Source organism: Rhinolophus hipposideros, assembly GCF_964194185.1.
Source record: "Rhinolophus hipposideros genome assembly, chromosome: 8".
NCBI classification, from domain to species: domain Eukaryota; kingdom Metazoa; phylum Chordata; class Mammalia; order Chiroptera; family Rhinolophidae; genus Rhinolophus; species Rhinolophus hipposideros.
In genome coordinates this window covers 82,185,918-82,326,541 of record NC_138054.1, presented here as the reverse complement: position 1 = coordinate 82,326,541, position 140,624 = coordinate 82,185,918, and the positions used below count along the sequence as shown (strand labels likewise).

General features: G+C 48.6%; 6 protein-coding genes across 14 annotated transcripts; 3 read left to right on the top strand and 3 right to left on the bottom strand.

Annotated features, from left to right (window-relative positions):
• Positions 1-3,728: 3,728 nt before the first annotated feature.
• On the bottom strand, positions 3,729-6,670 carry PLA2G2A (phospholipase A2 group IIA; the record flags this gene model as incomplete). The annotated part of the gene is made up of 4 exons (XM_081056715.1): positions 3,729-3,871; positions 5,939-6,045; positions 6,295-6,439; positions 6,631-6,670. The coding sequence occupies 4 exons, from the start codon at positions 6,668-6,670 to the stop codon at positions 3,729-3,731; spliced, it is 435 nt and encodes a 144-aa protein (XP_080912841.1).
• Positions 6,671-24,424: 17,754 nt separating this feature from the next.
• On the top strand, positions 24,425-48,075 carry PLA2G5 (phospholipase A2 group V). Of its 4 annotated transcripts, none has more exons than XM_081055097.1 (6): positions 24,433-24,695; positions 27,102-27,184; positions 42,768-42,817; positions 43,986-44,130; positions 45,984-46,090; positions 46,763-48,057. In XM_081055097.1, exons 3-6 carry the CDS (start codon positions 42,778-42,780, stop codon positions 46,885-46,887), a joined length of 417 nt encoding a protein of 138 aa, XP_080911223.1. In that variant the 5' UTR covers positions 24,433-24,695; positions 27,102-27,184; positions 42,768-42,777; the 3' UTR covers positions 46,888-48,057. The 4 variants fall into 4 exon arrangements, with proteins under 4 accessions (XP_080911222.1, XP_080911223.1, XP_080911224.1 ...); XM_081055098.1 differs by having other exon boundaries at positions 24,574-24,695; positions 27,102-27,180; positions 46,763-48,075; XM_081055096.1 differs by lacking the exon at positions 27,102-27,184 and having other exon boundaries at positions 24,425-24,695; positions 46,763-48,058.
• A 20,149-nt stretch (positions 48,076-68,224) lies between these two features.
• On the bottom strand, positions 68,225-77,792 carry PLA2G2D (phospholipase A2 group IID). Its single transcript, XM_081055095.1, has 4 exons — positions 77,580-77,792; positions 72,481-72,625; positions 71,662-71,768; positions 68,225-70,039 (listed from the first exon to the last, which is right to left on the bottom strand). The coding sequence occupies exons 1-4, from the start codon at positions 77,617-77,619 to the stop codon at positions 69,885-69,887; spliced, it is 447 nt and encodes a 148-aa protein (XP_080911221.1). The 5' UTR covers positions 77,620-77,792; the 3' UTR covers positions 68,225-69,884.
• Positions 77,793-86,955: 9,163 nt separating this feature from the next.
• Positions 86,956-95,205, top strand: PLA2G2F (phospholipase A2 group IIF; the record flags this gene model as incomplete). Its single annotated transcript, XM_081058069.1, has 5 exons — positions 86,956-87,071; positions 87,762-87,814; positions 91,353-91,497; positions 92,454-92,563; positions 94,778-95,205. The coding sequence occupies 5 exons, from the start codon at positions 86,956-86,958 to the stop codon at positions 95,203-95,205; spliced, it is 852 nt and encodes a 283-aa protein (XP_080914195.1).
• Positions 95,206-107,619: 12,414 nt separating this feature from the next.
• On the bottom strand, positions 107,620-129,516 carry PLA2G2C (phospholipase A2 group IIC). Of its 3 annotated transcripts, none has more exons than XM_081055093.1 (5): positions 129,458-129,516; positions 122,173-122,288; positions 120,133-120,277; positions 118,259-118,362; positions 107,620-110,407 (listed from the first exon to the last, which is right to left on the bottom strand). In XM_081055093.1, the coding sequence occupies exons 2-5, from the start codon at positions 122,210-122,212 to the stop codon at positions 110,238-110,240; spliced, it is 459 nt and encodes a 152-aa protein (XP_080911219.1). In that variant the 5' UTR covers positions 122,213-122,288; positions 129,458-129,516; the 3' UTR covers positions 107,620-110,237. The 3 variants fall into 3 exon arrangements, with proteins under 3 accessions (XP_080911219.1, XP_080911218.1, XP_080911220.1); XM_081055092.1 differs by lacking the exon at positions 129,458-129,516 and adding an exon at positions 129,099-129,329; XM_081055094.1 differs by lacking the exon at positions 129,458-129,516 and adding an exon at positions 128,846-129,327.
• On the top strand, positions 128,830-139,190 carry UBXN10 (UBX domain protein 10). Of its 4 annotated transcripts, none has more exons than XM_081055089.1 (2): positions 128,830-128,899; positions 133,832-139,190. In XM_081055089.1, the coding sequence occupies exon 2, from the start codon at positions 133,845-133,847 to the stop codon at positions 134,724-134,726; it is 882 nt and encodes a 293-aa protein (XP_080911215.1). In that variant the 5' UTR covers positions 128,830-128,899; positions 133,832-133,844; the 3' UTR covers positions 134,727-139,190. The 4 variants fall into 4 exon arrangements, with proteins under 4 accessions (XP_080911215.1, XP_080911214.1, XP_080911216.1 ...); XM_081055088.1 differs by having other exon boundaries at positions 128,850-128,916; positions 133,832-136,755; XM_081055090.1 differs by having other exon boundaries at positions 128,856-128,978; positions 133,832-138,380.
• The last annotated feature ends 1,434 nt before the right edge of the window (positions 139,191-140,624 follow it).

Genomic DNA, 140,624 nt, shown 5'->3' with positions numbered 1-140,624 from the left:
AATTGTGAAACCATTAAGGACATTTGTCTTTCCTCAGTAGCTGTTCAACCGGCTTCCCAAAGTGGGGTCCATGGGCCAGAGCAGTGTTTCCGGTCTGCACATGAGTTATATATGGAGACTGAGAGTCAGTGTTTAGAAATTCCCAAGCCGTTTGATGGAGTGATTTTATAATATGTTCACTGAATCAAATAAAACATTTGGGTTCATATTTGGTATGTCTTTTATTTTGCAAAAGTATTGATCTTAGACAGGTCAAGGGCAAAAAGTACTGGTCCTTTCACCAGGCATCGTTTGAAAAGTGCTGGGTTAGACCAGGGATCAGAAAACTTTTCCTGTAAAAGGTCGTACATTCCCTGTTGTAACTATTCAGTTCTGCTTTCCTGGCATGGAAGCAGTCATAGACCATATGCAAACAAACGATCATGGTTGGGTTACAGTAAAACTTTATTGCCACTAAAATGTAAATTTCATTTCTTTTTTTTTTTTAAGATTTTATTGGGGAAGGGAACAGGACTTTTATTGGGAACAGTGTGTACTTCCAGGCCTTTTTTCCAAGTCAAGTTGTTGTCCTTTCAGTCTTAGTTGTGGAAGGTGCCGTTCAGCTTCAAGTTGTTGTCCTTTCAGTCTTAGTTGTGGAGGGCGCAGCTCAGCTCCAGGTCCAGTTGCCATTGCTAGTTGCAGGGGGCACAGCCTACCATCCCTTGCGGGAGTCGAACCAGCAACCTTGTGGTTGAGAGGAAGCACTCCAACCAACTGAGCCATCCGGGAGCTCAGCAGCAGCTCAGCTCAAGGTGCCATGTTCAATCTTAGTTGCAGGGGGCGCAGCCCACCATCCCTTGCGGGACTCGAGAAATTGAACTGGCAACCTTGTGGTTGAGAGCCCACTGGCCCATGTGGGAATCGAACCGGCAGCCTTCGGAGTTAGGAGCATGGAGCTCTAACCGCCTGAGCCACCGGGCCGGCCCCTCATTTCATTTTAATGCGTCACAAATTCTTCTTCTTTTGATTGTTTTCTACCATTAAAAAAATGTAAAAACCATTCTTACCATGTAAGGTATACAAAACCAGGCAGTGGATAGATTTGACTGACAGGCCCAGTTTGTCAATCCCTGGGTTAGACTATATTGTCTCTGAGAATTAGTGCCTGTCTCAGGGAGAAGAATCTGTGTGTGTGTTTGATGATGCTAATTTTCTTTTGAATAAGAAATATATTTATAGGGCTAAAAATAGTATATATTGAGAAATCTCCTTCTCAGCCCTTCTGTGCGCACCCCATTTCCCTGCCAGCTCTGCTCCCTCTAGGTAACCATTTTCATTAATGCCTTGTGTGTTCTTTAAGGTTTATGGCAAATTAGCAAATACATATCCACATTTCCGTACTTTTCTCCATAAACATAGCATGCCACTTGTGCTGCCCTCCACCATCTTCTTTTCCCTTGCTGCCATCCTGGAGATTTTCTATACTCCAACAGAGTAAGCTTCCCTCATTAAACAGATGTATTCCAGTTTGAGGTTATATTGTTGTTTATTTAACTCCTCCTCTCTACATGGACTCTTGGGTTATTTCCAACCCAACTCAGAATAATGTGGCAATAAAAGAAATTTCTCATGAATCACTGAGCATGTGTTGTGTGTGTGTGTGTGCCTTCATAGAGTAAATTTCTAGAAGAGGAGCTGCTGAGCCACAAGATAAATGCATTTATAATTTTAGTAGCTATTTCCAATTGGCCCTCGGTGGGCATTTTGCCCTCCCACCAGCTACATACGAGAGTGCTGGTTCCCCCACGCAGCCTTGTTGATAGAGCAGGTTGTCCCACTTTTGGATTTTTATCCATTCTCATAAATAAGATGATACCGCAGTGGAATTTTAACTTGCATTTCTCTTAGTATGCACGGGGCTTAGTATGATCGGGGCTAAGGAAGCATCTTTATGCAGAATTAGAAAAAGGCACCTGTTCCGGGACAAGGCATTACAGAGAGGTACTGCTTCTGGGTCAGTTCAGATCTTGCTGAGCTGTGCATGGATTGAAGCTCAGCTCGCACCCGGGCCCCCTACATAGAGCACCTTTGTGCAGGGGTCCCCACCCAGCAGCTCTGATGGTTATTATCAAAGTACCTGGTGGAGCGGTAGCCAGTCCAGGTGGGGCTAGCGCAGCAGAACCGTGGATGACAGGAAGGGCAATAGCATCCAGGTACATAATTTATGGGTCCCACTGCAAAGTGAAATGCAGGACCCTATGTTATTAAGAATTTTGAGATGCTGGGGCACAGCATTCAATTAGGTTCAGGCTCTTCTGAGCATGGGGCCCTGTGGGACTCTGCGTGGGTCACAGCCTATGAAGCTGGCCCTGGGAAAGGGAATAATGACCCAGGATCCGGCTGGTGGCCAGTGTTACAGGGACCCACCTTCCCCAGGCTGGCAACACAGGAGAGCATCATACCATAGAGAGGATGTGAGCTACAGCTCTCCAACATCTCCAGACCAATGGTCCTATTTCCCCCCAACAAGCCAGCAGGAGCTGCTCTCACCCAGGGAAGGAGAGGTGGATGTCCGGGCTTCACTTGTGATATTAATGACACATACAGACATGCCAGACCCAACGGTTTACTTTCTGTGTGTCTTTTAAGTCTTCAACAGGCTCATGCAGTTGGTACCAACGTTAAGTCCATTTAGATGAGGGGGCAAAGGCTTAGGGAGGTGGTATTGGGGGACCTGACTCAGCCAGTCTGGCTCCAGCAGCTGGATTTTTAACCCCTTACATGATATTGCCTTGTACCAGTTTATTCTCACCCTAGCAGTGCCTGGGGCAGTTTATACACACACATACGACAATGAAGTTTGTGAACTTGTTGCAACAATGTTGTTAACCTTTTTTTTTTTATATCAGAGGGATTATTCATTATGAATTTGTACCAACTGGACAAACAATTAACCAAGTTTACTATTTGGAAGTGCTGAAAAGGCTGCATGAAGAAGTTAGACGACCTGAACATTTCGCCAACAATTCATGGCTCTTGCATCACGACAATGCACCAGCTCACACAGCACTGTCTGTGAGGGAGCTTTTAGCCAGTAAACAAATAACTGTATTGGAACACCCTCCCTACTCACCTGATCTGGCCCCCAGTGACTTCTTTCTACACTCGAAGATAAAGGAAATATTGATATTTTCATGACATTCAGGACATCAAGAGTAATACGATGACAGCTCTGATGGCCATTCCAGAAAGAGTTCCAAAATTTCTTTAAAGGGTGGACTAGGCGCTGGCATCAGTGCATAGCTTCCCAAGGGGAGTACTTCGAAGATGACCATAGTGATATTCAGCAATGAGATATATAGCACGGTTTCTAGGATGAGTTCTTGAACTTAATCATCACACACTCACACACAGTCTGCCAAGGAATTGCTTTATTCAGAAGAGATCCCGGAGAGTAGGTGCCACAGCTAAGCAGGAAGCAGGGCTTGGAGGAGAATAGTGGAAATGGGGAATTCTGCTGCTGCCCAAGGAAGAGTGGGGAGAGGGGCGAGGCATACATGCCTCCGGCCTCTCATTCCGGACAGAAGCCTTCCACCTGGGGATCAAAGGGCTCCTGGCTTGTCTGTAGGATGGGAGAGAGGTGTTTCCTTCATTGCCAGGGAACTTGCCAGAGTAGGGAGGTGGACCGGAGGGGGCGCCTAGAGAAGGACACAGCGCGGGGTGGTGAGGCGTCCAGGGTGAGGGGGCTTTCAGCACTGGACAGTCCTTCCAGTGCAAAACAGATTGTTGTAGAATTGGTATTTTTTGTTATAGGTGCTCTTGTTTCTCGCAAAACAGCTGGCAGCCGTTTTATCACATTCACACAGTTGAGTCTTACAGTAGTTTCCTCTTTCTGAAATCACAAGAAAATAAATACCAAATGGGGGTTTGTTAAATTTCTATGGCCCCTTGGGGGAACCCTGGGGGAGAAGACACAGCCCCTGACCTTAGAAGCTTCTAGTCTGAGACAAGCACCTGTGCTGCAAGGATTTCTGACAGTGGGGAGACAGAGTTCCCGCCCTAGTCTGACGGAGACCAGCAGGCAAGCACCAGGTGACCCTGTTAAATGCCTTCCCGACCACCTCTGTTCCTTTCTTGCCAACAGATGTGTCCAGTTGCAAAGCTCCAGCCCCTAGCGCCTAGGATGGGTCGTGATTGGTGCAAGCCTGTCATGGTCATCCCTTGTACCTTGGCCATGATTGGGTAGCACGTGACCTTGTTCTGGCCGATGTGCCACAAGGGGGCGTCCTGCAGGGGCTTTGGGAAGAATTAATTTCCACCTTCAAAAAGAGAGCTGTATATGGGGAAAGCTTCCTTTGCAGGAATCATGGCCCATGATGCTCGGAACTGCAATGTGTGTTGCCATCACGTTGCAACGTGGCAGAGCAGCTTGCGGAAAGGCTGGGTGCTTGGCACCGCTGAGATGCTGCCTCAGCCCCAGCACTGCACTGCCCTCTTCCAGACTTCCGTGACGTGGGAGTCAGACGTCCCCCTGATCACGCCTCTTTCAGTTGGGCATTTTGTTGCTTACAACCCAAAGCCTGCTAAAGCTACATGACTGATGGAGAGGTCATGATAGGGAGATGTAATCTCTGATCTTCAGTGGGTCGGGCTGTTGGGCGAGAGCCCATGCTTTCTCAAAATGTCACTTGTGGATCTGCCGTCTGGGGACAAACGCTTTCAGTGACCACCCAGCTCTCCCCTCCCCTTCAGAGCCAAGCTTTCTCCAGAATGTTGTCTACACTCAACTGTCTCTGTTTTACTTCCTGCTCTGTCCCCAACCTACTCTAATCCGACTTTGCCCTCACACTCCGTGGAAACTGCCCCCACTGAGGTCCTCGGTGGTCTTCCTGGCCCTAAACCCAAGGAGACTTGTCAGCCCTTATCCTGGGGGCTCCTCTGTTAAACTGGCTGCTGTTAATCATCTCCTTGCCAACAACTCCTTGACCTTCTCTGAGCTCAACCCCTCCCTCTCTGATCATCTTTTGTCTTCTTTCTGGGACTTTAAACATCCAATGGGTGAGCACACCCACCTCGGAGCTCTCTGCTGCCGACTCCAGAACCCAGGCTCCCAGCCCAGACCGCTCCCTGGAGCTGTGAGTACCTACAGCCAGCTTCCAGCCGCACAGCTCCTTGGGCATTCTGGAAGCCTTTTAAACTCCACACGCTCTAAATAAAACTCCTCCCCCCCGCACCCACCAGGACCTCCTCCCATTGTGCCGTCCACACAGCCGTCCACCTTCTCAACAGCTCCCTCTGCCCCGACTGTCACTCAGCTGATTCTACCTCAAGTGCATCTTCACGTCACTCCCCACCCCTTCCATCCTGACCACCATCATCAGATGTCAAGTTCTTGCTACTTCTTGTCTGCATGATGGCAAGCTCGTGGCTCCCTCCTTCCAGCTGTCTCCACCCCCCCGGCAGCCAGGGTGAGTCCTCTGAAGTCCACATCTGATCATGTCACTCCTTGAGTAAGAGCCTTTGGGCCAACATCTAACTACAGTATGGCCTAGCGCCTTCCCACCCCTCCCACCTCATCTCCCACCACTCCTCCTCCTCACACTTCTCTTCAGGCCCACAGAATAACAGTTCCCTGGGTCCCTTTGCCTCTTGCGAGAAGGCCTGGAACCCTCCTCTCCCCGATGCCTGCACAGCCTTGAGGCTTCAGCTTGGATGTCCCATGTTCGGGAGCCTTCCTGAGCCTCAGGCTATGTCAGGGCTCCACCCATTTGCTTGCTTCCTATTGGAATCTCCTGTACTGTCTTTTCATTTTCTTCACTTCCCACTCACCTATGAGCTCCTTGAGACAGGGACATGGTCCCTTTGTATCTCTAGCTCTGATGCCCAGCATAGGGCCTGGCACAGGGGACTCAGTAAAACAAACAAAGAAGCCTGGGTGGAGATGTAGGACTTGTCTTACCGCAGATGATTTGGCCCTTGTTGTAAGCAAACTTGTAGCTCAGAAACTTGGTGCCACACCCGCGTCTCTCCAACCGTTTGTAGCAACAGTCATGTGTCACGCAGCACCTGTGATGAGAACTTGCGATTGGGGCTGCCTCTCCACGGATCTAGGGAGCCTGGTGGCCCGTAGTCTCGCCCCCTTGACCCTGGCCAGAGACCCAGTGACTTTGGAATAGTCTAAAGCAGAGTTTCCTACGCGCTTTTCCAGCTAGGACCAGGTTCTGTGCCAATGGGGCACCAGCACTGCCCTTGCAGCTCCCAGACCTGCCCGAGCCACAAGTGGGCAGAGGGAGTGGAGGGTTGGGGTGGCCTCACCGATCGGTCGCATCCTTGGGGGTTCCTCTGCCACGGTAGCCACAGTAGCAACCGTAGAAGCCATAACTAGATAAGGCTTTTTTCCCTGTAGTCTTAAAGATCATATCCGCGAAATTCGCCAAATCCCCATGGGTTTCCAGCAGACCTAGAAGGAAATCTGGTGATGGAGCCTGGAGCCATGTCCTCCTTCTCTGGCCCTGTCTGCTATTCCCCATCACCCCATGACCTCTCTCCTGCCCCATGAGAGGGCCTGACACAATGGGAAGGGCAACTAGAAATGAGGGTGCTTCCCTCCTGGGCTTCCCCTTGTGTCCAGTGGCCAGGGTTTGCTCTTACCAAAGGACACGATCACGACCAACAGCAGGAGGGTCTTCATGTCGACAGTTCTGGTGGGAGACACAGATGGATTGGCCCAGACTCCTCTGTCAGGTGGTCCCAGCTTCTGCCCTGGCCCCCTGCCCCCTGCTCACACTCAGTAACCCTGGAGAAAGGAGTCTTCAAGGGACCGACCACATGCTCCTCCATCCAAGGTGACGACCTTGGTCACACATATCACACAGTGTGTCGCGCACAGGACGTCCTGCCCCTTCCCAACTCTGTGGAATGTTTTCATACACATGCAGGCCTCAGACCCATTGAGACCACCTCCCTACCCCCCAACACACACACAATACAGTAAGGAAACCTCCTTGCTCCTCATCAGACTGAGAGTTCCTGGAGGATGTAACCAGGTCATCCCAACCAACGGGGAGATGCCCAAGGTCATAGGTTGATAGGTTGTGTGTCCCCCATTAGACATTCCTTACTTGTTCCCAACCAGATTCAAGGTTTGGGAATTCCATCCATGGAGTCCAATTCCCAATATTTTCCTCCTAAACTAAAGAAGCCCATCTCTTTGCAAGGTTTTCCAACCCCTTACACATATATGCATGCGCACACGTACGTATGCATGTGTGTACAAACTCTTGAGTTCCCCCACAAGGGCAGACATCCTTTTACACAATACACTCACTTACCCACACAACACACTCGTGCACACAGACCCTCTTGTCCATACCAAATCATGCATGCGTGTTTATGTTCCTGTGTGCCAACATGCACACGCATAAACACACATGCACACATAGGCACAACACAGCCACTCTCAAACGCAGCCAATGAGCAGGGCCTCTTATCCTCCTGACAGGGCATGGATTTCTGGGGGTGTACCTCTCCGAGGAGCCTGAACTTGATATCTCCAAGTATCTTCCTTGTTTATTCTGAACTCTAGCTCCCCTTAAATAGCTGCTCCCTCTGGAAGGTTGGGAGTTGGTGGGGTATACAATTGGGGTAGGAGTTTGGCCAGTTCAACTCAAAGCTTGGCATGACCAGACCCATTGGTAAATCCCCTTGCCTTCCCCTTATTCGCTGGCAGGACAGAGCCGAGGATGGAAAAAACTTTATGTGCCTCTAGCCGATGCCAGAATTTTAGATGACTTTCCACTCTTTCCCGTAGGTCTCACTCCTGACTGAGAACCTTCCCATAAGCGGCTCTGGGTGTGAGTAATGTCCTTGGAACCACGTTCATGGGAGGGCAGGGGTGTCTGCTATTACAGGCTGTGGACTCCGCGGTCCTTCCCTGCCGACGGGACCAATGACTGAGTGGGGGTCGCTCCTTTCTTCGGCTCACTGTGGCATTTGGATATAGGAAAGGGAGGCATTTAATGTTATTTGTTCATTCCATGAATCATTCATTCACAGGAAGTCCATACTCAGCCTCTACAAAGTGCTACGTGAGCCTCTTGTGGGGAGGTTGATGAGGATTCGTCCTGCCCCCCCCACACCCGGGGACCCCAGCAGGGAACGGGGTACAATGAGCAGGCGGTCCCTTCTCCCTGACTTGGGCCAGAGTCTCTACCTTCTCTTCTTGCTCCTCTTTCTTCTTCTCCTCCCGTTCTGGTAAAAGCCAGAAACTGCCCTCGAGTTTCCCCCTAAATACTGTCTCCACCTTAGCCCCCGTCCTCACCTGTTCAGAGATGTAACTGATTAACGCTTCCTGGATTTATTGTTCTTTGTTCTCCAACAGTCAGGAACAAAGTAATTCCATTTTTCATTTCTAAAGCAAATATCTGTTATCTTGCCCTCCAGTACATACTAGAAATTTAGCTCCCATGGTCTTACGTAAGCACTTCCTGACACCAGTCCCCAAGAAGTCAGGTGGCAGAGGCTGTGGTGCTCATAAACATTCCATCTGTCCTCTGTGTCCCCCAGGCCCCGCTCTGGGTCTGCAGGCCCAGCAGACTGGTTGTGGCTAGAAAACATGAGCACTGGTGCTAAAAGTCACTTCTAGGATGAAACAAGGGAAAGAAAGACTGGGGGGACTCGCCAGCCTTTCTCCACCCGCCCCTCCTGGTAGAACCAGAAGAGGGAAGCAGCTTGGATCCTTGAGTCCCGCATGGAGAAAACCTGTCCTGGAGAATGCCCCAGACCCTCAATGGACTTTGAGAGAAGGAAATGTTGTCATTTTAAGCCGCCAATCATTGAGATCGGTTGTGACTAATCTATGTGAACAGTCCTCTAGGCTGCTTTCATCTTGAAGATAGAATTTACCTGTGTTAATACGTTGAACTGTGTCCCCCACCTAATTCTTACCTTGTTTTCCCGAAAATAAGACCTAATTGGGAAAGAAGCCCTGACGCATCTTTTGGAGCAAACATTAATGTAAGACCCGGTGTTATTTTGGGGGAAATACGGTATGTTGAAGTCTTAACTTCCAGTATCTCACAATGTAACTGTATTTGGAAATAGGGCCTTTTTGCAGATGTGATTAGTTAAGTAAGGTTATTAGCATGGGCTGAATCCAATATGACTGGCGTCCTTATAAAAAGGGGAAATTTACACAGGGAGGACGCTGCGTGAGGGTGTGGACAAAGATTGGGGGAAAGCTTCTAGAAGCCACGAAATACTACAGATTGCCAGGAAGCCACCAGAAGCTTCGGGAGAAGAATGGAGCAGATTCCCCTTCACAGCCTCGGAAGGAATCAACCCCGCCTTCTCCTTGCTCTCAGACTTCCGGCCTCCAGAACTGTGAGACAATCCATTCTGCCCCTTAGTTTGTGGTCCTTTGTACCTGGAACACAGCTCTAGCAAACTAATACAACCTGCAGGAATCTCTGTCAGTCTCCTTCACTCTTTGCAATCTGGGATTTTTCGCTCTCATAGCCATTAGCGTTAAGCTTAAATCAAGGTTCAGAGCCAATGGGCAAGAACTTCACCTTTTGTTAAGCATCTCAGCTTTTGGAACACGTCCTGTCTGCAATCGGCAAACTGTCCCACCCTCCCCGCACCGTATCCTGGTGGCCCTGCTCTTGCATTCAGGCTCCAACACTCAAGGACTCTGGTGGCATCACACATTACCTCTCCTTTCCCCAGCCTTTCAGGATTTTCTTCCAAGAATTCAAAATTTGTGATCTGACCTTTTGCCCAGACTCCCTCAGCCAAGGACTAGTTTAAGCATTTGGAGTACATCAGTGAACAAAACAAAAATCTTTACTCATTTTACTGGAGAGAGACAAACAATAAAGAAAAGACACGCTATGTAAATTACATAGTATGTTACGTGGTGATAATGCAATGGGGAAAGATGCAATAAAGATGGAAAAGGGGTCGCAGGTGTGCCAGTGGGTGACACGTGGGTTGCAACTTTACAAAGAACGGACGTGCTGAAACGGAAGGAGCATAGTCAGTGTTCAGAAACGTTTTTGTAAGTTGTTAATAATTAAAGGTGTCGCCTATTGGCAGTGGTTATTTTCAATATCAGAATTATGGTTGAAATTTTTTCTGCTACTTTCTGTTTCCTAAAGTTTTTTGTGTAGGAGGAAAATTTACTCATTACTCTTCTGTTTTGGAGAAAAAAGTCTTATTTTGAAGTAGGTTTGCACCTACAAAAAAAAGTTGCAATAGTAGAGTTCCTGTATGCCCTGGAAAGTTCCAGTTTCTCTGAATATTAACATCCTACACGTAGTCATTGTACAATTATGGAAACCAATAAATGAACATTATTAACTCATCTACAAGTGTCACCAGTTTTCCTCCTAATGTCTCTTTTTCTGGTCCAGGATCCAATCCAGGGTTCCCGATCGCAGGTAGTTTCCAGATCTCCTTAGAATCCTCTAATCTGTGTTAGCTCCTTAGTCTTTCTTTGCTTTTTGTGACCTTGAAAATTTTGAAGAGCATTGTTCAGGGTTTTGTAGGATGTCCCTCTGTTGGGTTTGTCTGATGTTTTCTCACGAGCAGATTGAGGTTACACATTTTTGACAAGAATATCACAGAAATGATATTGTGCCCTTCTCAGGGAAACTTATCAATGGTCCACGACGTTAATGGGTCTCTGTATTTCTGTTGATGTCCACCTTGACCTCTTAATGGAGGTGGTGTCCTCCAGCAGGTTTCTCCACCGGAAAGTTACAATTTTTCCTTTTGTGATCAGCGAGGATCTTGGGGGAGGTCCTTTGAGACCCTTCAAGTATCGCATTTCTCCTCATACGGCTACTCACTAATTTTTAGCATAAATCCATGGTTCTTGTCTGCAACGATTATTACTGGTGTTTTTTTATTTCCCTCATTTCCTCCACATTAAGAATTTAAATTCTCCTATAGGTAAGAACTTTTCCTTGTATGTATTTATTTACTCATTTTATTATTTATTTATATCAGTCTGTACTCATTTATTTTCATCTATGGGCTATAAGTCAACACCACCATTTTTTTTCCCTTCAAACTGTCACATCTGGCCATAGAGAGCACCTTCAAGTTCACACCTATGTACTTTTGGCATGCCCTTATTCTGATTCTTCTTCTTATTATTATTTTCCTTAGCACTTCCTTATTTTCTGGCGTCACAAGATGTTCCAAGCTTATATTGTATTTTACAGTTCTAAGCCCTGAAATCAGCCATTTCTCCTAGAAGGCCTCTTTTTTTTTTTCTTCTTCCTTTCTCTCTCTCTTCTCCTTCTTCTCCTCCTCATCCTCCTCTTTTTTCTTCTCCTTCTCCTCCATCTTCTTCATTTTTAGAAACAAAGATCTAGGGGCGGCCGGATGGCTCAGTTGGTTAGAGCACAAGCTCTCAACAACAAAGTTGCTGGTTCAATTCCTGCAAATGATGGTGGGCTGCGCCCCCTGCAAATAAAGATTGAAAACGGTGACTGGACTTGGAGCTGAGCTGTGCCCTCCACAACTACATAGATTGAAAGACAATGACATGGAGCTGATGGGCCCTGGAAAAAACACACACCGTTTCCTAATAATCCCCAATTAAAAAAAAATGTTTTAAAACAAATAAAACCCCACAAAGATCTGGGTGCTCACTACTGCAGGGATGTCACTGCTTGTGGGCCTTCTGAGCAGTCAGTTAGGAAACACACGCACACACTCCCACACCCTCGTGCTCTCATGCACTTACACGGTGAGTTCACACTGATGCCTCCAATTCCAATCCAACACCACAGGATTCATTCTAATTTCCCCCCTTTCCTTGTTTCAAACTCCTTTCTCTAACAGGAGTTTCCTTATTCACGATAAATATTTACGTATGTGTTTCACTGTAAGTCAAAAAATTCCAATTGCATGCCTCTGTGAAAAACTGTTTCTTAATTTTTCTCCCAGTCTGTGTCCTGTCTTCCTATTCTCTAGATTGTACCTTTTGCAGCGCAGAAGTTTTCCATTTTATTATTATTTTTATTTTTGGTTATTGTCTTTTTTAAAGATTTTATTGGGGAAGGGGAACAGAACTTTATTGGGGAACAGTGTGTACTTCCAGGATTTTTCCAAGTCAAGTTGTTCTTTCAGTCTTAGCTGTGGAGGGCGCAGCTCAGCTCCAGGTCCAGTTGCTGTTGTTAGTTGCAGGGGGTGCAGCCCACCATCCCTTGCAGGACTTAAGGAATTGAACTGGCAACCTTGTGGTTGAGAGCCCACTGGCCCACGTGGGAATCGAACCAGCAGCCCTCGGAGTTAGGAGCACAGAGCTCCAACCGCCTGAGCCACCAGGCGGCCCCAGAAGTTTTTGATTTCAATGAAGTCCAATGTACCTAAAAAGTCATCATCAAACCCAAGGTCATCCAGACTTTTTTCTATGTTATCTTTTAGGAGTTTTATAGTTTTTATGTTTTGCATGTAGGTCTGTGATCAATCTTGAGTTAATTTTTGTGAAACACGCAAGGTCTCTGTCTAGATTCTTTTTTTTTTTTTTTTGCATGTGGATAGCCAGTTGTTCCAGCACCATTTGTTGAAACAACTATCATCTCACCACTGAGTTGCCTTTCTCCTTTGTCAAAGATGAGCTGATTACATTTGTGTGGGTCTATTTTTGAGCTCTTGATTCTGTTCCATTGATCTATTTGTTTATTCTTTTGGCACTTCTAAACCATCTTAATTGCTATTGCTTTTTAGTAAGCTTTGAAGTCAGGTGGTGTCAGTCCTCCAACTGTGTTCTTTTTCAATATTGTGTTGGCTATTCTGGACCTTTTGCCTCTCCACATAAACCTTAGAATCACCTTGTCAATATCCACAAAATAACTTGCTGGGATTTTGGTTCAGTTGCATTGAATCTATAGATCATGTTCAGAAGAACTGACATCTTGATAATATTGAGTCTTTTAATCCATGAACATGGAATATCGCTCCTTTATTTAATTCTTTGATTTCTTTCATCAGTGTTGTCATTTTCCTTACATACATCTTGTGCATATTTTGTTGGAGTTATATTTAAGTATTTCATTTTGGGGTGCTAATGTAAATGATATTGTTTTAAATTTCAAGTTCCAATTGTTCATTGCTAATATATAGGAAAGCAATTGATTTTTGTATATTAACCTTGTATTCTGCAATATTGTTATAATTGCTTATTAGTTCCAGGTTTTTGTTGTTGTGTTGATTTTCTACATAGACAATCATGTCATCTGTGATAAAAAAAGACAGTTTTATTTCTTTCTTCACAATCAGTACACTTGTATTTCATTTTCTTGTCTTATTGCATTAGCTGGGACTTCTGGTATGATGTTAAATAAAAGTGTTGATAGGGGACATCTTTGTGTTGTTCCTGATAATAACAGGAAAGCATCTAGTTTCTCACCATTAAGTATGATTTTAGCTGTAGGTTTATTTGTAGATGCTCTTTATCAAGTTGAGGAAATTCCCTTCTAATCCTAATTTGCTAAGAGTTTTTTATCATGAATGAGTGTTGAATTTCATCAAATGCTTTTTCTGTATCTATTGATATGATCATATGGTTTTCCTTCTTTAGCCTGTTGATGGGATGGAATACATTAATTTTCAAATGTTGAATCAAATAACCACGTGGTTGTGAGTATAATTCTTTTTATACATTATTGGATTTGATTTGATAATATTCTTGAGGATTTTTGCACCTATGTTCATGAAAGATGTTGGTCTGTAGTTTTCCTTTCTTGTAATGTCTTTGTCTTGTTTTAATATCAGAATAATGCTGGCCTTATAGAAAGGGTTAGAGAGTATTCCCTCTGTTTTTATCTTCTGGAAGTGATTGTAAAGATTGGTATAATTTTTTCGTTAAGTATTTGGTAGAATTCACCAGTGAAACCATCTGGGCCTAGTGGTTTCCATTTTGGAAAGTTATTAATTATTGATTCAATTTCTTTAATAAATATTGGCCTATTCATATTATCTATTTGTTCTTGTGTGAGTTCACTGAATGAATAGGAAAAGGGACGAGAAAAAAGGCATCCATTTGCTGGCATAGTGTCATAGAGGAGGCATGAGTCTGGTGATGGAAGCTGTGATAAGATCTCCGTGGTTTGATGAGAACTTCTTGCTGAGGCAGAAATGGCAGCTCCCTTGGCAGACCAATTTGGTGACGTGACTCTGGGAGTTGTGTTTGGAAACGCAGCCTGCTTTTCCAGAACTCCCAATGATTCTGTAGGATACATTGCCCTTCTGTAAATATGTTTCTTCTAAATAAGCTAGACTTCCAACCTTGAGGTGCCCTAGGGGAAGTTTGTTGGGGGCATTCTAGGCAGAGGAAGCTGTGAGTATTATGGTTGTGTACAGGAGGAAGTGTGCTATTTGAAGAAGTGAGAAAAGGCCAGCTGGACAGAGCACAGAGAATGAAACAGAGGTGAAGAGGTCAGAAGGGGCCAGATTGCTGCAGCCTTCTGGTCTTTTGGGCCCAACCTATGGCACTGTGAAGCCATGTTGTAAAAGATGAAATATTATCGATCAGCCCTCATTGTCAATTAATTCAGAATGAGAAGAGGGGAGCAGAGAGAGAGATTCTGGACCTCCCTTCCAGTTGGCCATATCTTTCCATTGCTCAGACCTCTCTCTGGGATTTGATCCAGGGACACAAATAAATCCACCTTTCAAAACAGAACGTACTTCATTCTGTTTTTCACTTTAAAAAATTGGCACCCAAAATGCCCTTCTCCCGTTTGCTCCACCCTGGCCTGGCTGTTGCCCTCATGTCATAAATTTCCCAGCACAGCTGTGAATGTGGGCTTCTCCTTCATGCTTGAAATAAGCAGGGCCCCAGAGAATCCCTCTTACTCCATGTCTTACGTCAAGGGACCTCTCCTACGGATAAGCTATCTCCCTTCCTTCCCTTGGGAATAAGCCAGCCCCCCTCTTTTTTTTTTTTTTAATGACGTGTTGCGTGTCTTTGGATACTAGTATTTGTGTACCCAATCTGTCCACCAAACAAGGATCTCTTCCAAGTCAGGGGGCTTTCCAAGCATGAAGCTTTGCGTCTCCCTGCAGACTGAGAACCCCTCAAGAATATGTGATGGTCTTTTCATCAGACAGGAAACTCTCTGCATCTCATATTCTTATATCTCATATGTCATGCTCCAAGAAGGTGTAAAAAAATTGTCCCTTCAGTTCAAACCACATGGAGAGTGCCAGGACCCAGGAGGTGACCAGGGTGGTCCTCTGCAGAGAAAAAGCTCTGTTAGCATTAGAGGGATCAAGTCGAGTCCCCTTTCCTCTCCTGAAATGAAAATTCAGAGGGGACTTGCTCTGGGCTGACCAGCTGAGATGGTTAGCTACTGTGCTTCTCTGTCCCTTAGCATATAGAACAGGGCCTGTGGAAGGGAAGGGCTTCATAGGTGTGTGCTGAATGAATGAATGAATGAATGAATGGTAAATATGTAGGTACAGAGGGCCCATCCCAGACACCAGGTAGCAGGGCAACAAGATTAATTCTAGGCCCCACCTTTGGGAGGCTCTGAGATGACTGATATGTAAGCTGCTTGTCTGGGTCATGATTGGCTCATAACTGGAGAGAACTGTGGTCCAAAGTTTCTAGAGCTTCAGAACCTGCAGCCGAGAAGGTCCAGCGAAGATTCTGGGAAAAGTCCACTCGTGTTTGTGTTTGGTTTAAATCAAGAGTTTGATTTCCTCACAGCAAAAACAGGCCCTGGTTAGGATGGCTGCCCATTCTGTTATTTCCTTAGTTGACTTTCTGAATCTATTCAACTGCAGCAAAATCATCTGTGGCTCCAGGACTGAGCCAGAAACTTCTCCAGCCAAATGTCCCCAAGTCCATCTGTGGTCAGAGGTGTGGGGAAGAAGATAGTCTACCTGTGCTGAGAGTCCTGGGTTTTCCAGCCTCCCCTGGAGAGGCCACGGGCCTGGCACTGCATTCCTCTTGGCTTTGAGATATGAAGTTAGGCTGCAGAAGTTAGGGAGCCTCATCTGAACCCTACTTAATGGACCAACGGAAGAATGAACATGGGGGGCGGCTGATGCAGTTGGAAACTTGAAAGCCCCGCCCTGGAAAAGGAAGAGCAGGGCCCTGATTTGGAATGCACATGCCTTTCAGAATAAAAATAAAGAATGTAGAGTGTGAAGGGTCCTTCATGAGGATGGAACTCCATCACTTAATGTACAGGTGGGGAAACTGAGGCTAACAGAGCTTACGGCAGAACTGGGACGCCCATCCCCTCCGAGTGCTTGCACCGTGCCATGGCTATCTGGGAACATGCAGTTTGTTCCGTCTACCACCTGCCTCTCACTGTGTTTGCCACCTGGCTTCCACTCTCTCTGAAGTCAGCAGCACATCCTACTAACTCCAAAGAAGCCATTGTCTGGACAGCCCCAGTAGTGGACTCAGCCTCTAGAACACAATATGCACTTGACTTGTACAAATACAAATATTTGGTTATGCTTTGGCTTCCATAAAGTGTTACCGACCTTTTGTTGAGTTTCACTGATACACATGAACTTCCTATCTCAGCGGACTTATTTAGTTGAAGCAAGGAGTTCCAAGGCCTTTGGGAGCAGAAAACGAAAGTGATTCAGAAAGAAAGGGCAGTGAAAACATGGGCTAAGAAACACGGATTGAAAAATAAAAAAACAACCCCCCAAAAACATCGGTTAGCATTGTCATGAAATTAGATATTTCTTCCCCTCTTTCTTAGAAAACAGATTACGGAGGGTGGCAACTAAGACTTGTTCGTTTGCACGTTCTGCTCCTCTGAGTATAGACCACATACCAACGCATTAGGATCACCAGGGAACTTGTTAGACACGCAAAAATCTCAGGAGTCCCCCCAGATGCATGGGTTAAAATCCTCATCTTAAGATCCCAGGGTGATTTGTAGCCACAGTTAAGATTTGAGAAGCACTGCTCTAGAGCATGAAAGCCAGTTGGACAGAAAATACCCTCTAAACAGAGTTACCATTGAAATCAAGCATGTATGGAATCAATAAAAGCATTTATTGCCACAGTGTTTCTTTTCACATTAGTAGACTTTGCTTTTTTGGAACAGTATTAGATTTACAGAAGAATAGTACAGAATTCCTGTATACGTTCCCCCCATCGGGACACACCCACAATTTCCCCACCATTAATATCTTTCATTAGTGTTACAATAAATACTTGTTACACACTTGTTACAATAAATGAATTAATATTGATACATTATAATTAGCTAAAGTTTATATTAAAATGGACACTTTGTGTATGGGTTTTGACAAATGCATAATGCATAATGTCGCTGTATCTTACAGAATGTCACTGTATCTTACAGAATAGTTTCACTGCCCTTAAATTCTCCTGTCCTTCATCTACTCATCTGCTCTTCCCATCCCAAACTTCTGGCAACCACTTATCGTTTTACTGTCTCCATAGTTTTCCCTCTTCCAGAATGTCATACCATCGGAATCAAGTCGTCTGCTGACTTTTCAAATTGGTTTCTTTCACTTAGCTACATGCCTTTAAGTTTCCTCCATGTCTTTTTGTCACGGCATAATATCTCACTGTGAGGATATACCACAGTTTGTTTATCCATTTACCTATTGAAGGACATCTTGGTTGCTTCTAGTGTTTGGTGATTATGACTAAAGCTGTTATAACCATTCACATGCAGGTTTTTGTGTCCACGTAACTTTTCACTCAGTTGAGTAAACACGTAGGAGTGCAATTGCCGGATGGGATGGTAAGATTGTAAGAACCCGTCAGACCATCTTCCAAAGTGGCGGCATCGTTTTACATTCCCACCAGCAATGGATCAGAGCTCCTGTTGCTCCACGTCTTTGTCAGCATTTGGTGTCGTCAGTTTTTTGGATTTTAGCTGTCCTGATAGGTGTGTCATGGGTGTTTTAAATTCCCTGATGACATGTGATGTGGACCATCTTTCCAACTGTGTGTCTACCATCTTTGTATCTTCTTTGGTGAGATGTCTGCTCAGATCTTCTGCCTTTTTTTAAAAATAGGGTTGTTTGTTTTTTTATTGTTGGGTTTTAGAAGTTCTTTGTATATTTTGAATACAAGCCTCTTGCCAGATATGTTTTGTAAACCTTTGCTCCTCGTCTATGGCATGTGTCTTTCACTGAGCAGAAGTTTTAAATTTTAATGAAGTCCAACTTAACGATGCTTTCCCCATTTCCACCTTCAGCAGTGTCATGATAGTAGCCATAATGGAAGTATTTGCACTTTGGAAATTGAAAAAACTCTACAGATCAAAGATTTTTTTCCCCCTCATAAAAGTTAGTTGTGAAACGTTTACCAGCACACCACACCCCTGCCTTCTGCTAACTTGTTATTGAATCATCCCAGTTGGTCTATTACTTCACTAACGATTTTATTTTTCATGTATCAGAGCAGTTTTTCATTTTGGGTACATATGTAAAATGTTGGTACTTATTTTTCTTTTGATTTTGTTGCTCTTATTTTTCACATTTCCCCACTAATATAGAAAATATGGCTATGGTCATTTGTTATCTGGGTAGGAATTCCTAAATAATATAAATGGAATTTTTTTTTTCTCAATTACTACTATGTTATTTATTTATAAATGACTTCGATATTAATGATTAGACAAACTTCTGATTAGTGATGCAATTTTATCACAAACTATTATTTGTTTGAGAAATAAAAAGCAAGTTTATATGTAAAATTAATAATTACAAATAATTTAATTAAGCTAATTTAATAAAGGAGAAGAGGAGCTTTTATAACTTCAGAAAAATGATGTTTTGAAAATATCTAAAATCTTTCAAAGTGTAAGTAATAATTATATTTTGCGAATTTTTCAGAATTTGAGGAATTAAATATAATTTGATATGACAATAATCCTATTTTGCTTCACTGCATGCTTAGTAAAGTACCTGTCATATAATAGGCACTCAATAAATATATGTGGAAATAATGAATCCGTTAAAGTCGAGAGTAAGACACAAGTATCTGCTATCCCTCCTGGAATTCAATATTTTACTGTAAGTCTTAGCCAATGGAATAAGACAACAAAAATGAATAGGTATAAAATTTAGGGAAAAAAGACAAAATTGCCATTTGCAGACACCATGATTTTCTTCGTAGACAGTCCAAGAGATAATAACATTATAAACTAAGAGAATTGCAAATACGAGAACATTATATAAAAACCAGAGTCATTCCTACATCCACCAATAATCAATCAATTAGAAAATGTAATGGGGATAAAAGATGCTATTCACAATCAGACCAAAAAAATAGACTTTCTAGAAAATTATCTAATATATGTGAAAACCTTGATGAAGAAAAATCATAAAAACATCATTGAAGAATCTATTAGAAAACCTAAGTACATAGGTAGCAAGACCATGTTTGTTGTCACACAGCAGCCTAGCCGACTGTCCCCCCGTGTGTTTCTTTGAGGAAAGAAGGGTCTGTGAGACTGTGTCTTTCTGGGACTTTGTTTTATCTTGATGTTTTATGCCTCATGTCTCTCTGTCTGGTCCTCAAAAGATGAGTTGCAGCCAATGACGAGTAAGATTCCCTACGGGGGGAACAACTCAAGCCAGGTGGAACCGAGTGGGGTCCCCCAATGAGCTGCCTTGGAAGATCCGGGAAAGGGCCTTGCCTTCCCTTTGCCCCTGCCTGGGAAAAGCCACTGCTGACTCTGGCTTTCCCCTCTCACCTGATTGTGAGAGAAATCATGAGAGTGATAATACGAGCTCTCCCCTCTAACCCTACAATTAAGTTTCAGCATAAGAGACCTGTCCCTAAGGAGGCACATATCACCATTGTTAAGACATCATGGGACTTTCTGTTTCGGCTGTTTGCAGGCAAGGGTGATTGGTTTGAATGATTTTTCTGGTATCATGTATGAGATTCACAGACCGTGGAAAAGACAATGCTACTTCCTTGTATGATAATCAATAAAAGCCACCAGTCGGCTCGATTCTGGGCTCCAGTCTCTTGTCAGGCTGTGAGACCCCCTGGCCTTCTGAGATTTAACTGCATTAAGTCTGTTTCTTTCTTTCTTAAAAACTTAACCCAGCGCCGCCCCTTCTCATCCCCTCACTGCCCGTGTTGCGCTGGACGCGACACATGTTATGTCCAGAGTTGGCAGTATCATCAAGTAATCTACAAAGTTCAATCGAATTCCAATAAAAATCCCAATGGGAGTTGACAGAGAATGTGAAAAACGGATTCTATAATGCATATGGAGGGACAAAGGTTTAAGAATGACCAAACTTTTCTAAAGAAGGAAGAAGAGAGACTTTCTCTAGTATATGTGAAGACTTAAGAAGTCAAGGTAATTAGGCAGAGTAATAGTAGCGCAGGTGTAGACAAATAGATCAAAGTCAAGTACAGAAAGCCCAGAAATAGACATAAGCATAGGTAGAAACTTACGTGAAACTTACAAGATAGAAGCAGCATTAACATTAAGGGGGAAGGTTGGACCGTTCAACAACAGGTGTTGAAATAATTGGCCATCCCGATGGATACACGAAATTACATTCCTGCTTCATATAACACACAATAACAAACTCCAAATGGATTCAAGAATTAAATTCTGAATGCAAAATCTAAAATTCTAGAACCAATAGAAGAAAATACAGAAAACAAATTTTTTTTTAATTAATTTTATTGGGGTGACAATTGTTAGTAAATTTACATAGATTTCAGGTGTACAATTCTGTATTACATCGTCTATAAATCCCATTGTGTGTTCAGCACCCAGAGTCAGTTCTCCTTCCATCACCATATATTTGATCCCCTTTACCCTCATCACCCACCCCCCACCCCCTTACCCTCTGGTAACCACTAAATTATTGTCTGTGTCTATGAGTTTTTGTTTCTCATTTGTTTGTCTTGTTCTTTTTGGTTTATATACCACATATCAGTGAAATCATAGGGTTCTCTGCTTTTTCTGTCTGACTTATTTCACTTAGCATTATTCTCTCGAGATCCATCCATGTTGTCACAAATGTTCCTATATCATCTTTCCTTAACGCCGAATAGTATTCCATTGTGTATATGTACCACAACTTCTTTATCCAGTCATCTATCGAAGGACATTTTGGTTGTTTCCATGTCTTGGCCACCGTAAACAAAGCTGCAATGAACATTGGCGTACACGTGTCTCTATAGAGAAATGCTTTTATATTTTTGGGGTAGATACCCAGGAGAGCGATTGCTGGGTCATATGGTAATTCTAGAAAACGAATTTTTTGACCTCAATTGTGGGGACTTTTCAAACAGACACTAAAGCAGATTACGTAAAAGTTAAAAGTGTTTGTAAGCAACAGAGGCCATAAAGGTAAAAGACAATTAGCATGCTTGGAGAATGTATTTGCAACATCTATAGTAAAAGATTGTCTTGTCAGTCTCCTGCTTCCCAGAAGCAGGTCACATGGGGAGGACTGCACAGGCCTCACCTCACCCCTGCTCCCAAATAGAGCCAAGCAGGGAAATGATAGGAATGGAGCTGAGGACAAATAGAGTCAGAGTGAAGACAGATCTGAAGGTACGACAATTAAGTTCGAGAACTCATCATAGAAAAAGTGCTGCATACCTCATTGCTGAATATCACTATCGTCACCTTCGAAGTACCCCCCTTGGGAAGCTATGCACTGACGCCTGCTCCTAGTCTACCCTTCAATGCTATTTTGGAACTCTTTTTTCTGGAATGGCCATCAGAGCTGTCGTCGTATTACTCTTGATGTCCTGAATGTCATCAAAATGCCTTCCTTTCAATATTTCCTTTATCTTCAGGTAAAGAAAGAAGTCATTGGGGGACAGATCAGGTGAGTAGGGTGGGTGATCCAATACAGTTGTTTACTGGCTAAAAACTCCCTCACAGACAGTGCTGTGTGAGCTGGTGCATTGTTGTGATGCAGGAGCCATGAATTGTTGGTGGAAAGTTCAGGTCGTCTAACTTTTTCACGCAGCCTTTTCAGCACTTCCAAATAGTCAACTTGGTTAACTGTTTGTCCAGTTCAAACAAATTTATAATGAATAATCCCTCTGATATCAAAAAAGTTAGCAACATGGTTGCAACGAGTTTACAAACTAAATTGTCAGACCTCAGGTGTACAGACTATTCATTAAAGGGGAAATTCAAATGGTCCACAGATTGCAAGTAAATGCAATGTCTGATTCATGTTTGAATTCTGGATTGGAAAAAAGCAACCAAATTGGATATAAAGGACATTATTGGGACAATAAGGGGAAATTGGATATTAGACATTTTGTAAAAAACAAATTTAGTCTTTTTTTTTTTACATTTTTTATTGGGGAATATTGGAGAACAGTGTGTTTCTCCAGGGCCCATCAGCTCCAAGTCCTTGTCCTTCAGTCTAGTTGTGGAGGGCGCAGCTCAGCTCCAAGTCCAGTCGCCGTTTTCAATCTTTTGTTGTAGGAGGCGCAGCCCACCATCCCATGTGGGAATTGAACTGGCAACCTGGTTGTTGAGAGCTCACGTGCCATCTGGCCACCCCTCTGGCAGCTCAGGGGCAGCTCAGGGGCAGCTCAGGGGCAGCTCGTTGTCTTCAATCTGGTTGTGGAGGGCGCAGCTCACTGGCCCATGTGGGAATCGAACTGGCAACCCCGGTGTTCAGAGCTCGCGCTTTAACCAACTGAGCCATCCGGCCACCCCAGATATTAGGCATTTTTAATAGATACTAAACAATAGCATTATTGCATCAAAGTTGAATTTCTTGAGAGCCATGATTGTGTTGGGTTTTATGTAAGATAATGTCCTGTCCTTAGATGACAGATGCGACTTATGTAGGATGGTCTGTCTGCAACTTATTCTCTAATGTGCGTGTGAGAGAGGGAAGTGAAGTAATTGTAGCAAAATACTAACACTTGGTGAACTGAAGAGTTTATGAGTGTTAATTGTAGGACTCTTGCAACTTTTCCGTAGATTTTAAATTTTTCAAAATAGAATTTGGTGGGGGGGGAAATGTGAAATGCTCTACTATTCAACATTGCCCTTTTCACTATATAGCTGAGAATAAATCAGATCTACACGTATCAATATGCATAGACGAAACAAAGCCAGTTGGGGGATAACACTATCATTCCATTAGTGTAGAAATAAAAAACAAGTAATAGTGTTACATATTGTTTATGGTTACAAATATGTAGCAGAAGTATAAATCCTGGATTGGATACACACCAATTTCTTGATATGGTTACCTGTGGGCAGAGGAAGTAGGAACACGGAAGAGAGGATGGAAATAGGGTGGGAGAGGGTACAAGGAGGAATTTCATCTTACTCCATAAGGCTTTAATTCTTTAAAAAACAAAAAACTGAAACCAAAGCAAAAGCCAGTATAAACAAATGCGAAAAGAAAACTAAAACAAACTATTCTTAACAGTGGTTATCTTGGCTGGATATGGGGAAGTTTCACCTTTATACATTTCTGGATTATTTTTTAATGATCTTTTCCTTCTCTCTGGTCATGAGGGGGAAAAAAAAGATCTGTTATCTGTATTGTGTTAAGGACTAGACCAGTCAAACTAGAGGTTGTCCATCTGACGAAAAAGAGTCCTTCGAAGTTCATGGGAGTCTCTGGTGAGCTCTGTGACCTTGGCCAACTCCCTGGACCCCTGTCTGAAGGGCATTTTTCCCTGTAGAGTTAATGTGTGTGTTAAATGGAATGAATCATGTACTGTGCTTAACAGAGGGCCTGGTACACAGGAAGCACCCATACATGTCACCACCACCACTATTATCGCTGCCACTGCTGATACCATTTATTTCCCAGCCTGCCTGGCTGGCAGGGGGTCCCTCTCCACTCTCCTGCCCTGGGCTCATCCACCCCTGCACTTCTGCGATGGTTTTGGTGGTAGGCTCATTCATGTGCTGTCTCCACCATCAAATTCCAAGCAAGGAGCACTGTACCCCCTCTCCTTTTTCATCTCTGTCCCTGGCTGCTGGCACACAGTAGATACTCAGGAAATTATTTTTGCATGAATGATACCACCGAATTTCTGGCCATTGGTCCCCACTCTCAGAGCTCACTTCCAGGAGTACATTTGTTTCCTCAACGGCTCCAATAACTCCCACTCTGCCTGCCTTCCCCCCCCCCACTCCTCTTTCCTTGGGCATCCCACCCCCAGGGTCTGTGTTTATGCTTTTGCTTCGGCCAAGACTGAGGACCCCAGGGACTCAGAAAGTCAAGTTGTTTAGCAGGCTGTCAGATCCTTAAGAAAGTTCTGAGCTCAGGGCCATGGTGGGGGTGATCGCTCCAGGCTGTGGGGATTAGCAAAAGCCTCGTGAGGCCAGATAAGGCTATGACCTGGATACTTCAGGACTCAAATCCACCCCCCACTGGAATTTTCTGGGTGACCGCCTAGGTCCCTTTGGCAGGAGAGCCAGTCCCAGTCTCTGGGATTTTGCTTGACTTCCTGCGTTTTTGAAGGCAGCTGGAGACTAAGCAAAGGAATGCCCGGCTGGGTCCAGGCAGACGTTTCTTCTCACCACCACCAGGACTGTCTTCGCATCTCGCTCCCATTCACAGCTTTAAGATTCTGGAACCCAAGAGTCTGTTGGGATCTGCAGTCGTGGACCCCCATGTTGGGGCTAGAGGCGGGGAGCCAGCAGAGCCAGGAACGCCACGCTCTGCCCCAGGAGGCTGCTCACGGGAGCAGGAGCTGAGGCCAGGCCAAAGAGGTCAGTTATAGGCATGGGGGCTGCATAAACCTAGGAGGACAAACCAGCTGGAGCAAGAGAGACTGGAGAAGGTGTGGTCTGGGAGGGGTGGGCAAGGTGCAGACCCTGTTAGAGGAAGCCCCTCGGGCTGCTGGGGTCCTTTATCCATCAGGTGCCAAACCTTGTGAGCTGCGTTGTTCTTAAGGAGGCAAGGCCATCCATACCTGAAGGAAAGGTGGAGGCCACCCAGAAGATCACCTATAAAATTGGGGGCAAAGCTGGGCAGGTTTACGAATAGGGTTAGAGTTTGGACTCGTGGTTATGTTCACCTGAGGCCTTGCCGGGATTGCTTTTTATCTCAAACCACGTGAAAATATGTGTCTTTGGGACTAGGACTAGTCAATATCTATTTAACAGCCCATACACTTTCCTGAGCACCCACCAGGTGCACACACTATGTTACACATAGAAGGACACACACAGATGTGGAAAATGCCATTCCCAGCCCTTACAGGGAGCCCTTTCTCCTCCCTTCCTCTGTTTCTCTAGCCCTCCTCTCCACTCACTCCCAGATTCCCCTGTCTGGAAGGCAGAAAGGCTTTGGGCTAAGTATACGTGGCCTCAGGAGTCAAACTGAGCTTTGTCACTTGACAGCTGTGTGACACGGGTGAGCCATTTCTTCTCCTTTGAGCCTTGGTGTCCTAATCTGCAAACCGTGTATGAAAGCAGTGCCTACCTCAGGATAAAATGGGATAAGCGCGTAAAGGACTTAGCTTGGTATCTGTGCTCAATAAGCATGAGCTATTTCCATTAGTCATTCAACAAACGTTGTTTTCGCTAAGACCCCGTCTGTGCTATACAGTGTACCAGGGGCTGCCAGGGGGAGAGATGAAGGAGTCACCCTCAAGGATTCGTAGCCTAGTTTGCTCGCTCACTGACTCTGTTAGGCAGGCAGTAAATATATGTTAAGCTCCATACTGGGCACTGGAGACGTCAAAATAAAAGACACTGTCTCTGCCCCCAAGTCGCTCACAGTCTGGTGTGGGGGGACATTGCAATATAATAGGATTGATGTCACGATGGGGAGATCACAGAGAAGGGGAACCCCTCCCGTTTGGGGTGGGTGATGGGTTCAGAGGGCGTTTTGGCAAAGGTAGAGCTAGTTTCCTTGATGTTTCTCCAATGCACAAACTGGCACAAAGCCAGTTGGGGGATAACACTATCATTCCATTAGTGTAGAAATAAAAAACAAGTAATAGTGTTACATATTGTTTATGGTTCCTACTTCAGGAACCATATGCATGTTCCTACTTCAGGCCTCTGTACTTGAGCTTCCGTCTTCCATCAGCCTGGAACATTCTTCCTCAGGATATTCCCATAGCCTGCGCCCTCGCCTCCTTCAAAGCTTTGCTCAAATGTCACCTCCACAGTGAGAGCTATCCTGGTCACTTGTTTGAAACTGACAACTCCCACTATCACCACACACACACACACACACACACACACACACACACACTCTCTCTCTCTCTCTCCCATCACTCTTCCCTGCTTTATTTTTCTCCATAGCATTTATTACCACCTGCCAAGCTGTGTATTTTATTTATTTACTTGCCTATTTCTGTCTCTTCCCACCAGAACACAAGGTCCGTGGGGACCATGGGGATGGAGTTCTCATCTGTTTTGTTCATTGCTGTTTCCCTAGAACAGAGCCCAGCACATTGTAGGTGCTCGCTAAGTAGTTATCAAATGATAAGCACATTAAGTCTAGAGAGATGAGTAGGAATTGAGTAAGAGACAAAACGTCAAGAGAATAACAGGTGAAAAGGGACTGAGGGGAGACAGAGAGTGAAATTGAAAGAGGGTGAGAAAAGGAAGAAGGGAGGGAAGGAGAGAGAGAGAGACAGAGACAGAGACAGAGAGAGAGGTGTTTGGGAAACTGAAAGGGCTTGCCTCAGGAGTTTTCCAGGAATGCACTGGGGAGCCGGACGGAACAGAAGGCGACGCTGGAGAGGGTGGCAGTGGGGACAGATCATGAGGGGCCATGTGCCTGTCGGGGAGACAGGTACCCCCGACTTTGGCAGCATGTGGTATGTGCCGTCATAGAGCTTAGGAAGGTGGACCCAGAAACAGAGGAGGAAGCCATGAGCTCTGCCTGGCGGGTCTCAGGGGAGGCATCTAGAAAGAGGTGGCACCTCCTCGTAGGTCCAGGGAAGGAGTTCAAATATTATGTTCAGTGTCACAGGCATTCTAAATGCCGATTCTGGTTTCCCCTGTTGACCTTAAAAATAAAACACCCAGTTATTTTACCAGCAAAATGTGTTTACGTGGAAATAGCTGAGAATTGCAATTCAGAACAAGCAAGCTGTAGCAAAACCATAGGCAAGTCCAGAGAACAAAGGAGAGGGGTTTGTCTTTATTTGATTTTAGGAGGAAATTAAGGAGGGTTGTTCTGAACAAAAGTTCACTGGAGAAGAACGAGAGTTGGAAGTTGTGGCGGTTTCTCATGGTGGGTAAGCTGCGGGCAGCATGTTGTTGCTGGGGCAGGGAGGGGGTCTTCCCTTTTCTTAAAGCAGAAGGTGAGATTCCCATGGGATAGATTCCTACGTCCTCCCTTGTCAAAGTAATTATTGTCTTTCTTCTTCCTGTTGGTTATGCGGGCTGCAATGAGTGGTGCCTGAATGAGGTTTTTCCCCCTTCAGTGCTTCCCAACTCCATTTTCCATGAGGTTTCCTTTATTTATTTTCATACCCCCATCCTCACAGACAGACGCTGGATTATAAACTCTTGAGTGTAGTGGCTGATGGATTTAGCTTTGCGTTAGTTTCCTTAGTGCTGCACTGGAGCTCTGCCCACAGAAATTCCTTGGGAAATGTTTGCTGGGTTGGACTGGGATTGGAGACGAGTGGAATGGCCTGGAATTGTGAGTGTTGGCACCATGAGCCTAGTCCCTTGGGCACCATCTCGGATCTCGCCCATCAGAGCAATTGCCTGTTGTAGGGTTTCTCTCTCCTCCCAGAAAAAGAGGTGACATTGCAATGTGGAAAAACAAGTCGGCTTTAATCAGGTTCAAAAGAGAGCAAAGAACATTCCAGGTGGAGGGAACAACAGAAACGAAGGCAGAAAAAAAAGGCTCTGCGGGGTATGTTTCTTGGGAGTGAAGAGCTGAACTGGTTTTTCAAAGATAAAACAAAACAGGGACCTTTTTTGTTGTATCAAGGAGGTGTCTGGGTTTGCATTTTTAGCAAAAGTTTTGCTGAAAGTTGGACTTGAGTTTGTTATTAAACAATAGCGGTCACATAGGTACAAATAGATGGAGACCAAGCCAGGACCAGCTGTGTATCTTCAGAGCAAACTGTCAACTTATAAAATGGCTGACACTCAGCGGGGCTGCTGCTCCCTCTCGACTGATCGGTCCATCCATCCAATCATTCTTTTATTCCCCCAACAAGTATCGACTACCAAACATGTACAGGCTCTGTGCTGGCTGCTGCTCACATGATGGACAAGACTGACGAGTCTCCTGCCCTCTAGTGGAAGGGGTAGGCAACGTAAGTGATAAACGTAAAGAAATTGAGTTCGAGATGACAGGTAAGTGCTATGAAGGGAAAAAACAGAGTGATGTGAGATTAACTGCAGCAGGAGGAGGAGCTACCCCAGGTAGAGGGTCCGGGGAGGCTTCCTGGAGGAGGTGGCGTTTAAGGTGTGACCTGGAGCGGACGCTAATGCTAAGCGTCAGTGTTCTAGTCAGGGCTAGCAATAAGTGCCAAAGCCAGCAGCAGGAAAGCTTGGGCTGTTCAAGAATAGGTAAAGATGACAGCACACACTGTCACTGAATGTCAGGCCTGGAGCTCAGCCAGTCCTACATCCTGCTCAACTGAAGTCGCTCTTTACAACATTCCTGAACATGGCTCCCCACGAATCACTGTTGGGGGGCTGGGGACCCAGACGGCAGGGAGCACAGAATATCTGACAGTTCTCTCCATGCCATAGAGCAACTGAAGGGCTCCTGATGTTTCGATTTTTCTTTTGGTGATCTTTGTAAAGTGTAATTTTTTAAACACTCTTACCGACTAGAGCTTCTGCTTGTAACGGACAGAGCTGATTTCGTGTGCTTCCGACAGGTGGCCCTACACTTCTGGAAAGTTTCTTTTTCTGAGAAGTCAAGCAGCGTCACGCCCCACGTCCTCAGTCCCCACCTCCCACACTACATTTCTGTTCCTAAAACGCGGTCAATAAAAAGTGCCTTCAGGGACAGGAAACTCACCACCCCAAGATAGCTTACTCTTTCCCCAGGACACTTGGGTTGCTAGAAAACACCTCCTCTTCTCGAGCCAAAATCTGACTGCTTAGAGGGCCTGTGCCTGGTGCTGGCTCTGGAGTCACACAAACCACTATGATGGCTTTTACCCTGACAGCCCTTCAGAAATTTGGAGACAGAGGCTGGATGCCTCCAACCCCCTTCCAAACACCAGTCAGACCCCGTTCTCTCTATCTGATTTGCATGCTATACCCAGACACCCCTCTATGTTTCAGAAACCTTCTTAGAGTGAGGGCTCAGAACTGGGCACATCCTTCCAGATGAGGTCGTCTAGGAGCCCTCATTCTGGGCACTTCACTCCTGCCATCACTGGCAAGACGGCCACTACTCTACAATCTGACTGGTTCCAGGCTTGGGTACCACACATATGGTTGCCAAGCTGCGTCCTTGTGCATTTCAGTTTGGGTGATCTTAAGGTAGGAACTACTCAGTCTTTTCTTGTTGAGCTCATATTATCTGGCTATTGGTCGAGGTCATCCTGGGACACCAGAATGAATCAGGAGACATGTCCAAACTCCTTGGCCTGACACCCATGCCTCTGTGACCTCCCCAGCTGCATCTGTGCAGCTAGCCCTTCCCACCATTGCTAACTCCTACTACACACAGAAAGAAATTTCCCTTTTCTGAGAAGTCAAGCAAGGGCATTTCCTACCTTCCTAGTAAACAAAACAAAACAAATGTTTCTTGAGCTCTTACTATGTGCCAACACAATTCTAAACGCCTGCCATGTGTCAACTCAGAACATAGGGATGGGGCAGGTAAAATGGTTAACCCCATTATTCAGGTTGGTAAACGGAGGCACAGAGCAGTTAAGGAACTTGCCCAAGGTCACACAGCTAATAAGTAGTGGTCCCAGCACCTGGGCTCTTAACTACCATGCATTGTGCCTCAGTGTGGGGGGTGCTCTGCACATCCGTTCCCAACCGTTCTGCACTCAGTGACATAATGTTAGTGGTGTGAAATTGCCCATGGTGGGAGTATTTACACTACAGAAATTGGCGTGTGTTAAAAATCAGGGCTTTTCCCCCCTAGAGAGCCAGTTATTAAATATTTACTAGAGAACCGCTGCCTAACGCCTCCAGCTACCTCATCTCTATGTAGATCCCTGAACAGGCCGTTACCATGACTGCCCACGAGTCTCGCATGAACTTCTCCTTCCACCTGGAATACCCTTCTTCACATTCTTGTCCCGTGAACTCCAATCTCCTTTGTTCTTTTTCTTTTTATGTATATATATAATTTTAAAAATTGTGGTAAAAAACATAAAACCTAAAATGTATCATCTTAACCATTTTAAGTGCAGTGGTTTGAACTATACTTATAATATTGTACAACCATCACCAACATCCATTTTCAAAACTCTTTCATCTTGTAAAACTGAAACTCTGTGCCTATTAAATCATAACTTTCCACTTCCCCTTCGCTTCAACCCCCCTTCGCTTCAACCATTCTACTTTGTGTCTCTATGATTTTGACGACTCAAAGCATCTCATATAAGTGGAATCATATAGTATTTGTCCTGGTGACTGGCTTATTTCGTTTAGAGTAGTGTCCTCAAGTTCTAACCATGTTAGAGTATATTGCAGAATTTCCTTCCTTTTTAAGGCTAAATAATATTCCATTGTATATATGTACCATATTTTACTTATCCATTCACCTGTTGATGAGCACTTGGGTTATTTCCATGTTTTAGCTCTTGTGAATAACTCTGCTGTCAAATGGGTACAAATATTTCTTTAAGGCACTTCTTTCTTTTCTTTTGGGTAAAACGCAGATGTGGGATTGCTGAGTCATTGATCATTCTTTTAAGTTTTTGAGGAACCGCCATAGTGTTTTCCTCAAAGGGAGACCCTTTTGCATTCCCACCGACAGTGCACAAAGGCTCCAATTTCCCCAACCCTCTTAAAGATTCATTACAGGCGCCTCCTCTTCCAGAAAGCGCTCAGTGACCTGTGTCCTGGCATGGGTTCACCTGTGTGCTGACACGGTATTTACTGAACAACCACTCTGTACCAGACTCTGAGCCCGGCCCTTTACACACAGGTTTGCATACAGCGATGACGTCTGCACTCAGGCATTCTCTGTCCCATTCCTGATGAATGTGTTGAGAGGCTAGGACTCCAGACAGAGTACTATGGCAGGTCACTAGAGAGCCACAGTGAGGCAGGTTGGGGGTAAGACAATAAGGAATGTGAAGACCAAGGCAAAGCTAATCACACGTCCAGGCTATGGGTGCGACTACTCTCAGTTCTGGCCAGTTGTTGCCTGTAAGGCTTGCGGTGACATAACGAAGCTAAGAGAGTCCGGCCGGCTGAGAAAGGTGAGTGCTTTATTCTGCGCTCCCGGGCGAGGTTCACCGGTCCGCAGACGGGCCGGTGAAGTCACTCCCAGGGCAGAGCAAGGGAGACATATATGCGATTTTTGGGGTGGGGGTTGGCTGAGTGAGGTGGCAGTTGGACAGGCCCCCCACCGCAGATCGGGCGCAAGCGGCTGCGTCTGGAATTGTTTATCACACCAAAGGTCCGCTGCCTCTTCGGGGAAACGCCAGGGGCCCCAGTTTCCATCATGCAAGGCGGGATCTGACTTGGCAGAAGGGTATGGCTTGGCTCCCGGCCGCTTTGACCATGCCCGCAGCTGACCTAACACTCCAGCCTTTTTGGTTATAAAGGGGCGGCGAGGTCAATCTTATTGCTTCCTGTTGACAAGGGGCGGAGAGGGGTACTAGGCCTGGTCAGCGACGGGAGGGCTCGTGGGCAGCTGGGAGAATGAGTGGACTAGAAGCTGGTTCACTGTAACTCTGGACATCTCGTGGAGGTGGTTCTGTAGAAATTTTAAAAAACAGGGGGCCATTAGAAGCAGGAGACTGATTAGGATGAGTGGGCCTTTTGGTGTCATTACCCATGTAGTCAGTGGTGATGGCCACCAATCTGCCACCAATCTGAGAGAGGGTTCGTAGACCCTCTCTGGTGCCGGAGCTCCTCTTGTAACTTATTCAGGGTCTGCACGTTTTCCTCGACCAGTCTGGACTCGTTGATGTAGTAACAGCATTCTTCCCGGAGGAAGAGGCAGGTTCCTCCTTTCTCAGCGGTTAGCAGGTCCAGAGCCCGTCGGTTCTGCAAGGCAACTTGGGCTGCAGAGGTTAGTTGTCGCTGGAGCAATGAGATGGAGGTTGAGGAGGCCGCTATGGCAACCTGTAGGCGTGTCTCTAAGTCCTGGGCAGAGTGGACACTGTGCCCGGGAGCACCAGTGCCTAAACCGGCAGCTACAAAGGAGGAGACTAGGAAAACCCCTAGGATAAGGGGTAGGAAAGCAGCCCTCTTTTGAACAGGAGTGGAAATTTTCTCATAGTGAGGCTGCAGTTCTGTGAATTCAGCCTGGCTGTAGAGCATTAGTTGGGGGGCTAAGGTTGTCGGAATGCAAGGGGTAGGGGAAGAGGTATTTATACACTTGGTGAGCGTCTTGTTGCACCCGAAGAATGTGCCAGAGGGAGCCTGAAGAGTGGTCGAGAGTGGTCGGGTTGTATTGCATAAGGACTGGTTAGAACCACCGTAGCATATGGGTGAGGTGAGGTTAGGTGGGGGAAGGTATAATGGTATCTTGGCAATGGGGGAAGGGCACTGTCCTGAGTTGTCACTAGGAGCAAACTGTGTTAAAGGTGCAGCCACTAAAAGGGGGTGTTGCAGAAGGTCTTTTGCTAGGGCCTGCTAGTCTCCAAATAGGTGAGGGCTGTCTCTAAAGCCTTGAGGCAAAACTGTCCAGGCCAATTGTTGGGAAGTCTGTGTGTCAGGGTCTTCCCAGGTAAAGGCGAAAAGGTGGTAGGAGTCTGGATGGAGAGGGATGGTGAAGAAGGCGTCCTTGAGATCTAACACCGTGAAGTGGGTGGTCCCAGGCGGGACACGCGAAAGGAGGGTGTAGGGGTTTGGAACCAGTGGGTGGATAGGAATGACGGCCTCATGGATTAGTCGGAGGTCTTGAACTAACCTATAGGTCCCGTCTGGTTTCTTGACTGGGAGAATTGGGGTGTTGCAGGGGGAGTTAATGGGTATTAGGAGTCCTTGACTACGTACGTAGCCCGGTGATGAGGGGCTTGAGCCCTTGGCAGTGTGAAAGAGAGATGGGGAACTGAGGACGAGAGGGAAGGAAGTTGGGTCTTTAAGAGTAACTTTTACAGGACGTGATGTCTTGCCTCTATAGGAGTAGAGGGGTCCCAGACTGCCAGGGCGAGTAAGGATGGAGGGAGAGGGAGGTCAGGATTTCTGTGGGGAGAAGGGGAGGGGAGGAGAGTGAGGAGTAGGGAAGTTGAGGGGCCGTGGGGAAACTGCAGCGTGGCCCCAACCTTGGTACGGAGGTCTCGGCCTAAAAGGGGGCCTGGGCATGAAGGGAGAACTAGGAACGAGTGGGTTAAAGACGTGCCTCCTAGGAGACAAGGAAGGGGTGCAGTGGCCAGCGGGCAGGTGGGCTTGCCGTCAATACCCATGACCGAGATCGTGGAAAGAGAAAGGGGGCCCGAAAAGGAGGGCAGGACAGAGTAGGTAGCCCCTGTGTCAACCAGGAAGGAGACTGACTTACCCGCTACCTGGAGGGTTACCCTGGGCTCGGCGAGGGTGATGGGGGTCGTCGAGTCCGGGAACCGTCAGTCTTTGGCCAATCCCAGCAGGGCCAGCGGCCGGTCGTTCCCTGGAAGAATGGCGTCTCCGCGTTGAGGCGCCGAGAGTCCATCATTCTTCCAGGGGCAGTCACTTGTCCAGTGACCACTCTGACCGCATGCCGGGCAGGGCCTCGTGGGGGCCCGAGGCTGGGGGCATTGCCTCTCCCAGTGACCATCTTTTCCACATTTGAGCAGGCTCCTGGTGGTTTTTGTCCCCCTGGTGAACCCCCACCGTGCGCAAGTCCCCTGGGGTTGCCCACGGCTGCCATTGGCCGCAGGGCTGCTATCAAGGCTTGGGTTTGTAAATTTAACTTCTGTTGCAGGCACGCTTCTCGGCCCACTCTGCCAGCTCCTCCCGAGCGTTAAAAACTGTAAAGGCCATATTCACTAGATCTCGGACTGGGGTCTGAGGGCCATCTTCTGCCTTTTTAAATTTCTTTCGGGCGTCAGGGGCTGACTGCGTAATGAAATGGGTGGCTGCCTCAAAGACTCTTTCTCTCTCATCTGCGGTAAGGGTAGAGGAGCAGATGATGTGTATATCATGCCAGGTAAGATCATATGCCTGGGTTAGGTATCGGAGTTCTTTGGTGAAGGCAGTGGGGTTTGAGGAGAAGGACCCCAAGCGCTTTTCGATTAGTGACAGGTCGGTGAGGGAGAAGGGGACATGGACTCGGACCACCCCTTCAGCCCCTGCAACTTCACGGAGTAGGCAGACAAGGGGGGGGCTCAGAGGTAGTAGGAGGAGGATCGTGAAAACGGGTATGGCTACTGACAGTCTACATGAGCGGGGAGGGAGGTGGGGATGGAGTAGGAGAGGGAGGTAAGGGTAACGCAGGAGGAGTGGGGGGTGGAGGTGTTGGTGGGAGCCCTGGGTATGGCGGAGGACGGGAAGGGGGGACAAGACAGGTTTTCCGGAGGCTCAGAGAGAGGAGAGGGGAGAGGAGGAGTGAGAGAGATAGATAGTGGGTTTTGGTTTTTCGCGGGCTATGAGGATTTGGACCGTGGAACAGGTAGAATAGAGGGAGGGTCGGGAGCGCAGGTCCCAGAAAGCCTGAACACAGGGGACTTCAGACCACTGCCCGGTTCGTCGGCAGAAATTATCGAGGTCGGTGAGAATATTGAAATCAACAGTCCTGGTTTCCGGCCACTTTGACTTGCTGTCCAAATCATATTGGGGCCAAGCGGCCGTACAATAAAAGACCAGGCATCGAGGTCAAAGATCCTGATCAAGGCCCAATTTTTTAAAATTGAGGAGGAGACACCCGAGTGGTATCTGAGGGTCAGGTTTAGAATTTTGGTTTCCCAGGTCTGTTCTCAGGGATCAATAGTCAAGACCAAAGACCAGCGTCCTGGTAATTTGGTCTAGACTATGGACAGGCAGAAGTCCCGAGGAACAACTGGGACGTCTCTGCAGCTGTCCTGGGTCTAGGCCAGAACGGGGGACAATCTCCTAGGGCTGCAAATTTACGGATGGAGACGTCGGAGGATGATGGCGGGAGACAGACACGGGGTGGGACTTACCTCTCACACAGCCAGAACCGGGTGGAAGGTCCATAGGTCCTGAGCCGCAGGGAGGAGAGGAGGGCGGCCCAGCGCACCAGTAAGCGGGGGCCGGCTGCTCCTCCCGGGTTTCGGCACCAAATGGAAGGCTTGTGGCGAGATAAGGAAGCTAAGAGAGTCCGGCGGGTTGAGAAAGGTGAGGGCTTTATTCTGCGCTCCCGGGCGAGGTTCACTGGTCCGCAGACGGGGCCGGTGAAGTCGCGCCCAGGGCAGCAGAGCGAGGGAGGCCTATATGTGATTTTTGGGGTGGGAGTTGGCTGTGTGAGGTGGCAGCTGGGCAGGCCCCCCAGGGCAGATTGGGTGCGAGCACCGCATCTGGAGTTGTTTATTGCACCAAAGGTCCGCTGCCTCTTCGGGGAAACGCCAGGGGCCCCAGTTTCCGTCATGTAAGGCGGGGTCTGACTTGGCTCCTGGCCGCTTTGACCATGCCCGTAGCTGACCAAACATTGCCGTGTGGGAATCCAGAGCCAGGACTGCCAGGTCTACAGTTAGACTGTTGTGGGCTGTATTTGGAAACAATCGCTAAGAGAGTAGATCCCAAAGGTTCTCATCACAGGGAAAATGACATTTTTTCTTTTTTTGTATCTATATGAGATGATGGATGTTAAGTAAACTTATTGTGGTAATCATCTCACAACATATGTAAGTTAAGTCTTTACACCGTAAACATATACAGTGCGGTGTGTTAATTATACCTCCATAAAACTAGGAGAAGAGGGTCAATTAACAAAAAATAAATGATGCCAAAAATGTGGATTTCTACCTGACATCTCATAATATTTACATATTAGCAGCTGATTCCTTTATTTTTATTTATTTTTTTTATTTTTTGAGACGTGTGTGTAGGACAAGCAATGCATTTCCTAGGGCTGCATGTAGCCCTGGGCTGAAAGTTTGTAGCCAAAGATCCACTTCAACTCATCAAGCAATTCCCAATTAATGATTGGGAATTATGAGCAATAACAGACACTCAGCTTTCGCTTCTCCATTTTGTATAAAGAAATCATGTGACACTTTGGTCAGATGTCCTGTGAAAATCCCACTCACGTATTTTGTTTTATTGGGTGTCAACCTCGTTCTGTAGTGGAAAGGCCATGGACTTGGCTGTCAGATAGGTCAGGCTTAGGATTCTGGGTCCATCTTTTACTCGCTGTGTGGCTTTGGCTCAGCGACCTAACATCTGCCCCTCGGTTTCCTTTCTTACAGAATGTGATCACAATGCTCACAGGATTTTGTGGGGATTAAAGATCACAAATGTCGAACTTGCCTTGTGCTGTGGCATAGTGTATGCTCACTGAGTCCTGAGGTCCTCCCTCCTGCCTTCCTGCGCTATCAGCCTTGTAAGCCCCTTCAACCAGAAGTGCCAGAGTAGACAGTATGTGTGAGAAGTTCTGTAACATTCCAGGGACAGGCAAGCTTCCTGTGGAAGGAGGAATCAGAGAAAACTTCCTGGAGGAGAACTCAGTGTAGACTTTCTGTCAACGAGCCTCAGGCAATCCCATTCCATATGCCAGCCTCCTGGGAAATGGGGGTTGGGGGTGTGTATCAAACCATTTGATGAGTCCTGAGGTGTTTCAGCAGCTTGACTCTGGGCCAGAGAGGGCCCAGGTGTCTCTGGCTGCCTTCAGCGGGGCTTCAGCCCTGGAATGAGCCCGCACAAGATAGACACAGCAAGTGCCAGAGAGCAGGCATGTTTATGGGATGTTTCACTCATTCCACAGGTATTTCTTGAAGACCTACCATGGGTCCGAAGTGGTTCTAGATGTCGGGGTCAAAGATGAATCAGAGAAGAATCCTGCCCGCAAGCATCTTCCATTCTGTTGGGGGTGGGAGTGTTTGGGGCATTTTAATTGATGATGTCTGAATAACTGGATCCATTACCAGAGAGAGGGGAGCTGGGAGAGGCTGGATTGAAAGGGAGACAGGGATTTAGTTCTGGACTCTGAATTAGAATGTCAGGCAGGTATTCACATGTTAATATAAGAATACCTGCCTGATATTCAAATAACTGCCTGATATTTAAATCTGATAATAATTCAAATTATATTTGAAGTGTGGGCTGGTGCAGTGGGATCAGTATGAAGCTAGAGCTGGAGGGGTCATGCATTCACTTAGCAAACCTAACTGAGCACCTACTATGTGCCAAGTGCTGGGGGTACAGGAGTGAAGCAGACACAATGCCTACCCTCATGGAGCTCTCAGTGTAGTGGAAAGATATAATAGCAATAATATTTATAATCATTATGATTCACCGCGTACCTGGTAGGTGCCAGGCATGGTGCTGGGACCTCCTGCCTACCTCATCTCACTAAGTCATCACAAGTAAGAAATGAAGCAGCTTCTGTGATTGTCCTGATTTACAGATGATAAAACTGAGACCTAAAGAAGCCAGGTGACACAGGTAGTCAGAGGTGACATCCAGGTTTGAATCCAGTTCTGCCTGACTTGAAGTTCAGGCACTTTGACCTGACATCATGCTTTCTCCTCATTTGTATATTCAATCATTGTTATTCAATCAGTGTTATTGTGGAGTCAGAGCCAGTACTAGACAGAGCTCAGGAGGATAGCTCCTGGAATGTGCATGGAAAGAAGACCCAAATCTCTGACTTCGGATAAGCTCGTCCTAGGAGAGATGAAGAGGGGGAGAGGGGGAGAAGATTCCTGAAGGTAGGTCCGTTGAAAACATCTGTATCTGGGGGGGCTGAAAGAGATTGGGGGTGAGCAGCAGGAGGGCAGATAACAGTGAGACTTCTCGGAAGCCGGAGGGAGAGTTTCAAGAAGGAGGAAATGGTCAGTGGGATGCAGTGACCGAAAGATTAAGGGGGAAAGCCTAAGCGTGGGCAACACCAGGCTTTGGAGGACCTCTAAGATTCGGCTCAGGGACGCAGCAGAAGCCAGGCAGCAAAGGATTAGAAGGGAGTGGACGATGAGCAAGTGGAAGCTGTTAGAGGAAAAAGAAAGCTGGAGGGAGGTCAGAAGATGTTTTCCCTTTCATTGGTTTCTTTGGTTTGGTTTAGGAAGGTGAGTCTTGTGCGTGCCCTCAGGCAGAAGAAGGAACTGGTGGAGAAAGAGAAATGAAACTGCAGAACAAGGGGCAGCGTTCCCTATAGCAGTTATTGCCCCAGAAGTGTTGTATAGTTATTTCCTTGATGACTTTCCTATTGGCTTCCCCCAACCAGCAGGGAAGCTCGTGGGAACCTTTGCACAGTGGGTCCCAGCAGTGCCTGGCACGTAGCAGACACTTAGTCAGTACTTCTTGTATTAAATTGAATTCACAGGGTTCCATGGGGTGCCACGTGGTTAGGTCCTAGGAAGAGAAGGGTTCATGAGGGTCTGACGGAAGAGCGTTCTCCGATGCTGCCAAGGGGAGAGAGGGAGAGAAAAAGAAGTTAAGAGGAAGAGAAGAGGGTGGGTGCACCCGTGTCTTCTCAGATATGTGTGTATGTGGGGGTCTGAGGGAAGGTGGGGATTAACAGAAGTGGAGAATGGAGAATGAGTGTCCTTGTGAGAACACTCTAGGAGGTCACTTTTTTATTTGTTAGCATTATTTTGCCACTGTTCTGTCAGAAATGCATTAAATCATTTAATCCTAAACAATAACTCTCTGAGACAGGCGAACTGTAATCAGCCCTGAGGTGACATAGCTCATAGTGGGGAAGGCAGGATTTGAACCCAGGACTTGGAGCTGATCTAGAGACTAGGAGCCGCACACCTCCCCATCTGGCCTATTACAATTGTATAAAGTGTGTTCCTCGCCATGAGCCTCTGGGACAGCCGGGAGTCTTTATTCTCATATCACAAGAACAGAGAAGTGTGGTGACTTGCCCAGGGTCACAGAGCTAGCTACAGAGTGGGGAGACTCCAACTTGCAACTCTCTAAGTTCAAGCCCTGTGCTTTCTCCTTAGGAGGGAATTCCTGCAGAAATGCAGGAATTCGGTAGAAAGTCAGTACAGAAAGGAGGTGACATCGGGGCTTGGGCACATTTTACAGCAACTCCAGAATGGGGCTTTCACAGGCTCCTAAATTGTCCCAGACTGGGAACAGGACAGAGAGAGGGGATTGGCAGGTGGGGAACAACAGGAACAGAGCAGGGACAGAGTCTGGAGGGGGTGCCCTGGCTGTCCCTGGGCTGAGGCCTCGTGAGACAGAATGAAATTGGAGCAGGAGCGTGGGCTGGAGGGAGGCTGTGACAGAGCCCTGGTGTGTGTGGGGGGGCGGGGGGCAGGAGGGAGGCCCTGCCCAGGAGGGGGGTTCCAGATCTCCAGTCCCTGGTGGAGAACCCTGGGTGGTGGGCGGCACTCAGTTAATCCTCCTGAAAGCCACCCAGCCTTTGCGTGATGTGCTTCAGGAAATACCTAATTCTGAACACAGAGGGAAAAAAATCCCCAGGGGTCTCGAAGTAAGGTTTCCTGTACGGTTACTAGGAGTCCTGGAGCTGGCAGGGGTGTGGGAGGCAAGCAGGACGGCCCTTAAAAGCAGGCAGGCCCAGCCCCTGCCTCTTCCCCAGAGCTGACGACGACGGAGAGAAGGTCTCACCGGTGAGGAATCCCATTCTGGGGGCTGCCTTACCCGAGGGGGGGCAGGGCACAGACAGGATCAACAGCACCTGTCCCCCATTGCCTCCCCCACAGATTGCGGAGAGGTCCCCAACCTGCCTTCTGTACAGTGGGGCTTGGTGCTGTTGATCCTTTCCAGCTGGGAGACATGATGGGGGGGAAAGAGAGGGGGTTCTGAGGGGCGCAGGGGGCTGCTGCACGTGGACTTGGAGGACCTGTCCCTCCAGTGACCCGCCCCCCCCCCCCCGGCCCCCACATTTTCATGCTTCTGTCAGGCTGTCTCCATTTTCTCCACCTCTCATTACCACAGCCACTGCTCCACCCGAGTTCATTCCCTTTTGTGGTTGCTGGATAAAAATAGCCAATCCCACATCCTTCTCCTGGGGTCCTGCTTTGGGCTCCATTGATGGTCCATTTTCCCTGCCCACAGCGCAGCTGTTCCAATACCTCTGCTATCTCCTCTGTGAAACTTCTTTTGTTCCCTTTCAGACCCCTTTGCAGGGGGCCTCCTGCCGCTCCCACAAACCCCCAGTTTACGTCCCAAGGTGTTCTAAGATGCACCAGGATTGTGGTCTTATTCATGTATGATGAGGCCAACAGATCAGGAGATGGGCCATTTAAAAAATAGTTCGTTACAGTTTCCAAGAGAAGGGAATACACGGCACCAGTCAGGGCTACCAGGAAGCACCAGGGAACAGGAGGCAGAAAAAGAGCAAAAACACGGCTCAGAGCCTTTATTGGGTTTTCCAGCCGGGAAAGACAAAGCAGGTCAGGGTAAAGGGGTTAGGATTGGGTAGTTTGAATAATTTCAGCAGACTCTGGGCTGTGGGAGCCGCTGCTCGTGGTCTGGTCCTGGCCCTATGGTAATTTAGGCAGAGGAAATGTTGGCTGGGAGCAGGACAGTTAGATAGAGAAGGTGGTTGGGCGTGGGAGTGTGGGATTGGTTGGTTTGCATATGAAAGACACACTCTCAGGGGAGTCTTTTGTTGTCTCTAGGAATTAGCTAGTCCTGGGAGGGGCTCTCTTCCCAGCTCACAGGGGCCCCAGGATGTGAAAGCTTCATAAGATATCGACAAGGAACAGCATGGCTCAGACACTGGGGCTGCTCAGTTAAAGGAGTAGAGTCCCAGTCCTGGGCTAAATCCTCTGGCAATTCACTTTCCCTTCCTGAGCTTCAGTTTCCTCATCTGTAAAGTCAACAGCTGCTTTTCTCTCCTGCCACAAGTGACTGCTGAATGGACAGACCTGGTGCCAGCAGGTTGAACAATACCCACCTGTCAGGGTCATTGGTGGGTTTAAGGTGATAGTGGACAGAGCCTGGCACATTGTGTGTGCCCAGTATGTGGGAGCTGGCGTCTTCCTCTTGTCACAGCTCCAGGAAGCAGCTGAGAAAGATTCGTGTGGAAGGGGAAGGTCTAGAGCCGTTTTCCTTGGCTATTTAGAGCCCTCAGAGTGGAGAACATGGGTAGACAGAACCCTCAGAAATGTTCTTGGAACATTCATAGGAGCTGCTGGACAAAGGATGATATGGAGAGGCCATCCCAGTAGCCAGGAGTCCCGGGGAGTCAGAGGGTGTGTGTTTGGAGCCAGACCTTGGGAGAGGCCAAGGACTCTGGGCACAGCACTGAATGTCCCCGGAGCTCAGGGATTGGACATAGCAGGTTACAGAAGGTGACATCCTGGGACACCACAGGTCAGCTGAGCTGTGGATGAACAAGGACTTCGGGATCCAGAGAGGCAAGGGAAGCAGGCAGCTGCTAGTAAAGTACCCTCTGAGAGGCCAGGTTAGAATCTGGCACTGTCCCAAGACACCTGGAATTCCCTCTGCCTTCTGGGTGTGATTGTTTTGGACTCTAGGCCAGCAATTCATGTGACTGCTGGGGAGGGAAGCTGGGGTCTCTGGGCCCAGGGGGTAGAGCTCCATGGCTCCAAGGAGAGCTTATCCCTCTGGGGAGGGAGGCTGTGTGGTACACTGAGGGGCACACTAGGCCTGGGTTTGAACTTTGCCTCTACTACTTAGTGGCTGTGTGACTTCTGGCAAGTTCCTTGAGCTCTCTGAGCCTCCATTTGTTCACTGGCAAAATGGGAACAACGATACCTACCCTTCAGAGCTGTCAGGAGAGCCCAGGGTTGACTTATTGTAGGCATAGTTCCTGAGGCCCATGGACATGTTTCCATTTTAAATTCTTTAAAATTGGAGGGAAAAAATGAGTATAATAATTATGAATCTATAATAATGAATCCAGCTTGGATTATATTTGTTTTTACACCAATGCAGTTGTAAACTATAATTTGAAAATATTTTTTTTTTTGAAGAAGGGACCTTTGAAGGCAAATGCTCTTGGGACCCACAAGAGCCATCATGAGGCCCTGAAAGCCACATCACATAGACATGCTCATGCTTCCTTCCTGAGCACCTACTCAGTGCTGGGAGAGGGGTGTGAATGTACCCGCTTCTGCCCTCAAAACACCAGCAGAGAAGACATCCCTGAGCAGACCTTTCGCACCATAAGATCAAAGGAATTTGAGACCTAAAACCGTCAGCTTCCCTTCTGCCCTCCCAACTCTGCACCAGTCTCTCCTTTTGTCCAGGATTCTTTTCTCCCTGCCACATCCTTACATCCTTTATCAAGGGCCACATCCAAGCTGTGTCAGTTCCTGCCCCTCGGTTGTACCATTTAAGAATCCCACCTATTTCTCGGGTTACTCTAAGCCATTTTCTGCAGAAGGCGTAATTGCATCAGGGGCATTTGTGGTCTGGTACACTTGGGTGGGACAGTTCTTTCTTGCCTCTAAGTGGGCCAACACCCCATGGGAGACAATGCCCCTCTGCCCCCTGGGACCCCTGGAATCAGCTCTTTGTGTTGCCTCATCTTTCCCTGCTGGGTTGCCTGTTTATTGCCCAGCATGAGAGGATGGGGCCTGGTGAGAAGCCAGGGGTGGGGTCTAAATGGGCCCCGGGGGCATCTCCTGACAGGGATATCATGGAATGTGTTCTCCTCTTTTCCAGAAACCCAGAGATGAAGGGCTTCCTCACACTGGTTTGGTTCCTGACTTGTAGTAAGTGCTGGCCCCACGACCTTTGAACTTGTGACCTTCCACCCTCTAGGACCAGTAGGGTAGAGGAAAGGAGGCTTAAGTTGGAATCTGGGCTCTGCACTTACTGTGTAGACATGAGCAAAAGCCTTCACCTTTCTCAGCCTCTGTTTCCTTATCTGTGACCTAGGAGAATATTTAGCCAACTGGCAGGGCTGGGGCAGGATTCTAGGAGGTGATGTGTAGAGGTTGTGTTATACAAAGGACATGTGGCTTGTATACAGGTGACAGATTTTTTGTTTGATGTAAAACAAAATAAAATAAAGGCAAAACAAAAAATAGAAAACAAGCCCCTTATAAATTCCATCCTGTGATTCCCGGGTCATTCTCTGCTCAGGTCTGTCCAAATTTTCCTCACAGCCCAGCTGCTGCCACCTCCCAACTGGAGGTAACTGCACAGCACGGGGTTTGAGGGACCTCAGCTTTAGGCTCCTGACAGGTTTTCCTGCTCTTTGATGTCTTGTCGGATCCCTGGAGATTCCAGGAGGAGTGGGAAGCCTGGTTCAGGAAGAAAGCCCTGGCTGACTGTGAACCTCTGGACAGGGCACCTTCCCCTCCGATCGTTGGTTTCCCAGTCTGTAAGATGAGGGAGCTGGCTTCAGTGATTTCTAAAGGTCTAAAGATCCATGGTGTTAGTTGGGGGTGAAAGCGGGTGCATTGTGAGGAAAGACAGAATGAGCCTGTCTGCCTGCTTCATACAGACACTTTATTAATTATACCTAATGTTTCTTGGTCACTTACTATATGTCTGCCACTGTGCTCATAATTTTACATCCTTTATCTTATTTTGACCCTCATGACAACTCCAAGAGGTAGGCATTCCTTTTAGACCCCCATTTCCAGATGAGGAAACTGAGGCTCTGAGAGAGACGAGTGGTCTATTGAACACCATGCTGTGAATTAGTGGCAAAGTCGGGATTTAGACCCAGGCTTACTCATTCTCCAAGTCCAAACTTGAAGCACTTTGCTATCGTGCTTGCCCTTACCTTCCTTGTCACTTTCCCACTAATGCGGAGGATACGAAAGAGACACCTGGGTCCCTCCAAGCCCCAGGGTGGGAGAAAGGGCCTGGGAAATTGGGCTTGCAGAAGTTAAGCCTGGGTTTCATCTGGGCACGTGGGCTGCCTTTCAGGTGTGCCTGCTGTGCCAGGAAGCTTGCTAGACCTGAAGTCGATGATTGAGAAGGTGACAGGAAAGGACGCTTTGTTGGACTATGGCTTCTACGGCTGTTACTGTGGTTGGGGCGGTCGTGGGACCCCCAAGGACGGTACAGATTGGTGAGTTGATTATCGTGACTGCCCTTTAGGCTCCAGGCTCTGCACCCACATTATCTCACCTACATTATCTCGTTTAATTCCATGACGGTTCTGGAAAGTGAGAATTAAAGTGCCATTACACAGATAAGAAAACACCACAGAGGCTGACCGACTTGTTCAAGATACATCTAGTAACTCCCCAGGTCTCAGTGGCGGAATGTATCACCTGATCCATTATACATAAATATCATCCCAAAATGTAGTGGCTTAAAGCAACAAGGGCTACTTATTTTGCTAAGGATCTGCCATTTGAGCAGGGTTTGGTGAGATGGCTTGTCTCTGCTCCACTGGCTTCAGCACGGGCAGCTTGACTGAGGCTGGATGACCCAGCGTGCAGATGGTTCACTCCGATAGCTGGCAAGCTGTCGCTGTCTGCGGGCTGGGAGCTCAGGGGAGGCTATGGCTGGGCGCCTCCATTCCTCTCACTCCAAGGTTGTTTGCACTCCTCACAGCACTCTTGAGTTCCAAGCGTGAGTGTCCCAGGACTGCAAGACAAAAGAGGACGGCATTTTTGTGATCTAGCCTCAGAAATTTCATGGTGGTCATTCCAGTATTCTCTCAGTTGGGGCAGTCACAATGGCTTTAAGAGGGAGGGGACCGAGATTCCACACCTTGATTGGGAAGTGTCAGTGTTCCAGAACATGTGAGATGGGAGAGATTGTTCTTTGGAAAATGCAACCTGTCGGGCTAACAATTCTGATACTGCTAGACATGCATGAAGGAATGGGGCAATTGAGAGAATGGACGGCAGATGGTGGGAGCCACGTTTCTCACTGCTGGAGTGGGAATTCATAGACAAGCAGGACAGGAAGTGAGAATGGATCTATGTAGTGATGGATTAGAGTTGAAGGATTCAGTATGAACTTCTGTTTAACTTCAGATAGATGCAGATGGTTACATATACAAATATGTATACATATGTGTATATACACGGGTTAATATAGACACATAATATTTTGCTTTGTCAGCTGAGAGGACCTCAAAGAAACAACACCCCAGTAGCAACGAGCAACACCTAGTGCCCAGATCTGGTTTCCAATACCATTCTCCAGTTAAAGAAACTAAGGCTTCTTGGGGAAATGGCTGATGCTAGGACTAGGGCAGGAAATACACAAGATGAGCCTGGAGCTTCTTATAATGCCAAAAAATAAAGATGAGCTCAAACAAAACAAAACAAAACAAAACAGACCCCACGTTAATAGGGATATGTCAAAGAGTGCAGGCCCAATGGCCAAAGCTGGAACAATGTGACCAAAAAAACAAACACATAACTCCAGTCTTATCATGAAAAAAACATCAGGGAAATCCCAATAATAGGTCATCCTATAAAATACCTGACCAATACTCCTCAAAACTGTCAAGGTCATCAAAAACAAGGCAAGTGTAAAAAGCTGCCACAGCCGAGAAGAGCCTAAAAAGATATGGCAACTAAGTGTAATGGGGTGTCCTGGATGGAATCTGGGCTAGAAAGAGGGCACTAGATAAAAACTAAGGAAATCTGAAAAAGCTATGAACTTTTCACAATTAATGAATCAAGGATGACATATTATTATTTAGTTACTTAGCTAAAAATTATTTAGTTAATAATATATCAATCAATATTGGTTTGTTAATTGCAACACATATATCATATTAATAATATATTAACAATAGGGGAAAGTGGATGTGGGATAAATGGGAACGCTATGTACAACCTCAAATTTTCTGTAAATCAAAAAAAAAATTAAATGCAATCTGGCACACCTAATATACTGCAAGTTTATTTTTTTTTTGCTCATATAGCAGTTCAGGAGCTAAGTGTCTTGCATTGACAGGTGCTGTTTTGTGCATGACCAATGCTATGGGTGGCTGGAGGAGAAAGGCTGCCAAAGCTGGACACAGCCATACAGATACAGACTCTCGCGGGGCCTGGTCACCTGTGGTAAGACTGGGGCTTCCCATTCAGGCCACCGGAAGAGCCTGGGTTTCTGCTGGCTCTGAGTTCAGCTGTCCCTAAAGGTCAGCCAGCCTATATCTTGGGGAGAAGAGCTTGGGGCAAGAGGGGCAGCAATATTGTAGCTGTAACCAACCTCCAGAAGAAGGGCTGGAACATCTTAGAGTCAGTGTTCACTAGGTGACAAATGCTTTGCATACTTCCTTTTCCTTGCTCCCCAAAAATACCCTGTGAGTGTATGTAGTCTCCCCCTTTTACAGATGAGGAAAGCAAAACTCAAAGGCTTGCCAGTATACACAGCTAGAGTTGGGATTCAAGCTTACATGCATCTGGGTTGAAAGCTCAGTCTGGGTACGGTGTCTCTATGGGAACTGGAGTTCCTCCAGAGCAGGGGCTGTCTCCGCTGCCAGACTGGGAACTCCCTGAGGGCAGGGGCTGTGTCTCCCTGGGCTGAAACCTCACCCTGGGCAGCGGCTGTGCCTCTTCCATTTGATTATGCACTCCCCCTGGGTAGACGCTGTGCCTGCCTCAGCAGACTGAGAGCTTCCTCAGAGCAGGAGGCAACCTGCAAGTCTGCTCCGCCTAGAAGCAGGCCATGATTGAAGCAAGCCCAGGAGTCAATGTCCCTTCCTCATTTTGCATTTGGCGTCCTGTTTGCAGAGCCCGGGTCCCACTGCCAGGAGCAGCTCTGCACCTGTGACCGGAAGTTTGTCTACTGCTTGAAGAGAAACCTGAGGAGCTACAACCCTTTTTATCGATACTTTCCCAACATCTTCTGCACGTAGTTGCACTCCCACAGCGCCTCCCAGACCGTGCCGTTTGCTCCCTTCTCCTACAACCCGGAGCTCACCAACTCTGCTGTGTTCCTGAGAGGGGTCCTAGGTCTCAGCTCTTGCTCTTTCTCGATGGCCCCTGGACTTGGAGGAGCCCCACGGCCACATTTCACGCTCCAGAGAATCCCAAGAGAGTGAATCCCGAGAGAGAACCCCAGGACTTGGCAAGGTCAGGGTCTCTGGCCTCCACTTGTGAGGTGGGTCCTTCTGGAGCCCAGAGCTCACTCCTAACTCCAGGCCGGTGGTCCTCGCTGCTGAAGACAGTGCCCTTCTCCAGGAGGAAGACTTTCCTGGAGTGCATTTACTTTTCAGTTTCTGCAGAGAGATTATCACTACCACCCTCTAGAGCATTTTATTCAAGGAGAAGCAAAATTGATTCCATAAATCTGACCTGTAGATATGAAAGAAAATTCCTTCTCAGGACTAATAAAAAAACATGGCGTGGGGGATTGCCTGTGCCTCTTTCTCTGCCACTGGGGCACTAAACTCCAAGGTAACCACGTTCTCTCAGAGATAGACGTGCAAATTAGTAAATAGAAGGTTTTCTGGTGTGAGCGTCAAGCCTTCTTTGGGGCTCATCTCCTTAAACTTGGGGGTCCTCTCGAGCCAAGCATTGGGTCTCATTCTTCCTCGAGGAGGTGAGGAGAAGATGATTGACAATTATGCCAGCTTGGGCTTCCAGGCTAGAGAGGACCACATTCAAATCCTAGCTTGGCTTCTCCAGCTGGGTGGGCCCAGCCCATGTCTGAACCTCTCTGACTTTCAATCTCTTTAAAAAATAAAATGAAATATTTATTGCAATGCAAATTGAGAAACCCGAAGCTACGTTGATGCTGAGTGGCTGGGATTTCAAAGAGCAGGACATTTCTTTTAATAGTGTTTAAGTATGGGGTTTATTTTTACCAAGTAAGGATATTAAAAACCCCGACTCATCTAGCAATTCATAAAAGAAAGGGTGTTCTAACACCAAGATAGCACGAAGAAAGGACATATTGTCCAAGAACCTTTGGCTTCCTTTCCCTGACCAGCCTCCAAATAACCACATGAGCAATGGGATCTACACTGAAAAATCTCCAATGTTGAACACTTTCAAAATAAAATTTAATTTTTTGAGATTACCCTGAATGTACGGTGTTTCAGAAAAGCTTGCTATGGTCTCGTGTCTATATTTGACAATATAACACAGAATGGGGCTCAAATGTCCAATTTGCTCATGATATCATTTTAACCAAAGCCATTTCCCAAATCCATTTTTAAACAGGTACGTAGAGGAAGTGGAGAGCTTCACTCGTGCCATTTCTCTTCAATTTTGACATTCTGGATGATGGAGAAGAGGCCCGGCCCAGGCTTCTCCCTTCCCTTCAGGGTCAGGTGGCAGGCAGGGTAAGTTCTGCAGGAGGGGCTGTGGGCAGACCCTTCGTACCGGGTCAGCCCAGCTTGGAGACCCAATATTCAGACAGGTGCAGGCAGGCATTTGTGGAGAGGGATGCTGTGAGGCTGTGAAAATTAACACTATAGGCTGACATGGGTTTGAGCTGGAAGGGTCCATGGAGAAACTTCATTTACCTACCAGGATGTGGAGGCCTAGAGAAGTTTGGAGACTTTCTCAAAGTCATACAGCAGGTCGACAGCAGACTTAAGATTGGAGCTCAGAGGCTGGTTCTAAACCCTGGGCTCTGACCACTTTCCCACTGTCTTTTTTTTTTTTTTTTTTTTTTTTTTTTGAGCCCACTGGCCCATGTGGAAATCGAACCGGCAGCCTTCGGAGTTAGGAGCACGGAGATCTAACTGCCTGTGCCACCGGGCCAGCCCACTTTCCCACTGTCTTTGACTCCAGGTCATAGAAAGAGAAAATGGAACATGGAGAGGTTCAGGGACTCATCCACATTAGGGGTTCTCAGGAGGACCTATTGGACTCCACCTGGGGGCCAGTTCCATTTCTTCTCTGCTCTAACTGCCTCCTGGGATTCTAATATGTCCTTGGGTGCTTCGTCTGGCTGGGGCGCTGGGTTTCATCCTCAGTGGAGGGGACCCCACTGAGGTCCTCCGAGCCTGCTATTCTGCATCCACCCTCACTGCAGTGAACAGCTCTGGGGAACTGATGAAAGCCACGTGATTTCTGAAACTTGGGAAGAGATGGTCTCCCTGTTTCATTTGACCATTTCTTGGTTGGCAAGAGAATCATCGGGAAGTTCCTCTCTCTCAAAGTTGCATGCCCCCCCTTTTAAGAGAGATCCTGAAATATATAGACCAGACCATAAATGCCTCCTTGGGTGGAGCTTTATATAAACGTAGACAGATAACACAGATACAACGGCATTCAGCAGACAGGTTACCTTATAAATACAGGCCCTTCGCTGGCGTTTGAAACTGATCCGGCCAGATGGCCTCCTTAGCTTCTCTTGTTGGAGACCAGGAGGTGGTGAGATGCTGAAGGGTGTTCCAGGCTGTCCTCTCGGGTTCCATGCATCCTTGCAGCCCCAGTTTGCCCTGCCACTTGGGCTCTAAGACCTCAGGCAGCAGCACCGGCACAAAAATAAATGGCCTCTCACAGACTGTTTTACTGGCCCCATCACGGAAAGTCCAATCTTTGTAAAAAGTCCCTGATTTTACACACAGGTATTCCATAATAGTTCTGTTGCTCCTATCAAACTCTGGTTAATACTGCAGGCTGCCCAGTGCCCAACAGTGTGCTACCCACGTAGCAGGTGCTCAACAAGTGTTTGTTGAGTGAATGAGTAATTGAATGAACGAATGAACAGTCCCTGCCCTCAAGGAGTTCACAGACCAATGTGGGAATAGGAAGTGAGGAGCTGGGCAGACAGTACAGTGGTGGTGGCCTTTTCACCTCTCTGGTGGGCCAGTCTGGGCAAGCGCTGGGCTCACCCTTTGCACCCCCAGTCACTGATGTCTCTCTTCCTGGTCTGGGCTTGCGCTGGGTGGGGGGATGGGCACTCCATTATTTTCCCATGCTAGGCGGTGTCCTCAGTGTCCAGGGGGAGAAAACGCAGTGCCCGCTTGTCCAGAAGGGGATGTGGACCTCCTGCATAGCTTGTTCCTGATAGTGAGCTTCCTTCTAGCCACTGTGTCTGGTTGCTGCTGCAGACATAAGGACAACTCTGGTCACACATGGTGATCTGCTTCTGGCACTTGCTCCTGGAACCTTGTGGGGACAGAGTCCCAGAGAGCAGTTTCCAGGCTCTTGGCCTCACATGGAAAGGTATTGACTCGGGTAGTAGATGGCCATCAGCTGTGGCTAGTTGGCCATCAGTTGTTACCGGTTAGCCATTAGCCACAAATATAACTGTAGTGGCTATGGGGGGTGGGGCGGGGGCTGTTGGTTGGTTGGCAGAGAACCGGACCGCAGTGTGGCTCCTGCTTCCTGTGTCTCCAACCCAGCTGCCAGCGAGGATGTAGTGGTATGACTCCCCTATCTATGGCTCCGTGAGTGTTCCTTTTTGGCCTCACCATGTCCTGTGTTCTGGTGCGGGGAGTGGGAGCAGAGTCCCTGCATGACAAACCTGTACCAGCCCAGGGAGGAAATTGGAGTGCTCACCTCTTGGTTAGCCATCCCACCCACATGCCACCCAGGTGGTAAGAGCCTCTCTGGGAACCTCAAAAATCCTGCCACCTCCAAGAAGCCTCCCAGGACGGTGAGAGAATCCCCTTTCCTGGTGAATTCAGAAAGCTCACTATGCAACAAGTGAGCCCCTAGCAGGGGTTTGCTGCCATCAGTCAGGACCCTCTATTCATCTTTTCTTTCATGTTCTCCAATCGCATCACTCCCTTCCTCTACAGCCTTCAGGGGCTCCCCACTGCCAACTCCTTCAGCCTGACATTGAAGGTCTCCCCCGGCGGCTGCACTGCCTTTCCAGTTGGATCTCCCAATTTTTGCCTACCTCCATAGAGCTCCACTGCTCGGATCTTGCCCCGTGCTTTCCGCTCTGCCTCTGCTCAAGCTGTTTCTTCCCCTCTGGAATGTTCATACCCTATTTTTACCTCTGAACAGTAATAATAATAATAAAAGCTAGCACTTACCGATTGCCTACCATGTGCCAGGGACTTTTAAACAGGTTATCTCATTTACTCCCTCCAACAACCCAACACATAGGCATAATTGTCCTATTTAAAGGGTGAGCAAATGGAGGTCGAACATATATAACCGTAGTCATATAACCAGAGAATGGCAGAGTGGGGATTTAGACCCGGGACTGTGTAAATCCAGAGCTTGAGTTCACGGGGGCGGGGGCCCATGCCTCACTGCTCCCAGCACTCCTTACCTTGCTTGGCATGGGGCCTGGCACAGAGGGGCTCCATAAATGTCCACTGAATCAGACGCCTGCACGCTGCTGCCTCACCTGCCTCCCTCAGTGCTGCCTTAGAATTCAGACACCCAGAGAGCAGGGGGTCACGTCTGTGTCCTCTCGAGAACCACAGCCAGGAGTCAGAATTAGGAACTCAATACAGAAAACCTGGTTTGGAGGGAGCCTGGCCACCAAGACCCCCACAGGCTCAGTGGAGACTGATGGCCACGGTGGTGACCCAAGACCCTGTAATGCTTCAGGTACCTCCTGAACCTGGCTAGCTGTAGAGATTTTGTACCCAAACCATCCAACCAACTGCTGCACACTCAGCTGGGTTCATGTTCTCTTTGTCCAAATTTGGGGGTAACTAGAAGTATTGGGAACTAGACACCGGGTTCTAGTCCTGACTTCGTACATGTCCTAGGTGACCTTGGGTAGGTGACCCTTCCTGACCTCAACTTTCCCATTTCACAAGAGCAGGTTTCATAGATCATTTTAACTGCAGCCCTGGCCCATCAGTGGGTCATGACATCGGTGGAGAGGGTTGCCTCTGGTGTGTGCACATGCATGCGTGCGCACATGTGCGTGTGTTATGCGAGTATGTGCGTGCATGTGTTTGATGTGTGACAAATAGTAAAGTGCTGCTTCAGCAAATTGTTTCTGTTGTGGGTGTTATGTGTGGGTTGACTGGGTCCAGGTGTAAATCTTATCACATTCTGTGGGTTGCTGTCAAAAGAACCCGAGAAACCCCTATTCACATAACCTCTCCGGGCCCACTTGGCTCTGAAGTTGTGGGTGTCTCAGTGGCTTCGCTATCTCAGCCTTCATTATACAAACCACCAAAGGCTACCCTGGGGCTGGATGCCCCTGGACCCCTTCACCCTTCTTTTTAAACACTAGATCAAAACTCGGCTTCTGGCCATGACTCTCCAAACCTATGATGGCATCAGCCCCTAAATAGTCAATAACTTCCCAGTATAGGAACTGAGCATAAACATAGGTGTTGGACTCCTCAGTGGGAAACAGAAATCCAAGCCAGTGAGTTTAATTATGGGGAGTTAGTGTTTAAGGGCTTTGGAATCAGATGGGGCTCATATTGTGACTCTGTGTGTTTTCTTGCCTTGTAATCTCAGGCCTGTGATTTCAATTCTCTAAGCCTCAGTTTCCCCAGCTGTCAAATGGGCTAATAACACCTTCTTCGCTAGGTTGTAGGGAATATTTGATGATACAATGCACACAAATTACCCACTACAGTGCGTGGCATACGGTAGGTACTCGATAAATGGTACCTGTCATGGGAGAGAGCCACCAAAACCAAACCCAAGGGTTTTGACTCCCAACTAGTTGGCCCTAAACACAAGCCCTGAGGTCCAAGGACAGTATCCAAAGCAGAAGGTGGCCCCTCCTCTCCTTGTCTTCCTAGGTGGCACCGTGGAGCACTTACCACACAGGATGTGGCCATGAGTGATGCTGTGCTCATAGGGTCCCATGTGGGGAGCACTGGCGAGCTCTCAGGAGGGAAAAGCAGCAGTCGTGGGTGAGGCAGCACCTGTGGGGAGCCCTAGACTGGGCTGGAGGCAAGCGGGCCCTGCAGGCGCTCCAGATGCCCGTGTTTCCGCACCTCCAAGCCTTTGTGCTGTGCCCTGAACGCAGATCCGTCTATCCCACCACCTAAATCCCTCCCATCTGCCAAGTCCCCAGTCAAATGCCACCTCCAGGTGGAATGTGTCCCAGGTGACATCTTCCCTAGCAGAGGCCATCGTTACTATTCTGGGCTCTCGGAGCCCAGCCATATGTCCAGCCATACTTACCATTTGTCCTTCAACCCATATTTATGAAGCCCTTGCTTGTGCCAGGCCTGGCGAGGCACTGGGGACACTGAGCTCGAACAACAACAAGGACAAAATGTAAATTTCTCCCAGAAGCAGCTCCATCCAGGGAAGGAGACAGACACAGGACAGATAAGCACTCCACAGCGTGATGTGGGTGGGAGTTGAACCAGGAGGCTTATTGTGCAAACAGGAAGGTGTTGGCTGACACTGCGGGCCAGGCTCCCTCCTCGTAGACTCTCGTGGGGCCTGTTGTGGGCTGCTCTACTCCATCTCCACCAGAGCCCGCAAAGAACCTGTGCACTGAGCATCAAGGACCTGGTCACACATCTCAGGCCTTGAAGAGCTCACTCGGCCCTGTGGCCAGCACAGGAGGCCTCGTGACTCTAGCTCAGAGACCGCTCCTTCCCAGTGTCCTGGACATTCTCCATAAGGACAGGAAGGGTTAGGAATGCAGTCCCCGTGCAGAGGGGAGAGCTCTGCACAGGTGGAGCCTCATGCATTCGGAGGCTGCCCTAGGGACAGACAGGTAGATGGGCTGCTTCAAAACTTCCTGTTGTTAAACATACACATCCCCAAGCTGAATCAGAACTTCTGGGCTGGGACCAGAAATCTGTAAACAATACAGATAATGGTCAGGTGTGGGGACAATGGGAGGCTATGTCACCAAAGATGAGCAAAGCTTACTTGATATGCTTGTATATATCCACCAGTACAGCCCAGTGGCATCCACAGAGACCGGGAGAACCTGTGGTCTGGGTCCTTATTTACACATTTCTAAATTCAGGACGGTACCCCCAGGAGGAGGTGTGTAAGAAGCTTGTCCTCCTAATAAACACAAAATTAGACGTCACCACCCTCATCTACCTAACACATGTACATTTTGTAACTTTCTCCTTTAATTAAAAAATGTACTTAAAACATTTTTCATCTTTTATGATAGAACATTTTCTGAAAATGTGTTACCTATCTGCCTTTGAAACCAAGCACAGACCTTATAATTTTGTTACTGACAAAATCTCTTGAACCAAACTTCAGTCGGGCTCCTCTAAGCTCTTTTTTGACTGGGTCCTGTACTGGGTGGGTCTTGTTAAGCCAGTTTATTGGGAATCCCCGACCCTGTTTATCTAATTGAAGTTGTTATGGCTCATCCTCCCCAGGTGGTGTCTGTTCACCCTGGCCTGCCTTCAGCAGGAACTCTATTGAGTCAGTTTAGTCAGAATCCCCTCCTACCCCCTATGTTTCCTCTTAGTAATTTCCCATCCACTCATTTCTACCCTGCTCCGTGGCTATAAATTCCCACTATCCCTGCTGTATTGGGAATTGAGCCCCATTCTTTACTGAGGTCTCTTTTCCCCTATTGCAATCATTCCTGATTAAAATCTGCTTTTCCTGCCTAAGCCACTGTCCAGCTCTGGTTTTCTTTAACAGTGATGTGCTCCAGACCCAGATAGGATCCAGTTCATCACTGGGCCCCCAGGCCTCTCACCCAGGACCACAAGTGTGCGCCTTGGACGCCGTAGTCTTCACTCCTGACTGATGGATCAGAGTCCACGGGTGAGGCCACTCCTCAGCCAGCGCTCTGGATTACTGTCCACTCAAGCACGGTGAGGACAGGCTTTGATTCTTATGGTTCTCAGTATACTCTAGAAGCTGGGTTAGAGCCCTAGACATCTGTGTTGGTAAGAGGTTAGTCTCTGGAAGAAACAGATGGCAGGTTAGAGTCTTAAGTGTCTGTTCATAAGTGTATACACACATTAATTAAGAACATAGGTGCTTCTCAGTTGACTGGAAACTCCCTTCTCGAATCTGCTGTCTATATGCTCCGCCGACTCTGTCTGCTTCCTTTCCTGGGGCATGATTTTACTAGGGATACTACAGAACTCCAGTGGCCTCTTTGGGAAACTTGAGATCTCCCCGAACTGGCTCCTCTAAGACCTCTCTCTTCCTTTTTCCCCCTCTAACCACCTCAGTCCTTCCTTCAGTTCCCTTGAATCCTTTAATAGGACCCCCCTCAAGCCCCTACCTCCTCCATCTCCCTGTCTGCTCCTGCCAAGCCTTGTCCCTTCTACTCCAGCCCTTCAGTCACTCGAATATACGGCCCTGCCCCCCACTGGGGGCTCTCAAGGGCCTCAGGGACTCCCCCAAAAAGCAATGGAAGATGAAAAATAAAAAGGCTCATTGGAAACAGACTGGACACTTTGCCCACTCACACGGACTTTGGAGACATCCAGGCAGCTATTGCTGTCCTCTCATCTCTCACCCAAAATGTAGTCTACACTTTCCTTAAGGTTACATATTGGGATAAATGAAAGTCTTAAAAATCTCCTCCACAAATATTGTACAAAGCTTTAACCCTCATGTTGAATAAAGTAACCTCAACGTGTCCCACCTGCCAAAAACATTCAGATAAAAAATATAAACATGGAGCAAAGGGGGGGGGGGGTGTATTACTCTGTTTGCCTGACTCACAGCAGAAATTTTAGAATGAAAGCTGCAAACTGAGAAATCTATTTTTGTGTGTTTGTATGGTTATGTATGTATGTTTTATATATGAAAATTTTCTACTTCTGGATGGTATTATCACCAAATTCATTTATAAAATCCCTTAAAGGACTTCTATTCAAATTGGTTTAGATAAAAAAGAGCACTTATATAAATTATATATTCCTAAAGCTCCCAAAAAGATGGAAACAAACCCAAATATTTTCGAGTTCATGTGCGTTACATCAATCTTTGGTAAATATGATTAGTTAAATTTTTTTGGTTTAAGAAACACAGCTATGTCTTTCAAATCATCAGCATTAAATATAAAATGGGCACATATTTTAATTTTATTTGTATTTATAAGCCCAAAAAGCTAATATATCTACTAGATATTCAAGATTATAAAATCATAAATTCAACCTAAAAATAATCGTACAAAATGCAATAAAAAGAAGTTGCTTAATATCCATTACTTCATGTATGTTAAGCACAACAGTAAAACAAAAACTCCACGTATTTAGCTGTTCTTAGGTTTGGTGTGTGTGTGTGTGTGTGTGTGTGTGTGCTTTTGTAATACTTGCCTAACATGCATGGGCTGTAAAAATAGTTAACAGAGAAATAACTGGAAATTAAATTTTGTTTTGTATTGTAATATTTCTGCCTAAAAAAGTTTTCAAGGTCATTTTGGTAACTTCCAACCTTAGACCTATGCTAAGTTAAATGAAGTAATGGATATTTATTAAATGTCTAGATCATTTCTAAGTAAGATAAATGACTGAAACACAGATTACTAAACATAAGTTTAAATTTATATACTTTTAGTTTCTTATTTTGCTATGGTAGAAAGACTCTAAATAGACCTGGGTCTGTTCGTAAACAGGTTCTTTTTCCCACGTTGGAAAATGTACTATAAGAATCATATGTCTCTAAAAATTGTGAAGTGCAGTCATAAAGTTTGCTGGTCTGCTATAGAGTACTGGTATGTGGCAGAGAATTTTCTCCTTTCTAGTTTTCTCTGTACTAGAGAAATGATTACTCGTGGGTACAATTATGATCAAAATATGAAAATAAAACTCCTACAAATAATAAGGGAAACAACGTATGCAAGGATATGAGGACGTGTTTTTAATAAGGAAAAATATACAAGGTATAATGGGTATGTGTTTTTGTTCAGGGAAAAGGGAGTAATTTTGTCCTAAAGTAAGATGATGGGTTGTTCCAGAACGAGTAAGAGGAAAGAATAGGACCAAACCTGAACGGATACAGAAAGTTATAGTTTTGCAGAAAAGGGGTTTTATGTGTGGTCAAGCTGGCTAAGATTGAGTAATTTATTTATTAGATTTTTAAAATGAACTTTGATAACAAAAATACACTGATGCAAAACTAGAATTTGGTTTTCTCTCTGTTAAAACAACCAAATTTTCTTGGATTATTGGTTTGCTGTAAATGGTAACCTGACTAGGAAGCAAGATTTTGTTTTATCAGAATATTTCTTGTACTTTATGGGAGGCGTTACCATGTCCTTGATTATTTGAGAGAACTGACACTTCTTACATTTAAAAGATCTAAGAGGGGCGGCTGGATGGCTCAGTTGGTTAGAGCGTGAGCTCTGAACAACAGGGTTGCCGGTACTCAAGTTGGTTGGACCGTGAGCTCTCAACGTGGGGTTGCCGGTTCGATTCCCGCATGGGATGGTGGGCTGCGCCTCCTGCAACTAAAGATTGAAAATGGTGACTGGACTTGGAGCTGAGCTGTGCCCTCCACAACTAGATTGTAGGACAACAACTTGGAGCTGGTGGGCCCTGAAGAAACATGCTGTTCCCCAATATTCCCCAATAAAATTAATAATAATAATAATAATAATAATAATAATAATTTTTTTTAATCTAAGATTTTTTTTTTACATTTTTGACAATTTAGCCTTCCCCAAATCAAATCCTAAATGAAATCTTCTTGTTCTTGAACTGACTTTGAGATTTCCCAGAGGACCCTTGGAAAATCTCAAATGATTTGTTCCCTCACTTTGTAAAAAGGAGAGATGTTGCCAAATAATTTGGTTTATTTGATATGTGAAGTTGCATGGAAAGCACTGTCAAATAAGTAGAGACACCTATCCCTCTCTAGGTTATGTTTGTATGCATAAAATATTATTTCAAAAATTGTGCAAGTTTCTAGAAATTTGTCAATGCCCTTGCTGCCCATGATGTCCTGTTTGATGTTATCACTCATATTTCCAGTTATTATTTTTAAATGTTGGATGCCACAGAAATAGCCAAATTTTGTTGTCAAATGAACGTGCAGCAGATATTTAACCACAACCATTTTAAGACTTTTGTTGTTTTACTCTGATTCCTCTCTGAAGACATTTGCAATGAGCGACAGGCCAGAATCTTTCATGACGGTATTGCTTAAATAACTTACAGCTTGTACCACTGGACTGAGTAAGGATTTTCACAATTAATGGAGAAGCTGATGGGTTCATAAAACTGCTAACCCAAGATCAAGCAGAATAAGAATCAATTACATGACACTGAATGAATTGATGAAGGCTAATTATAGTTTTTGTTTACAGCATTGCTGTTTTTTTTAATGTTCTATTTTCCAGATATAAGGAACCCACTTCCCTTGTCTTTTAAGGTATCTGTGCTTATAATAATAATTTAGTGAAACATTTATGTTTTCTCCTTACCCGATTCCTCCAAAATTCAGAAACGCTTACTGAGTATTTTTATTTTCATCGTAATAAAATCTGTTCTTTGCAATAGGAAATAATTGGAAATGCTGGTTGTGTTATCAAGGCTTTGATTAGAATGTCATATTTGAGAATGATGTGCATAAAATCAGATACAACCAGGCAGTTTCAGGAACTGAGGTTAATTTTATGGAGACAATGCTTACAAAGCCCTTTTGGAAAAATGAGTCGGGTACCCTGCTTACTGGGCTTCCAGCTTTCTAGGTGAGTATGGAAGGCAGCTTCCTGGCAGGCCCAGGAAACTTAGAATATCCTGGGGACCTTGAGAACAGAGGAATTCACCCAAATCTATAGGTGCTGAAGGCAAAGTCTGGTAGTGAGTTCCTGGCTTGGCTTCTTTGCTTTGAGAGACTTTTAAACGTCTACTCTGAGATTCCTTATGAAAGGTCCCAGCAACGGAAACTCGAAAAGGGCTATTTGGTCAATTACCATTCTTGCTGCCCTCATGTAAATAATCCAATGAGATCAGACTTATTTTGTAAACAGGAATAACCTTCCTTTGGTTATCTTGGATCAAAAAAGGGGGTGACTGTAATGCTTTGTGTTTCAATGGAAAACTGTAGTACACCCCTGTGGGTTCTCCATTATTTGGCTATTATTCTCCAAATTAAAGTCTCCAATTATTCTCCCATTTTCCTGACGTGGCATCACTGCAGACTAAAACTGCCTTCTTCCTGAAGCCCAGCAAGCGAAGCTGGATGACTTGATGTCAACTTCGGAGAAATCGCCATGAGACAACAGGTATGGGCCACCTTCATGCCTGTTGTGTGGGCCACGCAGAAAGTTCACTGGAACACCTGAGGCTGTCACCAAAGACATTTGATCTGCAAACCAGGAGATGTGTTAGATTGCCACTGCTCTCCTTCTCATCCGTCTTCTAAAGATGCTGCAACCCATCATCTAGAAATCTTTTCAACTCAGAAACTGGGTTGAAACAGACTCATCTCTGTTTTCCTTTTATTGTGGTAGAAATTCCCCCATTCAATGATGGATGGCTCACACCTAGCAAATGTCCTCTACAACCAAGTCTCTACTGATGGTTTAGCTGGTCTTTAATGAACAAATGGTGACCAGATGAGAAATGGACTGATATTATTCAGAGAAAAGAATGTCTCTTCTTTCCTTGAACAAGAGAAGGGACTGACAAAGATTCTCCTTGACCAAACTTTAGTCAGGCTCTTCTGAGACCTGTTTTTGACTAGGCCTCGTCCTCAAGGCAAAAATCTTGTCAAGTAAGTCTAGCCAGAACCCCCACCCTGGATATCTGATCACACTCAATACCTGATCAAATTCTTCATCCCATACCATCCCCAGGTGATGTCTGGCCTGCCTTCAACAGGAATCCTGTTGAGTTGGTTTAGCCATCATCTTCTCTTACCCCTGATGTTTCCTCACAGTAATTTTCCATCCCCTCACCCCCAGCCTGCTCCTTGTTTCTCCTGTATTCGGAATTGAGCCCCATTCTACATGAGGTCTCTTTTCTTCTATTGCCATCATTCCTGGTTAGAATCTGCGTTTACTACTTTAGCTACTATCCATCCTTAGTTTTCCCTTTTCTGGAAGATTCCCGGTCATTGTGTTAATTCCTCTGCATTGACCTTTCCAGTATAATTTCAGCTGTCTCATTCCTGTTCCAGCAAAAAGCTGGGGAGAAAGTGAGATGAATAGTATAGAAAGAAAAGTCACATCTCAAACTCACCAATCCATCAATTCCAAAATGATAGATTCTGGCAAATAAGTCATGTATCAAGGCTGAGAACCCCTGATTCAGGGAATCTAAAATTGTTTGGTTGCAATGTCTAAAATTGTGAGTCGTCAATTCTAAACAGCTGACTTAATAAATCTGGAATGTTGCATAATTGCTCTTCTAAAAATCACAGTGAGCCAGCTGCCGGACGGACGCTGAGATTACTCAGGTTTCAGATAAACTTGGTGGTTGTAAACCTTGAACCTGTTATTATCTTCTCTAAGTATCTCTTTATCTAGAGACAGTTGTGCTATCATCGTGAACATCCGAAGTTCTAACGTGTTTCAGCTTATAGACTTCCTTCCTATGTAGAAACACCCAGACCTTGTCATATGTTATGCTTTTCAAATCCATAATCCAACATAGACTAAAAACATCCCATTTTACAGAGTGGGAAACTGAGAGACCAACAAATGTCTTGTTTAAGGTCACACCCAAGTGTGTTGCCAGCACCTGACCCAGATTCTCAGACCTGACCGGCTCGTACACAGTACAAAAGGCTATGGGACCCAGAGCCCACCTTCTTGACCCAGGAAAAGTGTACTGAATGAATGTGGCTGTCTCCTTGCTTAAGATCATGCCCAGCAACATTTCAGTTCAGACCGTGGCCAGCTTGCCTGCCGTCCCGGGAGGGGAAAGGAACCAGTTGGTGGTGTCCACAGGTTGCTCCTGGCCCTCCAAGCCACAGTGACAGCCACAGGTGAGGTAGCTGAGGAGAGACACTCCCCGCTGGCCTGCATGATCACGCCATAGAGCTCTAATCAGCCGATGAGGTGAGGACCAGTTCTGTGGGGAAGGAGAACAATATTAACATAATGAAGGTAAGCCGCTGCTGCCAAGATTCAGTCAACAACCACAACGATCTCACAACTGCTGGTCTCTCCATGACCGACACGGTGGTAAGCGCTTTCCAGAGGTCGGTTACACATCTCTCACGGTACCTTGTGAAGACACTATTATAATCCCCATGTTAGAGGTAAAGAAATTGAGGCTTAGCGAGGTTCAATAACTTGTCCCCAACATCCCACCCCTAGGAGTCAGGAGACCACAGAGCTGGCCACCCTTGTGTAGGGGACCCTGAGCCCACACTGTTGGCTACTATGGTAGAGCATTTCTCTTGGCAACCTTTCATGTGGCACATTTCCTCCGTAGAGTTAAGATGGATATACTGTTGTGCAGCTTGTTTTACTTATTTTTCCGTATCACATGAGCTTTGTCACCTTGGTCACTTTGGTATCCATGGGGAATTACAGGCCAGTGGTAGTGAGGAAAAACTTTCCCCCTACCCTTTTAGGTTTAGTGGATGGGGGCCTGTGAATTAAACTAACAAAAGACAGATGAACAGGAGAAAAGGCACATGATATTTATTAATATTTACGTGAACAGGAGTTTACAGGAAAGAAGTGAAACTCAAGGCAGTGGTCAGACTCAGGGGCTTATCTTCAAGGGACAATAAATTGTGGGAAAACTGCTAGGAAATACATCCAGGAACTAATGGGAGATCAGGGCTATTTTATAAGGTCTGTTTATGCAAATTCATCTTGGCGTTGACTCCCCATCTTTGATGATAAGAGCTGCTCTTCCCTCCCTGAAGGTTATGTCCTGCTTTAGGGCAGATAAGGGGAGGGCAGAGAACTCTTCCCATAGTTGTCGATTCTCAATCGCCTTCAGCTCAAAACAATTCTTATGCCAAAGTGGCACACTTTGGCACATTCTGTTCCCTTTTGAGGCCATGGAGCAAAGGAGCAGAAGCAGGCCTAGTGTTGGAGTCTCCTGGCTCCCTGCCCACGACTCCTTAACTGCTCTTTTCCCCAGCAGCGCTTGCGCTCCCCAAGAGCAGACCCCAAGGCTCTCATCCTTGTTTCCCCTGGCATCTGACATCCCAGAGAAGGGACCAAATGGCACTGACTCACACAGTGGCTGAGTCATTCCCTTTCCAGTTCCTTTTCCACCCTGCAGACACCAGCAAGGTGAAGGTGGTCTCAGAGTGGAGCCTGGCTATCCTCAGCACCTCTCGAGCGCTTGCTAGCTCACCTGACTATTAATCTTGTACCTCCTCAGTCTAAGGAGTTATATTTTCCTTGCATTTATTTCTATGGTCACCTTCTGTTTATGTCAAGTGATACAGGTTTCCCTATACCCAAGTGATATATTTTTTCTTATTTATTTATTTGGGAATATTGGGGAACAGTGCGCTTCTCCAGGGCCCATCAGCTCCAAGTAGTTGTCCCTAAATCTAGTTTGTGGAGGGTGCAGCTGACTGGCCCATGTGGGAATCAAACTGGCAACCTTATTGCCCAGAGCTCGCACTCTAACCAATTGAGCCATCCGGCCACCCCTATTGTTTTCTTAACTAAATTTATTTAGATTAAGAAACGTTTTTTACTAAAGTAAAGTGGAAATGAAATATTAAACCGAACGGCAGTGGATGTGTGAGAGGCTGGGGTTTGGGAAGCATCATGCCCACCCCGTCCCATGTGACAGGAAGCAGTGCAGGCCGATAGTACCAGCCCTCCATGGAGTCAGATCTAGACTGTGGGTCTCCGATCTTCCAGCCCAGTAAGCTGTGCAGGCACAGAATGGTCAAACTATCAGGTAGAAGTTAGAAAATGGAGTAGGAGGAGGAGGGGTGGGAGCGGGTCCATAAGCGCCCACAGAAAAAGCTCAGAACTAGCTTTGATTAACTGCCTCCAGCCTCGAATCTGTTTTTACAACAGCTGACAAGAGGTGGTCTGAAGCAACATAAGGATCTGAGTCAACAGACCTCCACCCATCTTAGGAGGTCATGCCCTCAGTGGAAGAGCAGGCACCACTTTTCCTGCCAAATCAATGGGTAACTCCCTCACCCCACCCAGCAAACCATGAGTCCTCGGGACAAGGGTTCTCTCTCTCTGGTCCTCAGCTCTCTGGCCCTTGATCTCCACCACCCTCTCTCTCTACCTCCCTCTTGCCTTTTCCCATCTCCCCCATCTTGGCTAGGCCTGTTCTCTTCCCTGAGAACGTGTCACTAATACCGGGGGCCTCGGTCCCTTTCCCTCACCTCGGCTAGACCCATTCTCTTCCCTGAGAACGTGTCACTAATAAACCCTGCTGGCATATTAATCAGCTTGCTGACCTTTGATTCTTCACTGTGTTCACAAGAACTGAGACTCCTGTAACAAACTCTTGGTATTAACAGGCTGATCAGCCCCGGGATGAGCCATAGGGACAAATTCTGCATGCTCTGGATGTCAGGCATGGGGGGTAGGGGAGGGTTGACAGAGGACAGGCAGCCTGCAAGGTTTTGGAGCGAGATCCTTGGCCAAACGCATTAGAATCTCTAGTAGTGCTTGTTAAAAAAGCTGGTTCCTGGGCCCCACCCCAGACCTACAGAATCAGACCCTCTGAGTGTGGGGCCCTAGCACTGCACTTTAAACAAATTCCCCCGGGTATTGTGATGCCTCAGAACCACTGATTTCGAGGGAGTGCCCCATGGGGACTGCAGAGGGTGGCACCAGAACGCAGGGTTCAGCATGGTTTTACTTCTCACTGAGAGAGTTTCCTCAGTCGAGATATTTCTTTCTTTTTTTGTTTTTTGAAGGGGAACAGGACTTTATTGGGGAACAGTGTGTACTCCAGGAGTTTTTCCAAGTCAAGCTGTTGTCCTTTCAATCGTAGTTGTGGAGGGCGCAGCTCAGCTCCAGGTCCATTTGCCGTTGTTAGTTGCAGGGGGCGCAGCCCACCATCCCTTGTGGGAGTCGAACCAGCAACCTTGTGGTTGAGAGGACGCGCTCCAATCAACTGAGCCATCTGGGAGCTCAGCGGCAGCTCAGCTCAAGGTGCCGTGTTCAGTCTTAGTTACAGAGTGAGGAGCCCACCATCCCTTGTGGGAGCGACAACTTTGTGGTTGACAGCCCACTGGCCCATGTGGGAATCGAACTGGCAACCTTCAGAGTTAGGAGCACAGAACTCCAACCGCCTGAGCCACCGGGCTGGCCCAGAGATATTTCTTATCAGCGCCTGTTTCCTTATCTGTAAAATAAGGTTGGTATACCCACCTGGCAGGGCGATGAGCAGTGAGGTGTAAATGAGAAAATGTTTGTAAGGTTCTTAGCACAGGAGAAACCCAGAAAATGGCATTTTCCCTTCTCCCTCTTAGGAAGCCATAAGCCACCCCGGATGAATTATTTTCTCTTCCTTTTGCTCTGTGGTTCCCAGACCCATGGTGTTTGGGCCCAGTAAAAGGGCTCTTACCACAATCAGCCAGCAGCAGAGCCAAGACCAGCAGCAGACTCATTTCAGGAGTAGATACTCCAGGGGAAGGGACAGCCGCCCAGCCCAGCAGGGCCCCTGGAGGGGCCTCCAGCAGAGGCAGGTAGCCTGCAGCATGACCTTCAGTCCTGAGGGAGGGGCCTGGGAGGTGATAAAACATGCCCCCTTTCCAATCTGCACATCCACCCCTTCCACTCTGTCCTAAACTTTTCACCAATGGAAGCGCTCATCAAGAAAGACAAAATAGTTTGGTGAAAAATTCCTGTTCATGGGACTCATAAATGATCCCAACAGGTAGGTGTTATCACCCCAACTAACCAATCACAAATCAGAGAAGTAAAACCACTAGCCCAAGGTCACACAGGCGGGAAGCAATCCAGTTGAGAGAAATAGGATGAGCTTTCCTATCAATCCTCATTCATTCATTCATTCATTCATTCAACAATATTTCATGTACTTCTGGTTTGTTCTGGGTTCTGGGGATGTTGTGGTCCCTGCATCTGGAGTGTTTACATTCTGGTTAAGTGCTGGAGTGAGATAAACAAATGGCTGAATGAGTAAAGATGAAGAAAAGCATCAGAACGCACAAAGCAGAGAATTAGAATAAGGCTAGGAGAAGGCGAGTAAGTAAAGGTGGGAGGGGGTTGCTTCAGGTTGGGAGGGCAGGGTTGTTTTCCTAAGGGAGTGACTGTCCGCTGAGCTCTAGATGACAGAGGCCAGTTTTGCAAAGAGCCCAGGGAAATACCTTCCAGGAGTGGCCCCAAGGTGGGCAAGGCGTGGCCAGGAATCTAAAGCAGAGAGAGAACAGGGAGGAATCCCTTGGCTGGCCTTCTCAGCTTCGAGTTTTCACAAATTGTTTTAAAATCTCTTCTTTACTTTAGGTAGAAAACAACAACAACAACAACAACAAATAAAACAGGATCCCAAGCTAGAGAGAGCCAGTCAGATCCTGACTCTGGGTTGTCTGGGCTGCTCTAGGGTCAGGTCGACTCTCAGCTGAACTCAGTAGTGAACAGAATGCAAAGACTCCAAGTGTGAATGCCCCCATTACCCCTCAAGAGGCACTGAGATGAGGCGGGTGGCCCGTGGGGGGGTTGGAGGGGACAGGAGTCCCAGCCCATGCGCACATCACAGTGAGGGGGAGGACGTGTGGAGGGAGCCTGGGGATTGGGCTGGCAACATAGGCCCGTGAGGCCCCTGAGCTGGGCCCCTGCACCCTAGAGACGGAACCCTGGATCCAGGTGACCTGACCTGAGGATTGGGCCAGCCAATGGTGGGAAGGGGCTCTGTGCGCGACAAAGTGCTCTAAATGGGAGGGCTCTATGTGAGCACCAGAATTAATGATCGGTCTCTTATTACTCCCTACCCCTTTCCCCAGGTTTCCTGCCTTAACACACCCAACCTTACCCTCCCATCTCTGGGTGTGGCTAGTCCCCCCCTAAGGGGCACCCAGGGCTGAGTCACCAACTATCCCAGTGAAGAGTGTGGGAGGTAGGGTGAGATCATGGGCCTGCAGCCAGACAGACCTGGGTTCGAATCCCAGCCCTGCTACTTATCAGTCAGTGACTCATCCTTGAGTTTCAGTTTCTGCAGCTGGAAAATGCAGGTGACAATACCAGTGCCCCAAGGGGGTGAGAGGAGTGGGTGAGTGGGCACTGTTAAGCCATATTTAGGTCGGGAGCAGAAACCTTATCTTAAAAGCCATCTAGTCTTGATCCTGTCTTGTTTTATCTCCTACGGGCCTGTGATCAGCGGGCCTGTGCGTCTGGGCCAGGGTGCGGAGCTGGAGGGCTTGGTCCTGCCCTGAAACCCTTTGCCATTGAAGGGGGGAACAGCCTCCTTTACCGCCTCCTATAAAACTCCACACCCCTCTTTGCTGGGGGAGATTATGATCTCTTCCCTCTGCTCTAGCCTGACTGCCCGCAGCCCAAATTCTAACAATCTTGGTCTCCTGAGACCCATTCCTCCGGCTGCGCCTAACGGGCACCACAAGTGTTCAATGTCCCTTCTGCCCCTCCTCCGCTGGGTGTCCCTTTGGTTAGATGTCCTTTTGCAGAACCCGACCTCAAGGGAACAGGAAGCTCAGTGACTGTGTCATTCTATCTGCCTCCTACATCCTGGGGTATGTGAGAGATGGGGGTGGAGAACACAAGGTACCTCTGAGTCTCTCCTTCCTTTGCACTTCTTATCCAATTCCAGTAATCGGAAATTGGCACAGAATGAGAACTCACAGGGAGGGCGGATCTCCCCTTCCTTCAGGGACTCAGTCGTGGCCTCCCACCTCTTGGTCCAAAGTCCCATGTCTTTACCAACCTGCGACTCATTCATTCATTCAACAGATACTATGGATACCTACGTGATCACTGGGGCCCACACTAGATGTTTGGCTCTTAGAGGGGAGCTCTACCTGCTGCTGACCAGCTTTAGGCTTGTCCACCCAACAATCCTATCAGCAACCCCAACAGCCCCCATTCCAGCAGCTACCGGTCCCTCTGAGATATTGACCCTGCCCCTCTTAGGGGTTAATAAATCCTGAGGAATCTAAACCAATCAGGGTAATCCCATTGGGCCACCATGGTTAAGAGTGGCCAGTCCTGAGGGGGAGGTCTGCTAGGTGGTGGGGGTAGGGCTTATTAAAAAGAGACACAGAAGAGGCAGCATTTTCTCTGCTGGATGTTATCATGTCCTGGCTTGAGGTCTGCATCGTGGCTGCCATCTTGGAGTTGGGAGGGGCCACCTGGAAAGCAAAACCAACACAGTGAGGGTGGCCAGCCAAGAGCAGGAGAGAAACCAGGGGCTGATGGCATCATGAAGCCACTAATGAGCCACCTTTCCCCTGGACTTCTTGTCATGTGAGGGCATAAATGTCCTCATTGTTCAAGCCCATTGAGTCAGAATTTTCGGCTGGCATTTTCTTGACCAGTACAAATGGGATGGGGTGTCAGGGAGCAGAGTGGGAAGAGTCTGGGGTGGGATCCTGGCTCTGCTTTTGATGGTCATGGGACTTCAGGCCCAATTCTGGGCCTCAGGTTGCTTATTTTTAAGATGAGAAGAAATGCCCATACCTGCCAACCCTGATATTGTCAAAGTCACAGAGCCTAGAACATGGGAGCGCTGATGGATAAGTAAAATTGCTCGCTCCTAACTATGTATCTTGAGTAAATGGACGTCATGAATCAAGATTTAATTGACAGTTTGCACAGTCGTTTAGAAGGGAGAGAGGAATTGGGTGGGAAGAGGGGAACATTGATGAACTATTTTCTCCCAATTTATCTTGGAGGTGACCAGATTTAGTCACTACGTAACGACAACAGCAATAATATTACAGTTATCATTTAAAGAGGGATGACCATGTCAGGCATCTTGCTAAGAGCTTAACATGTATTAACCTTGTTTAACACACTGATCTCATCTAATTTTCTTCTTCATTTCATTTGCACATCCCACGCAAGGAAGCTGAGTGAGATTCCTTATCTAAGGTCACATGACTAGTCAGTGGTATAATTGGAATTTGAACTCAGCACCCATAGTTCTTGATTCCTATGTTGCTGCCTTGCATAAGCCTCTGTACCTCATGTATAATAGAAGGGAAGCTGCACCATCAGCTGATTCACATATGTGTGTCACAGACTGGAGGGTGTGGGTGACTCCAGGTGCTCCAACCCTGTTGCTGGAGACACGGCTAATCTCATATAAATAACAGATTGTGGATCCTTATAAGGAAAAATAATCTATCCATTACCAATCCATCCATCCATCATCCATCCATCATCCATCCATCCATCCATCCATCATCCATCCATCCATCCATTATTCATCCATCCATCCATTATCCATCCATCCATCCATCCATCCATCCATCCATCCATCCATCCATCCAAAGTCAGTTTCCCTAGAAGCCAAGCCTCAGACAATGATTCTCATGTAAGTAAAAGATTTATTGAGGGAGTGCTCTCAGGAGAAACCTGTGAGGAAACAAGGAAAACAGGACAGGCCAGGGGACAAAGCAAGCAGAGGTGGTTCCAGATGTTGATGTCTACCCTCAGCCTGATCTCAGGAGGAGCTCTGGGGCATGCAAGGTGCCACCCAGATTGTCCTGCACAGAGGCAGGGGGTGGCAATTATTCCCTGCATGGACTGTACGCCCTAGTCATTGGTTAGAAGTAGGCAGGGTAGGGGTTTGGGGGTGGGCCATGTAGCTCCCAGCAGACAAGGGCAGTCCTAAAGAGAATGAGGGTGACTGGGCACTGCAAGTGTTCAATGTCCCTCCTGCCCCTTCCCCATTGGGTGTCCTTTTGCAGAACCTGATCTCTAGCCAACAGGAAGTTCTGTTGGGATGCATCAGATGGATGGATGGGTGATGGAAGGGTGATGGATGATGGAGGTGAGCACTTCACAGCCAACACATGGCTTAGTTGGGGGCTGAGGGACTGGGCCAGGAGGGGCTATGGGTGGGGCACCAACAACACCCGCCACAACTTCCATCTATCCATTACGGCCTCATTTGATCCGTAAGCATTAATCGAGTACCTATTATGTGGGGGAGCAGACGAAACAAAGATGAGACAGACGGCCTCCATCCTCCGGAAGCTCCAGTCTAGTTGGGGGCGATCAGAGAAGTCCAGACAAGGACGTATCACTCCAGATAAGCTTTGGTAAATTGCAGACCCATGAAGTGCTATAAAGGATTTGGAGTTTGGAGGAGGGAGTGAGGCCTTGGGGAGGCATCAGCCAGGGGAGAGTTCTGTAGGAAGTAACCCTTGGACCCTGGGGAGACTGGGGAGGGCTTAGCCACCTGGAGATGACAGGTAGAACCTTTGTGTAGGAAGCCCAGCCTGAGCAGACAGCTGGAATCAGGGAAAGAAAGAGTGCCTGGAGGACAGGTGGCGTGTGCTTGGGAGACTGGAGCAAGAGGCACAGAGGCTTCGTCTAGCATTTCACTCGAGAGGTATTTACAGAGCCCCTTCTTGGCACTGCTTTGTCACCAGCGATGCAAATGAGTCCAGGACAGGCATGTGCCTTGCCCACCAGGACCTCCGAGCCTAGTGGGAGAGGGACATTGCACCAGATAGTGTAGGTCCCAAACTCCTATCCTAGGGCAGTGGGGGCCTCGGGGTTTTAAGAAGCAGAGTCACAAGGACAGAAAGATCAATACTGCCCCACAGAGAGGCCACTCCACTGCAGCTTGGACAGGGTCTCGGAGCGGTGAGACTGGGGCGGGAGGCCTGGGGAGTGAGTGGCAGTGGCAGAGAGAGCCTGCCACACCTTGGTCCCTAGGCCCCCACCCCCAACGCCTGCTGGTTTGGCCCAAACACCATCTCTGGGGGCTCCCTGTCCTTGGATTTTCCTAAGAACTCAATCCACCCTCTGAGGGGACAGCTATTGCCTCAGTTGGGAAGACTTAAAAGATCCAAGAGGCAAGATGGGTGGCTGGGGAGAGACTGAGACCCTCCCTCTTTCTGCGAGTGTGTTAAAAGAGCCTGGCTGGTTCAGGGGGTTAGCTATTACTGGGGTGGGGGTGTCAGAAATCCTGTGGGACTTCCAAAGACAGGACAGCAGGACAGCCGGGGCAGGTTTCTCCTAGCACATAGGGGTCTGGCCACTGCAGCGGGACCTCGAGAAGAGACGGATATAACGCAGAGTCTTGTTGTGGGTGCCCAGGTTACGCTGCAGGCAGAAGGCCACCTCCTTGTCACAGGCGCACAGCTGCTGCTCACACCAGCTCCCCTTGTCAGCTGTGGGGTGTGAGAGGGCGGAGCTCAGTGTTTGTCCCTTCCTGAGACAGAGCCACTGGGGGGCCTAGGGTCCCTGGAGGGAGCCTCTGACGGCAGTGCCATCCTCGCTCAGCCTTCCCAGCTACTGTGGCTCTCGGTACGTGACCTTGGGCATGCCCCATGACCTCCCACCTCACTGTGTGGCATTGGGCATTTATTTATTTATTTGTTCGTTCATTCATTCATTCATCCATTCTATGAACAATTGAGCACCTATCGTATGGCAGGCCCTGGGGACACAGGACTGAACATAGCAGACCCGTGAGGGTCACACTCTGTGGCAGAGGCAGCAAATATTTAAGAAACACAGAAATGAATAGCACCAACTGTGCTACATGGAAGGAAGCAATGATGCAGGGGCTATAAGACGGTGAAACAGTGGGATGAGAGCCATTTGAGCTGAGATCAGAAGGGTCTGCTCTCTCTGTGGAAAGCCAGGGTGGAGGAGGGGGACTGTTCCAGGCAGATGGAACAGCATGTGCAAAGACTGAGGCAGGAGGGACCACGGTGCTTCTGTTTTAGTATCTGTAATACAATGGAGACGATGATAAGATGCTGCGTCAGGGGGCTGTTGTGAGAATTCAACTAGGGAGGAAAAGCACTCAGCACATAGTAAGTGCTCAGTAAATGTTGGCTATTATAGTTGTTATTGTTGCTATTAAGCCCTCAATTCACAGGGAGTGCCGTGAGGCTCCTATCCGACTGCCAGCCCTGGGACCTGCCACCTTTCTCCGTGCCTGAACCCAGGGCCAGGTAACTGGGAATCCAACCGAGCCTCTACCACTTGCAGCTGTGTGTGACCCCAGGCACACGCTTCTTCACTCTAGTCTCAGTTTCCTTGTCTGATCAGGGTACAGCTCCCCCCTCGGAGGATCAGTAGTGATGAGGGCAATAACAATAATATCGGTAGCCCATGTAATTTATCGAGCAAGCACTCTGCAGCAGGCATCCGTGAGGCTCATTCTGTCGGCTCTCGTTTTAGTTCTTGAATTAACTCTCTGGGGTGGGATACTGTGAACATCCTCAGGTTACAGATGAGGATATTGAGGTTCAGAGGTTGAGCAACGTGTTCTAGGTTACACAGCTGGTCAGAGGTGGGTCTGGGATCTAAGCGGAGGTGTGCCAGCCTTCCAGAGCCTGAAGAAGCCAAACCCTGGGGCAGCCGGTTAGCTCAGGTGGTTAGAGCACAATGCTCGTTAACACCAGGGTTGCTGGTTCGATCCCCGCACAGGCCAGGGTCAGCTGCCCCCTCTACAACTAGACTGAAACAACTACTTGACTTGGAGCTGATGTGTCCTGGAAAAACACACTTAAATAAATAAAAGTTTGAAAGAAAAAAGAAAAGAAGCCAAACCCTGGTTGGACCACACCCATTCCTGCCCCTCCCCCACAGCCCAGCTATTGCCACCGGATGCCAGAGAAACACACAGGGCACACAGAGAAACACAGAGGGCACAGCATGTGAAGGCCAGAGAAACACAGAGGGCGACCAGCGTCTGTGTCACCGCACAGCATGTGAAGACGGTGAGTGCCAGAATTCCCTCCCTCCGTCTCCACTCCAACCCCGAGGCCCAGGCACTCACAGCACAGGACATCCCCCTCCGCAAAGTTGTAGGTGTAATGGTCCGCGTGGAAACGGCAATGGTGGAGCTTCAGGTGACGATAGCAACAGTCATGGGCATGGCAGCACCTGGAGCGAAAGGACCGGAGGTGGGGCAGGGAGCACAGCTGCACAGGTCCTTAGCCAAGTCGGGTCTCTGGCAGCCCCTGCCCCTGAGGAGAACCAAAGCGCCACACTTAGAAGAGTCAAGGCCTGCAGGGCTCTAGTCTTCTTTATGGTCGAGCTAGCTAACGCTTATCGAGTGCTTCTTAGATTCCAGGCACCAGCTCCTTCTATGAATTCTCTCTTCATCTTCTCTACCACCCATGACGTGGTACTAGTATTATCCCCATTTCACAGATGAGAAAACTGAGACTCAGGGAGGTCAAATCACTTGCTCAAGGTCACACAGCCTGTAAGTAGTGGAGCAGGGAAGTGACCTGGGCCTGGCTGGCTCTCATCTCTTCTCTGTTCAGTTCCCAGGATTGTGGTGAAGATCAAATGAGATAATGGCAAAAAGAGGTGGGACTTTTAAAAAACACTGCAAAAATGGCAGTGGAAGTGTGTGTGGGTATTGTGACTAGATTAGGGGTTGGGAGTGCAAGGGGGGCCTTCAGAGACTCTGGGGAACCTTCTAGAAGGGAAGCTCCAGGAGGGCTGGGTCTGTATGGGAGCTCAGCAGAGTCCCCAGCACATAGTACAAAATGAATTCACAGAATGAATAAATGGATGGAGGGGAAAGAAGGAGTCCTGGGGTGGCGGCAGGACAGGACTGCCACCTGTGGGCCTAGGAAGGGGTTACCAGTCCGTGGCATCTATGGGTGGGCCTTTGCCACCAAGTCCACAGTGACAGCCGTAGGGCCAATAGGAGGTGAAGGGTGTCTTCCCGGTCACTTGTTTGACCATCTTGTTCAGGTTCATAATCCCGCCCTGGGTTGGAGTCACACCTGCCAAGCAGAGGACAACAGGAGAGGACATGAGTCTCCAGGGAGGTCAGCGGACCCCAGGCCTGGCCCCTCTACTCCACATGCACCAAACCAATGACCTTGGATAATGAAATGACAACCACTACTATGGCTATTAAAAATATCGTGATGGTGAGTGAGTGCTTACTATGGGTCTTTTCACATAGTAATTGTTTTGACTCCATGCATCCTAGGAGATAAATACTATTGTCTTTTGTAAATAAACTTTCTCTTTTGGTTTATCCTCGATGTACAAAAAAAGTTGCAAAGATCGTACAGAGAGTTCTCTTACACCCCTCACCCACTTTCCTCTCGTGTTGTTCTCATCTTACACAATTGTGGTATATTTATGAAAACTACAAAACCAACATTAGTTAACTACTTTTAACCCCCAGTTTAGAGGTGAGCCGCCTGAGGCTCAGTAACTTGCTCCAGGTAACAGGAGCTGGTCAATGGAGGAGCCAGGATTGAAACCCAAGGCAGTTTGGTTCTACACTCTGTCCCTGGGCATTGAGATCCCATTTGTCACTCAGGGGACCCTGCTCACTGCGCCATTTGTCATGCGGGGCGTCCGGCGGGGTCTCAGCTCCTGCTCCCCACATAAGAACGCAGGATGTGGCTAGGCCAAAAAGGAACACCCACCGAACCATAAGTAGGGGAGTCATATCACTATATTCTCGCCGGCGGCATCCGCCTCTTTGCAATCTGCTCTTGCGAGCCCCCATTTTTTCTGCTAGCATAGCCACAGCAATTATATTAGTGGCCAATGGCTCACGGGTTACAGCTGATGGCCAACTAGCCACAGCTGATGGCCATCTGATCACAGTTGATGGCCATTTACTACCCGAGCCAGCACCTTTCTATGTGAGGCCGAGAGCCTGGAAACTGCTTTCTGGGGCTCTGTCCCCACACCATTTCATAACAGGAAGACTCACACTGCTTCCTACACTCCCCCACCCCAACACCACCTGCAGGAGAGAAATCATCCACATATTAAAGAGGAGACCTGGCTCTTCTGGGAGGCAGTGTGATTCAGAAATCAATGATTTTCAGGGATATTTTTCATTTCAGTCAGAATAGCTTCTGGTTAGAATTGATCATAAGGGGATTTTATTTTATTGGGAGAGAGGAATGCGTGATGATGAGCTAGGAGAAATGAAATACATTAAGTCAGTGAATTCAGGGGAGCGTTTGGAAGAAACAGACAAAATAAGAAGGGGACTGAAAAGGACATGAGAGCAACCTCAACAGGTGATTCAAGAACACAGATGGACCTCAGAATCTCAGGGCGGCTGGGCTGGGGGGGCCCCTTTGGGTGACTGTGTGGACAAAACCCCAAAAAACAGTTTCCAGGCTCTCGGCCTCACATAGAAAGGTGCTGGCTCGGGTAGTAAATGGCCATCAACTGTGATCAGATGCCAGCAGCTGTGGCTAGTTGGCCGTCAGCTGTAACCCGTAGGCCATTGGCCACTAATATAACGGCTGTGGCTACGCTAGCAGAGGAGAATGGGGGCTAGCAAGAGGATGGTGGCTGGCAAGCGCAGACTGCTGTTAGGCAGATTATGTAGATCCTGCTTCCTGTGTCTCCAGCCTAGCCGCCAGCGAGAATATATTGGTTTGATTCCCCTATCTATGGCTCCGTGGGTGTTCCTTTTTGGCCTTACCGTGTCCTGCGTTCTTGGGCGGGGAGTGGGAGCTGAGACCCTGCACGACAAATGGCGCAGCGAGCAGGGTCCCCTGCGTGACACATGGCGTAGTCGGCAGGATACGGTGCTGGCCAAAGCTTTCCGAAGGGCAGTGGAGCAGTTTGTGCGTAAGAAAACTCAGTCTGAGGAAGACCAGGAGGAGCAGCTGCCGGAGAGCTCGATTCCCGTGGAGGGGTGGAAAGATGTGGATGGTTCCCCAACCAGCAGAGGCCGGAGAAAGCGGAGAAAGCGAAGGTTGTTGCCGCCCTGTGGGCTGGGAACTGCTTGCTGAGGCAGCCCGGATGCAGGACTTTTAGTCCCAGGAGGAAACGCTTGCTGAGTCCTCCATGGGAGATGAGGGTGAGGTCAAGGTCATCCCTCACCCCCAGGACAGCCCTGGCGAATGACTATGGACTATGGGGAATTGCCTTCCATCCCTAATTTAATGGACGCTTGACTGTTTGGGAACATACCACCATGTAGTGGGACTGGCGAGATTATGTAGCTTTTGTGTCTTGACTGGCCGCCATTGATAATATGTAAGCACCTTGATGTGAGCCGCTGTTGTTCCAGCACAGTACCCCGAGAGGCCCAGAGAGAGAGTGGCAGTGCCCTGAGAGCCCTGGCTGAGACCAGGAAGTCTGGCTGTGCCCAGAGAGAGTGGCAGTGCCCTGAGGCCCTGGCTGTGTCCAGGAAGTCTGGCTGTGTCCAGAGAGAGTGGCAATGTCCTGAGAGGCCCTGGCTGAGTCCAGGAAGTCTGGCTGTGTCCAGAGAGAGTGGCAGTGCCCTGAGAAACTCTGGCTGTGCCCGGGGAGACAGGTGGTACCCTAAGAAGCCCAGGAAGTCTGGCTGTGACCAGAAGTACTGTGGTGGTCCCCTGAGAAAACCTGGCTGTGCCCGGGGAAACAGGTGGTACCCTAAGAAGCCCAGGAAGTCTGGCTGTGCCCAGAAGTACTGTGGTGGTGCCCTGAGAAACCCTGGCTGTGCCCAGAGAGCCTGGCTGTGTTCAGGATAGTGCATTCACCTCCAGGCTCCTTGCACAGGGCCCCTCGCAGAAGACGCTTGTTGCGTAGATTGTGAGGCGAGACCCTGTAGGGGTGGAGTGTGTGGACAAAACCCCAAAAAACAGTTTCCAGGCTCTCGGCCTCACATAGAAAGGTGCTGGCTCGGGTAGTAAATGGCCATCAACTGTGATCAGATGCCAGCAGCTGTGGCTAGTTGGCCGTCAGCTGTAACCCGTAGGCCATTGGCCACTAATATAACGGCTGTGGCTACGCTAGCAGAGGAGAATGGGGGCTAGCAAGAGGATGGTGGCTGGCAAGCACAGACTGCTGTTAGGCAGATTATGTAGATCCTGCTTCCTGTGTCTCCAGCCCAGCCGCCAGCGAGAATATATTGGTTTGATTCCCCTATCTATGGCTCCGTGGGTGTTCCTTTTTGGCCTTACCGTGTCCTGCGTTCTTGGGCGGGGAGTGGGAGCTGAGACCCTGCACGACAAATGGCGCAGCGAGCAGGGTCCCCTGCGTGACAGTGACCCTAATAATAGAGCTCCCACACCCCCAGGTAAATGATGTTATAATGGAAATTCCTCAAGCAAATGAATTCAATAGTAAACCAGGGGTGAGCCCTACACTGGGGAAGGTTGGGGGTGGAGAGGGGAGTTGGGAGGGACTCATGCAGTGGACCGAGGGTAAGCTCACAGGCAGGTGGCCCTGGACTACAGCTAAAAGGAATGGGTAGTATCTGGTACTTGAAGACCTGTTGTGTCCCCTCAATGTGTGAGAATCCACGTTGCCACTCCTGTTTGACATGGAGGTTCTAGCTGTGCAGACGTTGTAAGCTCTGACCCAGCTAATGAGTGACCACAGCCCTTCTGGAATCCCGGGTTCAGTAATAAGGAACCCAAAGGCCACCCACTGTAGAGTGACCGTCCACCTTGGGGGCCAACCAGGGACCTGAACTCGGCATCTTGCCTTTTTGGTGTACCTCTTTCTGCCCTGAATCTAGCCTTTTCTATTTCAGCTTAGTAATACACACACAAACCAACACTTGAATGATGCATGTCTTCCTTGCCAGGCAAGCCATAAATTCAGCTTTGATTCAGAATGCCTCTGGGGGGTCCCATTTCTTAGTTTTACAGTGAGGTGAGCCCAGCCCTGGGAAATTGTTCAATCTGTGGCTATGAGGGCTTTGGAGAACTGGCTTAGCTTGTCGGTAATTCCTGTCTTGGTAGCTTTCTCCATCATTATCTGCCATGGAGGCCCTCGTTCCCCACAGCAGCGGGAGGCAACATTGAGACCAATGTGCTGTGTCTTATGTTATTGCTGGCTTACTGTTCCTTACACTTGCTAAACATGGTATATATTTTCTCATTCGAGTCCTAACAACCCTATGAAGAGGGTACTATTGTGCCCACTTTACAGATGAGGATAGAGAGAGATAGGGTGGCTTGGCCAAGGTCAAACTGCCAGGAGAGGGTGAGGCCAGTGTTTGAATCAGGTTCATCTGTGTATTTTCTCTGCACTGTACTGCCTCTTTACATATGAGAGATGAATTTCTGCAGCTTGATTGCAATTTTTCTAATGGTTTTTGCTGTAACCCTGGAGGTGTGTTCCCCTCAAGAATGTGAGTCCCAAGATAACATATGACATATAAAAAACGACATATAAAAATGCATCCTTTCTAAAGTCACATATTTTGAGATGGTCAAGAAACAAAACTACCAATTTGCTAGCAACCACATTTTTATATTTCATCTGCTAGAGATCGAATGGAAACTACGCATCTCCCACCAACGGTCAAAAGAACACTCTTCCCAAGTTCAAGGAGATGATGGTAAAAGGGTTCTAAAAGTATATAGTGTTGTGTCTACATAAATGATTATTATTCGGTCAAGGGGACGAGGGGAGCAGGGTGAGGTGGGGAGATCCATTTCTGTAATTTGTGCCCAAAGTTCCATAGCTGTCAGCTCAGCAGGCCCCTGTGTTCTGAACTTTCAACCTTTAGTTTCTGACTTTCATAGCAGTCTAGAAGCATGCCACACAACTTGGCCCCCCCCAGAGCTATGGCCAAAGCCACTGTTCTAGGGCACTGGGAGCCACTGATGGCTCCCTGCAAGAGGCAGAGGGTGGGGAACTGAGGGACCAGGGCAGTAGGGATCAGAGTAGCAGCTCAGTCTAGGAAAGAGATAGAGGGCCTACCCGCATCCCTCCGTCCCTTCCAGCAAACACCATGGTCCTGTCCCCACTCACCAGCAAACACCACCAGCACGCACAGCAGAAGAAGTTCCATGATCCCAGCCCAGAGCAGTGGAAGCAGCTGTGGGAAGTCCCCTTCATGCAGGCAGCCCCTTATATAAGACGCACCCCTGCCCAGCTGAGCTCGACTCTGCCCCGTCCAGCTGCAGCTCCAGCTCTAGGTCTCGTGGAGGCCACTCGTGCTCCTTCTGTTTCCTCTTTTCTGGCACTGGGAAAGTTCAGTTTTTTTATTTTTAATATTTTTTTATAAACGTTTTGATTGCAAAAGAAACACACTTTCAGTGTAGAAGATTTGGAAAACATAAACAGTAAGAAGAAATTTAAAATCCACACTTTTCCCTACCCCAATTAGGGAAGTGTTATCCATGGTCCTTGGTAGTACTTTGTAGCCTGTCTCTACACTTACCAATATAACTTCAACATTTCTATGTCATTAAATAGTCTTCTGCAATAATTTGTGAAAGGCAGCCTCGTATTCCATCATACGGCTGTGCCATTCATTTAACGAATCCCCTTTTGATGGGCATATGGATTGTTTCCAATGTTTTACTATTCCAGACCAGACAGTGGTGCAGTGAAAGAAATCCTGGAAGCTAAAATCTCAGTTCGTGTCCAGAATTGTTGCTGTAGGATCCAGTCCTAAAGCGGACTTGGTGAGTCAAAGCGACATGCACAATTTGAAGGCAATTGGTGTGTGCTAACAACTGGCAGGTCTGCCCCAGTTCACCTATGAGAATCCTAACGAGGCAAATGGTGTGTACTCAGCCTAACTAGGGTGGGGTGCTGATGGCAGGACGCATGAAGGCATCACAAAGAGATGGTCTGCCACAAAGGCTCCGCTGACCACCTTTCAAGGCTTAATGGAGACTCCATTGATGGCAGAAACTGTTTTCTTTGATGCCCATTTGATTGCTGGACACAGAACCCAGGCAGACCACTTTGCTGCCGCCAGCTAACCAGTTCACCCAAAAAATGTGCCAGCAAGAGTCACTGCTGGTAGTTGTTCTCTCTCTCTCTCTCTCAACTCTCTTCTAAATTTAATTTTTCCTTTGTTCCTTGACTCCATCACTAAGTGATCACTTCATACGTGAGCGAACAATCTGTACACAAAATAATTAAACAGCAGGCAATGGGTCTCTGGCATATTCTTTGACACGCTTCTCCCAGGTGTGCTGTGTAGTCATCCCCTTCTACCCTAGATCTGGGCTCCTGCTGGGGCCTGTGGCTACTACCTGCCAGAATCCCAGCTTCCTCCAATCTGGCATCATTTACTCAGGAGAAAACATAGCCAGGACCACAAGCCCTCTGATTCCAGAACACTTTTCCCTCGTGCGAGAGAAGACATGATATTGACGCTGGAAAGAAGCCTTAAAAACAGGTATTCCGGACCCCGCCATAGGCCCCGGGCACCTCTGAGAGGTGGGTTTGGGATCAGAGGGACCTGGTTCAAACTCCGGCTCCTTCTCTTACCAGCTGTGGGACGCTAGGCAAATCACTTCACCTCCATGAGCCTTGGTTTCTGCATTTGCAGAATAGGGACAAGACAGGGACAACAGTCTCTCCCTCCTCTCATTGCTGCGGGATTTACAGACCACATGGGAAGAGCACACGGCACCAAGCCTCACGCATGGAGAGAACGCCATCATGGCGACCACGAGGTGGGACACAGCATCACGTGAAGGTGAAGAGGAGGGGAGGTGGGAATGAAACCCAGACTGCCTGGATGACGGCTGGCCTTTCCAATGTTCCAGTTGCTTCACCGGGAGCAAGGTGGTAGACAACGTGTCTTCTGTTTTCTCCAGATATAATGGGGTGATGACATTTCATAGGCTTCTTGTGGGGATTAAACGAGAGAAGACATGAAGAGTTTGGTCCATAGTGAGAGATCAGTAAGTGTTAGTTATAGTTACTCCAGCCATCATCATCTTCTTCATCCATACCATCACTGCATGTTATAAACAGAATGAATAATCTATTCTTATGTGTTGTCTAATCTGTTGTTAATCCTATCTACTGTGTCTTTGATCTCAGACAGTGTATTTTGTTCTCTCGAGAAATTTGATTTGGGTCTTTTTTGTATCTTCTCTGTTTCTATTTAACATGCTCAAGCTTTCCTTTCTCTTCTCACACATATATAGTTATAATAGCTGCTTTAATGTCTGTATCTACTAATTCTATTTTTGGGGTCATTTCTGGGTCTGTTTCGATCAATTGTTCTTTTTTTTCTCATTATGACTTTAAAGTCACCACTGCTCATTGTTCAGATAACATTCTGATGATAAAGCTTCATCTATTTTTAAAGGGTGGCTTCTTTACAGTAGATTTCCAGAACTGAAACTGCTGGGTCAGAAGACAGAATGGTTTTTAAGACTGTTCCTTTCCCTGAAGTCCGTGAGAATTTAGAAAGACCCTCCTTCTGCCTCTAAAAGCAGCATATGAATTCTCATTGGGCCTGGTGGTTTCTTGAGACTTGCCAGCAAGTCTGGGTTTTTACTTCCCTAGGAACAGTAGGAGAAACACTTGATGGGAGGGTCAGGCCACAATGCATCATGATCTCTAGGTGGATAGAAAGGAGCAGGAGAGGGCTTAGCTGCTGGGGTGCACATTCAACAGAGAAGAGATACCATCCTCTGAGCCTCTACTGTGTGTTAGGCACAGGGTTGTTATTTCATTTTCACAACCACACCATAAGAGAGATACTGCTGTGCCCATGTTACAGGTGAGAAAACTGGAGCTCAGAGAGATTAGAAACTTGTCCAGGATCACACAGCAGCTACAGGGCACAGTATGGGTTAGAACACAGGTCTGCCAAATCTGCCCTTACCATATGCTGGGCAATGTTCTAAGTTGTCCCACATAGTAAATGTAAGTGGGTACTGCCCTAATTCCCATTTCACACACAAATCTTTGTACTCAGGAGCTCTGCTGTATGTTCTTGTCCTCCCAGCATATACGGAGGTGGAAATAAGAAGAGCTGGCAGAGCCTGGAAGCCTGTTGCCCCCAACCTCACTGCAGAAGAGAAGAAGGATGACCCCCGTCTCCTAAGAGATACCCCGTGAGTGAGAGTATGTCCTCTCAGCCAGTAGCCAGAGCCCTCCCCTCCACCCATCCTTCCCTGCAAAGCTTCATTTACCAGGATGGTTCCCCAGCCTAGATTTCATCCACAGTGAAACTGCCAGAAGCTCAGAATTACTGCACATTTGCGGGATAAGAGGAAAATAAAAGGAGCTGGGTTTCCCCAGGGGCTTCGAGCTTCAAGTCTGATAGGCCCTGGCAGGGGAAGAGAAGGGAGGGAGAAACCTGAGATTCCTTTGTGGGAGTGTGACCCACTTTTCTTCAGCTGCACCAAGGCAGGACCAAAGCAAGTGGATTAAACTGGAGACCACCCAAATGTCTGTCTATTGCAGAATGGACACGTAGTATATTCACTCCGTGATGACACCTCGACCAGCCACAACTACGCACAACAACATGGAAAAATCTCACTCGCAATGCTGAATGAACAAAAGCTGACACTAAGGGATAGAGATTGTGAGAGAGACTGTTCATATGACCTTCCAACACAGTCAAACTAATTTGTGCTTTTACAAATCAGGACAGTGGTTACCCGCTGACGGGGGTGGTGACTGGGTGGGGTTGCTAAGAGGGCTTCATGGCTGTTGCTGCTGTTCTGTTTCCAGCAATGTACGAAGCTTCCAATTTCTCCACATCATCACCAACACTAGTTATCATTTGTCTTTTTTTGTTATAGCCATTCTAATGGATGTGAAACGGTATCTCGTGGCTTTGATTTGCATTTTCCTAACGATTAATGATGTTGAGCATCTTTTCATGTGTTTATCGGCCATTTGTCTTCTTTGAAGAAATGTCTATGCAAATCCTTTGCCTATTTAAAAAAAGATTTTGTGGGTGGGGGGGGAGTATTGGGGAACAGTGTGTTTTTCCAGAGCCCATCAGTTCCATGTCAAGTCATTGTTTTCAATCTAGTTGTGGAGGGCGCAGCTCACTGGCCCATGAGGGAGCACTGCACTCTAACCACTGAGCAACCGGCCACCCCCCACCCTTTGCCTATTTTTAAACGGGGCTATTATATTTTTATTGTTGAGTTGTAAGAGTTCTTTATATATTCTGGATATAAGTCCCTTATAAGACATGGTTTGCACATATTTTCTCCCATTATGTGGGTTGTCTTTTCATTTTCTTGATAGGATAGGTTGCAGGGAAAAGTTTTTAATTTTGATGAAATTCAATTTATCTTCTTTGAGGAGCTCACTTGTGCTTTTGTTGTAGTATCTAAGAAACCACTACTTAACTCAAGATCACAAAGATTTACTTTTTTGTTTTCTTCTAAGAGTTTTATAGTTTTAACTCTAAGATTTACATCTGTCTTCCATTTTGAATGAACTTTTGTGTATGGTGTGAGAAAGAGGTCCAACTTCATCTTTTGTATGTGGATATCCAGTGGTCTCAGCACCATTTATTGAAGTTCTTTCCCAATTGAATTGTCTTGGAACCCTTGTTGAACTTCCCTTCCTTCCTTCCTTCTTTCCTTCCTTCCTTCCTTCCTTCCTTCCTTCCTTCCTTCCTTCCTTCCTTCCTTCCTTCCTTCCTTCTTTCCTTCCTTTCTTTCTTTTCATATTGATGGCCAATTGTTCTAGCACCATTGTTTAAAACTATTCTTCCTCCCTGGAATTGCCTTTGTTCTTTTGTCAAATAAAATCTCCATATATGTGTAGGACTAATTCTGGGTCATGTATTCTGTTCCACTTATCTATTTATCTACTTTTATACCAATCCACACTGTCTTGATTACAATAATTTTATAAGTCTTCCTTGAAAAGTTTGAAATTCTAGATTCTTTTCATTTCCGTATAAGTTTTAGGATCAATTTGTCAATCTCTGTAAGAAAAGTCTATTAGGATTTTGACTGAGAGTGCATTGACTCTATAGGGCAAATAAGGAGAATTGACATCTTAACAATATTTAGTCTTCTGATTCATGAACATGGTATATCCCTGCATTCATTTATTTTGGTCTTCCTTGATTTTTCTGAACACTGTTTTATAGTTTTCACTGTACAAGTCTTCCATATATTTTGTCATATTTAGCCCTAGATATTTCATATTTTTTAATATTATTTTAAATGTATTTTTCAGTTTCGATTTCCAGTTGTTCATTGCTAGACATAAAAATACAATTAATTTTCTTGTATTTTAATCCTATATTTTTACAACCTTGCTAAACTCAGTTATCAGTTCTAGTAACTTTTTTGTAGGTTCCACAGGATTTTTTTACATGGACTATCAGTTAGACAGAAGTTAGACAATCTAACTTCTTCTTTTCCAATCTGAATGCTTGCTTTCTTTTCTTTCCAAATTGCACTAGCTAAAATGTTAAATAGGAGTGGTAAGAATAGATATCCTTGTCTTGCTCCTAATCTTAGGGGAAAAGCAACCAGCCTCTTACCATCAAGTATGATGTTACCTACAGGTTTTTTGTAGATGCCATTTTTCAAGCTGAGGAAGTTCCCTTCTATCTCAGTTTGCTGACAGGGTTTTTGTTTTGTTTTGCTTGCTTGTTTTGGTTTGTTTTTTTGATCAGAAATGGATGTCAGAGTTTGTCAAAGGTTTGGGTTTTTTTTTTTTTTTGCACTTATTAAATGATCATACGGTTTTTCTGCTTTAGTCTGTTCATACGGTGTATTACGTTGACTGATTTTTAATGTAAAATCAACCTTTTATTCCTGGGATAAATTCCACTTGGTATATATTCTTCGATTCTTTTTGTTAATATTTTGTTAAGAATTTCTGCATCTATGTTCACGAGGGATATTAGTCTATAGTTCTCTTTTTTTGTAATGTCCTTATCTGGTTTTGGTAACAGAATAGTATAGTAAGTAGGGAAGCATTTCCTCCACTTAAATTTTCTGGAAGACATTGGTGTCATAAGCTCCATTGTGTCCTCTAAAAATTCATATGCTGAAGCTCTTACCCCAGTATCTCAGAATATGTCTGTATTTGGAAATAGGGCTTTAAAGGTGATTAAGTTAAAATGAGGTCATTAGTGTCTTTATAAAAAGAGGAAATTTGGGCACACAAAGAGACAGGAAGGATGTGTGTGTGCAGAGGAAAGACCAGGTGAAGATACACGAGGAAGTGTCCATTAGCAAGCCAAGCCTCAACATGAAACCAACCCTGCCGACACCTTCATTTTGGACTTCCAGCCTCCAGAACTATGAGAAAATACATTTCTATTGTGTAAGCCATCCAGTCTGTGGCATTTTGTTATGGCAGCCCTAGCAGACTAATACAGTTGGTGTTATTTCTTCCTTAAGGATTTGGTCAACTTCACCAGGGAAGTCTGCTAGACCTGGAATTTATTTATGACAAGGTTTTAAACTACATATCCAATTTATTGAATAGATATAGGGCTATTTCCAATTGAGTGAGTTTGTGTCTTTCTAAGAGATTGATGTTACCATCTTAGTTTCTGGTATTGTCTTATTCATTTCAATACAGAAAATGACAAATAAAACAAAACCATCAGTTATTTCACTATCGCAAAATAACCATTACTAGTATTTTGCTGTATATCCTTCCAGATAATTTCTATACACGTGCATACTCGTCTCCTCAATTTGTTTTTACAGAATTGCTCTTATCCTTCACAGCCAGGGTTTTGTTTTCTGTTTTTTTTTTTGTATCGTCAAACCTTTGAAAACATGATTATGGATTGATGGTTAATAATTTGCTTAACTAACCCCCTAACTTAATGTGCTTCTGATTTTGGGGGTGCGTCATAAAAATACCATAGTCAATATCTTTTTGATTTGTCTCTGGGAGCAACTCAGGTTTGCATCTTGGTTTACAGTTCCACAAGTGGAATTACTGGGTCAACCAGTTTATTATTGACTTCTGATATTGAGCACGCTATGGTTGGTAGGAAGAGGGTGGGGGGAGGGAAGAGCTGCCCCCAGTCCCCACCTCAGGAGTTTGCCCTCTGCAGACCAGCTCAACCAGTGCAGCTGTGGGAAGGTGAGATAAGAACATGGCAACAGGAGTTGTTTAGAGGCTCACAGGGGTCCCCCGCCCTGCCGTGGCCTTCTTGGCATAGATCTAAGTCGCACCAGGTTACCATAGGTTTAGGAGGCGGTATTTTCCGTGTCTAGACTGTACTGAGTCTTACTTCTTGGCGTTTCCTCTTTTGGAATGATATCATCGAGAGGCGTATGCAAAAATAGAAGCAAAAACTGAAGCCAAGCTTTGTGCACACAAGTGAGGACAGAGACCTGCCTTCTCCTGCCACCACTCTCTCCTCAGGGAGCTCCAGTCTGATGAGGCAAATTACATTCTATGTCCCATGAGGAACTGCTGGGCTTTGGAGAAAATAAAGTCCTTTGTTCTCCAGATCCCCGGTCTGAGTAAAATGTCAAGATCCACAAACCAAAACGTGTAGAGGTACCTACAGAGAAACATATAACCAAGTGCAAATTAACACCTTCCCATGGAGGGATGTGTGATTGGATGCAATGGGGGTTTTCCAGAAATTCCCGGGAAGGAGAAGAGCCTAGATCCATAGAGAGGAAGTTGGGCAGAGGAAGGAGGGGGGCCAGAAGAAGGAGGAAATGACACGTGGGATCATCTGGCCAGTTTGTTGGTAGAACCCCACATAGGAAGGGAGGCCCCAGAGGTGCCTCAGAAGGTGTCTCCTCTGTCCCTTGGCAGCAAATCTGGGGACACTGCGAGAAGGGCCGATGTGAAGGTGGGGTATTATTTAAAGTTTTGATTCCCAAGAGTACCCTTCTCTCCCCGCTCCCTGTTCACCTCAAGGCTGGAGACTGGGCTGCGGCTTGGCAACAATGAGATCCTTCACTGACCACATACCCCATGCCCAAACTATACGACACCTGCCACCTGTCATCTGTCAGTGCAATGCTCCCTCTGTGAGGCTGCTTATATCCACTCACCAGCTGAGGACAGAGGCCAGGGAAGGGAATCATCTAGCCAGGGTCGCAGAGCCAAGAAGTGGGGGTGCTAGGGTGGGAGCCCCATCAGGGGGACGGTGCCACTCTCCAGGGGCTCCCAGGGCTCTAGCCCCCTCTGTTTCTCTCCTGTCCATCTTACCCACACACATGCCACCCCCCTCCCCTCACACACACACAATAGGTATATGGCACCGACTCCCAGGCCAGCAGGCTCTCAACGAGAGGCTACTATGCCCCCCAGGGCACATCTGGCGATGTCTGGAGGGAGACAGTTTTGGTTGTTACAACTTGGAGGGGACGGGGCTCCTCCTGGGTCTAGCGGTGGAGGTCAGGGATCTGCTCAGCACGGCTCCCACCACAGAGGCGTGGGGCCGATGACAGTGCGAGGTGGCTGCTCCAGGTCAGTCATGCTCACCTTTCCAGATGTGAGACGGGGGCTTCCTGCCAGATGTGGGCACCAACATGTCTGCCGATGTGGAGGGACGTCTTCCGGACACCTCGGTAGCCACATGGAGAAGAGACCTGACACAGATTCTCTCCTCCACTAAACTCTCCTCACGCTCCCTTCAACTGTTTTTCAACGAGTCCTCGACTTCTGGGCTTCTGTGTTGGTCTCTGCATTGTCCAAGTTTAGGAAGAATCTTGCTAAGTCAGTTCGGCCAGAATCCCCAGCCTCGATATCTGGCCACACCCAATATCTATCTGATGGGGTTCCTCACCCCCTACTCCAGGTGGAGTCTGATCACCCTGGGGTGATCCTGCCTTCAGCCAGCATCACGGTACCCTGGCGTTTGCTCTTAGTAAGTTTCCATCCATTGACCACCGCCCCCCCCCCCGCCCCTGCTCCTTAGCTATAAAATCCCACTTTTCCTCGTATTTGGAATTGAGTTCAATCTCTTTCCTCCACTGCAAGACCCCATTGCAGTAGCCCCCTAAACCTATTTCAATAGCCCCCTTTGACTAGTCTGCCTCACTGCGCTTTGACAATTGTCACGGAATACTTCTTTCTTTAGCATCCTTTCCAGACGGGAAGAGAGAGGCCTTTGGACCAATTTCCTTTCAGATGCGTGGGGAGAGGCCAACTCCTGGTAAGATTCATAAACCCCCACCCTCTGCAGGCCGGAGCACCCTCGGGGTGGGGACCTTACCTGGCAGCTTTCGACAGGGAGGGCAAGGGCGGTGGCCCGTGGTGGTGGGAGGGAGGGAGGAGGTGGAGCCTTCTTTTTCTAGGGCATGTGTCACCTGCATCCCGCTCAGGGGCACTGCCCTGGCACTATCCTGCCAGTGTAGGTGGCAGTGTGAAGCTGGAGCCTGCTCCCCAGAGCCTTTGGGGCAGATTGCGGATCTTTGGAGCCCTATGTCGCTGGCCCCCCAGAACCCAGAACATGGCAGATGCAGCGCAGGCCAACCCCAAATGGTTCAAGAAGAAGGTGCTGGTTAGACACCCGTTTGGGTGGAGGGGCCCAAGTCTTAGGGCCTCGTCTACTTTGAGAACCTTCAGGTACGTGCCTGCTCCTCTGAGATGGAACCCTCTATGGAAAGCAGCAGAGATGGGAGTGGGAAACTGGCTCCTTAAATCCATTTCTCTAGCAAGGAGAGCTCTGAGTCTCTGAGTGATGGCTGAGAAATATCAATGCATTTTCAGCATTAGAAGGGCCTTGGGGATCATCTAGTCAATCTTCATGAGGCGCTTGAGGTTTATCCGAGGTCTAAGGTTTATCCGAGAGGCTAAGGGGTTTATCTGAGGTCACACAGCATTTTGGAAGCAGAGCTGGGACTAGAACCAGGGACCCAGGTCTCTTGGCTCTGAGTGCAAGACCCAGCCACCAGGTTGGGCCACGTGACTTCCTAATGCAAATATGGAAGGGAGGTTGGTTCTGATCTGCAACAGTGACCCGACCCCATGAGATAGTGAGCTTCCTGGGTTGGAAGCTGACGCAGGGAGGGGATTCCTACTCAGGGTGGGAGGAAAGGAAGGCTTCTGGTACCTCCAGAAGGTGCAGGCCAGGTGGGAAGTGCTTGGATCTTCCTGGAGATGCCAGTCACAGGGCTGGGGCAGCAGGAAGCAGGGCATCAAGGGATGGCATTGATGGCGCCTGGTATGACCATGAGGCCAAGGAGTGAGCAGCAGGCCCTGAACCGCAGGAAGGTGGAAGGGCCAGACTGAGGACGTGGTTTCTTCCTCGCTCAGATCTAGCCTGGTTCTGATGAAGTTCTTCACCATCGCCCTCCTGGCCGGCAGCAGTGAGTATAGGCTCTGGGGAGGCTCCTCCTGCTTCCCCTCCCCCAGCCTTTCGCCCTTGACCCTGGGTGCCCTGGGTCTCCATTCACTGACCAGCAGCAAGCCCTCAGGCCTGTCCTTCATCTCTCCGGGCCTTCAGTGCCCTGCTCAGCCCCTGCCAGGCTTCACCCTCTCTCTGGGGCTGTTTATGCCTCCAGCCACCTGGAAACACGCTACGGGTGGTTGGCATTTATGAGCCTCGAAGGGGCAGGGCCCAGAGCTGAGCAAGCATCGTAAAGCAATGGTATTTGCTGGATGTTTATGAGCAGGAGCATGTGTTTGTGTTCGTGTGGACATGTAGACAGGATTAATGAGTTTGTGCGTGGATGTCCACACGTGTCCATCCTATGTGTGGGTGTATACACATAGGTGTGTGTAGGTGTGTCTGAGCATGTGGTGATGTCTCTGTGCATAACACACATCAGTAACGTGTAAGTGTGGTATGGGGGGCTGAGTCTAGAGTGTGTATATGAACACAGGGGTGTGTATATCTGTATGCAGTCTGTGTGGAGCAGCGGTGCCTGCGTGAGTGTACAAGAAGACGATGGAACAGGTCTGGGGACTTTTTACCCAGGCTGGTGGCCCCAGGTATACGGACCGGGGACAGCTGAGGCCCCTGACACACATCTGACCCCACACACACCCAGGCATCCTGGGGGCCGGTGCCTCAGGTAGAGGGGAGTTGGACGGAATCTCTGGCTGGCTCTCCATCCAGCCAATTACACGTCCCTGAACACAGCCACGTTTGAGGAAAAGAAATAGCAGAAACAAAATAAGGTGAAATGTGGCCAGGCCTGAGAAACTGTTGGTTCAGTTCAGACAAAGTGACCTGTTATTTAGAAAATTACGACTTGAGTTCAGCCCGAATCACGGGTCAGGGACAGAGTCCTGAGCCAGACTGGGCACAGACTTTGCTTCTCCCACTTGGAGTGCGAGTGTGGATGTGGCCTCAGCTTCAGGCCACAAGTTCCACTCAGGGGGCTGCGTGCGTATGAGTGTATTTGTGATGTGTGAGCATGTGTGCATGCGTGTGTACAAGTGTGCACACGCATGTGAGGTAAGCATGGGCCTATTTGTGAGTGTGAGGTGTATGTGAGTGTATGAAGGATGAGGTGTGTGTTTGCATGTGAGTGTGTATACAAGTGTGTCGTGTGTGGCGGAGAGGACGCGGTGGGTGAGAGAGTGGTGATGTCTGTGTGTTTGTGAGTGAGGTGGGTGAGAGAGTGGTGATGTCTGTGTGTTTGTCTGTGAGTGAGGTGTGTGAGTGTGTGAGTGCGTGTGTGTTTGAGTGCGTGTGTATGAGTGTGTGTGTGAGGAGTCTGTGTGTGGGGGGGGGATGCGTGTGCCCACCCCGTGTATAGACAAGTGAGTTTCTCACTCTTTTCTTGTATGTGACAGCTGATGGTTGGGGGGCCCTAAGGATGGAAGCCGTTCCCTGGAGTAACACCTGCACAGCTAGTGGGGGGCACGGGGTGAGAGGTGGGGGCCTGTCAGGCTGCGGGAGTGAGGAGGCCAGGACCTCGCATGGCGATCCCTCCTCAAAGCCGTCCTCAGATTTAGGAATTGAGGTCAAAGAGGTTACGCAACCTGCCCACGGCCTCACAGTGCTAATGGAGAAACCTGTTTACAAACCCAGTGTCTGACTCCCAAGCGGCCTGGCCCACACGTTTTTCTCCAGCACCAAGAAGCCAGCAGAGCGGGGGTGGGAAGTTAACATTCCCGGGGCACCCCTCCTGGCTCTGTTCTCCCACTCTCTTCAATGGCTATCACCGCCAAATCTCCTCTGGGCAGCTCAGAAGACAGGCTCAGGCCCGGAGGACACAGTGTCCTTTCTCTTCTTGCTCTGCACCCCAGCTTAGACACCCATGTGGCTCTAAACCATCTTCTTAAAAGTCACCTGTCATTCTCCCTACTCCTTTCCCATGTCCTCTTGTTTGTTCCTTATTCTCTGTAATGACGAAAATCACGAAGCCAATAGACAGGAAGGTGGAGGAGAATTTCCAACATTAGCTCTCTGAGGGGGAAGGCAGGCCTGGCCCAGGGTCCCCACAAGCCACAGGAGATGGCGGGCACCGTGGAGGGAGCGAGCGTCTGGTGCATGCTGGGCTCGGAGCTGGGCACTGGCCTGGCTCATCACTGGAGATCAGGACTGTTGTGCCCATTTTACAGATGGGAAAACATAGCCTGAGGGAGCTGTAGTTATGGGCCCAGGTCTGTCCTACTCCAAAATCTGTGCTCTTCTCACTAAGGCATGTTGAGGTGGTGAGTTCCCCATCACTAGCGATGTGGGACAACCACGTCTCAAGAAGCAAGTAATTGTGGGCTCTGGGATTCCATTCAGCCTCTAATTTGTGAAATTCTTGGCTCTTCCCTCTCCTGGTACATTTCCTCTTTCAGGCAGTGGAGCAGGGTGGGGAATGTGGATTGAGCAGAGACAGGGTGCTGAACTGGGCACCTAACCCTGGGCCCAGCAGGCGGAGCCCAGTGTGGGCGAAGCAGGCAGGAACGCCACTGCCTGGTAGTGGCAGGGCAGCTCTGGGGCACACAAACCTGGCATCATGCCTGGGCTCTGCAACTTCCAGGCTGTATGACCTTCACCGTTCTGAGCCTTAGTTTGCTCATCCATAAAATGGGGCTAGAGCAGCTCTCCTGCCTGTGTGTGGCAAGGTTCTGAGCCTTGGGCTCGGTGTTGACTCAGCCAGAAGCCCAGCAGTCCGGGAAGCTGGGGCTGGGGAGGGGCGACCGTGTCTCCGGGTGGGCTGGCTTCCAGGTACCAGGATGCTGATTTTGCTGGTACGGGAAGGGTCGTCGCCCTATTGCTGTCTGTGAGACACTGACAGAGGGAAAGTGTGTGTGTGTGTGTGTGTATGTGCGTGTGTGTCTTCACTGAATGACCAGGGCACCCGATCATCTCTGGATTAATCCTGAGATGCACTAGCCCCAGAACAGTGGTTGGAATGCTGAGTCCCTACTGGGGACACAGGAGCCAGGATAGGCCAGAAGGGTCCAGAATCAAACCTCGTGTTCAGAAGAGCAGGTGGCATGTGTGAAGCCCCTTATTGTTTCCCCGGGCACTTGGACTTTCACTGTCTGGATCCAAATTCTGTCTCCACTGGTTTTCGACCGTGTATTCTTGGGCAAGTTACTAAATGCTCTGGGCCTCAGTGTCATCGTCTATAAAATGGGACAGTCACACCACACTGGCACCTCAAAGGGCTGCAGTGAGCACTGGACGAGTCAATGCACGGAAGGGGCCCAGGACAGTGCCTGACACAAAGCAGTCCTCAGCAAATAGTAACTATTCGTCTTTTCTCAGGGCCATAGGGCTTAGTCTTAGGATGTGGATAACGCACCATATTCGTGCCTTGTGGGTTGCTTCCTTCCTCCTGCTCTGCCTGCCTGCCCCCCCCCTCGCCTTCCCCTGCCCTGAGGTGTTGGGAGGATAGACAGACAGATAGGGCAGGGAGCTCACGGCACCCCCTCGGCTCTCTTCTCTTGCAGTCCTGCCTCTGGCCCACAGCAGCCTGTTCAACCTGAAGTCCATGGTGGAAGCCATTACGAGGAAAAATGCCATCTTGTCCTTCGTGGGCTACGGCTGCTACTGCGGGCTGGGGGGGTTCGGCCGGCCCATGGATGAAGTGGACTGGTAGGTTCTGAAACGCCTGGCCTTCTGTCAGGACCAGACAGGGGCAGCAAAGGTCAGACTGATGTCCATCTCTGAGAGGTGGGAGAGGGCCTTTTCTCCAAAGGACGAGGCTCATTTGATGAGTTAGTGAGGATGACACATGAGACAGACTTTTGACCTGTGTTCTCTCCAACCATCTTGGACTCTCTATTGTCCAAGATCTTGGGCTTGGAGGCATCTGAACTCCCACTCTTACCAAGAAGGAATCTTTGACCTGCCCCAGCACGCACGAGAGCAACAGTCCCGTCGCATGCTTGACAAAGGCGAGGGCTGTGACCCCTGCCACCATCAGAATGGAGGCTCGGGAGGACAGGCTGTGTGTGCTTCCTCCGTCAGACTGGAGATCCCAGAAGCCACGGCTTATCTTGTGTTCCTGTCTCCCCAAAGCAGCCAGCACCAAGTCTGGTAGTACTGGGCGCTTAATAAATGCATGTTGACTAATTGTCTTCCTTCTACCAGAGGGGATGGGGATAGCCACACCACATTTGCTTCCTGTCCCGACCCACCCCACCCACCGACCCCCATTCAAGCCTTCAGACCTTTGTTACTCCCTAGCCATATCATGCACGGTCAGGTACGGCCGCTGCACATAGGCAGTCTCCTCCAACACTGACTTAACCCTAACCCTCCCTCCTACCCTGATCACATGGCTGGACCACCTGATCCCTCCTGCAGCTGCAGTCAGGGCTTCAAGGGGGAGAACTAGAGCCCTGGGCATGGGACAAAGAGGCAGGACAAGAACCTGGGGCACAGGCTGGCTCTTCCTGGCTATGTGACCTCAGGCAAGTAGTTGCCCCTCTCTGGGCCTCAGTCTGAAGCTCTGACCAGTGAGGAAATGGAAGAGATGGTCAGGGTCTGCTGGTGAGAGATGCGCCAAGCCTGGCTATACAGGCCTACTCTCTTCTACCTGCCCCTAGGTGCTGCCATGCCCATGACTGCTGCTACCAGAAGCTTTTTGACCAGGGCTGCCACACCTACGTGGACCACTATGAATATACCATCGAGAATAACACTACAATTGTTTGCAGTGAGTCCCTCTCCTGATACCCTCCCCCAGGGAAAGGGTGTGGGCTGCCAGTTCTCCCAGCTGGGGCCCTGTGCAGGCTTGCCAGATGAAATACAGAAGGTCCAGTTAAATTCAAATTTCAGAGAAACAACAAAACATGTTTTCATGTAAGTATATCCTAAATAGTGCATGGGATATACTTATACTGAAAATTAAGTGTTAGCATAAAATCAATGTCTTCGTATGGAATTAAGAATGAGCATAAATATGTCCCATGTCATATTTGGCACATACTTATACTAAAAATGTTTATTGTTTGTCTGAAATTCAACTTAACCAGGCGTCTCTTCTTTGTTGTTGTTTGCCTGTGAATCTAACAATTGTCGCTGTGGTTCTAGCACATCTCCCTGATATGTTCTGGTCCCCAAGCCCAAGGTGACTGCTGGTTTTCTAGTCCTGGAGAGTCCTAAGCTTTGGGGAGTGATTTGGATTCAGGGGGCCTGGGGAGAGCCCAGATCACCAGGTGATTGTGAGACTTTGTGACATGCTGGCCTGGGAGTTGGGAGACCTGGGTTTAAACCCAGTCAGCATCTCCTTGCTGTGTAATTCTGGGCAGGGTTCTTCCCTATCTGGCCTCAGTCTCCCCGTGGGTACATGGAAGGGTTTAGAATCGGAATAGACCCGTTGCCTTCCAGTTTGTCATTGGGACCCCATCAGAAGGTGGCCCCATCACAGGACCCTCTGTTTCTAGGATTCAAGCTATTGGAGCCAGGCCTGGCAGAGTTCCCTCTTTACAGTGGGCTTTCCATGGCCATTCCCCAACTGAGGGGTTTGGCATCCAAGCTAATGGCCCAGGTGCCCCTGCCCCGCCTCCCCTTTGTGTCCCTCCCTGGGGCAGCAGGTGCCCCCTGGCCCAGTAGGGTGAGCAGCACGAGTTGCCTTTGTCTTCTGTCTTAACCAGGCTCTGATCCTCATCCTTCACTAACGGCTCACCAGCAATTCCCGCTTTGCAAAGAAATTCAAGTCTCCTATTCTCTGGGAAAGAGCCTGGGGGGATCTGGGCACATCTGGGGCCCTTGGGAGCTCAGGGTCCTGCAGTCCTCATATTCTGCTGTTCAAACATTGGGTGGAAGGGCTGGCTTGAGAGAGAAGGAGTGGCCCCGTTAAAACCTCAAGCAGTGGTTTTCATGGTGGCTTCTGGAGATTCCTGCGGGCACGGGGTCAGATGCTGTGAGGGAGGGGATGGAGGGGAGACCTTGAGTGATCCAGCTGGCTCTTTAACGTATGTTATAGCTTAGAGCCTTAGAGGCTTCTCTTTCAGCTGTTTGATGTGTTAGCCTTCTGCAGAGTTTCATTTAAGAAAAAGGATTCTGCTGATGCGTAACGCTGGGCAGGATCTTTCTCACCTGGCCTCAGTCTCCCCAGGGCTCATGGAAGGGTTTGGATCAGAGCAGACCCGCTCCCTTCCAGTCTATCATCGGAACCCCACTAGGAAGTCTGACATGTTTGCAAACCATTGGCGAGCGGGTGGCTCTCAAAGGGTGTTCGCAACCTGCACCATCAGCAGCACCTAGGCACTTTTTAGAAATGCAGGTTATCAGGCCTCATCCTGACCTACTGCACCTGGAGCTCGAGGGGTGGGGTTAGGCAGCCTGTTTTAACGAGCTTTCCAGCCGATTCTAATGCGCATCTAAGGTTGAGAAGGACGGGGTAAATGATTTCTGGAGGCTAATATTAATAACACAGCAACAGCAGCAGTTACCACGTATTAAGCATTTGCTCTGTGGGAGTCAGTGAGCTAAACTCTTTACAAGTGTTTTTTTTCACTGGATCCTTACCACGAACTCCCTCGAGGGGGTGTGTTGTGCGATTCTGTGATTGAAGCCAGGAGGCCTGCGATGGCAGAGAGCAATTGGCCTTGGGGTGGGGAGTTCCGGACACCTGAGTTTCTGTCCCAGCTCTGCCTTGGGTTTGCTGGGTGACTCAGGTGAACCAGTCTCCCTCTCTGGGCCTCAGTTTCCCCAACGATGCAATGAAATATTGGACTTGAGTGGTACTCTGATTTTCACATGCACCAGAGTCACCTGGAGGGCTGTTAAGACAGGCTGCTGGGCCCGACCCGGAGCTTCTGAGCCCACAGTCCTGGGTTGCATCCCCGGCCGCTGGTGCTGCCCGCCCTGGGACCACATTCCAAGGACCCCTGGGCCCTCAGAATCCATGCACTCCCCTCCACAGGAGATCTCAACGAGACGGACTGTGACAGGCAGACCTGCGAGTGTGACAAGAGCGTGGTGCTGTGCTTCCAGAGCCAAACGTACAACGAGAAGCATCGCAACTTCCTCAATATATACTGTCAGGGCGTCACGCCCAACTGCAGCATCTACGAGCAGCCCCAGGAGAACACGACCTACAGACCCAGCACCCCGACACCCCAAAACACGACCTGCAGACCCACCACCCCGACACCCCAAAACACGACCTGCAGACCCACCACCCCGGCACCCCAAAACACGACCTGCAGGCCCACCACCCCGACACCCCAAAACACGACCTGCAGACCCACCACCCCGGCACCCCAAAACACGACCTGCAGACCCACCACCCCGGCACCCCAGAACACGACCTGCGGACTCACCACCCCGACACCCCCTGCACCTCCCTAGCGCCCTCTGGGCTTGGACAGAGAAGCGAGGTGGAGGTTCCTGCTCTGGGGACCAGATGTGTGGAGCAGGTGGAGGTGGGGGCAGATGGGCAGCCCACAGGCTGCAGTGCCACCTCCTCCCTGCAGCCCTCCAGGAGATCCACCCCTACAGGACTCAGGAAGGCCTGGGCCCTGACTGTGGCCACGGTCTCCTCCAGCCCTGCACTGGGTATATCTAAGTCCTGCCGCTGGTCCTGGATCGGCCGGGAACATGTGGCTTGTTGGGGTGTCCCCTGAGTGTGGAATATGAGGCCTGAGCGAGAGGCCCCAGGCTCCCAGGTCCCTGGCAAACACGGGAGGAGGCAGGGTCTAGCCCTCCAGCCTCTCCCCCTGCGCCCTCTCCTTATGCAGCAGCCAGGCCAGTGGGTGGAGGGATCCCAGACCTCACTCTCCCTGCGATGAGAGAGGCGAGTCTGCAGCCCACGTCAGAAGTTTTCTCAATGGGGAGGAGCCTGAGGGCTGAGACACACCTTCCACCCAAAGGGGGTGGCAGGCAGGAGGCTGTGTGGAAGCTTCAGGAATGCAGTAGGGAGGGTAGGGAGGGGAGAAGGTGGGAGAGAGGGGAGACAAGGTGAGGGACAGCTGTCCAGACCGGAGTGGTCTCGGCAGCAGAGGCAGGGCAGGGAAGCCTTGGGGATGCAGGACCCCCTTGAGCCCGGGCTCCCAAGGATGCCTGCGGGACTGTGGGCAGAGGCAGAGCGGGATCAGGCCTCAGCAGGGCCAGCCTTCCGGACTCTGCCCAGCAGAGCTGTCTCCCCAAGGGCACCTTCCCCTGTCCTCCCTTGCCTTACCTCTTGACCCAAGGTCAGTGTCCTCCAAGTAGCCAGTACCCTGCCTTAACCCCACCTTCTGCCTTTGTTCACCGTCAATCCTGAGCTCCCACTGACACCGCGCTGAGACCTGCCTGGACCCCAAGAATAGCTACCAAGAAGTTCGACAGAGCCCCCAAGGACCACTGGCACTGGTGGAGGGATAGCCAGGAAGGGTGGAGACAAGGAGAGGTGTGGGGGTGGGGAGAGAACGTCTATGAAAAAGATGTCAGGACTGGATAGAAGCCAACTGCAGCTTCTAGAACACTAGCCTTCCAGACTGAGGGTAGAGCTGTCCCTCATTCTATGTGGGAGGAAGCCCTTCCACTGCTGGCTGTGGTGTGATGGCTGTGGTCCCCGTGTACCCTAACCGACCTGCTCCAACTCCCTCCTCCTCACCATCCAGGATTAAGCCCCTCATCTCTGAGCGGAGCCCTCACCAAGCCGGGTGGAGCCAGGACAGTGCGCCTGGAGCGCCCTCTGGAGGCAGGGACTGCAGAGGCCTGGCCCCTTGGCTGTGGGAGCCCAGGTGGTACCCTGCACGTGTGCACACATCCTCCCCTCCTGAAAGCCTGGAGCAGCATTTGGAATGAGATTCTGCTGTGAAGGATCTGCCTGCACCCCACCTCACCCCAGACTCTCCCGGATGTTGCAACCCCCAGAGACCCCCCCACAGGACACAGCATGCCCTCCTCAAACTAATAAAGACCTCCTGTCTCAACTCCCCACTGCTGCTGGTCCCCCTTGGCATGGTATTCACTGGCCAGGGGTCAGGAGAGGGCACGGTGATTCCCTCTGCACGCTGAAGCTCTGGGGAAAGCGGGTTCCCTGCCACCCAGCAACTGGCATGGCGAAGTGGCCCAGCTCCTGCAGAGGCAAATGTTGGGAAGGTTGGAGATGAAGCCGAGAGCACAGGCACCAGGGTCCAGCAGTTGGACAATAACAACGACTACTGGGCTGAGGGTTGTTGTCAGGTGTCAGTCTCCCCCATACCATTCCTTTCCATTGAACTGAGGCCCAGAGAGGGCAACTAACTTGCCTGAAGTCACACCTGTTGTAAGTGATGGGACTGGGATCTGAATCCTCTGCATCTGACTTTCAACTACCCCTCCTCATACCTTCTACAGGGTGACTCGGGCAGCTGGGGGCACTGATGTGAGTGACCGAGAATCCAGGAGGGCACCAGGTCCTGCGTCCTGAACTTGGCCCCTTCTCTGCCTTAGGGCCTTCCTGCCAGGGGCATCAATTCCCCCGTGTGCACAGGGACCAGAGCAGCTATTTCAGATGTTCCTCAAAGCCATGTGTTTTCTTGGGTCACTAGAGTTGATCTTTGGGGAAGGGGAAGCTAAGCACATGGGACCCTGCCACCCCCAACTTAATCTCCAGTTGAGCAGCCCTGCTTTTCCTGTATTCTACATGGAGCGTTCACATAAACAATGGAAGGGGAAAAGAGATTCTTGGGCTAAAATTTTTTAAAAGTTTGAAAACTCCTGGACAAGTTCATCTATTGGTTCATTCATTCCATGGACCTATGCTGATGGTTTCCTATGGACCAGGCGTGATGCTGGGCTTCAGGGTGGACGCCATACAAGACATAGCCTCTGCCTGCAGGAAGCTCACAGCCTGGTACCAAGGGTTTCACGGGGAGCACGGAGGATGAAGCCCCAAGTGTGTCCTGGAAGGGACCCCCAAGGGGACAAGGGGTAGAGCTGGGATGGTGTATTTGAGATCTCTGGAAGTGGACAGGAGGAGTGGGGGGGTCACATTTTTTAAAGAAGGGGCTCCTTGTTTCTACAGTCTGGGGGGCTTGGGGGGTGATCTCTCCTTCCTCCGGACTCTTTCCAAGTGAGTGAGGTTTCTTATACTAAGGCTTGGGGGTGGGGTCTGCCATTAACAAAGATTCTCCTTGCCCAATCTTTAGTCAGGCTCCTCCCGAGACTATTTCTCAACCAGGCCTCAACCTCTGGGTTTCCATGTCCATTTCAGCATTACCAAGTTTTAGCAAGAACTCTGCCGTGTTAGTTTAGCAAGAATCCCCACCCACCATGAACAGCTCTCCAGATTCCACACCCTCCACCATCCCCAGCTGATAGCTTATGCCCTGGCCTGCCTTCAGCAAGAATCCTGTTAGGCCAGTTTAGCCTGAAGTATTCCATCTGCTTAGCAATTTTCCATCCACGTTCGCTATGAATTCCCATTAAAGAAAAATGAAGATTTGTAATTGTCGAATTCAGAATTGAGCTCAGTTCTCTACTGGCCCCTGAAGCGATAGTTCTTGAATACAATTTGTTTTTACCACTAAAACTATGGCCCAGCGTCTGGTTTCCTAACTGGCGTGGTGCCGTGACTCGGACGGCATCCGGTTCATCACTGGGACCCCAGGCCTCTCACCCAGGACCCCAGGTGTGTGCTTTGGACGCCGTAGTCTTCACTGCTGACTGATGGGTCAGAGTCCACGGGTGAGGCCACTCCTCAGCCAGCGCTCTGGATTACTGTCCACTGAAGCACGGCTTTGATTCCTGTGGTTCTGAACATCCTCAGGAAGCTGGGTTCCAGTTCCAGGCTGCTTTGTCTGAAAGGCACCTACGGCGCCGGTAGTCTTTCTTCCTGGCTCTTGCTTCTGAGTGGGAATTCACTCCCTGACCCTCAAGGCTAGAAACATTTCCCAGGCTCTTTGGAAAGCTTCTCTGTTCTCTCTGTTTGATCCTGCTCCCCACAAGGGAACTTCTCAGGCCACGGAAACCCCCCTTCTCAAACCCCTGCTGAATTTGTCATTTCACTGGTATCTAGGGGGAAACGTGAGATCTCCCCAAACGGGCTCCTCTAAGACTTCTGTCTTCCCATCCCCCCCTCGAGCCCCCTCGGGCTTCCCTTGAACCCGTTGATAGCACCCCCTTCGCACCTCTACCTCCCCCACCCCCTGCCCACCCCGCCAGGCCTTTCCCTCCCACTCCAGCCCCTCTGCCCCGTAGAGTTACTGGAATTTTAGGCTCCTCCCACTTCATCAGGGGCTTTTTAAGAACTCAGGGACCCCGGAAAGCAACTACCTGAAGCTCAAAAGAAAAGAGCTCATTGGAAACAAGACTGGATAGTCTATCCACTCAGATGGACTATGGGGATATCCACAAGGTGACTTCACATCCCCTCGGTCTCTTGCCTCAAATGTAGTCCACAGCTTTCTTAAGAGTATATATCAGGGCAACGAAAATCTTAAACGTCTCCTCCACAAATACTGTGAAAAGCTTTAGCCCTCCCTCATATTGAAGAAGTAATCTCAACTTGTTCCACCTGCTGGAAACATTCTGGTAAAAAGTATACAATGGAGTGAAGCTGAGATCCAACTATCTACATAAACCAGAAGCTTTGTGTCACCATGTTTTACTGATTCATGGCTCAAATTTTAGAATGAAACCTATAAGATCTCTTTTTGCATCTGTCAGTATATGTGTGTATATACATGCATGCATGTATGTACCGTGTTTCCCTGAAAATAGGATCTAGCCAGACCATTAGCTCTAATGCGTCTTTTGGAGCAAAATTAATATAAGACCTGGTCTTATTTTAATATAATATAAGACCAGGTATAATATGATATAGTATAATATAATATAATATAATTAATATAAGATGAGATAAGATAAGATAAGATAACATAATATAATATAATATAATATAATACCGGGTCTTATATTAATTTCTGCTCCAAAAGACACATTAGAGCTGATCGTCCGGGTAGGTCTTATTTTCGGGGAAACACAGCATGTCTTCTGAGTTATCAACATTAAAGTATAATATAAGCATACATTTTATTTACTTGGGTTTACTAGTTAACTAGGGTATTGTCATATCTATGAGATATCTACAATTATAAAAATTATAAATTCAACCCAAGAACACATGCACAAGTAAAGATGCAGTGAAAATGAATCGCTTGATACCCACTACTTCATGTAGAGCAAACACAGCAGTCAAACAGAAAACCCATGTCTTTAACTTTTTAGGTTTTTGCTTTATGATACTTGCCTAACATGCATGGGCTATAAAAATCGTTAGCAGGGAAACAACTTGAGATGATGGCTAGTTTTGTTTAATGTTATAAATTGTCTGCCTTAAAACATTTCCCAAAATCTTTTTAGTAACTTGTAACCTTAGAGTTATGCTAAATTAAATTAAGTGATAGGTATTCATAACTGTCTAGATCATTTCTAAGAAAGATAAACTACTGACATGTTAATTACTAAGCACAAGTTTAAGCTGATGTGCTTTTTGGCTTCTTATTTTTATACGGCATAGAGAAATATGCTGGGGGTGCCAAAAAATGTATACACGTGACCTGTATTCATCTTTGGTTATCCGTAATATTGAATATTACAATTTTAATACAGTTCTTTCCTTTCTTAAAATGTGTGTACATTTTTTTGGCACCCTCTGTATTTGGGTCTGTCATTAAACATGAAAAGTTGTACTAGAGGAAGCATGCGTTTCTAGAAATTGTGAGATGATATATTTACAAAATTTGCTAATTTACCATAGAATGTTGATAAACGGCAGACAGTTAGCAATTGCCTACTTCTTTGTTTCCACTGAAAATTAAGGTTACTCAGAGTTAAGAATTCTAATCAATACATGTAAATAAAAATACTAAGAATAATAAGGATGAAGACAAAAAACTCGGTATACAAAACAGGCAAGATTGTAGGATATATTTTTGTTAGGGGAAAATGAGAGTCATTTTGTCTTAAAGTAGTTGTTTTGAGGTCATTTAAAAGTTGGTTCCAGAATAAGAAAGAGGAAAATATAGGACAAAAAGATTTTTGAGTGGATATATAAAGATGGAAAGTGTTTGCGGAAAAGGTGTTTTATGTGCAGACAAGCTGGCTAAGATCGAACTAATTTATCTAGAAAAAAATGAGCACAATAGTGTATCAATGCAAAACCAGAATTTGGTTTTTCTCTCTGTGAAAACAGGTTTTCTTGGATTATTGGTCTGCTCTTTATAAGAGATTGTAAAATATTTTTCTTTACCTTTGAGTAAACTGCCGAGGAAACAAAGATTTTTTTGTTTTATCAGAACAATTGCCTGTGTTTGTATTAACTGTGTCATTGATTATTTTTTTCAAAAGAGAGCCCAGATTTCTTACTTTTAAAAGAGCTAAGGATTTTTTTGGTTTGTTGTGTTTTTATATTTTTGACAATTTTGCCTTCCCAAAATCAAATCCTAAATTAAATCTGGATCTCAAACTGACCTCAAACCTGCCCTTTCCAGAGAGCTCTGGAAAATCTCAAGGGATTTGTTCTTTCACCTGGTAAAAAGATGTTAAAAATAATTTGGTTTATTTGACATGTTGAATTGCATGACAGGCGTTGTCAAATAAGAAGAGGTGCTTTAACTTTTCCTAAGTTATATTTGTATGAGTAAATATTTTAATCTAACATAAATATTTTAGCAGTTGTATGCAGTTCATAGAAATTTGTCAACGCCCTTGATTTGAGGTCCATGAAATGTGCTGGTATAATGCCATCAGCCACGATCCCAGTTATTATCTGAATATGGTGTATGTCAGAGACAACCTCATTTCATTATGGTAAATTTTTATCAGCTCTTTAACCACGGCCGGTTTAAGCTTTTTGTCACTGATAGTTATTGTTTTCGTCCGATGCTGTCCTGAAAGCTCATCCAATCAGCTAGTAGCCAAAATACTTCGTCTTCATCACTTTGTGAGGGGTGTCAATGTCTAACTAAATGTGTGCATGGAGTATATGTGGATCTATGAATAGCTTTGTTACCTTATTTTGTACACCTGAAACTAACAAAAGAAAGAAACAAAGAAACAAAGAAAGAGAGAGAGAGAAGGAAAGGAAAGGAAAGGAAAGGAAAGGAAAGGAAAGGAAAGGAAAGGAAAGGAAAGGAAAGGAAAGGAAAGGAAAGGAAAGGAAAGGAAAGGAAAGGAAAGGAAAGGAAAGGAAAGGAAAGGAAAGGAAAGGAAAGGAAAGGAAAGGAAAGGAAAGGAAAGGAAAGGAAAGGAAAGGAAAGGAAAGGAAAGGAAAGGAAAGGAAAGGAAAGGAAAGGAAAGGAAAGGAAAGGAAAGGAAAGGAAAGGAAAGGAAAGGAAAGGAAAGGAAAGACTATTTCAGTGACCCAAGGAAAGGATTGTGACAGGCACTCTGAGGAATAGGTTTCTGATGACTGAATAACTGAGCCCATACCACTGGACTGAATAAGGATTTCCAGAACAAGTAGAGACGCTGATGGGTTCGTTAAGCTGCTAACCCAAGATCAAGCAGAAGGAGAATTAATTACATGGGACTGAATTCACCGATGAAGGATGATTCCAGCTTTCGTTTGGAACACTGCTGGTTCTTTCATGTTCTATTTTCTGGACTTAAGGAATGCCTTTCCCTTGTATCTCACGCTATCGATACCATATGACAATTTAGTAGCTTATACTTTTGTAAATAGAAACGAAACATTTATCTTTCTCTCTGCCTGATCCCTCCAGAAGTTGGAAACTCTTAAGAAGTAGTCTTCTTTTCATGGTAATGCAATTCTTTGCATAAATTCAATAAGAATCTGCTTCCCTTAGAACAGAACATAATTGGAAACTGGTTATATTACCAAGGCTTGAGTGGAATTTCATAGTTGAGAATAATGTGCATAGAATACGATTTAAGGAACTGGAGTTGACTTTATAGAACCAATGCTTACAAAGTCCTCCTGGAGAAATCCAGCCTGGTACCTGTAGAGATGAATAAGGCAAGTCAACTCCTGGCAGAACGAGGAAACTTAGACTATCTGGGCAGCCTTGAGAAGAGAGAAATTCACCCAAATCTACAGGTATCGAAAGAAAAATCTGCTGGTGAGCTCTTGGTTTTGCTCCCTAGCCTTGAGAGGCTTTTAAAAGTCTAGTCTGAGATTCCTTGTGAAAAGTTCCAGCAACACAAACTCAAAAAGGCCTCTGTGGTCAATGACCATTCTTGCTACCCATCTGTGAATAATTGCTCCAAATTTAATTAGATGAACTTTGTAAATGGTAATCAAAAGGGGGGAGGATTATTATAGAGATAAATAGTACACCCTCATGGGCTATTAAATTATAGTCACGTTCATTGTCTTGAGCTATTTTTTGCCCCTGGGTTAAACTACGTTTTCTGTTCTACTTTGTTATCTACCTGTAAACTGGATTAGATCCTGCCATCTTACACATTTTGTCAAGTCTTCTAGTTTCCTTCAAGATCTTGTTACAACTCTCTGAGCTAATGTTTCCAACTTTCCTCCCACCCTGCTGACCTGGAGTCATGGAGAACTAAAACCGACTGCCCAGATCCTTTTTGGGACTATTTAAGGAAGCCCCACGAGCTGAAGCTGGGTGCTTCACGACCTGACTTTGCCACTGATGGTTGTGCCATCACCAAAGACATTCAAACGATAAACCAGGAAGTCCGCTGGGTTGCCACTGCTCTCCTCACTTCCCCTCTAAAGATGCGTCAAACTCAACATCTAGAAATCTCAGTTGGCTGCCCTCTGGACTCAAAACTGGGTTTAGTCAGCTCCACCCATTCATCTTTTTTTTTTTTCCCCACAGAAATTCGCTCTCATTGAAGTGAAGGCTCACACCATCCAGCAAATATTCCTTATTACCAAGTCTCAGCAGATGGTCCTACTGGTCACCAATGAACAAAGGTGACCAAATTAGAAATGGACTCATATTATTCAGAGGAGAGAATGTCTCTTCTGTCCTTGAACAAGAAGAGGGACTGACAAAGACTTTCTCCTTGACCAAATTTAGTCAGGTCCTGAGATCTCTTCTCAACTAGGCCTGGACCTTTGGGCTTTTGTGTCCGTCTTTGCATAGCTGGTTTTAGTAAGAATCCTGCGATGTCAGTTTAATGAGACCCCCTACCCACCCTCAATATCTGATCAAATGCCTCACCCTCCAACATCCTTCAGGTGACATGTGAACTCCCTGCCTGCCTTCAGCAAGAATTCTGTTAGGTGAGTTTAGCAAGAACTCTCCTGCCCTCTTAGTAATTGTCTATCCACTGACCCCTTGACCCTGCTCCTTAGCTATAAACCCCCACTTTTCAGAATTGAGCCCGGCACATACTGAGGTCTTTTCCTTAGTGCAATAGTTCTTGAATGCAATCTGTTTTTACCACTTTAGCATCTGTCCAGCTCTGTTTACTGCCACACCATCTCTGCCCAGGCCCGGGCCAGTCTTCTCCACTCTCTGGGAACATTGCCCCTCCCCACCAGCCTTCAAACCCTCCAGGGTGGGGCTGCCAACTCTTCTCCAGAACTTGGGCGACACCTAGTGGTGATGGTAGGTCCTGGTGATGGTAGGTGACCTGGGGCTCCACACCCCCAGCCCCTCCGTTTTGGAACCCAAAGTGAGAGACCCTGCCCCAGGGTGGCCGTGCTCAGGGGAGCACAGGGAACGGATGAGCATTTCCAACCTCCGCCATCTTATCATTGCCGCCAACACCGCCTCTCACAAAGAGCAGACTGGGTGCAACCCTGGCTCTGCCGCTCACAGGCCACGTGGCCTTTGGCATGTCAAGGCCCTGTCGCTTCACCCCCTTGAGTCTCGTTTCCCCCTTCTGCAAAACATGGATGATAATGAAGAGCCCAGTGCGGGGTTTGAGGATGGGATGAGGCCACAGGTGAGAGGGCCTCTAGCACAGGGCCTGGCGTGGAGAATGGAAACAGTCAGCTCTGGGGACTGGTGCCTATGACTGTGTGTTGGGCCAAAGGTCCTCAGGGCCAGAATGGACAACAGCCATAGGTAGAAGGAAGGAGGAGCTGATGGAACATTCATGGGGACATTCTCCCCCAAACGGGACTCCGAGAGAAGCAAAGCTGTGCTTCAGCAAGAAAACCTGGTTCCCTGCCAGATGTGAGGGGGAGAGGGAGAGAGGGAGAAAAGGAGAAAGGTTCTGTGGGTACTTATTGCCCCCAAAGCACAGCCGGGCCCCTGGCACCTGCCCAGCCCTGATCTCAGGCTCCGGACTGGCTAGGAATACAGATAGGCAGCCCTTTGCTCCCCCGAGGTTGGTACAGCTTCCCCAGTTGTGGCTTTCTAACAAGCAACTAACACCGCCCACTGTGACAACTGGCGAAGTGGGGCATCAGGAGGCAGGAATGTACGGTACAAAAGGCACCAGCACATGGCCCTGCCACAGCGACCCTGCTGGAACGCCCACACTACGCCTGGGCATGCAGCCCAGGGCCTCAGGATATCAGGGCCCAGGAAACAAAGCGGGACTTATGAAGGACCTACTGTGTGCTGAGCACTGTGCTCAGAGCTTTGTGTGCCACCTCATTTAACCCCCTTAGCAACCCTAGGAGGTGGGGCTATGAGTAGCTGTTTATAAAAGGAGGAAACTGAGGCCTGGAGAAGCTTAAGGTCATGTAACAGAAGCAGAATCCTCAGTGCCCAGCCAAGTCTCAGTACACTGAATATTTGTGCAATAGATGAAAGAAAGAAAAAAAGAAGGAAAGAAGGAAGGAAGGAAGGAAGGAATGAGAGGGAGGGAGGGAGGAAGGAAGGAAGGAAGGAAGGAAGGAAGGAAGGAAGGAAGGAAGGAAGGAAAGAAGGAAACAATTTAGTGGCTTAGCCAGACCCAGAATCTAGGCCTCCCTCCGGGGCGTGTATTGAAACCCTTGGAGTGGCTACACCGGTTACTGCCTCCTCCAGGTCTCTCCAGATCTGGCTTTCTTCTGGGACACGACTGGGAAGGGAAATCTTAGGGAAGGAGAAGTCAGTGCTGGGCTCAAGTCCCCTGCTCTGTCACATGCTAGCTGTGTGACCTTGAGTCTCAGTAAATTCGAGATTTTTAATAGCATCTGCCTGAAGATGGGTCAGCTTTCTGTGTAAGAAGGCAGCCCTGGGCCTGGACAAGGTGAGTGCTCTGTATCTGGAGGCTGCTTGGTCCAACAAGCACGGTTTAGGGGACACGTCTGGACTGCCCTTCCTCCCCAATCAGGGTTCTGGAGCCTGGGCCACACCCCTCCCAGATCTCTTGGTCTCCCTCCTGGATGTGCTCCCGCTGCCTAGTGAGCTCAGTCATGCCCGGCCCATCCCAGGAGCCACCAGGCCCTGCACTCACTGACCCAGAAACCCATTCACCTCAGGCCCCAACACCCCTCTAGGGCTCACAGCCATGCCCACATTGCCCAATGCCACATTCCTACATCTGCTGAGCCAGTTTTATAGACACCCCAGAAGTGCGAATGGGAGACAGCAACTCTACCTGACACACACTCTCAGCGCCGTCATCCTAAAACAGTGACAGCCTCTCCCCTGGGGCACTGAATCCACGGCACATCCTTGGACAGTGTGCCTACCACTCCACCTCCCTGTCTGTGTGACAGCTTCAGCCAGAATGAAGAAACACAGCTGATCAAAATTTCCAGAGAGCGGTTGTAAAAGTACATCTGCGTTCCAAGTCTGTCCCCTTCGAGGCAGGGTGCTTGCTCCAGCAACAGTGCCAAGCAGCAAAGGGACTGAGCATTACTGAGTCCCTATGATGGCCATGCACGTCCTCCCTATGTGAATTAGCACATGCCATGGTCTCAGTCAGCTGTTTTGCCCACGAGGACACTGGGGTGAAAGGAGCTGCCCAAGTTCTCCCAGGCGGCGAGCGGTGGGTTGCTCAGAATATTGGACCCCCGCTGTTCCCAGACGTGGCAGAGTGACCACGAGATTCTCCTCCACCCGGCCCTGCCCACCTCAGCTTTCACTCGCTCCAAAAACCACCCCCACAGTCCATGCTCCCCACGGAGCAGCTTGCAATTCCTTCACACTCCACATTCTCTCTTGGCCTCATGTCCTTCAACATAGACATCAGTGATTTAAAAAAATACAAAAAAGAACTAAGATCCTTGCCCTCATGAGCTTATATTCTAGCAGGTAGACAGACAATGAGCAATGGCTGTAAGTGAACGTATAGTGCATTGAGTGGCAGAAGAGAACTGGGAGGGCAGGACAAAGAAGATGGGAAATGCCAGTGGGGTGGTGGGCAGTATTAAGTAGAGTGGTCAGCATGAGCCTTATTAGCAAGAGAGATTCCAGCAAAGGAATCAAAGGAAGAGCGCGAGAGCTGGGGGGAAGCACCTTCCAGGCAAAGGGGACAGCCAGGCAGAGTCCTCAAGGGTGGGCCAGGAGCAGCACGGAGGCCTGAGGTGGGCGGGGGGGAGTCATGGGGAGAGTACAGGAGGCAAGGCCAAGCTTTGGGGAGGAGATGACCATGGAGGGCTTCGGGGCATCATAAGGACATTGGCTCTTACTCGGAGGCAAACGGGGAGCCCTGGGAGGGATGAGTAGAGGAGGGACATGGTCAGACATCAGACACTGTGCTGACCAGCGGCTGTGCGGGGACGAGGTTGCAGAGGCAAGCTCTGCAGGTGGAGGTGGAGAGAATGGTGGGTGGCAATGGCAGGAACCCAGGCACGAGGTGAGGGTGGCTCAGACCAAGACGGCACCGTGGAGGCGGTGAGCTGTGGTCACATTTCAGATTTTTCCCGTCTCGCTTTACTTTTTAATAATGCGTACATTTGACTGAAGTATTATATAAATACAGAAGCTAAATGTATTTTGAAGATAGTGCCAACAGATTGGCTGTGGGATGTGAGAAAAAGAGTTCGACACGCAGGTTTTTGGCCTGGGAGGGGGCAAAGATGGGTGAGGGCCCCTCAGTGGAGATTGGGGCCAGCAGAGGCTCTGCACACCCCCCTTGGCCGTCCCAGCTCCTCCTCGGCTCTCAGCTCTCAGGCAGATGTCAGCCCTCCACCATCCGTCTGGGAAGCCAGGCCTGAGCCTCCTGGAGGGTGGTCCTTGCTCCCCAAGCCGACCCCAATTGCAGCATTTCCCAGCCTGCTTTGCCATTCCCTGCTGACTTATGTCGTCCCTGGTCTGAGAGCAAAGGTTCCCACGTCTGCTGCGTCTTTATTTCTCTGCCCTTAGCCAGGCATGGAATAGCCCCTCAGTGTGCTGCTGAGGGGACGAGGACTACGCTTGTAGGAGAGCAGGCTTTCCCGGTGACAGTCACCGACGTCCTGCGCAGTCTCACCTCACTCCTCTCAGAATCGGGGCAGCAACACTGAGCAGGCCTGGGACGCCATCACGGGCCCCGAGCAGGAGCCGAGGCCCAAGGACTGGAAGACAGCCTGGATCTGTCACTAGAACCCCTGCCCTCCACACTGAGCTCAGCCCTGGTCCCTCGTCGTCTTCTATGGCAGGAGGCCAGACACCTCCAGTCCTGAGCTGGACTCTGCTGTGGTCAGAAACGCCCAAAGAGGGGAGGGGCCTGGCTTGGGCACCGTCCCTCGGTTCCATGCCTGCCTTTCTGCAACCGTGCCCCTTACGGACTTTTAAGGGCCTCGCTGAGGCCCACTAACCTCAAGATTCCTTTCTTTCTGCAGTTGCAATTACTACAGCACATGTGGGGCAAGTAGGAAGAACAGACCAGTTTACCACGTGACCATGCGAGCTGAGCCAGGCAGAGCGCAGGAGGCCTGGTCCCCAGACACTTTGCTGACCACCCACCTCTGGCTCCCCTTTCTGTCTTCACACCAGTGACAGCATCACTCAATCCAGATTCTAAGGGTCTGAACTTGAACTTCCAAAAGCTGCTATGGCTCTTAACATTCTCTCCAGGATATTTACGCCCAATTTTGTTTGTTTGTTTTCTTTACATCTCTGAATCCCCATCCCCAGCGGGGGCTCGATCAATGTTTGTTGGGTGCCTGCGTGATCACACCCCTCCGTGTACTCTCCATGATAACATGAGCATGACCTTTCTCTGAGACTTACAAGGTAAGGGGCAGAGGCCATGCCCACCATGCTTCTATGGCCTCCAAGTACAGCACAGCACCGGGAACCCAGGAATCTCCATGAATGAAGACCAATTATTCAGTGAGTCATGTGTGCACCAAACCAGCCACACGGAATGACTCAAAACAGCAGCTTTTATGAATCTCAACGTTCTGCAAGCTGGTGGTTTAGGCTGGGCTCTGCTGGGCAGTTGTTTTGGTCTCGCCTACGTTCTGTCGTGTGTCTATGTTCAGCGATGAGCTGGCTTTGCCGAGCTTCACCGAGTGCTCCATGTCTGAGGTCTCAGCTGAGACAACTGGCCTGACCGACTCTCATCCAAGTGGGCTCCCATCCTCCAGCAGGCTGGCTCAGGCTTTTTCCACGGTGGAGGCAGGTGTCCTGACGCCTAGATTGGGGAACTGGTAGACCATCACTTCCATGATGTCCTGTTGACCAATGCAAGCCACAGCGCTGGTTCAGAGTTCAGATTCAAGGAGTGGGGACGACAGACTCTACCTCTTGATGGGAAAAGCTGAGTGTCACATTGTGAGAGGTGAGCATACAGAGAAGTGAGAACAACTGTGGCCGTTTTTGCCATCTACCATATCAGCTGGGCATTATAAAGATCAGAGTCCACAGAGATTAGATCACTTTACTCTTTATTAGAATTTACGTCTGATGTAACCAGGAGCTCCTAAATTTGGATGGAAAGTTTGGATACATCTGATTCTCTCCCCCATGTCCTCTTTCCCCCTCTCTTTGGCATCTTCCTGGCCAGGACACCCACATGGCAGCAGTGGACACTGCAGTCGTCAATTCTGTCTCCTGAGAGGCGAGTATGTCATCAATTTGCTCCCACCGGAGGGTTTTCAGAAGGCAGGAATCGAGCAAAAGAGAAACAAACTCCAAGTTGTCTCTTGGGTCCTTGGTGTATGTGCCACGACCTTGTGCTCTGGGATGTCTGCTTTGCTCCCAGCTGGATCTGGATTGTGGGCCAGGACCCCAAGTCTGCCTACACCCTGATTTGGGGAGGGGAATGGAGGGAGAGTTAGGGTAGATCCTGGGGCTTTTCTCCTCCTGGTAGCTTGCTGGGATGGAGGTTGGGGACATGTCTCTACACTGTCACCTTGTTTTATCGCTTCACTACACTTACTACTATGGGAAGGTAGCATTTATGTCGTATATACTTGGGGTCTGTCTCCCTCCATAGAACGCCAGGATTTTGTCCTCTCTCTGACTGAGTTCCAGCCCTCTGATGACGAGTGACAAAGGAGTACTCCAGGCTGGAGGGTGAGCTGTTGGGCTGAGGGAAGAAGCTTTCCAGGAAGTGACACGAGAGACAATGCTGACCGCCAAGGGGACCCCCTGGCCTCGCTAGCACTGCAGTTTACGCCGGCCACACCGGGGCCGGCTCAAGAAGAACTGCTTGAAGTTTTTCTCGTAGGTGGGCAGGCTCGCTTTGAAGCAGTTAGCAGACCGCTTGTCACATTCGCAGGCCCTCAGCCCACAGAGGCAGCTGCCACCAGGACCAGGGCCACATTCACCTGCAGAGAGACAGAGGGTCACTGGGGGCTCCCAGATCACCCCCAGGGTTTGATTCTAAGGTTGGGAAGAATAGGGAGTTTGCTGCAAGGGATCAATGGCTGAAAACAGACAGGAAAGAAACTAGGAGTCCTTTTCCTTCGTCCCCAAGCCCTGATCACACTTAGACATGCCACAAATACTGGAGCGAGGAGAAGCAAGGAGGAGGCAAGAGAAGGGGGCGTGTGGGCTGTACGCAGGGGCACCCTGAATTAGCGCACGTGGGCAGCACACAGGTCCCAGGGAATGGGACCCATTTCCTCAGAACTCATCTTGTTTTTCCAACCACTATCTTGACATCTCACTTGGACATCTCAGGCATCAACAACTTAAGATGCCCAAAAGGGAACTGTTGGTGTCCGCTCTCCCTCCACCCACCAAGCCTGTCCTTTACCCACAGGCTCTGCTTAGAAATGACATCACCTCCTACTCAAAACCTAGCAGCCAACCTTCATTCCTCCCCTCCTCTGACTTTTCACATCCCGTCCATCAGCAAGTTCCACTGATTTCTCTATGTTGAAAACCATTCATGCTCTGCCCTCTTCTCTCCATCTTCTCAGCCACCACCCCAATCTGTCATCACCAGCCCTTCCTCCTTAACCGAAGGAAATAAACAGCCACCTTCAAATGTTACCTGAATTAGGTTCGCTCTCCTGTTTAAAACCCTGGTGTGGTTTCCTACTGTTTGGGGAAGACGTCCCAAATCCTTGCCGTGGAACCCAAAGCAGGCTTGCCATGATCTGGCCCTCGCCATCCTCTCCATCCACACTCTCCCTCTCTCGGCCACCATCACGCTGCTCCGGGCATGCTGGCCTCTTTCTGTCACATGTCTTGCTCTGGCTTGTCCCAGAATCTTCAAGCGGCTGAATCCATCCCACCCTTTGGGTCTTGGTCAAATTTCCCCCTGACCTTTAGGTCTGAAGCTGTCTCCCTCAAACCCATTTATTTCACTTCCTGTACTTTTCATAACTGGTACTTGTCTTATTTGTTTACGTGCTTGTGTTTGTGTGGGACTTTTACTGTCTTGCCCATCACAGTATCCCCAGCATGCAGAACAAATGCCGGCACATAGTAGGTGCTCAATAGTCATTGAATAAATGAATGAAACCTCCACGGGCCTTTGGGATCAAGTGTATGCCGTTCGGCTAAGTCACCACTAGATTGGATCTTTTATCTATTATTAGAGCTCTGGTGTGTGTGTGTGTGTGTGTGTGTGCGTGTGTGTGTGTGTGCGTGTGCGTGTACGTGTGTGTGTGTGCGCGTGCGTGTGTGTGTGTGTGTGTGTGTGTGTGTTGGGGGGCGATGTCTAAGAAGCAGCTTCCTCTTTCTGGATAACCACCCCAGTTCCACTCTCTCGAGGGTTGGGGGTGAGAAAGGGAGGCAGCCAGCCTCCTGGTTTGTTGAGCTTGGGCAACTTGGCTTCAGTACCCTCATTTATAAGATGGTGATTAAAAATAATCGTGTCAAAAATAAGTAACGGTGTCTACTTCATAGGATCCTTGTCAGGATTTTCGTTGTTGTTGTTGACAGATGGAGTGGTTGGATGTGCCCTCCACCCCCCACACACACACAGAGGGCTCTCCAAATGCCTGCTATTATTATGATAATGGTCCCTTAGTTTCACATGTAGGAAAAAACCCTCTTCAGTTGGACCCAGGGCTGTCTATAGTCTGTTTGTTTGCCTTTCTCCCTCTCTGAGGTCCACAGCTCCTGCAGGAATCTGTCCTCCCACATCTCCCCGGGGGCTATTTCTCAAGACGTGTCAACACTCACCCTCCGCTTCAGCAGCACCTCTCCATTCACCCACGAGATGTACCAGGATGTTCACACCTCTGGTCTCGGTTCCTGCCACTCCCACTGTCCCTGCTGCCACGATCACCTTTGCCCTCACACTCTCCCTTCTCCATCTGTGAAAATCCTCTGAGATCCATCAAGCCCCTGCACCCCCAGGGACTCCCTTGGGGACCCCTGGACATCCATGTCCGGGTCTGTCACCTTGGCTGTCCCTTGCACGCCCCCTGCTTCCCATCCTGGGCAGCCATCACGTAGACCCACTTGGTCTACGGCTGGTCTACTCAGGAAACAAGGATTACGTGCACACAAGACTCCACCTCCATTCAACCTCACTCTCCTCCCAGAAGGGGCTGGTGCCACGTGATGTCACTCACCCAGGTGCTGTCTCTTTGCACCCAGGTGCGACGTTGAGGTGAGACACGTCTCACCCTGCCTCGGCTCCTTCTTGCCTTCCTTCTTTCTCTTGATGTCTTTGTCTTCTATTCCTCTCTTCTTCTTTTCCATTTCTCCTTTCTTCCATCTCAGTTCTCCAAGCTTCCTCTTCCTTTCTCTCGCACCCCTCGCCCCTTCTTTGTCTTCTGATCCTTTCCGAAGCATGGAATAGAATTCTCTCCTGACCTTCCGTTCTATTTCTAAAGGCCTGCTTAGTCCCCAGGACTCTGCCGACCTTGAGCAGTGGCCCGTGGCAGTGCACCACCATCTCTCAGGCACCACACAGTTGTAGTTGGATCAGCCCTGTCAGGACCTGAAAGAAGAGGCGGTACTCTGCCAAGAGATGCCATCTTCGGAAGCCATCTTTTCAAAACGAGCCTAAATCTAGATGCTGCCTCTTCCAATTTACTAATGGGGAAACTGAGGCACGAAGAATGGAACTGACAGCTTCAGGATATTCTTTCTCATTCCGTGAACCACGTCCATGAACGAGACAAAGCAAGAAGGTCCACATTCCTGCCGACGGCTAACCCAGGCCGCTGCTAGGCCTCTAATTGTCTGCTCCCCAGGCCAGTCTCTACATTCTCTTCTTGGCTGCTCTTGTCGATCTCAGGGCTCTAAATACCATCTGAGCACTGATGACATTCCAGTCCTCACTCCAGCCCAGACATCTCCCTTGAGCTCCAGACTGCAACATGCTTGTGTCCACTTGACTTTTCCCTTGGGTGCCTCAAACTCAGTATGGCCTGTGCCACGCTCTTGTGTGTCTTCGTAGTCTGCGTGTCCCCCATCTGCACAGGCCCAGTATCCATAGATGCTCAGGCTGAGAACTTCAGGTACAGCTTCTCTTTCCCTCACACCCCACATCTACTCCATTAACAGGTCCTGCCGATTTGTCTCCAAAACACATGCAGCATCTGCCCCTTCTCTCCACTGGATCCAAGCTACGGTGACTCCTCCCCACTGCTACTGAAATGGCCCACTAATGGTTCCCCGTCTTTTCTCCCCTGCTCCCCAATTTCTCTGCACAGTGGCCAGAGTGATCTTCCTAAAGCAAAATTAGCACATATTACTACCTGTTTCCAAAGCAACTGAAGTGGAAGGCCAGCTCCTTACCCCATCCGTCCACCCAGCCCCGAGGGAGTCGGCTCTGTCCAGGCCCAACCTCCTCTCTCCTCTCTCCTGTCTCCTCTGCTCCTACCACACTGGCCAGATGCCACTTTCTTAGAGAGGCCGTCCTCCGTCACCTAAAGTAACCATCCTTCCTCCCCCTGCCATTGTTAGTCTTTAGCTTGTCACCTTGTTTTCAGCTACTTCACAGCACCTGCGTGCTTTAGGATCTCAAGTAAGGTGCTTTCTCTGAGTCTGTGTCCTCTGCTTTCAAACAGGGATAAAAGCTACTTTCACCGACTATTTCATGAGTTTGTTTTCATTCACTCACTCGTCAGACAAACAGGTAACGAGTTCCTAACATGACCTCTGGCCTTTGGCTAGGATCTGGGGACACAGGTCTGAGCGAGTAGACCCCACACTGCATAGCTCCAGGGGTATCCTTCTTTGTGGGCTCTTAGAATGAGAGTCTCCTCAACAAGACCGGCCAGTTCCCTGCTCTCCTGGAACTCACATTCTACTTGGGGGCAAAGTTGATGCAAAAAATCAACAAGATAATTTCAGGTGGAGACAAATGTCAGGAGAAAAATGGTGAGGAGTCAGTGAGGGGAGGTGTTGTGAGGAACAAATTCAGTGGTAAAGGAGGAAGATCTCTGTAAATTCCAATGGTTACCACGTGAACCTTCCCCCTTTGGCAGAGGGAGAAGTCAGGCTTCGAGATGGAGGAGACAGTGGTACCTTTAGCTGGAACCTGGTCTTCATCTCCCATCGCCAGGCTCCTCCCCACACAACATATGCAATGCATGTGTGGGTGGAGGGGGCTGTCACCACTGACTGATCTTAGTGTCCCTTGCGAATGCCAAGTAGTTATGTAAGCCCACCCAAAGGGGGATAACAATCTCCCTGGTTGCCCGAGGGCAGCCTTCGCCACCCGGCAAAGTGGCCCCAGGCCTCGGGGTACAGTCCTTTCTCTGCACTGAGCTTCCAGTGACATTTAGAGACATGGATAGATCGAGTTGTTTTTCTCCTTTCCCTCCCCTGATCACCAACTGCATCCCAGAGCAGCTCTGGTTGCTAGGCAACCTGGGACCAGGCTTGGGTGCAGGATTTCAGAACTGGAGGCTGGGTGGGCAATTAACCCTTGCAGGGCAGCTCTTTGAACAGCAGTGCAATTGGGGGTGGAGGGAGGATTTTCATTCTATAAGGGGTTCATGACAGTAGATTTAGGGGATCCAAATCTCTCACTAGTAGTAAAATCCCAGTGCTTTTTCACAAAGTAAAGGAGAAAAGAAAACTTCGATGAAAAAAGCAACCTCTACTTCTAAAAGGAAGGGCACTCCCTAAGCACCGGAGCCTTTGGTTGGGTTACTTCAGTCCATCTTTCCAGCAGCCTTAGAAAGTGCATTATTATCTCCATTTTATAGATGAGGAGCCGAAGGACCAGGCGGTTGTGCAATTATCTAGGTAGAAGGGGTGAAGCTGGGGCTTAAACCCAGCTCTGCCTGACTCCAAAGCTCTCTCTGGGCCTCTTATCAGGGTACACAGAGCTCAAACAGAAAGACCAGGGCATTGCAGAGGAGCAAACGCCATCTGCCTTTCTCTGCCCTCTGGGCCAGGGCTGAGCATCCTGACAAATGTGCTGCCTGACAGTAAGACTTGCATTTGTGAGAGCCCCCCCCAATCCAACGCACATCCACCACCCTCCTGATAGCTCCCCTGCCACTGGGGAGCGCGGCGTGAGGCAGGAACACCAGCTCTGGGCTCAGACGACCTGGGTCCGAATTCCAACTCTTCTTTCCCTGGCTGTGTGACCTTGGCCATCTCACTTAACCTCTCTGAAACTCGGGGTCCTCCTCGATAATGGGGAGAACAATGCCAACCTCACAGGCTTATCATGGGGGTTCCAGGTGCTGTCACAAATGCTCATAACCTGCAGCTGTTGCTACTGCACCTATTTTATGGATGAAGAGACTGAGGCCCAGAAAACTCAGGCCAGGCAGCAAATTCCAGAGCACTGAAAAGGCTCAAGACACAGGCATTTGTTTCCTTTCCTGTTACTTGGCTCAAGCCCTTCCCCTCTCTGTGCCTGTCTCCCATTGCAACTATGAAAGGTTGGTCTGGGTGGTCTCTAAGTTGTGGAGAACACCAAGAGAGCAAAGCCTGATGCTGCCTTGTTCAGTGCCCCTGGCCCAGCGCTGGCCCTGGTTGGGCACCCAGTGGGCACTCAGTCATTACTGGGCAAGTGAATGAATGTGTCTGGGAGTCCCTTGAGGTCTCAGCAGCAGACCCAGGGTCAGAACCCAGACCCCCAGCCCCCAGCCCTGCTCCTGGGAGGAGGGGCTTGGCAAAGTGGGGTGGGCACGACAGGGGTCAGCCTGGTACTCACTGGCTGGGTCAGCTGAGAAAGGGGACGCTGAAGTCCTGGTGGTGACAGGAAGTGTCTCCCATGCTGATTTCCCGGGCAGGGCTCTGGACTCCGAAGCCCTGATCAAGTTTCAGGAGACACTGTGCACAGCGGCTCGCAGGGAGCAGCCTCTGAGAAAGCACAGCCCAGGCCATGAGCTTTGCAGGCCGGCTCCCAGCCCTGCGCCTCCCTGCCTGCAGCTCCTGCCAGCACCGGCCTGTGCCAAGCAGAGGACATTTCCGCAGGCCAGCCTGTGCCCTAGGGCACTCTCCTCCAGCTCCTCCAGATCCCGGGGTCCTGGGCGGTGGCTCTGATCCGCACATGGGAAGTGAAGGGGGTTATAAAGGAGCCACTCCAGCTGCAGCGCCCAGGCCTCACGGGCACAGCCAGCGCCCAGGAGCCGAGGGCAGAGGCTTGGTCCGGGCCTGGGACGCCAGTGCGGAAAGGTCCTTTGCACCTATTAAAGCTCCATTTCCCTCCTCAGAGCAACTTCCCCTTCTTCCTTGATGGGGACCTCAGAGGAGAGCATTCCTTGAGTATATTTTCTCTAATAATGATGCCTTTTCAACCATTTTAAGGTAACACTTGACATGACACATCAAGATGAATGGAGGCGAGAAGAAACCAGTGAGAAGAAAGCAAGACTATGAGCCAGGCCGAGAAAAGAGTCAGGGGACACCTCTTTTGTGTGCCCCCTCCCTCACCACCCAGCAGCCAGGCTTGCTCCAACGCCACCCCCACATCCTGGGTGTGGGGCCTAAAGGGGTGGGAGGAAGTAGTCAGAAGCTTGGTCTCTGGTCTCCAGAGGGCATCGTACACTGCAGCAAACCATACTTTGGGGGCAGCCTCCTTTGGTGCCCCCTCCTCTGCCCCTGCACAAAGCCCTGACCCCTTTCCATCTCCCGGACATGACCTTGGGGCCTCATAGAAGAGTCACTTTGCTTTAAGCTGAGGATGGTCACGAGCAAACAGCTCCAACACAGAAAGTCTCCTTGAGCTCACATGGGAAAAAAGGGGTTCCCTCCCCACTGACAGTGTGCTTGGGGGCAGGGCACTGTGGAGGCTGAGAAGCAGGCCGAGCTGTAGCTGGCCCTCCAGTGCAGGGGTCTGCGGCCCCAGCCCACCGAGTTTCAGATCTCACCACTGGGACCAGGGAGACGGCACAGTGCTAACTCTTGGTCCCTCTGGGTGTATCCTGAGCCAGAGCCCTGGGTGGGGGGCGCTGGGGAGACCTGGAGTCTAAGCACTGAGCACTCCCTATAAGGGGGGAGTTGAGGGAAGGGAGGCGGTGGTGCCCTGACCTCGGGAAGAGACATGAACTCCAAGACACACACAGCTGTGAATAAACACACATGGGGGCAAAGGGGTGCCTGCAACTCCACAGGCGAGGTAGGAGGCAAGGCACATCTCAGGGACATTCAAACCACTGGCTCCACTGGAGGGAGTGGCATTCACAGAAGGCTATGGCCCAGTGCCTTTGAATATGCTGCCCTTTAGGCCCAGCTTGCCCTACACACACCCACACCCCAGGAGCCCCAGAACTTCCCCAAGGATATCGGGGCCACTCCCCACATCCCAGACACTCAGGACTTGCCCACACTTGTCCCTTGCACTCCGCCTTGAATGGTCTCAATGATATGCGCGTTCCCTTCCCCGCCCCCTTCTATTTACTTTTGTGTCCCCCACGGCACCACCACCGATCACAGTGCTTGGCATGCAATCACCCTTAACAAATATTTGTTCAGCTGAAAGACAGCTGAGCTGCTTTGTTAACACATGACAGACATGGGGAGGAATGTCCTCAACAGCAACTGTTGCCAAGCAGAGCAGGTCAACAGTTTATTGAGCACATACTATACCCGGGCTCCATGCTCCCAGAGGATGCTGGGTACAGCTGTGGGCAGGGAGACAAAGCAAGGCGTCTCGGGAAGCTCTGGTTCTCAGAATTGCTGCTTTTCATCTCAAAGCACTTAGGGAAAATCTCATTTCCTAAATGTTCTCTGGGTCCACGAGCAGGCGGACATGAAGGAAAGACTCAGGTTCAAAGACATTACCCCACAGAGAGGTTACTCACAGACCACGGTGCCGTTGACAATGTGGAAATGATAGCTGTTCAACACGGGCTGGCAGCCGAACTGCTTCAGCTTCTCGTAGCAGCAGTCGTGCTCCAAGCAGCACCTGGGGGCCAGACAAGAGGCTTTACCTGTGGGTGGGCCGTGGGGAGTCAGCTGGAGGACTTGGGGGGAACTGGAAAGGACTCACCTGCCTTTTGCCCTGGGCAAGAAGGCGCAGAAGGTAGGGAAGTGAATTCCTGATGATATTAAAAATAATATAAATGACCACTAACATTTAGTGAGCCCTGTCGAGGACCTATTCTCATTAGCTCCTCACAGGAACCCTGTGACATGAAGTATGATTACTGTCCTCCTTTCGAAGGGGAGGCAATGAGACTCGGGGAGGTGCAGTTCCCAAAGGTATACAGCTGGAACATGACAGACGACCCAGGACTCAACTTTAGGTCTGCTGTACTCATACATTCATGTCATGACCTTTTACTGAGCACCTACTGTGTGCCAAGCATGGTGATAGTAAAAACATACATAATCCTTTAGTTTTTATTGTCATGGCACTCGGTTGGCAGGAAAGGAGAATATTCGTGGGGAGGAAACAGATGGGTAACACTCTCAGCTCACTTCCTCAATCAGTGTATGAGGGGCAGGAATGCAGAAACCTGGGACTGAATTCTAAGACATGGAAAAGAAAATGCTTCTGGCTGATACCCTGGGCCAGATGCTCAGTCTTCCCCTCTTTCCATCCCAGTCTACAAGCAGGCTCTTTGCTGTGCCACCTTGGGCTAATAGTGTTAGATTTCTCATCAGCCTTTGAACTTGGACAGGGGAGGCACAGAGCATCAAAGAGTCCCCAGACAGGCAAATTCTTGTTCAAATCCTGACTTTGCCACCTAGTTGCTCATGTCTTTAGGCTTTGCCACTTAGGATTCATGGGTCCTCACTGTTGTCCCCTGTAAAACGGGGATGGTAACACTGTCTCAGACACTTGCTGCAACAATTAAATCAGGTCCTGACTGCAAATCACCAATCCCAGTGCTCAGCACTCGTTAGGCATTTATTTCATCAGTGTCAGTTTCCTTCCAGGGCTTCCAGCTGGAACATTCCATGTCTCATGAGCCCAACCCAGAGGAACCAAGCTCCAGGAGTTATACTTCAGGCCCCGCTGTGGGGACATCTTTATCCAGGCTAGGCTGAAAGTGGCAAGGAACATTTTGTTTCTTATTCCTTCCAATGAAATGGCACGCATGTTATCCTTTTTTCCTACCTCCTATACTCTTGCCAGATTACACCAACCTTCACTTTTTCTAGGAACTCCCACGCTCCCACCCCCATCCTTGGAGTAGGCCTGGCAAGCCAGGTTTGTGCCATGTGACCTCATCCAGATGGACAGCTCTTCCAAACGGGGCCACTCAGATTCTCTCTCCCAGAATGTGGAATTAGGACTGAGAGATAGCAGGCTCGTCTTACTGAGCCTGTCGTCCTAAAAACTGGGCTGCTGAGAGAAGACCACATTTGCCATGAGGTCTGAGAACTGAAAACGTTTCTGGAGCTCTGAGCAGGGCTGGCTACATACTTTGCAAGGCCTGGTGCAAATTGAAAATGTAAGAATTTCAAGATGGTGACAGCAGAGCAATAAAGTACGCGCAAGGCCTTGGGAACGCACAGGCCGCACACTGCAGAAGCCAGCCCTGGCCTTGGGCTCCTGAAGACCTCCCTCCCAGTCTCATTCTTGTTTTTTGTTTGTTTTTTTAATGTTCCACTCATCTGAATTGGTTTCTATTACTTGCAACGCAAGAGTCCCAATACCATCTCTCTCTTCAAGCATGGGTGTCAATGCAAATGAAATGACAGGAAGCCTTAGAGCCTCTGCACTCACCTGTCAGTGGCGTCCACGGGGGTCCCTTTGCCCCCTAGCCCACAGTAGCAGCCATATCCGTAATATGAGAAGAAAGCGCTCCGCCCTGTGATGTATTTGACCATCTTCTGAAACTGCCAGAAGCTGCTGTGAGTGGGAGCCATCACTGCCAACCAGAAAAGAAGGAAGAGGGAAAAGTGCAGTGAGAGTAACGCTGCCTGGTGCCCCCTAGCCAGCGTGCTTTGCATTGAGGAGATCAGGAGACCCCTGAACGCCGTGCTGCTGCACGCTGGGATCCTCAGCCCCTTGAATGGGGAAGACGATAGGATCCGAGCGAGCTGCCGTGTCACACCACTAGTTTCTTGCTAGTCCAGGGTGAGAACCCAGTTTCCATGATGTTCAGAACCACACTGTCAAACTACAGTCTTCCCCTAAAGGTAAAAAACCACCAACCTAGGCAGAAACACCCTCAGGTCTGATGTTAAACATTAACGGGAAAAGTTCAAAACCAGAAATGCCAATCCCTACAAATATCACAGGGCACTGACAAACTTACAGAAAAAACAAAATACTTAAGAGGCAGAAAAGATGCTCTCAATCCATTTTTTTTTAACAGCAAACATGCATGGACTCAGCGATTTTTACTTGTAAAAACCGCTTATAAAAGTGGGATATATGTATATAGATGTTCACTGCAGCATTATTTGTGATATCAAAAAATTGGAAACTACCCACCCACATGTGCACTGACAGGAGATAAACACTAATGACGTCTTGAAAATATACTACTTTTAATAGCGATATCTGTAGGCAATGGGATTGAGGAGGTAGGTGGAGAGAAAAACAGGCAACATTTATTTTACATACTTTTATGCTGTCTGATGTTTATTTTTTTACAATGAGCATGTATTACTTTTCCGTTACAATGTTTTCCGTGTGTGTGTGTGTGTGTGTGTGTGTGTGTGTGTGTGTGTGTAAAGGCCCAGAGGATGCAGGTCTAACTCTTAAAACTGGTCATACCTGAAGGTAGGAAAAGGATTTGGGTCTGGGAAGAATGACAAGAATGGCTTTATCTTGTTCCTCTATACACATTTTACCTTTTCATTACAAGCATATATTAATTTGCAATAAAAATTAAAACATGAACTTGAAGAAGAGAAACAGAGACAGAGGGCTTTGGGAAATTCCCCCAGGGCCCTTCCCATCTCATACTGTGGTTTTGGATGTCTTGTCACAAAGCACCAGAGAGTGGGCAGAAGCCTGGGTGTGGTCACTGCTGCCCAAGCAGCCCTGGAGAGAAGGTGGGACCCCACTCAGTTCCTGGTTTTGGGGACACAGTACAGGGCAGCAGAAGTCGCTCTTCCCATATATGGGTCCCGCCCCCCATCCTGAAAACTGTAAATTTTAGCACTTACTAAGAGAAAATGGAATCCCCATTTTTGACATTTTGACTCAGGGACCCAAAAGTTATTGCTCCATGGCTAAAACAGATAGAAAAATAGATTTGGACAAATAGCTACTCAACTAATTAGAGTTGAAGGGTTTTCCAACAGAACTAACACTGTTCCCTATACGTTCTTTTCACTTTGCAGAGAGGTATGCAATCTCCTGGTAGCAATGACTTATAATTACCAATTATTCCAGAAGTCACCATAAGCATGCCTTTCTGATTGGAAATAGCTGTTCCTAAATTAGCTAGATATATGTCTGCGTTTTTGTTCTGGAATCCACGGGACTTTAAATAAAGGTAACTAGCATCCAAAAAAAAAAGACTCCTGAAGGGCGTGTGTGTAGTACAACAGTCAAACGCCCTCTTTCTGAGCAAACGGGTGCAACCTTTGATTTCCTAGAAGTCTGGTGAGATCCCAACACTGGGAACAACCCATTTTTGCAAAAGAAAGAGAAACAGGAGCACTTTGGTGGGAGCCTGTTCCACGCCTGACTCTCTCGAGTGACACCTGATTTCCCCTCACTGGATGCCATCTCAGGTGGGCCCGCCCCCAAGACAGACACAAACAGGAGGACAGCACCTGGGAGCTCTCCCAGGTGCTCGCTACCTACAGCACGAGGTGACGACCATGAGAATCCCGATGACCTTCATTCCCAAGGAGACTAGGGGTTCCAAGGCACCAGGATCACAGCCACCTCTGCTCTAGAGGGGTCTGCCAGTTGAATTCCTATTTGGGGAGAAAATGACCAAAATGAGGTGAGTCCATGCGGGTGTGAAAACCCAAACTGTGGCGCAGGCCTTCAAAAGCCAAACCCTCAGTAAAGGGCTCAGAGCAATCCGATCTTTTTCAAACCTAATTATCTGGGACTATGATACTCTTTCTGGTATTTAGACCTAAATATAAAGATAAAATGACTTTAACTGTTTGAAAAGTGCAAGTGTTTTGGTCTTTTTTATTTTTCTTTCTATGGCAACACTATCCCTTCATTTTCTTTCTTCTTTTGAGGAGTATTTCCTCTGTTCCCAAGTTCAAAGGCTTAAAGTTCATAGGTTCGTGATGGAAACCCAGCCCGGTAAAGTCAAGCCCCATTTGCATGGCAGCCCCCGCCCTCCCACCAGTGTTTTCGTGCCTTTATGCCCAGATATCATATTCAAAAACTTAGCCCCTCAGTTTCCTCTCTTTAAAGTGAGACTGAAAATACCTATCTATCACTTCCAGCATTCGTTAAGAAATTATTAAATGTTGGGTGCTGTGTTCTTTAAAGGCTTCACGAGTATTATGTTATTTCATCCTCAGAAAAACTTGAGAGGCTCTCTTATCATTTTAGAGATGGGGAAACGGAGGCCCAGAGAGTTTGAACAACTTCCTTGCCCTCACACAGTCCCCTACTGCACAGATGCGTGGGGACCACCTGAAATCATGCAAGTAAAAGTGCTTTGTACTATGAAATGCTGTAACAGGTAAGCACGCCGTCCCATCACTATCAGCCATGGGAATGGTACCCATATTTGGCACGCTTCCCACAGGACAACAGAGGAGAATGTGGGCTCAGTGCCCCATGTCATCACCTGGAGCCCCCACGGATCAGTCAATAGTTCTTTTTAAATACAAGGGGTCTTGACGCACCCATCATAAATCAGGCTAAATCTGATAACGTCAGGACTTGGGAGTATGAACAAAAGCTCAGTTGAGGCTAAAGAATCTGACAGGTGCAGAGCTTCGGCTAGAGTTACACTCTGTGACAAAGTTTCCCAGGAACATTTCTAAATGAGGTCCTGCCACAGAGCCCTGGGAGCTAACCAGGCGCCTTTGCTATGTTTGCCCTCCCAGGCAAAATTCTGCAGGATGCTGTGGGGGTTGGGCCTTGACCCGGCCTGGTGCCAGCCAGCCTTTATTTCAAAAGCTGTGCAGATGTTTCTAAATTAGGTTCCATCTCTACAGGCTGGCTTCCTTTTTCTCTTTTGAGTCTGAAAAAATAATTGTGTGACGGTTTAGTCCACGAGGAAGGGACTCACATCTTTCTAGTGAGCAGGGGGTGGCACTTTGGAGAGACAAAGAAAGGGACCTGGGGGCATTACCAGTAATGAAATGGCTGACTCTTATTAAGCCCCAACTATGTGCTCTTCTAGTGAGACAAGATTCTGGCCCAAGGAAAGCTTCCGAGCTGGCTAGAGAGACCAAATGGGGGAAAATAGACCAAAAGCCCCATGCGGACAGAAACTCGCTGTTCGGGTGTCCATTGTCTCTGGAATACTTAGCACAGTCTTTGCCAGGTCCCCTCTTCACGGTGGGATCTGTCCCTGACACTCTCACTCACTGAGAAATGCCTCTGCTGCCAGGAACTGTCTGGTCCAAGGTTATGACCCCTCCTGGTGATTGGGGTGGGAATAGCCCCTAGCCAATGCCCGGCTGAGGCATTGGTTACAGGGCCACGCCTTGCCTCCTTCAGGACAGCTCTGAAAGGCCACCCCAGCCCCAGAGCTCCCTGGATGATCAGCCAAGGCTACGTGTCAGCTTCTCCCTCTGTGGGTGAGCTTCTCCCTCTGAGTGCCAGCCTCTCCCTCTGTGGGTCAGTTTCTCCCTCTCCCCAATCTTGCCTTGCCCCTTCCTGACAGGTGTCTCTCCTGGGAGCCTTCCAGCAATGCACTTCTCCATCTCAGAGTCTGTGTCCAGGGAGGTAAATCTAAGCCCAGGAATCTAAGAGGTGAGTTCACTACTCCTTTATATAATCGTACGAAATAAATGCCTTTGAGTTTAGAGAGAGGAGCAGTGAACGCACCTCCAGTCACCTGTGGGTCACTGAGCTAAGGGCTATACCTACCCAAAACAAAACCCAAATGACTTGAGCATCCAAGTAGATGCCACAAGGCTCTTACTTTACACAGAGTTCTAGAAAGGCATCCGCTTCTTTTTCTCAGACCCAGAAGTTGAACCGGGATTAAGCTCGAGTGGTTGCTCTTGGTAGAAAGGCAAAGGAGGGGGAAGAATGACTGAACGCTAACGAGCTGAGCCTGAGACCTGGGGCCATTCAGTGTAGGGGCAGAAGGCTCCAGCCGCATCAGCAGCACTGTACCTACATCACAATGACTGATTGTGTGTCACCGGGGAAAGGCTGCATGGTGCAAGAGACTGCAAAGATGAAGGGCAAACAACTAGGGATTCTATGTCGGAGAAGAGGGTGGGAGTGGGGCTCCACCACTTCCTGGCAGAGCCATTTACATTCCCTGAGACTTCTGCTTCGTCTGTGAGGTGGAGACAACGGCCCTGCCCCACCCCCGACTCCCCCCCCCCCACACACACACAATTGCTGGCAAGATTTAACAAGCTCCTGAAAGACGCCCGGGAAAGCACTTGGTCAACAGTAACCAAGGTCAATTGCTATGTTTTATATGTTCTGCTTCAGAAGACCAGGAAGTAGGCAATCTGTTTGTTAATGTTTTTCAAAATACGAGGCAAAGAATAAAAGAACTACAGTACTTCAAGGATTAAGTTTCATTATCTGAAACTTCCCTCTTGCAAGTCCCCTCGGTAAGCTGATTCATCGGGAGGCATGACTAACTGTGCCAGCCTCTTGGTCTCTCTACCCGAGTATCTGCCAGTTCACCGTCTGCTGGAAAGTTATTCAAGATCTCAGATGACATGTCTAATGGGATCGAGCACAGACAGAATAGGACATTGGGTAGAGACTCCAAAATCTAGAAGTTGCTAGTACAAAAAGAGGCTACATGCTCTTTGGAGACAAGCTGCTAAGAAACTGAAGCTCCTGCCTTTAGCCCAACTCTGGGGCAGGTCATTTAGACTTCAAGACAGATATCTTTGGGAGGGGCGGGTACCAACTGGCAGCTGGCTGGATCTCTCAGTAGAAAAGCCCGCTGTGAAATCAGCATCACCATCATCATTCATTTAATTCTCGTTTGCCAAACAACTACCATGAAGTAGGCACTGTGTGGGCACAGCAGGGGACTCAGACCCAGGCTCATAACCTCCTGAAGGAGGTGTCACTGGACAATGAAAACGGTATGAGAATGGGCACTAACCCCCACCAAGCACTTACCACGTGCCAGGCACTGTACTAAGACCCTTACATGTATTCTCTCACCTCACCCTCACGACAATCCTATCCTTAGCATCTCCATTCTACAGATGTGGAAACTGAGATCCAGAGATGTTAAATCAGTTACCCAAGGTCCACAGCTAACTAGTGGTGGAGCCAGGATTCACACTCAAGCCTTGACTCAAGAGGTCATGCCCGCAATGCCTACGATTTGCACAATAGGTGGGTACAGATAAAGTGCCATGCAGGAATGTTGGGGTGGGGTGGGACTCTGGGGTACAGCATGGGCTTTGGACTCAGCCAGTCACTCATTAGCCAGGGGCCGTGAGGAGGCTCAGTTGTTTTCTAATGCTGTCTCCATGGAGTAGAGTCATGGAGATTAGAGGAGCTGACCCAGTGAGGGTGCATGGTGCCATCTTTGTTGGCATGTTCCACTGGACCAAAGGGGATCAGAAAAACATAAGGTTTGGGGAGAGAGAAGGTGTTCTATAAAGGCTTTCATGAAAGAGGTGACTTTTAAGATGGGCCTGAAAGGATCAGTAAATTTGGATTAACTTCAAAGAAGGGAGCAGGGTGGGGTAGGGATGAGCAAAGACCTTAGAGATAAGAAAAGCTCAGGGCCCATTTGGGAAACACGTTGTCTGGAGCGCAGGGAGAGAGCTGGGGAGCAGAGGGAACTCTGGCTGGGAAGGAGGGTGAGAAGTCCCTGTGAGCTGGCACAGCAGTGATCTCTGGCCATGTTACCGAGAACCCACTCTGCGTGTGTGCATTACAGGGTTTGTCCTTTGCAGACACCTTCTTTAAAGAAGGATGGGAGACAAAGGCAGCGGAGCCAGCTCTCTCTCTTTAAAGAGCAAGCGGGCACAGCAATTGACTGGCCAGCTGCCTTTCCTTCCCTCCAACCTTCCTCTCATTTCATGCTGTGCATTACATGACACCAGGGAGCCAGCAAAAGGCACATACTGCTGAATATTAAACAGACCCTAGGCACAAGCACCATTTCTCTGCGAGCTTACGTGCGGGGACAGACACACACACACACACACACACACTGGGTGAGAAGCCAATCTGATTTTCCAAAGGATTGCATAATTCCTAGATGGTATTAAAATAACTGATGAAGAATCCACTTTAATCTTTTTTGGGTGGGCGTTGAAGGCCTGAAGAGCATTGCTCAGATATTTCTGATAGAATCATTTACAAGAAATGAGCCACCAGCAGAGTTGCAAAGCCTTCAGCTCCTAAAACTGCCACGTCCTGCACCTTCTTGGGGCCTCAGATGCCTCCCTGGATGTCCGGGGTGGGTGAGGAGGTGACATGAGCAGGAGGCCTGCCCAGCCCAGGCTCTCACCAGCAGCTCCCACAGATTAGGCACTTTCCTTTATGAGATGGGCAGAAACACCGAAGCTGAAACGATCGCCTCCTTCGCAGCCTCCAAAAGAACTTCCTGTTGATGCTAATTGCTGGGCACATAATCACGTCCAGCCTGTGCCTGCTCTTCCACCCTTGGTTCAAATTGTATTGAAAATAACCTGATTTGTAACTCTTTATGGGTATACGATGTGTCTTCTCAGCCAAACTGTGACCATCTTGAGAAGGGCTGCAGTCATGCTCATATTGCAATCCTGTTCCACATAGCCAGGACAGACATAATAACAGATACGAGGCCACAATGCTAGGTAATGAATCCTAATGCGTTCTTCTGATAATATGGTTCTTCAATGTCTACTAACGTTCTCTTCTAGCAATATAGTCACTAAATTATTCATCTGCATATTCCAAGAGTCTAGAACAGTGTCTGGCAGACACTGTCCAGTTAGCACTCCTTCTGAAGCTACCTAATTCCATCGTGGAAGAAAGATTTCACCCATCAAGTTGGGTTCTGAAGGTTAAGTAAGCATTAGGTAAAGGAAGGGGAGGAGGGGCTGGGGAGATTAGAGAAGAAACTTTTAGGCAGAGGGGACAGCAGGAACAAAGGCCTGGAGCATCGCGAGGCTGTGTACACGTGTGGCCCTGTGGCAGAGAGCAGGTTTCAGGGCAGTCATGGAGGAGCAGTCAATCCTGGATAGAATCAGAGGACGGGTCCCCTCCCTTCAGAACAGGAGGGAGAAAGGAAAGCAAGGAGACAAAAGTAAGCAAGTTTGCAGGTCTGATGGCAGAAAGCTGAGAACATTTCCATATGATGGCTTCTATTTTTTCTCTAAAGAGAGAAGTAAGTTTACCTTCTGAGTGGGAAGAGGGAGGGGAAGAGGTAGGAGGTTTCAGCAGAGAGGACAAGGTTGGAAATAGCCACTGAGCAGAAAGGAGACAGAACTGAGCTGGGGAGGGGAAGGATTTGTGTGTCGAGTTTAGGGTCCAAGTGAGGCTGGAGACCACACATTGCCATTACGTCTACTAACGTGGCTGGTCAAGGTTTCTTTAGTCCCTGGGTGTCAGTGGTCTGACTGGGATTTCAGCCCATGGGAGGGATACAGAGGCAGCAGGCCAAGGATATGGAGGGCTTGTAAGAAAATGGCTCTGGTAAAGGACCAGGGACTCCACAGGATCAAGAAGCAGCAGGTTAACAGGTGGAGGGAAAGCCGAGGGCAGTAGACTGGAGTCCCAAAGATTTGAAAGGCAAATGTGGCGCAAGGGACTGGAGTTGCTGAACCTGTAAGAGGTGGCCCTCCGTCAGGAGGGCCAGAGCAGGTGCAGCTGTAGTTGATAGCAAGATTCCGGATATGACCGGGTTGTGGGAGGCTGACGCAGCGTGAGAAGGTTAGGACCTGTTGTTGGAAGAGTTGCACTGGTGACAGATAAGGCAGACATACAAGTGGTCCCTCACTCAAGGAGACGCTCTAAAAGCAGCCACTCAGATTCACGGGTTCCCCGGAATCAGTCCTTCCAGCTGCTTCATCTCAAAACCAGAAACACTGACAGGGTCAGGGCCTGCCGCAAGGTCACAGAACTGGCTTGCGGCAGGCTGACTGCTCCCACCCCTGTCCCCAGGCCAGGGCTCTCCTCCTCTTGGGCGCCCTCTCCCCCAGGAGATGGGGGACCATGCAGTCAGGGTGGGGAAGAGGAGGAGAGGAAAGAAGGCAGGTAAGGCGAGGCCAGGTTCCCTGCTGCCTCCCTGGCCTCCACCCGGTGCCAGGCCCCCGCCCCACCCGGCCAGGCCCATTCCGGCGGCGGGACCGGAAGCACGTGGCCCCCCACCCGAGTGGTTGCCCGGGAGACCGGGGCTGTTTACCAGCGGGACTGAGCCGGGCGACAGCGGGGCGGGCAGATGGAGCGGAGCGGCGAGGTGAGCGCGGCCGGCCGGTAGGTCCCTGTGGGCCTGCCCACGGCCACCCGCGACCAAAAAGGGCCCCCGACGTCCTTGGGTACGTCTCCCAGAGGGGCCTCCCCCGACCAGCACGGGCGAACCCCGGGAGACAGGAGAGGGGCCGCTAGAGTGGTAGCCACTACTCCTCAGGGGCAAAGCCAGCCTGGCCAGAGCTCACCGTTGCCGGAACTGGACAACTCCAGGCCTCTGCGGAAGCCAAGCCTAGGGGTCTAGGAAACCGCTGGGCCATGCCCTCCTGGCTGGGCAGGACGGACGGGGCCCAGACCCGAGGGACAAAAGGACATCCCGCCAGTCACATGGGGAGGCAGGAACCAGATCCGCGCCTCCCCCAGACCAGTGCTTTCACCCAAGTCAACTCGCACTTTCTAGACGCTCTTTCTTGCCCCTCCCCCAGCCCTCCTCCTGCCCCTTAAACTAGTTTCCTTCTAGAACTGTCAGTACTTGTAAATAATTGAACTATGCCCCTCCACCTACCCACTATCTTGGGAATCAAGATTACCAATTCCTTTTCCAAACCTTTGATCACGGTGGCTTGTGGTCCAACCTCTCCACTCCCCCTTCAAACATGGCACTGTGTATTCTAATACATAGGACAGTGTATTCTAATCATTAGTCCCGGGTAGAACTGGGAATGGTACCCAAGTGTTCTCATTCTCAGGCCAACTACCATCTCCCGGTGGCTGTCCTGAGCGGTTTCATCCTGAACGCCTCAGAAGGAGGGGGTGGGGATTGGTAGCGGGGGTATTAACTGATAAATAATTTAAAAAGACCCATTCAAATGTATGCATCTGTGGTACATACCAGCAGATGGAATGTGGGTGGTTGTATTCTATGGCATGTACTGTAGGTGTTGATTTGGGTTGTGACTGAAATAGGGTGGTCTGACCCAGTGGTGGGAGGTGGGCGCCCTTGGAAAGCAGGATTGTGGCGTTAGCTCTCCTGTCAAATTTTCCTTCTTTCCAGTTGATTTGGTGATTGAGCCTAAGGAATGAGCACCTGCCCTTTCTGGCAACTCCTTGGAAATAGTCCCCAATGTTTGTTTCCTGACTCCAGCAGGCCTCTGGGGTGCAGCTTTTATGTTTAAGTAAACAGGCCACTTGCCTATTCAGCTGGCAGCTTAATGGATGCGTATGCCCAGATCTTGTCAAATCACTTTGTGGTTGGGAGACTGCCAGGCTTAGAGGTGGTGAAATGCGCTGAGCAGGGATAACGAGGGGTGCTGCAGAAGCCTTCCTGCACTGAGCTAGGTAGGCAGAGTTCAGGACCCAAGGTGGGACTAGACAGGCACAAAGTTGGCCCAGGTCCCCAAACACCTGTTTCTTCCACCTCCCCTCTCCATGTGCTAGATCCTGGGGAGAGCTGGTATTCCCGCCATGTGACAGATGGTCCCCGCGCTGGGGAGGAGGCAGTGGGTTATGAAAGGTTCCACCGAATGGTTTTACCTGAAGGAGGTGTTAGTCTCTAAATAACCATGAGTGGGCTTATAGGAATTAGTCATAATTGAGGTTTTTCTCTGAGATAGCTCACAGTCATGTTATCTTATGACCAGCGTGTCTTGAATATGACACCCTCTGAACATGGGTAATTATATAGGACCAAAAGGTATAGAAAGTGCATGCACATACTCAACTTTTACTGTTAAAAATAATCCAGCAGAGAGCCTGGGAGAACACGTGACTCTCCTCGTCAAAGTTGTTAAGGAAGAGGTTTCTAAGTTACCAAACTTACTGACAGTTAAACCTTCCCGAGGCATGTGTGGGAGTTGGAAGCCAAGTCTGTGATAATTCTGCAGAAGCTGTGGCAAATTAATAGCCATGCCTCAAGGGGGGAGGGTGGGCAGAGAGGGGGAGTCGCTTTACCAGTGGAGCTTATCTTTGGCGGAACAGTTGGACAAGTATGGCCTCCTCATGCCATCCTGAGTTAAAGAGCAGAGCTGCTTGATTTCAAGTGAACGACTTTAGAACTAAACTAAAAAGAAACAACCCCACCTTCTTCACAGTTGATCAGAAAATAGATTATATCAACAAGGAAGCTGGGCAGGCTTTTTTGATGCCCAGGAGAAGGCTTCTGGACTCCCAGCCATCAGATTGGTGTGAAAGACGAGTGAGAAGTGGAAAATGGGAGGGTAGACAGACTCAGTCTGTGAGTAGGACAGAGCAAACACAGGGGCCTTTAAGAAAGACAGGGTAGCTTTGTTTAAGATTTTGAACTGAGTTGGACTTCAGGAAAATACAGGGATACTGCGCTTTGTTCGGCTGTGGTTTTAGGATACTCCCTCAAGTTAGGCCATAATGGCAATACACACAGAAGGGTGACATTAGAGCCCAAAGCTACGGGGCCTTGAATTACACTGTGCAGGACCGTGTCACGAAGGGAGCTTGGAGTAGGTGAATTTGAGGTGAGGACAAGATGAAAGTGTGGCCTGAGAAGGGATTTGTTAGAAAGCATTGATTTCACATTTCGGAGGCAATTTCAATAGGCCGCAGCTCCCTGCAATCAACCTTCTGGCATTTCCGTGCAGTGGGCGGGGCTGGCAGGAGTCCCATGACTCACCCAGCTGATTAGAGTTGACGAGGACCAGAGCCATGTTCCCAAGGACAACCAGGGGAAGAGCTCTGAAGCAACAGGTGAGCCTGTGGGACCTAACATAATAAAAGCACTAAACAAACAGAACAGAGCAAAAAAAACCCTTAGCATTTCATTAACTCTTGACTATGCGCCAAGCCTGGTGCTTACGGCCTTCCCTACATTATGGCATATTCCTATCATGTTATAGAGAGAGACTGATGATCAGAGCTGTTTAAGTTATGTCTTTAGGGACAGACAGCTAATGCTATAGGTGAGGAAGGGGACGTACCAGAAAGGTGGCGTGACTGCCCTATGGTCACACAGCTAGCTCACGACAGAGCCTGAAATAGCACCCAGGTCTTATGATACTGGGGCCTGTGTCCTTTGCACCCAAACATACTGCTTCCTGAGGAGCACGAGGCACTGAGAAGTTACCAGAAGGTCTTTAGAGTGCTGGGGGAGACCTGGGCAGCCTGTGGGCAGAGCGAGCACCAGGCCCAGTGGTGGTCAGGAATCAGAAGGAGGCAGGGAGCCCAGGACATTGCAGTGTTCTGGGAAGAGGTACCAGGGACCGGGAGGAGGAGGTGGTGGCCCCCACTATGGCGAGGGAAGAAGAGACATCTGATTTGGCATTTGGGGGCCTGCACGGAGAAATGCTTACGTCTCCCACCATGCTTCAGAATACTGCCTCTGTGTGACTGCCCAAGCACTCCTGAGCTCCCCAGGTGGGAGAGAAAACACAGAGGCCCTCAATGTGCTTACAAGGTAGTTGGGAAGACAGACTCATAAACAGTAAGACAGAATGTTATCAGTGCTGGGAGACACCCAGCCTGTCCTCAAAAGCAGGACAGTGTCACAGACCTGGGTTCTAGTTCAGGCTCTGCTGGCTGTGTGGCGGGGGGCAGGTTCTCTGCCTTTCTGACTCACAGGTCTATAGAATTAGCATGTGCCCAGAGTCCCCTTAGAGGTGGTCTAGGACAGGGATTGGTGAACCCCAAATCTGGCCCTCACTGTGTTTTTGTGTGACTCATGAGCTAAGAATAGCTTTTATACTTTTAAATGGTTGGGGTGAAAAATCAAAAGAAGAACAATATTTTGTGCCACATGAAAATTACATGAAATTCAAATTTCCCTGTCCATAAACACAACCACACCTGTTCATTTATATACCATCTACGGCGGCTTTCACATCAAAAGGGCAGAGTTGAGTAGTGACAGACCAAATGGCCTGCAAAGCTGAAAATATTTACTATCTGGCCACTGACAGGAAAGGTTTACCTGCCGACCCCTGGTCTAGAACCCGAGTTGCCTCCCTGTGAGTTCTGGCCAGTGGGCGGATCAGCAGTGGAGTTTCCTGCTCCTCTCCCTTCACCCCTGGTGACAAAGTTAGGGCCGTGGCAGGAGACTGCATTCTGTCATTTGTGCACGTCCACTAAGCAAGGTTGAATGAAAAGACAGTAAAAAAGAAAATGAAGTCAGGGCAAGCTATGGGGAGATGGGAAAAGAGTAAGAAAAGGATTGAGGGGGAAAGGGAAAAATGGGGGTCCCAGAGGGTGGCTCTTCCACAGTGAACGCTGGACCAGAGCCAGCCGCTGTCCCCTGTTGCAGGACGCTTACTAAAGGGAGTGCAGAGAGAAGTTTGCTGGTCTACCACTCAGCTTTGAGGGAAGCTTAGCCTGGTTTCCCTGAACGCTAACACAACAGGGATACTTTCGCTCTTTTGAGCAAAGGCAGCTTATGGTGATGCTGGTTTACTTACCATTTCTGGCTGTTTTTGTGCTACAGTGGCAGGGTTGAGTAACTGAAACAGAGGCCACATGACTCGCAAAGCCAAAAATATTTATAGAAAAAGTTAGCCGACCTCTGCTCTAGATTGCCACACGGCTTGTTCCTTCTCATCATTCTGGTCACTCAGTTTAAAGCCTCCCCCTCACCCTATAAGAAGAAGAATTAGTTCCCACCCTAGTCACTCTCTGATGCAACACTTTATTTTCTTCATAGCAGTTATTACCCTTTGAAAATATCTATTTACTTGTGGGTTTGACACTTGTCTTTCACTATGATGTAAGTTGCAGTGACTTTGTTCCCCTGTATATATTACAGTACCTGAAATGAATAAGTGGATGAATGCACTGCAGCTCATGGCCCTCTCTAGATACCATAAATCCAGAGAGAATGCCCCCCCATACCCATTCCCCCTCCCAACCCGCTCCCCACTGTGGCCGGCTGGCTTATTCTGACACCTGGGGAGTGAATGCCTGGGATCCAGAAGTCCCAGGAAGTTTAACCCATGGCCTTCTCGCTTTTCTCCTGCTTCCTTAGCGGTCTCTCAGCAATGGCCACAGAAGCCCCTGTGACTATAGCTCCTCCTGAATGCAGCACGGCTGTCGGCACAGCAGCTGACAGCTTCATCTGGCAGCCAAACTCGCTGAACATGCACGTCACAAGGCCCAAGTCCGCCAAGGGACGTACACGGCCGAGTCTGCACAAACCCCAGGGCACGGGGGTATGCTCTCACCGCACACCAGCTTCTCCACCTCCAGCCATTCCCTGCGAGTCGCCAACCAGCCAGAAACCAGGAGCCTGTGCACCCAGATCTCCAAATCAGGGAGCTCCTGATGAGGTCCCTGAGATCCTTCCACAGGTACCCATAGGGGCTTCCTCTTCCCTCAATAAATACCCAGTCCTTCCTTCCATCAACAGAAAGACTCTGGAAGAGGGGGTTGTGGAAACAGTAGTGACCAAGGCCAGCTCACTGCAACTGAGCAGCGTCCAGGCTCTTTACCAAGGGGAGACCTACACGAGGAAGACAAGCAAAGACGACTCCAGGGCCCCATCTTGCCCCCCCGAGAGGAAACTCATCGTCCAAACCAGGAGACAGCCCTCCTCCAGGGCTGGAGACCTCGAGGAACCATCAGATCAAGAGCCAAGGCTGCTGCTTGCTGTGAGATCACCGTCAGGCCGCAGGTTCGTCCGCCATTTCCGGCCAACTGATAACTTACAAACCGTCATTGCCGTGGCCGAACACAAGAACAAGGCCACCTACCAACACTGCAGCATTGAGACGATGGAAGTGCCCCGGAGACGTTTCTCTGACCTCACCAAATCTCTCCAAGAGTGCAGAATTCCCCACAAGTCAGTGCTGGGCATCTCACAGGAAGACGGGAAGGGGTGGCCCCGTATCCACAGCCACACAGCTGGGGTCCTGGGTCTCTGAGTCGGGGGCATGCTCAGGTGCTGTGGCCCCCTGGGCAGATGGTTCCAAGTGCCATGTGAACCTGGTGCAGCTGTGATTCTCGGGGCTCTTGTCCTCACGCATCTCCTCCGAAGCCGTGAAACGTGCACGTGCACCCAGCGCTCTAAGAAGATTCTCTTCCTGTTGTTAATTTCCCTCCACCCCTGGAGTGAACTGGCAAGTCACCAGGACTGTTCCTGGAACAGCTGTGACCAGGCCCCCTTCTTCCCAGTTTTGGGTCCTTTTTACAATGAACTCTCACTCTCTTGAAGCCAATGGTTTGCCTTTCTGTATTTGATGCAGGATTAAACACTTCCCAGAGAGGATTCTAGTCTGATAAATAGCCAGGGTTCAGGAAATGCTGAACTGCCATTTGTATTTCTTGCAAGCATCTTTAAGAAACCAGCAGTGACCCTATCTTGGAAACAGCTCCTTTGCTGGACTCGGGTGGCTAGAGTTTCTTGGGATTTACTGTTTGTGTGAGGCGGCTGCAGAGGAAAGAACAGGTCTTTTGCTCATACAAATCCCCCCCTACGTCAGCATTTTTAAAGCAGCCTGAGAGCTGGACAGCAAATCCCTCCCACAGCCGTGGATTAGCCGGTAGCTACTTTTAAATAGAGACTGACTGACCAGGTTTACAGCTTTTGGTCGCTCCTCTCTGTGTGCAAAATTCATCCAAAACTGAGCAAATCCAGTACAATTTGATACCTTTTGCTTTTGTTAGTTATGGGATCTCTTGTAATTGTATAAACCTGTAATTCTGTACAAATTTGTACTGAAGGCCCCCCCCCCCCCCCCCCCCCCGCTTATCTGGGTGTGGATACATTGTTTCATCCCCCAGTTTCAATGTCTCCTCTGCTTCAATCACAGAGGCTCCAGCGCGGTGTCCCTGTTCTCTGATTAAAAATCCTCCTCCAGAGGAGGAGGGCCCCTCAGTTTGGTGTCACTTGCTGTGCCTGTGCGAGAGGCCATATGCCCCAGTGTCTGATTAATCAGCACAAAGCACACGTGACCACCTGAGCCTGGAGCTGCACTGAGGACCACAAAGTCTTGTTTTTCCAACTCTGAGTGGTGATGCAGACAATCTGCCAAAGTTCCCTTGTATAGCGAGTTCAGCAAGACTCCCACATCTCATCAGCATCCCCTTTGTGGCCAAATCACTACTCCGGGTGGGGGGTAGGGAAACGTGTCCCCCCGAGCTCAGTCATCCTGAAGCCCTGGGGTCTGACACGCACACAGAGGAGGCATCGTCCTAGAAGCATATCGCTGTTGCTACCTCAGCAACGAGAGCATCTTGTGCTTAAATAAGGCCATGTGGCTGGAAATGTGACTTCCGGCTAATCGATCCTTAGCCTCGGAGATGAGCGCCACCATTATTTCTTCTGAAGAAGGCTCACCTTGTCCCACACCACCCAGATCACTCTAGAGTAGGTCATTTCTGAATGTTTTGCCAAGTTTCTTTAGTCGATCAGGGTCTGGTCAGCAGCGCCGTTGACTGCAAAGGTCAGCTGGGGCTTGGGGGGCCTTGGGCAGCCCATGTACCTGGCCAGGTCTCCCAGTTACTGACCACAGCAGAAGGGACAGTGGCTTGAGACTGGTACTCACAGTACAGGAGTTTCACCTCCTACCCAGGACTCAAGTACATAACTGCCTTGGATCTAGCAGGCTGGGGGAAGAGCCTCCCACAGAATCACACCTACTCTGTGGTAAGAATAAAATCCCACCCACCTGGGATTTGGTAATTTCACCAGGCAGGAAATCTTTAGAAAACTTCAGTGAAATGGGGCACGTTTGAAGGAGTTAGAACCTTCTGCACTTAGGGGTTTGCTGCTTCTATTTAGCTTAGAATTTGGGGGTGGTTAAAAAATGGAAGGCAGGAAGCATAGAAATATTTTAGGATATGTGAAAAAGCTAGATTTGAACCAGCTTAATAAACTGGTGTTTTGGGTGGGGTTTTTTTGGGGACAAAAGATGATGAACCTAACAATAAAAACCGATTTGTGTGAAACTGAGTGGACAGAGAAGCGCATCTTGTATTTTAGCCCAAGACGTCGGCTACCACACTGTAGTGGACAGGGGGGTTTGTTAACCTGACCTTCAGTTTTCTTCTTGGCAAAGCACGTGGCTTTACTGGTAGCTTCATATCCTCTTCCCCAGGCACTCCAGAAGCCCACCTCTCCCATAGCTCTTGCTTGCAGCTTATATCATAGGACTAACCTTGTCTGTACGGGAGGAGTCTCCTAAAATTCTCCTAAAAATCATCCCTTTTGAGGTTGGCAAGAGCAGACTGCCAGAATTTCCGAGTCCTTGGTGGCTTCGCTTGCCTCACGGCCACTTAAGCACCCCGGCCTAATGGGCGAGGCTGAGCCCAGAGCTCTCCTCCTGGTGGCTCTGGGTAGGTCAGCTTTACCCACTTTGTGGTCACAGACCTCGGTCACTCATTTAACCAACAGTCTTTGTGGTGCCACACCCCTGGCGATCAGCATGGGCACCTTAGCAAGAAAGCACTGGCAGGAAAATGTGGAACCACCTCCGGACCCTCAGCTCAAACCGGCTGATGCCGGCTTTGTCCGTGAAGGACCATGGAGTGAGGATCAGGCAGGCTCGCTGCTGTGTCTTCTCCCCACCTCGGGGAAATGCAAAGGCAGCTCTTTCCCACTGTTTCTAGTCATGACCCTGGGAAGATGGCTCAGTAGGGACATGAACTTTGCATAGGACAAAGCTTCATGACAAGTTCTGCCAGTGGATCCCCTGATAAAGTCCAAAAGGGAAATTAGCCCTGGCAGCAGAAGGAACAGCAGGAGAAATAAGTGACTCATCATTTAGAATCCAAAACATTTTCACCAACAGATGGCAGGTGGTTTTAACACAACAGTCCTTGCCCTCAAAGTACCTGGGGACCCAGCCAACAGCCGGCAAGCCAGGGCAGTCCTGCTGGAGAGACGACCTGTGAACATGACTGGGGGCCAGCAGTCATCCCACATAAACTATTTCACAAGCAAAGAAACTGAGACAAGCCTTGAGACAGTGCATTCCGATTAAAAACCTTGATGACCAGTGACAGATCACTGTCACTGTCATGCATTGCAAAAGAAGGCATCCCACAAACTAAATTTTGCTTTTGGTCATGCTCTTATCTGCCATTTTAAATGGTTTTTAATGTCACACAGAGCCCTGTCCCAAGAGGCAAAAAAGTTTCTCTTGACAGATTTTTTTATGAAGGTCTTCATAATAAGTTGAGATAAAAGGGTGCACAGTTTTCCTGTGGTGTGAGTATCGTTTAGATGAGCCTTTTTATAGGGTAAAAAAGATCTACTTTTCTGCCTTTTAAATGGAACTGCAAAGAAAACTAGATTATTTTACTTAGCGTTAGTTTGGAAATCATTCCGAGAGTTAAACGAGAACGTCCATTTTCTTAATCCACCAAGGCAACACACCACAATAAAATGAAAAGCCTGTGAGACTGTTTACCCTCACCCTGAAGCCAGAACCCGCCAACCACCACCGCAGAAGCAGAGGTCAGGGGCCACTGCGAAGGAATGAACAATCCAAGTGGAGGAGACTTTTGGTGACTCACTAAGATACAAGACAGTCAGTCACATTATAAAAATAAAATTGGGTGTTTTCCTTTGTGTCTACACTGGTGATGTGACATTTTCCTATCCTGATTAGCGCAGTTTCTACCAGCCCTTTCTGACGTCCCTCTGTGTTCTTCTACCTTCAAACAGCTTAGGAAACAGCAGCCCTCCTGAACAGTCGATAAGGGAGGACAAATCTCTGGAGGTATTTTTGCACACACTTCTATCCCAAAAGGTTAGACACCTGATGTGACAGCTGCCAGTGGGTACAATTAAGCACGCCTCACGTGGACGCTCCTTCTCCCCAGAGGAGCAAGCACTCCAGCTGCTGTCTTGAGAGTCGACTGTGGGGGCCAGAGTGGAAGCTGGAAGACCAACTACTAGAGGCTGACAGTAACCAGCGGAGAGATGATGGTGGCCGGGGCCAGGGTGGCAGCCATAGATGTCACGACAGGCGGTCAGATGCTGGACACAGAATCCATTTGCTTAAGGAACACAGAGCAAGACAGTTTCACAAGGTGGGATTTACTCAAGTGCATTTAGCTTGACCACCTCACCAATGTGGACGGTTTCTGAGAAAACAAGCCAACAAACAGGACAGCAGTAAGACAAACACGTGGTGGGCAGGAGAGAAGCACTGCCTAGGGTTTCCCTCCATGTGATGCAAATGCATGAATGTTCCTGAATGAGGTGTGCAGAGAATCCCAGAGCTGCTCGTTGCTGTAAGAAGAGGTGCAACCACAAAGGTCACTATTTCACCCAACGTGTCGGTTAAACAACATCTATTATCATCTAATTATAAGGGTACGATTACTGATGGAAGGTTACTTAAAAAAGAAATTCTTGTTTCAGTAAAATAACACATTGTATTTCCCTTCCTCTTTCCGTTCCTCCCCTGCCTCCCTTCTTCCAGTCATTCAAATCCAGCAGCTGATTTGGGATGCGTTTCTTCTCGGGAGGGCAAACAAAAGCACTGTCCCTGGCCTAAGTAACAAAGCTCCTAGTTTGATCATTTTCACTCCCACCTGCTCTTTACAATGAGGAGATCTGTGTAGGAGGGACTTAGTCCTTTGTGACCAGCTGAGAACCGTACCTGTGACAGAGAGGTAGGGATCGCGGGTCCACTCTGGTCATGAGCACCCCCGACCCCCCAGGCAGCCTGGATCTGCTCTGGCCCCAGCCCACTGTTAACAAGAGTGGCCAGCCACCCGCGGACAAACCCTGGGAGAAGGGCGGCCACTCTCACCTTTACAACTGGGAAGTGCAGTCTGGAAGTCGTGGGCTGTCCCCATTTGGGCCCTGCATCCAGCCCTGGGATACTGCAACTAGACCAGACTTAAATGTACCAAAGACTCCGGATCCAGACTGCAGAGGGTTTGTGAGTTTCCCCAACCCAGGCCTGGGCCTCAGCTCATTCTTTCCCTTCTTAATGGAGTTCCCAGCAGGCCCTCATCTTGTCCAAAGCATCTGCAAATTCATTCAACAGCTATATATTAAGCACCTATATGCTAGGCTCGGACGAGGTCTATCAGTGAACAGAGCTGGCCCGAAAATCTCTGCCCTTAACAGAGGTTACACTCTAATGTGGACAGACAGAAAAGAAATACACATAATAAATAATGTAGTATGATAGGAAGGGGTAAAGTTGATGGAAAACAAAAAAAGCAGAGCAAGGTAAGGGGGACTGGCCAGTGGGGGAGGGATGGAGGATGAGACCTGACTCGGGTGGTCAAGGCAGACCTCACTGACAAGGTCACATCTGAGTGGAGAACTCGAAGGAGGTGAGAGGTGAGGGGGAAGCATGTTCCTGGCAGAAGGGCTGCAAAGGTCCTAAGCCGGGAGCACCTCTAGCTTGTTAGAGGAAAGGCCTGCTGCCAGAGTGGCTGGAGAGAGGGCGGGGTGGAGCCTTGGAGATGGGGGCGGGGCGACAGGTCACGTGGGGCCTTTACAGAGCGGTAACCTGGGGGGGGGGGCGCTGCAGGGTGCCCAGCAGAGGAGTCAGGGCTGACACACGGGTTCAAATCAGTACACTGGCTCTGTGCTGAGAACAGGCAAGGGTAGAAGAGGGAAGGCCAAGTGGAAGCGATTACTTATGTCATCCAAGCAGGAGATGAAGACCAGAGTGGTAGCCACAGATGTCACGAGAAGGTCGCGGGAGGATGTCTGAATGCTCCACTCCGCAGGTCGCCTCCAAGCCACGAGCATTCAGTCTGAGGACCTGCGCCAGCAAGCCACTGTCTTGTAACGCTTTGTAATGGGGGTTTAAAAAGAAGGTGGAAGAGGTATGAGAGGTAGATTGAGG

What these genes read in the sequence shown, in the direction of transcription:
- UBXN10 (XM_081055088.1), top strand. Translation starts at nt 128,882, where the DNA reads ATGGAGCGGAGCGGCGAGGTGAGCGCGGCCGGCCG. An exon ending in GAGGTGAGCGCGGCCGGCCG is followed by an intron (nt 128,917 to 133,831) that starts GTAGGTCCCTGT and finishes CTGCTTCCTTAG; the next exon opens with CGGTCTCTCAGCAATGGCCA.
- PLA2G2C (XM_081055093.1), bottom strand. Translation starts at nt 122,212, where the DNA reads ATGAAGGTCATCGGGATTCTCATGGTCGTCACCTCGTGCT. An exon ending in CATGGTCGTCACCTCGTGCT is followed by an intron (nt 120,278 to 122,172) that starts GTAGGTAGCGAG and finishes TCTGGTTGGCAG; the next exon opens with TGATGGCTCCCACTCACAGC. An exon ending in CCCGTGGACGCCACTGACAG is followed by an intron (nt 118,363 to 120,132) that starts GTGAGTGCAGAG and finishes TCTGGCCCCCAG; the next exon opens with GTGCTGCTTGGAGCACGACT.
- PLA2G5 (XM_081055098.1), top strand. Translation starts at nt 42,778, where the DNA reads ATGAAGGGCTTCCTCACACTGGTTTGGTTCCTGACTTGTA. An exon ending in CCCAAGGACGGTACAGATTG is followed by an intron (nt 44,131 to 45,983) that starts GTGAGTTGATTA and finishes TTGCATTGACAG; the next exon opens with GTGCTGTTTTGTGCATGACC. An exon ending in GCGGGGCCTGGTCACCTGTG is followed by an intron (nt 46,091 to 46,762) that starts GTAAGACTGGGG and finishes TCCTGTTTGCAG; the next exon opens with AGCCCGGGTCCCACTGCCAG.
- PLA2G2D (XM_081055095.1), bottom strand. Translation starts at nt 77,619, where the DNA reads ATGGAACTTCTTCTGCTGTGCGTGCTGGTGGTGTTTGCTG. An exon ending in CGTGCTGGTGGTGTTTGCTG is followed by an intron (nt 72,626 to 77,579) that starts GTGAGTGGGGAC and finishes TCTGCTTGGCAG; the next exon opens with GTGTGACTCCAACCCAGGGC. An exon ending in CCCATAGATGCCACGGACTG is followed by an intron (nt 71,769 to 72,480) that starts GTAACCCCTTCC and finishes CTTTCGCTCCAG; the next exon opens with GTGCTGCCATGCCCATGACT.